Source organism: Haemaphysalis longicornis, unplaced genomic scaffold (assembly GCF_048455015.1).
Source record: "Haemaphysalis longicornis isolate Haplotype H1 unplaced genomic scaffold, Haemaphysalis longicornis Haplotype H1 scaffold_8, whole genome shotgun sequence".
NCBI lineage: Eukaryota > Metazoa > Arthropoda > Arachnida > Ixodida > Ixodidae > Haemaphysalis > Haemaphysalis longicornis.
This window is the reverse complement of record NW_027526445.1, coordinates 39,882,208-40,022,734: the sequence shown is the minus strand read 5'-3', so window position 1 is coordinate 40,022,734 and position 140,527 is coordinate 39,882,208. Positions and strand designations below refer to the sequence as shown.

The 140,527-nt window shown below is 46.2% G+C and overlaps 2 protein-coding genes across 4 annotated transcripts; both read right to left on the bottom strand.

Moving 5' to 3' along the window:
- Positions 1 to 82: 82 nt before the first annotated feature.
- On the bottom strand, positions 83 to 11,713 carry LOC144148197 (mialostatin-like). Its single transcript, XM_077679784.1, has 4 exons — positions 11,501 to 11,713; positions 6,735 to 6,971; positions 2,973 to 3,077; positions 83 to 439 (listed from the first exon to the last, which is right to left on the bottom strand). The coding sequence occupies exons 2-4, from the start codon at positions 6,951 to 6,953 to the stop codon at positions 338 to 340; spliced, it is 426 nt and encodes a 141-aa protein (XP_077535910.1). The 5' UTR covers positions 6,954 to 6,971; positions 11,501 to 11,713; the 3' UTR covers positions 83 to 337.
- A 28,289-nt stretch (positions 11,714 to 40,002) lies between these two features.
- On the bottom strand, positions 40,003 to 98,153 carry LOC144148196 (mialostatin-like). 3 transcript variants are annotated; one of them, XM_077679781.1, is made up of 4 exons: positions 97,895 to 98,153; positions 55,336 to 55,653; positions 45,065 to 45,169; positions 40,003 to 40,215 (listed from the first exon to the last, which is right to left on the bottom strand). In XM_077679781.1, the coding sequence occupies exons 2-4, from the start codon at positions 55,633 to 55,635 to the stop codon at positions 40,114 to 40,116; spliced, it is 507 nt and encodes a 168-aa protein (XP_077535907.1). In that variant the 5' UTR covers positions 55,636 to 55,653; positions 97,895 to 98,153; the 3' UTR covers positions 40,003 to 40,113. The 3 variants fall into 3 exon arrangements, with proteins under 3 accessions (XP_077535907.1, XP_077535908.1, XP_077535909.1); XM_077679782.1 differs by lacking the exon at positions 97,895 to 98,153 and adding an exon at positions 58,770 to 59,007; XM_077679783.1 differs by lacking the exons at positions 40,003 to 40,215; positions 45,065 to 45,169; positions 55,336 to 55,653 and adding exons at positions 81,155 to 81,372; positions 85,612 to 85,716; positions 94,539 to 94,775 and having other exon boundaries at positions 97,895 to 98,116.
- Between the last annotated feature and the right edge of the window lie 42,374 nt (positions 98,154 to 140,527).

Genomic DNA, 140,527 nt, shown 5'->3' with positions numbered 1-140,527 from the left:
CCTTTGATTTTCCTTGGCTACACTGGTAGAGTATATAGGTCTCGGGCCTGGCTAGGTCCGCGGGACCAACTGATGGCAACTAGCAAAAGCGGGGGATCCGAAAACTTCCACCCGGTTCGTCTGTTTCATGGATGACCAGAGTGAAAGAAAAAAATACAGCATACTAATATTTGCCTACTTAAAGGGAATATACAGATCACATGATTTATGCAAAACCAACGTAAAATTACTGTTCACTTTTATAGTTTGAATATGTTCTTTTCTTAACAACTACTAAACTTTAGACCCAAAGAATACACCTGGAGAGCAGGGACGTCTCAGGGCGAAAGTAACAGCACTACGTAGATGAAGATTCCGTGTTGCCGCAGGTGTAGGAAGTCACCGAAATCTCGTTCAGCCAAGGAACCTCGGAGATCTCAGTCGTGCAGATGGCCTTAACCTATTGTTGAAAAAATTGAAATCAAAATTTATCACGTGGTTTGAACGTTGCACAAAAGCCATTCAACTTTGGAAGGTCACATATTTCAAAACGAAAATAGTAAAAATGCATTCAATTAAGAGGTAAGGAAATAATTTTCTCAACTTCAGCAGACTCAGGAATAAAATGTATGCGGCTGAGAATCAAATACCTGATCGGTTCATGATAATTTTTTACAACCTAATTGTCTGATTCTTCATAAAACCATTCTTCTTAGAAAAGGCAATGTTTAGAATGAGCACATTTGGTTCTAAATGGAACGACAGCCGCATGGTTCAAACAATGGTGATAAGGTCTGCAAGAAAAGGCTTCTGATTCTCGTAGGGGATCTTACTATGTACAAAGCAACCAGAGGTACTGGCTTCAGTCAAAATATTGGGCTGGACAAGGTAAACCATAGCAGTTCACTTAAGTTACACCATTTCATTTGATGCATTGGGACGTAACCTCTGACGAACGAGTTGTATTATTGCAGCTCTGCGCGATGACTGTCTCTGTACAGCGCATATGTTGTAAAGTTGCAAGATGAAAACTATATTCACCGTCTTATATATTTTTCATGTAATCCAAAATACTTTAGTGCGACGCAGCACGGCGGAAGTCGATTCACGGAGGGAAATCAGTGCACAAATTACGCACGCCTCTAATTGCGTGCATTAGCGGAGTCACCGCAATGTACGGCTTATTCTCCCCTTTGTAACGATCAATCCACCAATCGCTTTTATTGCAGTTTCTTTTACAGGCAAAAAAAACTGAGGATGGCAAAAAAACCCGCCCGCATCTTCCCGCTGGGGGAACTCGAGTAAATGCGTCGCAGAGTGGTGGGGGTATCGCGTGAATGTTGCGTAATTGGGTATGGTTTTGGAATGCTTAATTGTTATTTCGTGTTTATTATTCTTATTTATTGAATGAAGGAGAAGCGAAGGCAAGGAGTGTAAAGTTAGTCTGTTTTTATGGCTTGGTGCAGTCAAGAAAAGCGTCAAGTCATGCGAAAGCCAAGCAAAGACGCCGTTGACTGAATTCCGAACGCGCGCTCCGCCGCTTATATACAGTTAGGCTACGAATTCAACGTATACGCACACTTCTCTCCATACCCACTCAGGGAACTGGTGCTGTGGAGATGGCAAGTGCTGAAGAGGATTTTTCCGGTGCAGCAGTTCCAATAACCGCAATGTGTCGCATTAAACTAATTTAGGTTGACTTAAAAGTACTGAGTAATTTATTTCCCCCGAAAAAGTTACTTGCTATTTTTAGCAGAAGTGAATTTTACTTACAGAAAAATAAATTTGTCACAAAATTATTTCCAGCTGCGCCAACGATCACTTGACCTAAAAACAATGCGAATAGACTAATGATGACCGACCTTGACAGAAGCTTCACCAACTGCGATCTCTTGCGGTAACAGTTTACTGTATGATTTCTTTCCCATTTCCTATGAGTGCCCTTATATTTGCTGATTCCGTAGATATTTGTTTATTTCTTGCATTCGTATTAGAGCAAAGGTGTATACGTCTACCCCACAACGGTTTCATCTTCGTGAGCCGAAACGCCAAGGCTCTAAGGGCTAAGCAGCCGAGCGCATGCTTGGGACTAGCTAACCAGGCACACAGCGTAGAGTTCAGAGTTCATCTAAGGAAACCACAAAACAAGCATCGAAAACGCATTTTGGATCATAAGGCACCTGTGAAGCTGGTAAAGATTATGTCTGGAGATTATCTTTGAAGGCTAGGCAGGACTAGTGCCACAAAATGGAGTTTGAAAGACGCCGAGGACTTTCCTGGAGGATAGATGACTTTCAAAGACGCCGAGCGCGTAAGTCAGGCTGGGCAGGACCCAGCATTTGCCGGCCGAGAAGCGGAGCGTGGTGTCAGTAGATAAAGCATTAGAGTACCACCATTGAGGCACGCAAGCCAGAAACGGCGGCCGTTTACCAGTGTAGCGAGATTGCCGCAACTACGGCTTAGCCGTTAACTTCGACCAGGTCATTCGTTGAAGTACCGAATATGCAGCAAAACGGCATCCTTGGACACACTCCTATGTCTTAAACGCTGTTACACGCGTTACCTTTGATTCGCTTTCGGAACGACGTCAGTCGCGCGCAGCCGCAGAGCAGGGAGGACAAGCTAAGCCTACCAGAGTTGCCTGACTAACACGCATGAACAACAAAATAGCGGCGCCAAAGACGTCGCAGTGTAAACTAATGTCATGTAATGCGAACTGACCAATGACCATGGCGGCGGCACGGAGCAATAGGAGAAAATAGTGTCAATACTATTTGCCCTTATCTAGTGACAGGAGCCGAGCGCAAGCAACAAGCCAGCCTACACGACGAGAAACATTTCGTGCCCTCTTCCATCACCATTTGTAATGTTTTACAACAGCTTTGCTGGACATCCACTTTCGCAGGACGGGATGACGACCAATTTTTTTTATTTGTGTTTTCGTTGTTTTGTTTATTTGTCCTACGTACGTCAAAAGTACTGGGGTACCGTACCTCCTGAGATTTGGGTCGGCAAACTTCAATGGTGTAGGTTTCCGTGACGGGGCAGGTTGATTCGGCAGTTTTGAAGGTGATGCGGTAGTTCACTCCAGCGACGACCTGCGCATTATAAGGAAGCAATAAAGCAGCGGGTATAGCGTCCACACGAATATTGAAGGTAGAAAGGTCCCGAATATATAATATTTTTTGTACCGCTTGTGCGAAAAGAAATACCACTCGTGGTGGATGTTGGATGTCCATTCTCATAACTAAGCTAGAGGGTTTGGCTATTCGTTTAGATCAGATACATACGTCTTGTAGAGCATGCAAACAGTTCAAAAGCACACATAAAATGTCCCTGCGGCAATGTTACACGTCTACGTCTCTAGCGGTTGGTTTGTCGCCTTTATTCAATAGTGTCTTTGTTCTCAATACGAAACACTTTCTTCTACCGAGCTCTCGCACGGAGAAAATGAGACCGCAATTTTTTATACGAGAGTTTGTGAGCTTGTTCCCGAAATTTCCGGGTACATGAGAAATGCCTCACTTAGACTGGCACATCCCGCGTGCTGTTCAATTAAGCACAATGAACTGCAAATGAGAGTCCCGTGCAAAAGGTACTCAACACGGAATGCGACTCAGTGCAATAGAGACTTTGCCCCGCTTCGTACCGGCGATAGTGCAACCGTTAGCAACGTCCAGATTTTGTGATCATTTAATTGGGAAGCCTATTTTGCCCTCCCATTACACGCAGTCGCTTTGTGTCGCGTAAAACGAATATAGACGTCTTAAATTAGCTATTTCACCTACTCCAGTCGATTTACGTTACCTAAAATAAAACTCCGGAAAATGGGGAGAAGGGAACTGCGCTTGGAGGTATGTTGGCGCCACCAATATAAACGTAAAGGTTTTATTCTTAAAGCCAACTGCGTAAAATGGACACATGACTGAATAGGTCGGAGTGATATATTTGTGACTATGCTTTGTAGTTCGTCCCGTGCATCCAAAACGGGTGATTAGTGGAAGTCCTACTTTCCCTCTTGTGGACGAACAAAGTTAGGACCGATTACACTCTGCGAAGGTTGATGACTGGCGAAGTTTTTTTAGCACATGAAATAAGAGAGACACATGATTTAGGCCCACAACATGAGCAAATTTTATATCTCTCGAGCTATGACACCTGCCATCGTTAAGAAAGCGTTTTGCGTTTCGGACCCGGTACATACATAGCATCGCAGCCATACATTTGGCGCTATTGAGCGCTAAAAACCAACTTTGCCGAGCGACAGATGGGATCTGTGGAAGGGGCTGAGAGATGTCTGCCTTCATCGCGGCAACTACCGCATTACAATTACGCTGCTCGGCGCCGCAATTAAGGACGCGCAGAATATGATTTCAACAAGACATTCGTCTTCTGCGCCGAGAGTGCGCATTGAACACTCACGTTTTCTGATCGCACGTTACCTTTACCTGTTACCCTATTCACCGCTCAGACCACCACCCTCTCCGTTAAAAAGGATGACTTATTATACGCTTTCGCTATGAAGGAAATTTTAACATCCACCCAATGCAGCCAAGCGGCTACAAAAAAAAAAATCCAAACAGCTTTGTCAGAAACTTCGCAAATGAAGAAAAAGTAGTCCTGGTCGACGATTCGAACCCGGGACCACCGCTTAACCGGAGCAGTCCCTCTGCCAACTGAGCTAACCAGGAGGCTAGTCGTTTGTAGAGCGAGAGAAAATTGATCAACAATTGCCGCACAGTGATTCCAAAGAGACTGTATTTAATGCTGGGACGTGCAAGCATTTGTTTGCCCATGATTCGTCACGTTTGTATGTATGCAACCTACACTCGACCTACTTTGTCGGTGTATGCATGAAATATTTTATTGCAACAATTATTTCCTTCTAGCCTGCAGTGTTATCGTAGCCACCTTTTCAGTCTCATTTTCTATGGCGCGACTGCCCAATTTAGAAGAAAGCTAGGTAATCCGCCCTGGTTGAGTAACTCGAATGGTTCATGACAATAAGACTGGGCTAATTAAAGCAAAAAGGGGTCGCCTCAGTCAAACTTTTAACTGCCTAGTTTTTCTTGGATAATTATTATTTTTGTGTGATTTGGCCGCCCCTTCCCTGAGAAGGTACGATAGCATTCGGTATTTGCGGTAGTGACGAGAGTAGGAAATAGGATAAGTTCAATGGTGACGACGATGTTAACTGAGTCGTACCACATATTTGTTACGCTAGGTGAGAGGAACGAATTGAAATAATTAACTGACCGGAAATTCCAAGGTGACGCAAAGTCAAATGCGGCCATATCCTTTCACAGCACACGAATGAAACCACCGTATTCAGAAATGAAACCTTACTTATGCTTTGAAGAAACCTTTCGTAAGTTTCCTAAAAGAACAAGAATTAGAAAAGCCCGCTACGCGTTTCAAAAACCTTTCTTGAGGCGCCCTTATCAAAGGCATCCTTTTCGAAACACGCTAGGTTCCTGCGAACAACGCTGGCTCGCGACGCGCCAATGCGCGTACAGCATGTGAGCGTAACACTTGACTCTTCCACCAATGGCGCTTTACCCGTGGCGCCAGCTTCGAAGCGCTCGGATCATCTAGCTCTGTCCGCGGCCGGCCCCCATAGAGAACGTTAGGCTTAACATCGTGGCCGATATTTCATCGCCGCTTGCCCTACGGCCACGAATGACAATCCATTGCGTAAATTTTCATGACAGTATCATCCACTTTATCGCATGTGTAGCTCCGTTTGCCGGATTGGTTGCATTCAGGCAAGCGGCGAGAGACTGTAGCCACAGCTTCCGCCATCGTACTATGCGCGGATGCAGCCCATGGTACCAACGCTTGCCGAATCGCGCGCCTGCCAGGGCGCAGACCGCCTGCAGGCACGGCCGCGTCCGGCAGGATGGCGTGCTCGCGGATCATTGTTTCTCCCAGAAAGTGCTTCATTCTTTGCTGCTTTATCAATTTCTCGCGAACTACGCATGCAAGCTGCTATTTCTGTCAAGCAGCCGTCGTAGTCTTTGACTTTGTTCGGGAAAAGGCGCACTTAAGGTAAGTCAGGAGCTACTTAAGGCAGTCGGGAGCTAAGCCACTGGGTACACATGCCGGTAATTTTTTGGATTGAACGTTGCGTTGCACAGGAGGACAAACGAACCAAGAAAAATTACGCAGTGGGAATGCAAAAACTATCGTAATAACGTGTTCAGTCTTTCAACCATATTTCGTAGAGGGTTGCAATTACACGTGAGAAATATGTGGTAAAAAGTAAAAGTATAGGTCGAAAAACGAGTAAGAAAAATGCTTTGCGAGACATTGACCAGGATAATGTTGCAATTAAAAGTTATCTGGAACCTAAATTCAGTCAGTGTGACATTTTTAAGTGACATGCTTTAAAACTGACATTTAAAACTGATTTAAAACTGATTTGAAACTGATATTTAGAACTGACATTCAGAACTGACCCACTTTTTTTGCGGATGCAATACCACAACAATATTCTTGCATAACACCGTAGGTCTGTACCATCACTGTTATTCGAGCTAGCTACGAAGAGTCCGGAGCACAAAATTGTTTCCACAATCTATGCAACAGCCACTACGCAATGACTCCAGCTTGTCGGCATCTGGGCCCATTCTGCTCGACTGTGCCGTATGTACACCTAATACCTGTATTATGGAAAGCTTTTTTGGGCAAATTGACTGCTCAAACGCAATTTCATCAAAGAGCCTACATTGAAGAGCTCGGAGTGTTTAGCCTACCTGCGTTTGGACCTCGGTGACCTCAAGCACTGTGTCAAAGAATTCCATTCCTTGGACCTGCTTGGCGACGGCGAAGTGGGCAAATTCATGGTAGCGCGGATTAGAGGTGTCGTTCTGCCTGTCCCAGCCTCCAACAACTGTATGCTCGGCAAAGCAACCCAGGAGTAAACCGAAAACCATGACACCAAGAGTGAGGGGAGCAGCATTCGACAGCGCCATGGCTACGGTCTTGGTAAACTGAAAAATGTAAATGCCCGCCCACCGGAAACATAATTATGAGTCATGGTTACCTTTTCTGTGTATACGTAGCTTTCTAATGACACTTTTAAATAACTTATTTTAGGAAATAGAACTTTTATATGTGAACGGCAAACATCGAGATCTAGCATTATAAAGCCTTTACCAAGTTGCCCCTTCCCATGGTATGTTAACGTAGTTCACTGGTCTTAAAGAAACCCTGAATTGATTTGTAAACATTGCGGGACTGCTAGTGCTAATTGTAGTATGGAGTCTCTGGGCCATGGTTCGACCACGCTCGCTCCGTTTATGCGACCTTATTCAGTAGACAAGTCAGTTCTAAAATTCTGTCCTCCTCTCGGCATCCTCCATGCCGATTTCATGAAAAATTTCGTATGATGGCAAAACAACATGGCTAATCTTGACTGCACTACTGCATGTGTCGCCGACTCTCGGACAGAATCAGTCGGCCCAGCCGTTAGTCGGTCGGCTACTGGCGGGCTGTCGAAATTCGTTCGCTCAGTAAAACTAAGCCACGGCACCTTTGTGCCTGGAAGAATGTGGTTTTCGTTGGTTAGTTTGTAGACTGTACCAAGCTGTAAGTCCAAGTCGGTCCACACAGGTGCGTATGTGACGCGTCGCTGTCTGGTACACTAGTATGGAAATCTAGGGCCAGTTGAAAGTGGAAGAAGTGGCAGCGAAGTTAGTATGGGTAATAATGAATAAAAATACACCGAACATTTTATCTCTCCTCGAAAAAACAGGGGGCGCGAAGAACTTTCTCCGCTGGGTGAACTGGCACAGCGGTCAGCAGCAGGACCACATATCTGCACGTGCTTTTCTGCATAAGGAATGTCCCTATAAATGAGTCATCGTGGGAATTTGGGGGATTCTTACTGCACGAGCACTATTGAAGAAATAAGCACCGAAGCCGCTTGAAAGGCTAAAACTAAATAAAAATGTAAACTTGCTATACTTTCTATATTTTATACTTCCGCAACAGGCAGCGCTGCCTTATTTCCGAGTGGCCTGGGGCCCTATGTATATTGTTCTGCAATGCGCAAGTTCAGATCCCCGATAGTGCATGTTTGGGTGTTCCTTTTTGAAGCTGATTTAGTTGTTTCTAGGCAATGTTTTCTACACAGGATTTACCATTTTTGCGCTGTAACGTTCAATGCTCTAGAATCGAGTTCGCAAAACGCGTGCAGACTGACACTGGCCCGCAGACGAGTTATCATTGGCGTGGTTTTGACGTAAGCATCGACTGCTTGCGGGCACAGTCGCGAATCAGCGGACCTGATGCGAACATGCCTCTTACGATACAGGTATGAGTAAGGCAAGTTCCATAGGTGCGGGAAAAGCGCATCATATTTGAGCCTCTCGGTGAAGCGGATGGCGTTCATCTAAAGCGTACGCCTCGGCTAGAGATGGTTAAGATTCGAAAACTTGGTGATGATGATGATGATGATTGCTATTGGTTTACCCTTTTGAAGTGGGGTGATGACATATCATCTTACCAAAAAGGACTAATATAACCACGTTTTACACTCTTGCTTTAATACTTGCACAGCTTAGGGCAGGCGCTAAAGCTTATTAGGCACAAAATACTTTTTTTCCCTGTTACAGGTGGTAACTGTCCTAGGCAATATTCCCCTCTCTGCTTTTCGTCCACCAGCATTCTAATCTTCTTTTCTTTCCCTCGACAGCCTTGAAGTTACCTTCCCCTGTGATACCCTTAAATCCTGGGGCTTCTGGAAGCCCAATATTCCCTTCATGAATATTTGGATGGATACCCTAACATTCTAACACTATGTGCCGCATAGTTTCTGTTTCTTTTCCGCAGACCCCGCATACCCCATGCTTTTGTGAAAACTTCCCCAAAAAACTCTTAGTTCGCAGGCAACCTGCTCTAGCCTCAAAAAGCAAAGCACTGCCCCGGGAATTATCGTATAAATTTTCCTTTCTGGTGTTCAATTTCTCAGCCCTGTACAACTCTAACGACGTTTTAGCTTCCATTTTTTCCCTCCATTTATTCGTTTTAATCTGCCTTGTCGTTTTTTGGTTACCTTGGCTGTTTTGGATTCCCCACTGTTCTTTCCGTATTTCATCGTTAGGCTTCTAGTCTTTCTTAACCACTGCGTGTCCACGCTTTTCAAGTATAGGTACCTAAGAACCTTAGCTGTGCAGCTTCGTTGATCCATTGCCCTGAACCTCATCTCAAAGCATATTTTACTCTGAGATTCTTTAACGTCAAACGACGCCCCGCCCATATATCCCTGAACTGTTTCGTTAGTTGTTTTTCTATGCGAGCCTAAGGCCAAACGTCCTACCGTTCTCTGGTTTATTTCAAGGCCTCATAGAACGTCTGAGTTTAAGAAGAGTGCAGCATTCGCAAACGTGAGACCCTTTTAGGCTAAAAAAATGGAAAAATTAATGTTCCCTACAAAAATAAAAGCAACCTAAATAAAAACGGGAACAACCCTGCACCAGCTGGGCTACAGCAGGTTAATGCCGATTAGAAAAATAAAACAACGGGAAGCCGAAGCTCCAAAACCTTTTGGAAAAAAAACCAATGGGTTACAAAAAGAAACAAAGAAACATAGTGAGGCTTTTGCTTTGCTAGGCTGGAAAACAACGCAACAGAGCAGCCCACACATGGAGTTGAGTCATGAACGGAAGGCGACAAAGTGCCTAAGATAACAAACTCCGAACCCAACCCTCCCATGCCCCACTGTTCTGCCATACCGGCCAAGCCCTCCATACATCACAGAAAAAAAAGACGTGCAGCACACATTCCTCCCCCTCTCCCCATAATATAAAGCACAATAATAACTAAAAAGTCCCGAAAAAGTCCTTAAAAAGTTCCAATAGACCCCCGCCAACCACGCCAAAACATCACAGTCTGCTAACCACAATGTTCTGCACCAGGAACCGATCTGACGCGTTCTACAGGCAGAAGCGCGGTAGGCGAATTACAGAGACATGTTGTTTCAAAAAACCGAAAATAGAAGTGGTTTGAATTCTAATCTTTCACATCGTTTAATCACGTGACACCTTCTATTGACGTCAATGCTTTAGTTGGTGCGGCCGCCGGAAACCGCGCATGGTAGTTTGTCTTCGTTTAGGTCATGGAGGTAACAATAGCCAGGAGAGGCCCCTAGCATCCCAATCCATTGCAAAGAGTGTGGAGGTAGTGACGTCATTTTCAATGAGCGAATCGACAGTGTTGCCTAGTCTTTACGGCTGCGGCGGCTGAATCTCGCTAAATGCCACGGAACATTTGTTACGGCGCTTTACTGTGGCTACATCGCTACGCTGGCAACACAGCGCAGTCGCTACGGCGTCGTCGTCGCCTGCATTTTGTGCTCTACAGCTGTGTTTGCAGCGTTTCTTCTACTGCCCTTTCCTTTGTGGTCTAATGTTTTTTTCGAAGGCAACATCCGCTGGTTAATAATGGGCGTCGTCAGCGAACCCACTTGCCGTTCTCTTGCGGAGATATCTCATGGATTACGCGCAGTGGTTTTCCATCCTTATCGGTCTGCTGGTGAACAGTGACGCCCAGTAGACGCAACTGCGAGTGCGACCGGACCACGGCACGGAGTAGTGAGACATCTTGCAAACCACTGCAGCCATTTATCCATGTGAATTAAATTCATCGCAGCTGAGACTCAGCGCACAAAGACCGTCGTGCTGTACTGACCCAAACAGTGCTCCCGTCTTCTGCGTTCACTTCCGCGAGCCGCCCGTACCACGAAGCTGTTACTAAACCGGAAAGCGCATAGGAGAATGGAAAAGAGGTCTGCGCTCAGTGGACTCATCGACATGGCGTGTGCCGCTCCACAAATGTGACATCAGGGCCTCTCCTAACCTCCTCTTTCCTCCATGGTTTTGGGTCATGGAGGACAGAAAATGTATCGATAGAAAAAAAAGTGCGCCTTATCGGCCGTAGAAACTATGAAAAGTGTTTTTTTTGAGCCAGTCTACGCACTGCAAGCGAAAATAGGAGCTCGAAAAATTCACTTCACTGTCCCTTTAGGCTTAGTGTACTCATTGGTTGAGTTCCGTTTTTTCTAATTTTTCTTTGTAATACGTTTCACAAAGATGATTTTACGCGAGGTTCTTTGTACTTTTTATATTACAGCCCCAAGAAAACAGCCAGACTTTGCCTTGGCCCCATGAACGAAATGTTCAGATGCTTCAGAACGTTTGCTGCCTTCAGTAGCTACGACGCTCACTGGGCAGACGCTTACACAGAACACTTGCACTAGATTAGACCAATCTCTCGGCAGACGGGGAAGGTTCCGTCATAGGCCACCAATACAGTAAATTAGGCTACCATCTAGTTAAGTCCACCATGTGACATTTCTTCAGTATCAAAAGCCCGCAATCAAATTTAGGGTTTTCCAGTATGTGATCATTAAACCAGGTACGCCTTCATTGCTCATCCAGTTACAAAACAAGCGGAACGCCAATTCACATCGTTTGTATACTAACGAAGAACAGCCCTTCTCGGCACCTATCTGACTTACCGGTGGAGTGAAGAGAGCGACGAGTGGAAAGCAGGAATGGCGAACGAGATGATTGGTGCGGAAGGTACCGCTGTTTCGGTGGCCGAAAGCAGTCGAGTAAGGCGCCCAAAATGCGGAGGCAGAACAGCAAGGCGTCGCTTTGACAGTGCCAAACTGCTGCGAAGGGTTACGCGACTGCTAGGAACACAACTAGCACCGCCTTCACCCGCTAAATATATAGGCTGTCCTTCTTACTGTTTTTTTATGCGTGAGAAGTTTCTAGCACGACAGCGGAGCGAACAGATATTTCTTGGTTTCGGGTATCGCACACTGCTCCGTATAAGGAGATGGAGAAGGGCAGGCGATACGAAAGCGCGATGAACTCACGAGGCACGGCAAAATAGGAAAGTTACTGTCGGTGTCTTCTCATATCACACGAAGTGGCGTGTTTCTGGCCAGCACATGCCTTTGCTCAAACGTTTTCGTTATTTAAGCGAGGGATCAGTTGCTTAGCAAAACTTCAAGCCCCCGTACAGGGCGTGTGAGAAAACCAATGGAGGTATTTCGTATTTGCAATTATTAAACTCAATTTTTTTCTTAGCAGGGTTTCGTTTCCCAACACCGCAAAGGGGATCATACAGCTCCCTCTCCAGAAGCACAAGAAAAGCATTGCGCTCGATGGCGTATAAATCTTGGGTGCAAGGAGAACCGGAGAATCAGCACCTGATTAGCACGGTAATTGAAACTTTGGTCCAATACCAGGGGCGCTGGTAAAGCTTGCGACAGCAACCACCAACAAAACCCGAAATGATATTGTCTGTACGTTCTGCCTGACGTTCAGTGGGCAATTTTTTTGAGTCGGTGCCAGCATGAGGGGTTATAAACCAAGATGTGACGTTAGGCCTTACGTCCTAAACCTCACATGGCACACAGAGCAACGGCATTCTTCTGGCAAAACATTCTATGGTTGTTGTCTCAGTTTTCCCAAACGATTGGATCATGTAGAAATGGAGCAATCGGATGGACGCCATCTTCATAACTCGAGGGACGCAAGTTCGTTTCCTACCACGGGAAACATTTTTTAAATGGGGAACCGTTTAGGAGCTCGCCTTGTCGTAGCTCGCCCCCACAGCGTACCGTTGTCATGGCGTCCCACACAAAGTTCGAAAAACAAGTGGCTTATATGGTCATAACCGCTCTTAACTCGTGAATTGCTGCCGCTTCTCATACATCTCCTCGTTGTTTAGAGCAAACGAAACTGCAGGTACAATTTCTTTATTTATTTCAAGTACCCTCAATCACACAAGCATTGAAGAGGGGAGTGGGCTTTAGAAAAAATACAACTAACAAGTAACAAAGCGGCAAAAATGTAGCACAGACTACGTATGCTGGTAGTACAGACACAGAAGTACATAAGAAAAAACGCCAGTGGTGATTCTGGAGGGCTATATGGCAATATTCGCGCTTGAAACAACAATTGGAAAGCATCTGCCAGCTACAAAGTAAACAGCGCAAATTTATGCAGCACTACACAAGAAATGTGCGAAAAATGCGCTCAACGACAGTTATTCAGGAGAAATGATAATAAACAACAACTACAAGAAGAAACAGAAAGAAAGTCACACAGAATCATTGCACTCGAAAAAAGCGAGCTACTGAGGCAAAATACATGTAACCACCCGGCAGCCCCCGCGTTCATTTAGTTGGGAACGGTCCCTGTGTTGGTTTTTACGATAGTAAGCGGAAAAAAGTGGTAGCACAAGAAAAAATGCCACGTCCTTAACTGCGCAGTAAAGCCCGCGCGGAATGAAACGAAAGGACAAAAAATTCCCGCTCGCGGTGTTCCAGGCAGGGGGCGCGCGAGCACTGCGAAGGCAGGATATTCGAATTGCATAGACAAACCTCCGTTCAATTCATCAAGAGAGGAGCGAGACAGGGTGGCGACAAGCGTGATGGGGAAGTAGCAGTGAGATGGTAGTAGCGTTAAAGCCCATTTTGGACAATCACTGCCCTGCACTTCCGACAGCTTTGACGTTTAGTGGAAGGCTTAAATTTTTTTATTTCACATCAACCACCATCATTCATCATCTTAATCAGGGAAATTTGGCTTTCCTGCAGAGCGCATTGGCGTTCTAGGGGACCACAAGGACAATAAATCTTGGCTTTAATAGGGAGCTTCCACGTGAAAGCTTTGTACTATGGTAGGAACAATTTATCTGCCCCAAATATACAAGTCGTCTTGAAGATCTATCCAACGCGGCTAGAATTAACTGCAGACATCGACTCATTGTTGCAATGTCTTTTAGATACACACTTCCAGCTGTACAAAAAGTTTATTTGTAAGCCTTTTATGTATGTCTCCTTGGTAGCAATGTATTTGTTGCTCAACAGGAAGACGTCTTGACAACAGTTTTTGAGCAACATTGCTGGAGTCGTTCCGTTTTGATTCACATGGACGTTTCGCACATTTATACTTCACGCAATTTGCTCAAAATTTCTTTTAACATGTTTTCCTCGGAACTGCGCATTCTACCATACAGGTACCGGCGCTTATTACTCTCCCCAGGAGGGGAAGAACTGTAAAAGAAATAAAGTTTATTTATTTAGTTATTTGAAGTGTCAACAAGAGCGCAAAGGCCTCGGGTGAAGCACTGGGTACATTTTTTAAGGCAATCAAAAGACGACCTATAGGAAGGGAAAAAACCGAAAATCGGTAAAAATAAAACGGTAGATATATGTAAAAAAGGAGAGTGATCAAAGAACGGCAAAATTTTCTGTCCAAAAAAATCCCGCCATCTCTAGGAAGTGAATGATGATGAGAGGGGCGAAGCTAAAATGCTTATCGGTAAAACGGCGAAACATTCGCCCACACATCATATAAAGGCTCGACACGTCAAGCTTTCCACCGCTCCGTTGAAAAGCCCGTCCACGACGTGTATGTTTGTGGTGATTATGTAGGGCTTGTTTCGGACGATGAGAATCTCCATGGGTAATTTGGCGAATTTGGTGTGTGACATATTAGCCACCTTGGCCATGGCCTTCTGCATAGTGTGTTGTGTCGCGTACCCCCGGTACGTGTCTTCAGCTCGCAGGCGACGAACGACAACCTCTTCTTCTTCCTCTTCTCCTTGTTGGGTAGCAACGAACGCGTTGAACGTTGTGACCTCTTCGGCCATTATTTGGGTGGCCAATCCCTAGGGAATCCTGCCAGAATCATCACCAGTGTGTCATGTACAATGTGCCGTGTGCGGCCGGTACAGGGCCCGAGCAAGAGGAGCTTCGCCCCTAAAAGAGCTCGGAGGTCGTGTGAAAAGGGTGTCCTAATCAACACAAAAAATCTTAAGCAAGGTGGTGCGTTTGGCGCAGAAACACACAGAACAGAGGAAGAAGTGCATTGTCGACCTCTCTACAACACGTGCATTCAAAATGTCGAACTTTTCAAGGAGCGTTTCAAAAGTACCGTGTAATTGCAATAAAAAAACTATCAACGGAAAATAAAAACACTATTATAGGCATGTTGGCATCGGTTAGCTGGTACCAGGCTCATTATTTTGTGAACATGAAAGCAGGGATGCGGCCGCAGTGGTCTGTTTGGCACTCGCCGGTGAACAGAGCTTACATGGCAAGTACCGTCAAACTTGGAATGAATGCAGTTAAAAAGAAAAACCAGGTCATGCCTTGAACGCCTAATAGATAGCTCATCAACATTCAGGAGCTTGAGAAGCCCAAGGTGCAGATGATGGCTCAATCGTGAGTAACGATAAATTACGGTTTCGAAGAAGCGCTTCTGAATCCTTTCAAGACGAAGAGACGACGAATGGCTTAAATAACTCCAAATTGTGCTGGCAACGTCGAGATTCGCTAAAATTAGTGCGCGGTAAGGGAGACAAAGCATAATCGGTCGGTGAATTCACTGGTGGCCCAGGAAATCACGCCAAGTGTTTGGAGACAAGCATTCGTCAGGTGGTTCACGTGTGAACTAAAAAGCACTTTTGCGTGCATCATTACACCAAAATCACGCACTACAGTAGCGCGGTTTACGGGCACACCAAGCAGAGAGTATGGGAAAATGAGCGGGTCACTTTTACGAGTTTACGTTATGACAATATATTTAGAGAAATTGAGCTTTATGTAGTTGCTGTCGCACCATGCCGACGAAACTGCGTTGATGTCACTTTGCAGCAGGACGCGTCCGTCCGGAGAGGAAACTGCTTGATAGCGCTTCATATCATCGACATACTGAGAGAGCCAACAGTGCCTAATAACAGGACGGATGCCATAACAAAAATGTTAAAACAGAAGAGGGCCCAGTGTTGAGCCTTGAGGTTCCCACCCCAGGCGATTCAGCGTCTAAAGGTCCAACGAGACGAAAGATCCAATGAACGAAAGGTCCAACAGTGGATATTCCGTCTCGTTGGATCTTTTGTCTCGTTGGACATTCAGGCTCGATTGGACCTTCCGTCTCGGTGGATCTTTCGTCGCGTTCGACATTCATGCTCGATTGGACCTTTCGTCTCGTTGGATCTTTCGTCTCGTTGGACATTCAGGCTTGGTGGATCTTTCATCTCGTTGGACATTCAGGCTCTTCGGTATTCTATGAACGTCGGAAGCTCTCTACCTTCACAACACAATTCACCAAATTAATAGCGAGAACGTCTGCGTTTCAGGTGCGAGTATATCACTTCGCGTAAGTACACGATATTTTATATTTTAATATACTCTCGGGATTGGCCTTTCCACGTAGTCAGGAACGCTATTTACGAGCAACAGCTTCACGAATATGAAATTACTAGTTTACAAGATATATGCTATCACTGTCATATCGACTGAAGAGTGCCCACAACAAACATTTTTGCGAATGCACTGGATTCTCCTTTATGCCTGTGGGTGGTTGTGTTAAGGTGTGCGAGATTTATTAAATTCCCCTTAGCAAGACAGTGCCAAGCGCCTATCTAAAATAATATCTTCCTACGAACAAGCTAAGTTCCTTCCACCCGCACGGACACGGGCAGCACTTAAGCAAGCCTACCTGAAATCTGCGACCATTCAATTTCTCAATTGTGCACTTTGCTATTTTCTTTTATAATTTAGATGGGTTCGCGAGAGTGCACAGGTACCCTTTATATCATTCAAATAACTTTGCTCTTTCTACCGGAAGCCTAACTATTTATAAATATCAGAAATTGTCCCATTTTCCTGCGCTGCCTTTCGATCCTGCGCAAAAGTGAGCACAATACCACCCTCACCAGAGTGAATGGACAAAGTCCGAAAGGTTATCTTGGGTTCGTCTGTGATCATTCAACTGTTTTAAGGAACTGAGTAAGCTAAATAACGGCGGGATATTGACCCTCAAGGGCGACAGTGCAGTGTATTTACGCCACCCTTCTACAAAAGTGTTGTTCTCGGGCCTCAATTTCCCAGCTACTGACATAATTATGCTGTTGGGACCAAGGGGGTTAAAAAGATAGGTGGGGACGCGGTTCGGTGAAAGCCTGTCGAGTTCTTTGTTGCAGCTCCAAGACGAAGCGTGGTGATTCATTTTTGTACACTTCTTGTAGGAGCGGAAGGTACATATTTGTTTTTAGAAATGCGGCGGCACGTTTTAAGTGGTCTATGGGACGTCTGAGCACGTATTCGACGGTTTAGCGGAGGGCAATACTTGCGCGATTCGTGTTGGCCATAGTGTCGGCGGAGGGTTGAGAATACCGGCCCAATGCTTCAAGCATTTAAATGTGACTAACTGAATTCAAAAAGCGCAAAAGACAGGACAAAAAACGACTACACACGGCGGTGTTTTTTGGACGTCTTTTTGCGCAGTTACGAATTCAGTAAGTATGCAACAAATAGCCCTAGCCACCGTTCTAACGAAGTTCAAATATGACGGAGAACGGATTTTCTCTTCGGAAAACAGGAATATGCACCCTTAAAAACAGGAATGCCCACAAACACAAGCGAACCACCTGTGACGTTTTTCTATACACATCACCGTGTGTATGGAAGTCGAATTACCCAAAGGTGACGGTGAAGTGATTCGTAAACATGGCGAGATTACTTATGGAGATTATAGTCTGCAATCCCTGGGGCTTCGACCACTCTGATTGCGTTTACGCAACTTTCTTATAAATTAATTTTAAAGTGTTGTCCTAATCTCTGCATCCTCATTGCCGATTTAATTTCGTATGACGTTTACTCTTGTAGGCTTTGACTACGCCCACTGCGGCTCACCGACCCTGGGCCGGCCGCCCGCGGGTCGTCGCAATTCATTCCCTAAGTTAAAACTAAGCCATGACAAGAATTGTGTCTGAAAGAATGTGGCTTTATTTTGCTAGTTTGCAAAAAGTCCTAGTCAATGTATATCTACGCTAGCGACATGCAAAACGTATATTAGCTTACGACGCTTGACTTAGTTCGCTTCACGGGAACTGTAAGCGCATTTGCCCGTGCAACTGGTACGCTAGTAGAAAATCTAAGGCCAATAAAAAGTGGGAGAAGATTCAGCGAATTTAATGTAAGTAATAAGCCAGAAGATCGACCAATACTCTCTTTGTAAAGCGCAAATCCAAGGTACGGGAAACACTTTTTGCGAAGGGTGAGCTAGCACAGAGGTCCGCAGCACGATCGCACATGTGCAATCTCTTGTTACCGGCCTGAAGAACGCAGTCTCTAGTGAAACATATTCGTGGGAATTTGATGGAGGCAAAAAAAATTTCCTTTAAGCTCCTTACATCAAATCTCTAAGTGAAATCATACTTGCGCTACAAAGGAATATCGATCGCTTGCTCGGATAATTGCCGCTTATATCAACCGGAAGCCATTAATCGTTGCTTTGTTTTGTGCCGGGATGTGGTGGTTTCTGGGATGTCTTGCAACAAACTGTTAAAAGCGACATGTACACGTTTACGTGTCCATGTCCCTTACACAATGCGGTTCTTGCCATCTCTAGATACTACTGGAGTGCCCTATGATATATGTTTTTGTGATGGAATTGTATACCTTGTAGAAGTGCCGCATGACTGACTGGCATGCGGAACTCCCCCGCCCGACGAAGTGCGTTTTTTGGGAGCTGGCTGCGTTAGTCGAGAGCATCTATGCGAAGGAAAATTACCCACCATTGTGGCTGCACCTGTTGGACGCACATGTCTGCTTTCTAAAGTTTTGGCGGCTGCTTTATTGTAGCTGCTTTGGTGTTATCCTTCTTAGATAACAGTTAACTTTTGTATTGCATAATAACTGCAAGTTTTTTATGCATAAAAGAAATCCGGCATGGGCGAGTGCTCTGAAGCACTAGATGCAGTGCTTCGTAGCAGGAGGTTCGGATCTCCGGTTGAATTTATTTTTAGAAGGGGGGGGGGGGACGGGCAGAGCAGTTCATTTTTTTCTATAGGTAACGTTTTATCTACTGCATTCGCCATTCTTCGCTGCAGTCATCATTGCCTTATGAGCGAGTTTATAGACAACGTACAGACAGACACTGACGCGCTGGAGAGTTTTCGTTGGCGTGATGTTGAGATATCACCGGCAGCTTGGAGGCACAGTGCCGAATCCGCCGACTGCCGGCCTCGTGAGAGCCTCGGCCTCTTAGGCAGAGACGAGCAAGGCAGGCTCCGGAGTTGAGGGAGAAGCTGAGCGTCTCCGATGCTGCGGACGGCATGCAGCCACTGCGAACGCGTCATCTAGTACACGTTACGACTTTAAGCGCGTCTGGCATCCTTGTCTGACCTATAGTGCCGGCGACAACGACATCCAACCAGCGGTAACGTTGGGCGCCAAGCATGTTGCTGCGGGGAACCAAAACTGAAACTGGTTTGAACAACTCTCCAAAAATAAACGACAACTACGTTCCGACACATGTGCTTGTTGCAAGTAGTAGTAGAGATACTTCTAAAACAATAACATTGAAATACAATAATCTGCCTATACATAAAGTGGAAAATCCTGGGTATCGTTCAAGCACGTCGCGTGACGTTTCCTGTGAGGCTAACTTGTCTTGCAATATACGATTGGACGCTGTTTAGCGCACTAAATTTCATGCATACGCATCTGCGCTTTTGTCAGTCCTTTTTTTTCCTTAGGAAAAACATCAGTGCTATTCGCATGAAGTGAAATTGTAAGAATGTACTTTGTGGTACATTTCGTGGGAGTTCGAGACAGTTTCGGTTTCGGTTCCGCCGTGCAGTACGTATATGGTTTGTGACGTAATCTGTAATCGAGCATTGGTAATACTTCAGAAATCTACATGATCAGCTATTAACATACTTCAGAAATCTACATGATCAGCTATTGACATGTTATTGAACGCAGAAACGGGCCGCATAAGCCTCTTTGCGCTGCTTCAAGCTAACAAGTATCGTTTCATGCAGTAAGGCCGAGACGAGGTGGACGCAGTGGCCGAACTTTGGTGCTCCACTTCATCGGAGATGGTGAAGTGCGGGGCGTCTCTCCCGCAGCTACGGATATCACTTACACGCCTTTTCTCCGTACTATCCGCCACGTCGTCGGCGAATCGGTCAATTAAACCCATTCGGCCAATAAAAAAGGCCTCTACCCCTAGATTTGAACCCGCACAGTGGATGCCAACGCTTCGTGCTTCATCAAATTACGTTACCGTAATATGCAACGAGGCTTACAAATAACAAGTAGATATATTCCGGCCCACCTCCGTCATATCGGATATTTGCGACATGTGGGGTAAAACTAGGTGAACACAAGAAAGAGGACAGGACAGGCGCTTCCAACATTGCATCGTACATTGCTGTGTACTGGTTGGGTTGCAGTACTTTGAGCTGCTAAGCTGAGCATTGATTGAAGAACGTTTGTGCAGTAGGCTTTAACCTAGCCCCCGCAAATACCTGATGAGCAGCTACTACGCTTTTGCTGGCAGGATTATCGAACGGAAATGTGTGGCCGTGCTGACGACCGGTCTGGCGTTTCACCCTGCGAAATGGTTTTACGGTTTACGATAAAAAATTTCAGTTGGTGTGATTTCCTAAGTACGTATATTACTTCGCTTTTTATTTGTTTTAGATTTTCTACAGGTGTACTCGTCGCAGAGGCATATGCAGTTTACGGCGAAGCGTTGTACGTAAATTATGTGAAACAATACTTGCTCGCTAGAAACGGTCATCATCACCATCATCATAAACGTACTTAGGTCTACTGCAGGACAAAGGCCTCTCCCACTGACCTGTAACAGTTCGTGCCCGGCGCTGCTCGAGTCCGCAGTTTACCCCAAATTTCTGTATTTCATCCGGTTTATCCGGTCCGTCTCTGAATTCAAAAACATGTTACTAGGGGGTCATGGTAACTCCTGAAGTATGGCTAATGCACGATCACAGATATCCTTAGAAAATATCCGCGCGTTTCACGGTGAAACAAAAACCGCAACTAATTCGAACTCTCCAAGAATAAACCACAATAACTGTATCCCGACACATACTTGCTGCGAATTGCACTAAAGTATTTCCTAAAAAAACATTCTTTACGCACGCGCAGGTGCGCATGCATGAACTCTAAACTCTTGGCCGTCGTCCATTACATCGCAAGATGGGTTTGCTTTATTTCCCGTCACTGCTGCAGTTGTTGTGGCTGCCGCGGCCCTCGCAGGGTATTTTTTCTTCTTTCGGACTTTAAAAATTAAATACGGTATTAGCGACTGCAAAAACGAAGAAAACCATGTTTATCTGAGCCCGTCTATGCAATGCCAACACAATCACGTGTTCGTCGTCATCATCATCATCATCATTATCATCACCAGCCTATCTACGCCCACCGCAGGGCAAACGCCTCTCCCTTTATTCTCCAATTATCCCGGTCCTGCTTTTGTCTGTGACTAATCGCAAGTTAAAAAAATACAAAAAGTTATTGCTTGCTACTTATCACTAGGGTGTGTACTATTCCTAAAATCCCTACTCGAGTTTTTCTCCTTGTCTTGTGCAATGTTCACAGTAGTCTTCGTGGGCTCAACTATCGCCAAGCACCTCTATGATTGGGGAAAAAGGGAGAAAGTCACGCATTGGTGTATCGATTCGGCGCGAAGCTCAGAATGGTGTAACGGTATTGCTGGCTTTGCAATCCTTGATATTATAAATGCATTTATATAACAATCTCATTTTAAACCATTTTATGTCTACAATATGGCAGCTCAGTGCATGAATAAAGTACTACACTAGTGAGCACGAAGTTTCGGCTTGGTTCCTGGCAATGACAGTCGCTTTTCCCATCAAGTAAAAACAAGGCAACAGGATGATAAAGTGCCATAAGCGAAAACGTATATGTACCTCAAGTATTGAGCACGTTCAAATCAATTAGGCATCATAAATCGGTCCGTTGCCCCTCCCCTCCTCCCACGGCTGTGCGGAAAGCCTCACAGTATCTTTTACTCCGACATTTCCAGTTTCAACTGAATGATAACAATTTGAACATGTTTGTCATCCTCGGATCACTTTTCGCCTTCTTCCCATGTAATACACGACAACTGTAAAATAATGCACAGTTCTGCTTGAAGCTACGGAGCGAAAAAGTTACACGGCTGGCTGCCGATGCTGAACCCGTTAAATAATGCATTCCGCTGTCTCTTGAGCTGCTTTTGTCTGCACGTTAAATCCCGTCAAGCTTAACTTGAATCAAGTTTTTTAGTGCACCAGCCTAGGATGGATCATGCGTTGATTTCAAGAAAAATTGGCAAGAGCAAGAAAGTTTGGTTTTCTAGCCTACGGGTAAGTATCCAAATATGATTATCGAACGATAACATTCACGTGTATTTAGTGATGCTACCACTCTCTGTGAGGAACCCAACTGATTAGACCATGACGAATAGCAGTACTCAAACCTAAATTTTATTGTTTGTTTTAGTTACAGATGATATTGCCGAAATTGACCACTGAACATCGCGGGACAATGCCCTCGCGTTTGTGCTGGTGAGCCCGAGGTCGCGGGTTCGATTTATGGCTGCGGCAGCCGTTTCTAAGATGCTGGTCAAAACGAATCCGGAGCCATCCACTCAAGAGTCAATCAATCAATAAATCAATACGCTCACGTGCAACAGGTTACATGGACGCAAAACTGAGTCCTACATGAATAAGAATAACAAAATTGTCGAAACGGTCGGTTAAATTTGGTGGGGTAAAATTTTACACAACTGATTCAAACCCATCGCTGTCCGCTTTATCCGAATGAGTGCACTAAACTTATCTCATTGTTGGACCTTTCGTCTCGGTATATCTTTTATTTCGATGGACATCCAGGCTCGATTGGACCTTCAGAGTCGGTGGATATTTCGTCTCGTTAGACATTCAGGCTCGATTGGACCTTTCGTCTCGTTGGACATTCAGGCTCGATTGGACCTTCTGACTCGTTGGATCTTTCGTCTCGTTGGACATTCTGGCCACAAGCGATCCCAGGGCACCCAAAACGCCGGTTCCACGACCGGCCCGTCTATGGCCGCTTTCTTACATGTCCGGCCAGCATCCAGGTTCTCGAAGCCACTGTTCAATCGTTAAACAGCCATCATTTGGCTACAAGCACTTCAATATTTCTCCGGCCGCTCGTGTTCAGACATACAGCGGCAGGTACGTGGCTGCCAGATATCCAGTTTACTTGCGTAGGCCGACGTTGAGAAGAAGAACGGCCGACGGACGGCCGTAGGGCATCCGTTTTTCCTACAGGAAACGGTGTTCAGCCGAAGTGCGGCAAGCGACCTGCCACAGAATATTCGTATTCGTGTGGCAGTTGGTGTTCGTAAGAAAACCGGCCTGAGTGCGGCTGCTGTGCATTCGCTCTCTCTAAAGGGAACCGAGCTTCCGGCGGAAGAATATTCGTTTTCTTCGGGCAACCGGTGTAACAAAGGGGACCGGCCAACGTACGGTCCCAGAACGTACGTTTTTCATTCGATTAGCGGTCTTTGGTCGGATCACGGCAAGCCAACGGCCGCAGAATAGTTGGCAACCCGTGCTCAGCTAGACTTCAGCCGACGTAAAGTCTCAGGTTATCCGTCGTTACTTCGGTAAGCGGTGTACAGCCGAACAAGGGCACGCGTATGGGCGCCAAGAACCCATGTACTTTTCGAAACTAGTGTTCTGAGAAAGCCATTACGGAGCCGAGCGATATGCAGACACGTTTTTCATCCACTCGGGGTTTCTACGCTTTAAATGAACAAACTTCGTTTGCCAAGCAGTAATGAGTGGTACTAGGTGAACGGGCAAGTTGCATGGACTCACTGGGAATTACCAGTGCCATCGGATTACCTCTTAGGCCATCGGAATATCATTTATTGACAAACGAAGACTGTGCGGCACCGACACGTCAGCTAAGCCTCGCCTGTCACAGCGCTACCACGCCTCTCCCGCTGGCCTCGTCGACGCATCAGCTCGACGGCATACACCCTCTCGAGAAATGGAGAGCATTCGAGACATCGACGCGGCATAGTTGTCCGACTCGAGATGACCCTGGTTCGCCGACATTAAATGGCCTACAAGGGCGTCGAGCAAGCGGCCACCACGCAGGAGCTCAACCGGCACCATAACAGGGACTCCCCACCAAAGAAAGGCAGGAGGCGCAAAAGAGCAAGTTACCGCCAAGGCTGCTGGTAATAATGCGGCAAAAAACAATGTTGCCATACGTTTTTCGTAATAAACATATCAGAGCTAAGCTTGTGCATTTGTAGGCTCACGTTCGTGCCCTGCACTGTTTTTTGTCTAATTTTATGACGGCCTATAAGGTGTTATTTTATATTCGCGATAACAATAGAGCCTTGCTAATGACGAAGCGTGGATTTTAAATTAGTTGCAGTGAATGATGCGGACCTCAGCGACACTTCGGATACAGATTGCTATAGTTGTAGAAAGGGCGCATGGCGACCAGATGTCAACTGTACTTATATGTGTGTGCTCCGTCCAATAAAAGTTAGTTTAGAGTTTGCGCTTGTCCCTCCCTTACTGCATGTGTTGTTTTTTCGCGCTAAGTCCGCGTTTCTTCACCAAATTAAGCCAACTCTCCCAACAACAAGCTGTTCCATAATGGCGGGTTTGTGCCGTTGACAGTGCTACTGAGTCATCTGCTTCCGCTGCATGCAGTGGTCGTCCACCTGCCTCAGTACAGTTAACGTACTACGGCTGAACGCCAATGCCCGTAGCATGGTCGAACGTCCGGCAGCTTTAGTCAGGCTGGAGTCCGACGACCGTGTCCTGGCTGACCTCCGGTGGCCGTACTTCGGCCGCACACGGGTGGCTTTCGAATGGCCGGAGCCCTACGACGGGAATCTGGCCGTATGAACGTAAGCCGTTCGACCGGCCGACGGAGACTGGCCATTGGATAGCCTTGGGAGTACGGCCGTGTACGGCCAAAAGGCCCACATTTGGACATGGGCCGTACCCGTCTGCCGGAAAAAGGCCGGATAGAAAATCACTGGCCCAAGTACATCGGCTTGACTTAGGCCGAACGGTCCTGCGCTGCCTGGGATGATATCATCGGGAAAGACCGGGAGGTGACGCCATCATAACAGATGCAATTGGGCCTGCCTTTTAAATACCTGGCGATCCAATGGCAGAACTCACTGGATAGACAGTATAGGACAATGTCCGAAGCAGTAAGTCATGATTAACAGCGGCGAAGGCCTTGCTAATGTCAAAATACGCTGTAACTACCTGTTGACGAGAGAGCACTGAAGGGCCGATGTTGTTTAGAAAACAACCGAGATTTGATTCTACTGACCTTCCGTGCATGAAGCTGTGTTGGTTGGAATGAATTGGTGGACGCATTGCTGCTAGTAGGTAACGATGCATGACTTCCTTGAAGACTTTGAAAAAGAAAGACAACACGGAGATTAGCCTACAGTTTCCGGGGATAGTGGCACATAAGGACCTGTGCAAAGCGAACACAGCGCCTTATTTCTAGTCTGCTGGAAACTGTTGCTGAACAAATGACACTCGTATAATGTGTCAGGGCAGATGCGTAGAGGCAACACAAGCGCATTTCGCGATGGAGCAGGGAATGCAGTCGCAGCCCGCTGACTTAGTCTGGGGAAGTTTGTGAATAGCGGACAGAACATCATTGTGGGTGATGTCCGGGATTGGCAATACTGGCCCATGAGACTAGAAGCACTGATTGGTGCTGTCAGAAGAGGTCGAGTAGGTTTTAGAAAAATGGCGTGCGAAAATTTCACATACGCCTTCCGAGTCAGACACAAACCTCTCACTGTCATGAAGAGCTATGGTATCGTGTGCCTGACGTGTGCGGAACTTAATATACTGCCGTTACCCATGATGGGAGTCAGGTGAGAGGTGATTTAGCGTAGTGGGTCAACGTCTTTTTATCCCGAGCAAGAAACGTTTTCCATAATAACCGCCATTCCTTGAAGCCCTCGAGAGAACACAGATCATTGTGCGCCTTAAAGAAGCGGTGGACATGACGTTTTTTCCGAAGCGCGCCTCGAAGCTCGTGACTGAGCCAAAAAGGAAAGTTAGTGGAGCAATTTCGCTGCTTTGGGATGCGCTGGTCTATTCTGTTTTGACAATTTTGGTGAGGTCAATGACGGCTATGTCAGCATATGGCGCGTTGTACACAGAGGACGAGTTAGTATTTCCGAGAGATTGGCAAAGAGACGTGTAATCACCTTTAGGAAAACCGTGTCTAGGAATGGTCCCGCCCCTTTCATGTGCCATGAATACACGAGCCGTAACTGCAAAAGGAGGATTCCACGAATCAACGCCCACAATATGATCGGGGAATTCATCAACTTTGACTGAGCTCCAGTTTGTAAATACAGTGTCTAGAACATTTCCAGCAGGGATCAGATGCAACCCAGCAGGCTGGATGTCGTTGAAAGAAAAGAAATTAAATTGGGGAGGTGCTTTCGACTTTCCACTGATATTTTCTGCGGGGCCCCACCAAGAGCGAGTAACATTGAATTCGGCAAAGAAAATAATTTTGTAGTTTTCCGGTTTTAACTTCTCGTATAAACTATATAGAGCTGATCCAAACAGTGAATTTTCAAGAGCCGGATGTAAATATTACACGCCAAGGATAACGCTTTTTCGCGTCTTTGACTTTCACCTCAAACCATAGACATTCCCAATACAGAAAACTTCTTCTAAAAGAATGAGGACTCCGCTGCCATACTTTTTTTGCCTTGTCGCAACATAATTTCGCTCATTACAAAAAACTGCGTATTCATCCGCAAGGTAGCCGGGAGAAACAATGTGGTGAGGTAGGCTGGTCTGCGTGAGGCATTACGCATCGTAATTTTTTAGGACGACGTTGTCGTAAAACTCTTAGATCTTGTGAGTAACACATAACATTTTGGTAGTAGATTGTGAAACTCATTACGAATGGGGTTATTAACGCGTATAGCCATCTTCAACAGCTGTGTCTGACCTTTGCTTCAATAATCTTTACGTTCGAAGGGGAGGTCTTAGTGGTCGGAACATCCAACATTGCAGTAGTTGCTCAACTTGCAGCCAATTGGATCTGCCTCTTGCTCTTCTCGAATTTCCGCAAGTCTGTTGTCAGTTGACGGAAGATTGGCAATTACGCTTTTAACGTAGTATGCCACTTCTACGAGCTCAGTACTATCTCGGTGAGGTAGCGGGTGTCAAGACAGCGTAAGATAAAAGTTCCTTTCCCGGCAGATGGGTCATTTTATAGGAAAAATGCAGCGCCCGCTTTTTATCCTTTGTAGCCTGGGCGTGATATCCGACAATGTTTCGACATGAAAATTAGAACTAACTGCTTGTGGTCAGTTTCAACGGTAAACTCTAAGTAAGTGAGGTAATCCAGAAAATTCTCACATGCGAAAGTAACAGCAAGGCCTTGTTTCTCAATCTGAGCGTACCTCCTTTCTGTCTCTGACAGGCTACGGGATGCGGACGCTACAAATCAATGGACGCCATTTTTCTGCTTCTGCCGCAGAACTGCACCTAACCCGAACGATGAGGCATCTGCTTAAACTCCAGTCATGTTCTCCGGGTCGAATACCGATAGAACTGGACTTTCAGGCAGCTTTTTCTTCAGCAGTTCGAAGCTTTTCTGTTGGGCTAAGGTCCATACCCACTGGATTTTCGCGTGTAGAAGAGCGTTCATGGGGTGAGCTATTTCTGACATGTTCGGGACAAACTTCATCAGGTAGTTTGACATTCTTAGAAACCTTTTAGGCTCTTGAGTGTTTGATGGTTGTCTCATGTCAATGATAAACTTCACTTTTGAAGGGTTAGCATGAAATCCTTGGTTATTAACGATGTCTTCCAAGAACTTTACCCTTGGTACATTGAACTCGCACTTCTCACGGTTCAACGGGACACTATGTTTCTGTAACCTTTCCAGAACCGCTCTGAGATGGGCGTTGTGCTCTGCTTGTGTCCTGCCGTAGATCAGGATGTCATCCATGTTACACACGACGCCTTGCAGGTTATCCAAAAACTTACATCTTCCTTTGGAAGAATTCAGGTGCTGAACTGATTCCGAAAGGTGGTGTGCTGAACCGGTACCTGCCAAATGGCTTTATGAACGTGGATATGCTTCGAGACTCTTCCGCAAGCTCTAGCTGCCAAAACGCTGAATTGGCGTCGACTTTGGAGAATTACTCAGCTCCGGCAAGTTGCGCAAGAACATGTTCAGTGGCAGGCAGAGGGCGAACCCCTCGCTCTACAAACTTTAGCTCAGTCAGGGCTACGCATATGCGTACCTTTCCTTCAGGTTTCTAAAAAATGAACATTCCAGAACACCACTCTGTTAGCTCCTCAACTCGCTCGATAACATCATGCTCAACCATCTCTTGAAGTTTTGTTTTCGCCTTCTACATGAATTGTATGGACTTTTTTCGAGGAGTGGTCAACGTAATGGTACAGCATCTCCTTTAAGCTTGATCTTGTATGCAAGCTTAATTTTACCAAGACCGGAGAACAGCTTGTAAAACTCACCCTGTGGGTTGACAGCTTCGCTTTTGTAAATGATGACTTGATCAAGACGTTTTACAAGGCCTAGTTCTTCGCTACCTTTCCTTGACAGGAGGGGAATCTTTACACTAACCGCAACGTAGATGCTTCCTTTCGTCGACGTGTCGCGGTATGAGATGTCTGCCGTTATCATGCCGGAAACAGGAAGTTCTCGCTCATTCGGCCCCTTCGAAACCTTTTCGGGCTACTGGAGATAAAGATCCCTGACATATCTCGAGCATGTTCCCAGAGAAATCAGTCACATCAGCTCCAGTGTACACTTTGAAGGTGACGGGCACCCATTGATGTCCACTGTAGCCATACACTTATCGCAGTCGGAGGAGACGGCTCCGAGAAATGCATCGTTGCTACCAACGATCTGGCAGACTGATGCCCTCCCTTTGAAGAAACCGGCAAAATGCCCCTTTTGCGGCACTTGTTCCATGTGGCGTTTTCAGGTGGGTACTTCCTTGTACGGTGCTTCGAGTAACCACAGAACATACACTACTTTCCTTCGGATTCAGTCGGCTTCTTGTCTCGTGTTGCAGACCCCTCTTGATTTCTTGAAGCTACAGTGATTTTATAAGTCTGCTCGACTCTGTCCACGTTCCGTCGCTTGTTTCCATGGATTGTAGCAGCTTGGTATTTTACGAGTTGAGACTGTCGCGCCGGGGTGGTGGTCTTTTGCGGGGTCAGCTCCGCGTCCAGCTGCATTCGTTCCGGCAGCTTGCAGTCCCTGATGCCCACTACTATCCGGTCCCGGATCATCTCGCCGTGCAGTTTTCCGAAACTGCACAACTTGACCAGTCGGTGTAGCTCAGTGACGAACTCTTCGACACCTTCTCCTTCCCGCTGTTGTCTTCCGAAGAATGTCGCTCTTTCGTACACGACATTTCTTCGAACTACCAAGCGGTTCTGGAACGCCGGCGAAACATCGTTGTGGCTTTTCTTTTGTTCCTGTGTCAACTTGAATGAGGCAAGGATATCTTCTGCCTTGTCGCCCATGAAGTAGCCCAATGCGTAGACTTATTCCCCCGCGCATTTCGAGTCGAGGCCACTCACGATGCGAAAACGATAAAAACGCCGCTTGCATTGCGGCCGCTCACATAGGCTTGCGAAAGTAAATTTGTCCGGAGGCTTGCATTGAAAACTGGACCTAGCCATGTTACCTTCCTGGGCTTGCGACCCCTCCATCGGTGCCTTCGTAGCAGGTTCGAACGTACGCTGCCACCCTGTAGTGTTCGCGGAGCGCGAGAGACGTACAACCGACACGTTTGGAATTTATTTTTCGGTTCCCCTGCCGGAATCGCACCCTCATAATTCCTTCGTCCCGCGGGCCGAGCCGCCGGCTGCGCGGCGTCGGCTTAGGTTTCCCTTCCGGGTCGGCATAAACACACAGCACAGTTACCTGTCAAATATAATTCCGGCTTCTCCGAATGTATGGGGTTTAAAAGCATTCATTCCCAGCTTTAAGCGTAATTTTCGAATTATTGAACTGAAGTTAAATACACACAGATTTCAATGAAAAGCCTTTTTTAAGGCTACGCTTTTGTGCTCTTACTCATGATGGTGCCGCAACCAAAATTCACGAACAGCAGAAAAGCCAACTTTACAGAATGAAAGGGCACACGATGATGACGATGTCCATGAAGCATGCAAAAACCCTTCCCGTGGGCAGAATTGAAACAGGGACCTTCCCTTTAAGAAGTGTATGTCTAACCGATTGCACCATCATTGCATTCTGGTCATTGAGCATTCGCTTTGGGTTGGTTTTTGCGTGGGTGTTGGCTTTGCACTGCGACTAAGTCCAACTTTAGCTTTGGACTGGCAACTAAAAATTTGGGCGACAACGATGTTTAACGAAGATGATGGTTATGAAGCGAAGGGGGGGGGGGGGGGGTGGTAGCGGGCTGCTGCACTTTCTCATCAGGGATTCATTTCCTGCTGTCATATTGAAAGGGTTTGCCCTTTCATTTTTGCCTCTTTGACGTTGACTGAAGCGGCTTTTGACTTTGGCCCTTGGTGATTTGATTTGCACAATGAACAAAGCGTTCGCGTCTCAACCATTGTCGTCACTAGACAGAGGGGCTTCTGATTTTTTTATACATGACGTGATCGTTGTTTTCGTTGCCCTTGTATTCTATGCTATAAAATCGATTGGGTAAGTAAAGTTAACCGACCCGACCACGGATATAGTAAACGCGTACAACCCTGAGTTTGTGTTTTCATGTACGGATAGGCTTCTGTCCCCGTAAATACCATTTGTGTCGCCAACCGAGTCTGAATATTATCTCATATTCTTCATTGGGTTCCTTTGTTTACCCTAAACACGGAACAGAATAGTGAAGTGGATATCCCCTCTTATATTGGTGGTACCCTATCGTCTACGCTGACCTTTTGCCTGCCGCGTACCTTATTATCGGGTTTTAACACAAAAGAACGTTTATACGCGTCGCCACACATCGCCATTTCCAGATGACGTGAGGTAAAGCAGCACGATCCCATCTCTCGCACTCACACAAATAGTGCCAACTTTAAATTGTGACTTGAATTGTCTGTTGGAGCACATGAACATCGACCATGTTTTTTCCCCAGGAATAAAATTTTCTTCCGCGAACGAATATTCCTATCTCCGTCGCTTACAATGAAGGCTTCTAAGCCTTACGTTGTTTGTATACGAGGCACGCTAGCTAGGGCTACTAATGGCGGGAGCCAGTTCCATTAATTTAGTGACCTAGAATAATTGCGCATTGGTCTGATATTATCAATCGGACTAGAAATGCTTAGCTTGTTTTAGGTGGATTTCGGAATATAACTTTGTTTGTCCATGCTTCTCGCACAGTTAGGATGTAGAAATACATCAATCATGGAGTGTTTATTAGAATGAAGGTTTTTTTAGGTTTATGGGAAAATTAACAGTTATGTTACATTTATGTTTATGTTTACGTGTTATTTTTTGCTGTTTTTGTGGTGTTCTGTCCATAACTATACAATTTTAAGTAAGCCACTGGTACGAAGTTGCATCTCTTCTACCGAATGAAAATAAGGTCGGATAATTCTTGGAATTTGTAGTAGACATATTTGGTTTATTAAAGCCTGCAGAAATGTTTCTTTTAAGGATTGTCGTTGATACATTCATGTTACGTGTGAATGAATCCCGTCACTTCAAATTTTGCTGTGCGCGCTTAAAAACAGTATTTCTCTGCTATTCCCAGGTGTTCAGAAGACGTTGTCATTGATGGTTTATTCATACCACGAGGCACAGTTGTTCTTCCCAACATCTGGGCGGCTCACAACGACCTCGTCCTTTGGAAGGAGCCACAAAAATATAATCCTGGCCGCTTCTTAAACGAAGACTACTCCATCTTTGCACATAAAACAGAGTACTTGATTCAATTCGGCACCGGTAAGTATTAACTATCGTTTAGTGATACTGCAAGTTAAGAGAGTGTCCGTGAATTTTTATATTGGGGAAGCCCTTCGTTTTGGTTCTTGAAACACATTTTGCCTAGGTCTTGGAACAGCTGAGACGAAAAAACTGAATAAAAATATTCCACGCGAGTTACGCTTCTGATTGCCGAATATGATAGTCCGATCATTCCCGGGGGCAATTAAATATTCTATGAAAATATTGCCTAATAGAAGGACACGTACTCGACACTTGTTAACATAAGAATATTCTTTTGTTAATTCTGCGAAGACGTGCCCCTAAATATACATAACTATCAAGAGGGAGAAAGGAAACCCAATGAAATCTGGAAGGTAGCGAATACAGACACAAGAACACAGGCCTCATGTTCTTTTAAACCAAATGCCCAATGGAGAAAGCTAGGATTGAACAATGTTTTCTTTTGCAAATCAACGTTGAAAGGCAAACTTGAAGTATAGACATATACTTATAGATATATACATATGGACATAGATGAGTTTTGCATGGGTCAGAAGGAACGTTAAGGTAAAATATATGAACAACTTCGAGGTTATCTGACCTAATATAAATTGCTCCTGCACTTTCAACACTGCAAATTTCTCCTTCAGGGACAATCTTACAATGCATTGTAAGACATCTTAAGCCATTTCTACATGGTGCGAATTTCGTCTGCGAATTTGTGCAGATGCGACGCCTATTCTGCGGAAAATTATGTATTCTCGTTGCTGTGACGAATTTTCAAATATTTAAAAGAGTGGAACTACGAACTACTGCATTGAACGCCGGTTGGCGTTTAGTAATTTGTCGCAGTAATGAAAACAGGTAAATAGATTGTTTTGCCGAACGAGCGGCGCCGCATCTCCAAATTCGCCGACAAAATTCGCACCATGTAGAAGGAACTTTAGGCGCAATTTAATATTGAGTTCCGAGCTTTGCAGCTTTTCTTGTAAAGAAAATGGAGTTAAAACCAAGCTGTTATCAAGAACATTTTTCTGCTGACATCAATCATGTTTAATATTTCATATCAGGTATTTTTATTGAAAGAAGTGTTTGCGTGTAGTTGACAAATTGGCTGCCGATATCAGATATGTATACGTTAGCCGTTGTTAGCAAATGGTTTTCTGTTAAACGAAAGTGTAATTCGTGAAAACATGGCCTTTCTATGAATGTTCATGATTGGTTTTGCAATTTAGCAGTCCTCTGTACGTTATAGAGAAGCATCCTTCTCTCGTACATTCATTTGATAAACCTGGCGGGCTTCAATAAAACTAGTTGTATCTAATAACGTGTGGGTTCGAGGTGATTATTTCATGACCAAGAACCGCCAATTATAGGAAAGTTTCCTTTCGTACCTTTACTCCGGCGTTAAATCCTTCGTCTGAATATTTTTTTCCGCTTCATGGTTGCTGATGATACACACAGAACACAAATAAGCCGGAATGGGAGTAAATGGCTTGTGTCATAACTCAGTACCAATTCGGAGTTTTCAACACTCCTTCCAATGGGAGTTTCGCCTTACTCCCATTATTTCGGCAGTTTTTTCAGTAGCATATGGGAGTTTCATTTTACTGCCACTACAATGGGAGTTTCCAGGGGTACAATTGGGAGTGTATTGTTTCCTCCAACTGGGAGTTTTCAGGGGGCGCATTGGGAGCAGTGTTGACCTTTATTCGAGGTTTTTTTTTTGTGTGTGTTTTTGTGCTCTTCATATATATGCGCTGCAGTGGAATTTATTACTGCATTTAGGAGTTCTTAATAAGGGCACAGGCCGCATTTTTATTTTTCGTTGGGGATCACGTAATTTCTAGTCTTTGTCCGCTTCAAAGGTTGAATGGCGAAACGTGAAAAGTTTGTTTTCTGCACAGTCAATTTATTGCATAAAAATTACATGAATACGATATACGTGTGAACACGTTAATAAGACAATAAAAACATTGAACCAACAAAACACCTACATCGAGAACACAAGGTATCTTGGTAAGAACTTTAGCTACTACAACACTCCTCAACGAAAAAAATTTAAGCCATTTGCAAACAATCAGGTCAGCATGTCGTCGGTGCGCTGTTTGCTTGCACCTGCCTCCCAAACGCTGACGTTGCCGCACCCCCTGGCACGTTCTTCGGGAAGCCACAGCAGCACATTCATTAGAGGGATAGCAAAACGCTTTAAATCTGCGGTAACAAATACATAAGCATATTGGGCATCTGACCTGAAATAAAAAAAAACGGCACTGTAAAGACGCTGAACTTGTCACTCTTGTGTCCAACTTTCCGTAATGTCTGAATGTTTGTTTAAAGCTACGCAAAATTGCACTTCTGTCCGAGACACCTGCGCTCACTAGTTCGTCAAAATGAAGTGTTCTGCTGTTCAAAAAGGTGCGCGAAACTTGTGGCGACCAACTTCCCAAAATGCTTCCTTTCCCTCTTTTCCTTGCGTGTAGTGTTCTGGGAACGAGCTTCAGGTTTTACCCCCCGCACTGCCCCTCTCTCCCCTCACCGTCGGTCGGTGTGACGCCTGCGCGTGCCCCCCTTTAAAAAAAATAATAAAAAAATAAAATAAGCAGTCGTCTGTCGACTCTACAGAATGCTCCCTAGAATGCGGTTTGCTGGTTATAGTTACACGCGCCTAGCGTACGGCGAGCTCCCACGGGGCCCCGACCTTCTCCCTTTCCAGTGAAAGCAATTAATCGCCGGCGGCACGCGGCAGTCACCCTCCTCGTAGCAGGCGCGGCTGGCACACACCTACTTCTCAAGAAGAGCGGCCGCCCTGCGACGTTTGACCGGCCACCTTCACCCTCGCTTGCCAGTAAGCCACAGACACAGCCTACAAAAACACCTAACAGCCGTCCAGAGTTCGGACAGTTTTCATTCTGCTTGCGAGTGTAAATGAGTGAGTGTTCTGCTCGAGACCCGCGCAAATACGCATTGCTTTCACACCGTTCGGCCTCCCCAATGACGTTCCGGGCATGGTGCCGTCTTTCACGCACAACGCTCACCTCCAGTGGCGGAGAATCGCTCGTGCAGTGGCACGGGAAGCACGTTGAGTTTATTTGACGCTAGAAGGGGCACAAGTCTCCCAAAATGTTGCGTACAATTAAAAACGTGAAAATCTTACCTTCAATCTGCTCGCAGAGGCACAACCGCGTTGTTTTTAACGAGCCATTCTCAGCGATCACTGCATTTAGGCCTCGCGTCGGCTCGCTGGCGTATTCCGTCGGCTCGAAGGTCGGTGACTCGGAGGCGACGTTGCAGTCCGTCGCACGTCAGTCCAGGCTGGTTCCACAATGTTCGCAACGAGCTTCGGTTGTTGGGAAGCACTTCACATCCGTTGGTCCGGCCGCAAGTTCACACTGGCAATAAATTTTCGGGGACGCTGGAGCTCACACGACACACGACACCAACTGGCAGCCATTTTGTAAGGACGCGTAGATGAGGAAGGGGTGAAGGAGGAGGAGAAGGAAATGGAGGTGGCGTGGGAGTTTTTAATACTCCCAATGGGACAAACGCAGTAATCACAGCCAGATACTGCGTTTTGTGAAGAGGTACAACCGTGGTAAATGCGCTTATTTACTACGGCTTGTGGCCCACGGTGTAAACTGGAAGTTTTTCCACCATCATACTACCACACGTGGGAGCAGGCCGCCTGTCGTGAGGAGTTTAAAAGACGTATTCAAGCCAAGAAACTCCCATTCAGGCTAACTTGTGTTTTGTGTGTACCTTTACTAGTTTTGGGATCGCATTGCACACGGAAAATAAACCAGCGTTGCCACATGCACACATTCAGATGTGTAAAGCTTTTTTAATGACACATTGAAATGATGTTGGTCGCTTGAACACCTCCGTTAAGGATACATACGTGATTGCCTACACTAGTGCGGAACTTTCACTCGTCGCGAACTGAACATGACTATTTTTGTATACCATGTAGTCTGCACATTATTAGGCGTATAGAAAACTTATGAATAAATTGTCTGTAGGCGTGGGTTACATGTATAAGAATTGGAGTTTAAATTCTACTCTTCGGTAGTTACACAAAAAAGTTAATATGTTAGATTGTATTGTAGACTCTAGGGCACAATTCTCACTTTACCAGAAACAAAAGTAGATAGGATTTCCAATTACGCTATATCCTGAGCTAGGAGCTACGCTATATCCTGAGATAGGATTTCCAATTACGCTATATTCCATCCTGAGCATATTAATAAAAATGCGATCGCCTTCACCTAATGACAAGGATGGTTAAAACCTTGGAGTTTTTTGTGAGAAATCTGTTCTTCAGGGTTTAATCGAGTTTTTGTGATGTTTCGGTAGCCATAGGTTTGATAAAGAAGGCTTCACTTTAAAATGTGACCGCGTCGTACTTATCGGAATGGCGCAATGGGATAGAAATCCGCTTCATGACGTGGGGGCCCCAGGTTCGATTCCGACCACGCGAAGCGTTGTTTCTTTTTTTTTTAGGTGCTTGATGTGTTTCCGCTTATCATCATCATAGCGTTGTAAAACCCCTTTCCTGCAGTGTGTTTGAGTGACTGAACGGTCGCCATCACTGGCGCATAGAAAGTTTCGTTTTAAAAACTATGCGCGTGCAAGTACAAAATACAGTTTTCGCTTTATAGCATTGCACTGGAGCAGCAAATGTGGATGGCCATAGGTTCTAAGAGGCGCAATTTCCTAACAATGCAAGTGGCAATCTTCAAACAAAGCTCTTCGGCTCTCTTTCGGTTACGTGATATTGACGACAAAGTTTTTAGTGTATGTAATCACGTCTAGATACACAATACCTCGCAGTGATCTCTTATTCCCCCATCGTTAAATGCCGGCAATTGTTATGTTTTCCAAAGCCTTTTTCTCGATGCCTTATCTCCCGCATACAGGTTACTTTCCTTACCAGAATAGATTATGAGAAACCATTGAAAGGCAAGATCAAAAATTTTTTTTGGGTAGATATACAGGATGACGATTACTAGTCATTGGGCTCGTATCACGAGTTCGTGGCAGTCGGCTGAGCGAATGTTTTCATTTGTGAAAAAAGAATATACCATTCATGGCTGCGTGCTTACGAGGGTCTTGTTCTGCACTCTTTTCTAAATGCTATCCTCGTGGTAGCAAAAAATGCAATATCTAGGTGTAGCTTGCTATATATATGAATTGTTTCTTTGTATAGCGCATTGGCGATGTACAGAAGGGGCAACTCTTTTGAACCAGGTATTCGGGGAAGCAATATTGTCGAAAAGTAATGCACAACCCAGTATTTTCTTTTTATTCCTTTCGTCTTTGTATATGTGTGCTTTTTCTGCCCTAAACTGCATAACAATGCCGTCAATATGTGCCATTTTTTATTTCTTTACGAGGTCGTCGATGCTGTCCCGTTGAAACCTTCGCTTCCATGGGAATTTTTTTGATGGTTACATACGTGCTCCAAAAGTTCCGAGTTCTTCCCTGCGAATCGATTAATTCAGAACTAGGTTCTTACAACATGCTTCCACATCACACACACGACAAATGCAGCTTCGGTTTGTGTCCCACCGTCAAACCGAGGCCCAAGGTTGTACCAAAACTGCCCAGCTCTGCACGTAAGGTTGAAAACACTTTTGTTGCCCAAACGGAAATCCTTATTCGGAAACGTGAATACAAATTCAACAACGCAAAAATGTCTTACTTTTATGGCCTCCTGACTATGAGTACAATAATGGCAGGCTTCCTCCAGCGTACATATGCATAAAAACGTTTCAACGTACCTAAATAAACTAGAAAACCGTTGGCAGCATCTGCCTTTTACGCATCGCACTCACTGCTTGTCCATATCCAAGGTATCCTGAAATTTTATGCACCCCTTTCAGCTGAGAGGCAGACAATAAAAAACTTTCCTCCGTTACCGTGAAAAGAGTTGGGAACATGGCTTCCTTGTTCCTGCAACTACATTTACAATTGCGAGAGAAATCAGCTCAGTAAATTTTATGGGTTAGAAAATGTCGAGACCCGGAAAATTACAATACTCTTTGAGCAGTTTTATCGCTGCGGAAAACAGCGGTATTTCATAGAAGCCACGGTAGAATGTCCATGGCTCCACATAACGTAAGGAGGGGTGTATGGGTTTCAAGAAACAAAACCTGGCCTTAGAGAAATTGTGACCATCACAATTCAACAATAAATGCATTCCTCTTTACGTGTACGTACAACATCATCGTCAACAACAACATCATCCTGGTTGTGTCAAATGCAGTACAAAGGCCTCTGCGAGAGATTTCCTGCCACACTTATAAATACTAGCAGAGTCCAACCTTTCGCCCCATATTTTCGTAACTCATCCCTCTTTCGAGCCTTTTGCCGACCCCTATTGCTGTTACGGTCTAATGGCAGCCACTCCGTCTTAGCGATCGTCCACCTCTTGTTCCAGACATACCCATTTTGTTCTCCTAATGTGACCTATAATGTCGAAAAGATGCGACCTGATCCGCGTTTACAAAACCCTGTCCTTTTTTTACATCAAACATATTCTGAAGACCAGGCTGCACTTAAGGTAGTTATCGTTAAACATGATTTGTAAGAGCGAAAATCTTTAGGAAATCGCAATTTTTCATGCACGCAGTTAAAAATACAAAGAAATTGCGAGCGTGAAAACGTGAACCCCGGGCCTCGCGACGACCACTCGGCAGTCAACAAAACAAAAAAATACCCAGCGCTCGTTTGTGCGTGCCTCGCGACGACCTCCCAGCGTCCCGTGCACACGCTTGTTAAGCCAAGCATACCCACTCTAAGAGATCGGTCAAGATTTGGGCAACCGCCTGGACGCTAACATAAACAAAGGCAATGCCGAGCGCTCATTTGTGCGTGCCACGCGGCGACCACCCAGCGTCCCCGGCTTGCATGTTTGTCAAGGCTACCATATGCACTTAAGGAGATTGGCCAAAAAAAAATCCGGCGTTCGCCGCAATCGTGGCAATACTTGCTCGGAATGAAAAAGACTCCAGCTTTGCCTTTAATAGGGGCAACAAAAGCTGGGAACGAGAAAGACACGTTAAAGCGTACGCCCCTCCCTGGTGATGTCCGAAGATGAACACTTCCAAAACATTGAAAGAGGCTAACACCTATAGCAACAATGATGCAGTAAAGGTCGTTGCGGCAGAGAAGAAGAAGGAAATTGGCTGCAATCGTGGACTTACACCTTCGTGTTGTGGTCGTGAAGATTGCGTACAGATTCACTAACTTTACGTCTTAAGCCCTAGTGTGGCCTTTCTTCATTTTTTTTTTAGTTTGTCTCATTTTAGACGATCAATATGCACCTACAGAAATCGGTGTGCAGGGGTTTTTGTGACTGCGGGCGTTGGGATGCTTCAGCATACGTGTAATACATAAAATAAATCTACCAGAATAGCGGAGGTTCAAATTTGCCACCAGAGAAGACTAAATTGGGCTTCGTCTTTCTTTATTCACAGTTATTAGTTCCTGCTGTCATTCTGTCTGTTTTTTCATGCTTTTATAGCGATTGCATGGGTAAAACGAACAATGCCTGCTAAAAGCGATCAGGTGAATTCTAATTTTTTGCGTAACTTGCGGTTCCTTGATTGTTTATTCGAGCGTTCGTTTTCATCCTCCACAGATTCATGTGTCTTAAAATATACTAGGTCACCTATGCACTCCTTACCATACACTGAATGCGAAAACTTTTGCATTCGATTCCAGGACGCGCACTTGCTTTGTTATTGTTATCATCCTGCTTCATCTTTTGTCTTTTTTGTCATTGCGTGATAATAAATCAGTGAGTACCAGCATTCCTATTTCCCAACCAAAGATGACATTAGGGAGGGACATACGTTTTCAACTCGTCTGAAGTTAACCGTACAATTACGATGCTTGTGCGAGATTGCGACATGTGGCAGCCCGCACCAACGGCGTCTCATCCAGCAACCGTGTAGTGGCCCTCGCCCTATCGCCGACAGCGCACCTCCCAGTTTTGCCGTGATATGACGCCTTTGCTTCTCCTTGGCTACACTGGTAGAGTATACAGGCCTCGGGCCCGGCTGATAGCGACTAGCAAAAGCGGGGGATCCGAAAATGTTTACCCGGGTCGTCTGTTTTATGGATGAGCAGAGTGAAAAAAATACACCATACTAATATTTGCCTACCTAAAGGAAATGTAGTGATCAGTAATTTATGCAAAGCCAAACTAAAGTTCCTGTTGAATTTTATTTTTAAATATATTCATTTCTTAGCAACTACTAAATTTTAGTCCTAGGGATTACACCTGGTGGACAGGGACGTCTCAGGACGAAAGTACACTACGTAGACGAAGATTCCGTGTTGCCGCAGGTGTAGGAAGTGATCGAAGTCTTGTTCAGCCAAGAAACCTCGTAGATCTGAGTCGTGCAGATGGCCTTAACCTATTGTTGAAAAAATTGAAATCAAAATTTATCACGTGGTTTCAACGTTGAACAAAAGCAGGACAACTTTAGAAGACCACATTTTTCAAAACGAAAATAGTAAGAATTCATTCAATAATGAGATAACGAAACAACTTTTTCAACTTCTGCACACTCAGGAAGAGAATGTATGCGTCTGAGAATCAAATATCACATCGGCGCATCAGAATTTCTTTACAGCCTAATTGTCCGACTCCGCGTCAGACTATTCTCCTTAGAGAGGGCAATGTTTAGAATAAGCGCCTTTGGTTATAAATGTAACGACAGACATAATTTTTAAGCGATGGTGATAATGTATGCAAGAAAACGCTTCTGATTCTGATAGGGGATCGTACTATGCACGAAGCAACCAGACGTCCTGGCTTCCGTCAAAAAATTAGGCTGGACAAGGTAAACCAGACCTGTTCACTCAAGTTACACAATTTCATTTGTTGGAATCGAACGTACCCTCTGACGAAGGAGTGTTATTATTGCAGCTCTGCAGAATGACTGTATCTGTACTTAGCATATGATGTGCAGTTGCAAGATGAAGACCATATTCACAGCTTTACACATTCTTCGTGTAACCCAAAAGACCCCAGTGCGGCGCAGTACAGCGGGAGTCGATTCACTGAGGCAAATCCATGCACAAATTACGCACGCCTAGTATTGTGTGAACCGTGGTCACCGCGATATACGGCTTATTCTCCCTTTTTGACGAGGAGGCAAGATGTCTACGTTTCGTCCTCACTAGGCCCTTAATTCCACAGATAGACTGATTTACGGTCCAGAATAACTGAGTGTAAACTGTTCAGTAGATTTCATTTAAATACACTGTTCCGACTAGAGAAACTACGTAATTGTCGTAAGTGTAGGAAGGAATCATTTAGCCCATAGCCACGAATTTTCCAAGCCCTATCTAAACGCTCATCTGAATTTATATAGTCGCTATCCCAGGAGATTCCTGACTGTATTTAGGGATACTAAAAAGGAAGCACATTGTCTTTTACGGCGAAATGATACCCCCGTTTTTTTTTATTGATTTAGAATCCCTCAAAGCAAGGAATACTCAAAATATTCCAGAAACCCGTAAACTCATTGACATAGGTTATTGGTGCTAGCATACACCATGCATTCGCGGGGGTTAATATGAAAATCGGAAGCAAAAAAATTACGTGGATTTGATCGTCCCCGCTCTACTGGCATGACTAATTTTAAGCAAACGTTTTTTACAATATACCGATGGAATTCTAATAAAAAAGTAAACCCAGATTATACGTGTCCCCATCGTCGAGTAGCCATTTAAATCAAAGCACTTCCATTGAAAACAAGTTCTCAAGTTAGCGTAACATCACCAACTGACATTTTATTTAAATGCCAAGCGTTGATTGATTCGATCCACTACTTAGAATAATTTAAGACCTATAGCTCGCCTTGCCCTCCTCACTGTTCTTTTGTGATATGTCGTATGGGAGAATTATCACTGATATAGATGTTTAGATAAAGAAAGCTGCAGTTTTATTGGGGATAGTCAGTCCTTGATCATAACTATTTCTGTGTGCATACTCCTTTCCACGTGTAGTTATATACTGGACCTGAAAGTAGCCTCCTCGCTATCGTCTCAAAGCGTCTGTAAACATTTGTTTTCTATCTTGTGATAATACAGCTCTTGAATAATGGAATGATTGATTATGTTTTAGAGAATATATATTTAGTTTTGATCACTCCCAAGTAATATTTTGTCACCAAAAGACATTATACGGGCATCACTGGTACCGAATCTTCAGAAGCAGCTATGGACGTCTTCTGTCGTTTTAAAGGCTGGAAGCAAGCTCTGTACTAAATGCTCTGCTTGCTTTGTCACCCAGGTTAATGCGTGCAGTTTGGAAGCGTTAACCACCAAAGCAAAAACACTGAAAACGAATGTGCAACGATTCAATATTGTTTGTTTATTGGTGAGCTTTTATGATGAACCGATGATACGAAAACGGACCTAATGGCCGCTGGTGTGTTGAATATGGAAACGCGATACAACATCACCCCAGCAGGCGGTAGAAACAACAACTTGTAGAAACAAGGCACTTTATTTACGCCAACGATTTATGTACTCCAAAGAGAGAAAAATCTCGGCGTCGTGAGCAGCCGGTGCCCTCCAAATTTCCGTGCCTCTGAATATTCCAAAATGGCGGCACAAACGGGCACGGAAGCAAGGTCGAGTGGGGAGAAAAAAGTGATTTGTATAATGCATTACACCGACACCACAAGAAACATGGCCTTTTAGGTACTGTGAAGCCAGCTCACATTTTAAGTGCGAATGCACTTCTTAAGCGAGCCTGAATCGTCCACCGCCGTCGTCCGCATAGCAACAGCTGCGGGTGCGCGCGCTCCTCGTCTTCCCTAGCAACGGGGGGAGATGGGCGAACGCTACTCTCCTCCTTCTCTCTCCGCTCAGTGACTGCGGGTGTTGGGCGCCTCCTCTCCACTTCGGGCGGGAGAGCTCTCGCTCGCGTAGCGGGCGCTCCGCATTCCGACGCGTGAGGGCGCTTGTGTAGCCCTCGCCGTAACGGCGGGCGCTACTCTCCTCCTCCTCTCTCCGCTCAGTGACTGCGGGTGTTGGGCGCTTCCTCTCCACTTCGGGCGGGAGAGCTCTCGCTCGCGTAGCGGGCGCTCCGCATCCGACGCGTGAGGGCGCTCGTGTAGCGGCTGCGTGGCGCGGGAGGGTATTAGTCGAGCGCGTGCCGTCGTCGAGAGCGGTCGCTGGTCCTGCATCTCGATAACGATGATGGCGGACCGGGCAACGGTACCAGCAACAACGAGTGAAATATCTTTCTTTGTAGTTGTGTATGTGTGTGTAATCTCTCGACTACTCATTAAGATCACGATATCCACCGTAATCGCGCAATCAACAACCGTGCATTCGCACTTACACACTCTCCCCCTCGGGGAAGTGCGAGGGAATTTTTTTGAGTGAGAAAACGCGATTCCACTGGCGATAGTTAATTGCTTCCGACAGCACGTTACTGGTTCCATGAAGTGACCATATTACAGAATCTTGGCTTCTGAGGTCCTGAATTTAAATTATCTTCGGTCTGGTCGAGTGAACTTTAAGGAGGATTGACCAATGACAATGACACTGAGAGTAGTGCCAGGAACCAATACTATACGCGGGGACAAGGGCGAAGGCATATAGCCACTGTTCTACTCCTAAGGCACAGAGAACGCGGCTTTCGAAGTAATTTCGAAGCCCCCATTTTACGTAGTCGTAGCTTATGAGCAGCGAATTTCGAGCGGTCTCGGAGTTCTCACATGTTAATTCAACGGTATTGGCCAATAAGGACGACAGCGGCTGTCAGGAGCGCACGGCTGATTAACCAGTTCCCGTTAGGGTACGACTTCAACGTATACGCACATTTCTCTCCATACCCACTCAAGGAACTGGTGCTGTGGAGATGGAAACTGCTGGAGATGCTCCTTTCCAGCGCAGTAGTTCCAATAACCACAGTGTGTCGCATTAAACTAATGTGGGTAGACCTAAACGCACTTATTAATTTTTTTCCCTCGAACAAAGTCACTTGTGCTTTTCAGCAGAAGTTAAAATTACTCTCAGAAATATAAATTTGTTCCAAAATTATTTTCGGCATGTGCCTACGATGACTTGACCTAAAGACGGTGCGAATAGACGAATGAACAGCTACCTTGACAGGAGCGTTACCAACTGCGACTTCTTGCGGTAATAGTTTACTGCATGTTTTTTTTTAGTATAAGGTTACTAATTGGTATTTTTTTGGCTTTCTATTTTAATTTTCTATGAGTGCCTTTATATTTGTTGCTTCCGTACATATTTGTTTATTTCTTGAATTCGTGTTAGAGCAAAGCTGTATACCTCTACCCCACAACTATTTTATCTCCCTGGGCGAGAACGCCAATGCTCGAAGGCCTAAGACGCTGAGCGCACGTCTCAGGCTAATCAGGCATGCAACATAGAGCACTGAATTCGTCTAAGGAAACCACAAAACAAGCATCGAAAACGCATTATTTATGATGGGGCGTCTGTTAACCTGGTAAAGATTATGTCTGGTGACTATCTTTGAAGGCTAGGCAGGACTAGTGTCACGAAATAGAGCAGGCCTTGCCCCAGACGTCGAGCGCATGAGTCAGGCTGGGCAGCACCCAGCATATGCCGGCCGAGAAGCGGAGTGTGGTGTCAGTAGATAAGGTATTAGAGTACCGCCAGTGAGGCACGCAAGTCAGCAACGGCCGCCGTTTATCAGTGTAGCGACATTGCCGCAACTACGGCCTCGGCGTTAACCTCGACAAGGTCGTTCGTTGAAACTACCGAACATGCAGCAAAACGGCATCCTTGGACACACTTCTATGGCTGAAACGCTGTTACACGCGTTACCTTTGATTCTCTCTCGGAGCGACGTCAGTCGCGCGCTGCCGCAAAGCAGGGAGGACAAGCAAACCCTACCAGAGTTGCCTGACTAACACGCATGAACAACAAAATGGCGGCGCCAAAGACGTCGCAGTGTAAACTAATGTCATGTAATGCGAACTGACCAATGATCATGCCGGCGGCACGGAGCAATAGGAGAAAAGAGTGTCAATACTATTTGCCCTCATCTAGTGACAGGAGCCGAGCGCAATCGACAAACCAGCCTAGACGACGAGAAACATTTCATTCCCTCTTTCATTACCATTTGTAATGTTTTACAACAGGTTTGCTGGACATCCACTTTCGCAGGACGGGATAGCAACGAATTTTCTTTTTTGTTTATTTGTTGTTTTATTCATTTGTCCTAAGCAAGTCAAAAGTACTGGGGTACCGTACCTCCTGAGATTTGGGTCGGCAAAGTTCAATTGTGTAGGTCTCCGTGACGGGGCACGTTGATTCGACTGTTTTAAAGGTGATGCGGTAGTTCATTCCACCGACGACCTGCGCATAATGAGGAAGGAATAAAGCAGCGGGTATAGCGTCCACACGAATATTGAAGATAGAAAGATCCCGAATATATATTATTTTTTGTACCACTTGGGCGAAAAGAAATACCACGCGCGGCAAAAGAAACAAATCTTGGATGTAGGATATATATTCTCAAAACCAAGGTAGAGGGTTTGGCTATTCGTTTAGACCAGTTACATCCCTCCTGTACAGCATGCAAAGAGTCCAAAAGCACACATAAAAATGTCTCTGCAGCAATGTTACACTTCTACGTCTCCAGCGGTAGGTTTGTCGCCTTTATTCGGTAGTATCTTTGTTTTCAATACGAAACACTTCTTTCTACCGTGCTCTTGTACGGGGAAAACGATGGCGCAATTTTTTATACGAGAGTTTATGAGCTTGTTTCCGGTATTTGTGGGTATATGAGAAATGCCGCACTTAGAATGGCACATTCCGCGTGCTGTTCAATCAAGCACAATGGACTGCAAAGGAGCGTCTCGTGCAAAAGGTACTCAACATGGAACGAGACTCAGTGCAATACAGACTTCCTCCCGCTTTCGTAACGACAATAATGCAACCTTTGGAAACGTTCACATTTGTGATAATTTAATCGGGAAGCCTTATTTGCCCTCCCATTACACGCAGTCGCTTTGTGTTACCTAAAAAGGTATATAGACGACTGAAATTAGCTACTTAGCTTACTCCAGTTGGTTTATATTCAACTGAAATAAAACCCCGGAGAATGTGGAGAAGGAAAGTGCGCATGGGGGTATGTTGGCGCAACGAATTAAAACACTGAAGGTTTTATTCCTAAAGCTGAAGATGATGATTGTGCTTAATGGCATCTAGGCCAAAGAGCACCAAAACAAGGGTGTGTTTATGTCGCAGTTGGGTTTTATGCTGAATGCTTTGGTTAAAAGTTGGTTATGTAAAATTGATGTAGAGCGCCAATGATTGTCAGTAAAAAGTGAATAAAATTATTTGTGAGTATAAACTTGGGCTAAAAATCAGGGTACCTCGGGAAGGTTTTGCCTATGACAAAATGGATGAGGCCCCTGAGTGTCACGGAAAAGTACCTCAGCAGTGTCCTCATTACTGAAGGACAAGCTGGGGTCATGTGCGATAAGAAATTTTCATTAAAACTCAAGCTCGGCAAGTAGTCTAACACTTTTTGAAACTGGTTATTACATCATGCGACACAAAGTGCGCCTGGTGTAGTGGTATGTGTTGTGTGTATATACTAGCGAAGTGTCTTTGATTGTTTCGAGTAACGTACATTCGGTTAGGATATGGAGTACAGAAAGATCTGCTCCACAATTGTCACATGTCGGTCGTGGTGTTCTATTTAAGAGGTATCCATGTGTGCCATGTGTGTAGCCTGTCCTTAAACGACACAGAGGAACTTCTACAGACCTGTGTAATTTTTCAATTATGTGTCTACATATTTGTGTGTGACCAATAACAAATATGATATTTGTTTCTGTTTGCGTGTCCCAGTGTTTCTGCCAGCGTTCCCGGAGTTTTATTTTAATAAGCGATTTGAGGTCACATGAAGGCACTGACATTAAGTCCACACCTCTACGAAGAGCAGCGCAAGCTGCCTCCCTATCAGCAGCCTCACTTCCTGCTATTCTACGATGACCAGGAACCCCCCAGACATAGTTTTGAGCCCTATCGAATATGCTGTCATAATAGCGTGTATGAGCGAATTGAAGACTGCGTCTTTATGCCGCTTCGCTAAGGACAGGGCTGTCATCACAGTGAGAGAATCATTGTATATGATCGAGCAAACTATTTTGTTGAGTATTATGTGTTCTACAGCCAGTGCAATGGCTTGGGCTTTACGTGTGAAAATGCTACTGCAAGGATTTAAAATCTTTGAAGCGCCGAGGTTCGGTTCAAGTACGGCACATGACACTCCAGAATTTGTTTTAGACGCGTCTGTATTGAACTCTGCACATTGATATTTATGCTGAAGACTTAAAAAGTGCTGTTGAATTAAGGCACTAGGTGTTTTGTTTTTGTTTATGCTTGTAAAAGACATGTCGCATGCTACAGGCGATAGCTTTCATGGGGCTATAACATCAGCTAAAGAGGTTTTGTACGTGTCTTTAAAGGAAATGCCCAAGTTGGACGCTACAGTATTTACTGTTATTGCATAGGGCTGCGGAAGTGACGGCCGCTTAACGAACAAAGATACAGTGGATGTGTCATGATTAGGAGGTTGGATGGGTGCTTTATGACTGAGCTTGTTTTTACAGCGTATAACAAGGAGGTGTAAGCAAGCTGGTTTTCCAATGACCACATGTCAGATTCTACATACAAACTTTCTATCGGACTCGTACGAAAATCCCCTGTCACCAACCGCAGGCTTAAATGATAGACAGGGTCCAGTAGTTTCAGAGCAGCTTTTGGGGCTGACTGGCTCACTAGGCTACCATAATCAAGCCTCGATCTTACGAGGCTGTTGAATAGTTTTAATAAGCATGCTCTGTCCATGCCATATGATTGACGTGACAGAATGTTAAGAATATTCAGCGCTTTCGTGCATTTTATTCGTAAAACGTACGCACCTGCTTTTGTCACTGTTAAATTTAAAACCGTTCGCATTTGCCCAACTTGAGAGGCTGTTCACTCCAATTTGGAATTGTCTCTCACAAATGGCCATATTGCAAGATTTAAAACGAATCTGAATGTCATCCACATATACAGAGTAAAAGAGAGAGCGGGGTAGACTGTTCTTTAAAGAATTTATTTTGACGATAAAAAGTGAACAACTCAAGACACCTCCGTGAGGTACACCGTTTTCCTGGATGAAAGCGCGGGATAAAACGTGGCCAATTCTCACTTGGATTGTCCTGTGGGTCGATAGTCTACTATGACATTTAACATATTGCCACAGATTCTGAATGAACAAAGGTCGAGCAGAATACCGTAATGCCCCGTAGTATCCTCGGCCTTTTCTAGGTCAAAGAAAATAGATATACAGTGTTGTTTATGCACGAAGGCGTCACGCGCATATGCCTCAAAGGCCACAAGGGCGTCCGCTGTACACCTTCCCGAGCGAAAGCCCGCTTGACACTTTTCTCAAATTCTGTTATGATAAAAAAAATAAACAGGGCGTCTGTTTATTATTTTCTCCAAAAGCTTGCATAAACAGCTTGTTAATGCAATCGGCCTGTAGCTGACAGGTAAAGAGGTATCCTTCCCTTCTTTTAGTATTGGAACTACAATGCATTCTTTACAAGATTTGGAAAGGCGTCCAGCTTGCCATATTTTATTTAAGAAAAAAAAAGAGAATTGCTTATTGAGTGTCTTGGTGAACATGTTTTAACATTTCTTAAGTTATTTTGTCAGCCCCTTTAGTAGTTTTCCAACAGGTCGAAAGTGAAAGTGGAAATTCATCTTTGGTGAACGGGCAGTTGTAGCCCTTGCGGTCTTTCTTTTCCCGCAGAGGCTTTTGTTCCATTAACTTTTTGTGTTCCAAGGATTATGCAGTGTGTTGAGAAGACGTGGAGACGCTCTCAAAGTGTTGCCCAACGGCGTTAGCTTGATCTTCAAGCGTGTCTCCAGCTGTGCTAACAAGTGGTAGGGTGTTTGTGTTTCTTCGTTGTAGTGCACTAATTCTTTTCCAAACTTTGTGAGTATCAGTGTAAGAGTTGATGGAAGAAAGAAATGTTTTCCCGCTGTCAGTTTTCGCCTCTCGTCTAATTCAGCGATCATTTGCCTTTGCGAGTTTGAAGGCAACGAGATTTTCAGTAGTTTGATACCTTCTGGGGGTGGCCCAGGCTTTATTTTGTTGTTTTCGAGCTATCTTGCACGTCTAGGTCCACCAAGGCCTCCATTTGGTGTTAGTTCTACCAGAGGTTTGGGGAATTGAGGAATGTGCTGCCTCTATTATGGGTGCAGTAATTATATCTGTCGCTTCACCCAACTTTTCTATTGAGGCACACGACAGTTGGCACATCACCCTGAATTTCTTCCAGTCGGCTTCCTCTTCACGAAATTGTTGTGTGTGTGTTGGAATTCTGCGGCTATCTATTGCGGTTAATGCAACAGGAAAATGGTCACTACCGCAGGGATTTGGTGTTACACTCCACTCTACTAATTGATAGAGAGTTGGGGAGCCTATTGCGAGATCGATCGCAGCGTAAATGTTGTGGGTTGTGTTGTAATAAGTCGGCTGTCTTTTGTTAAATAAGCAGTTGCCAGAAGAGAGCAAGAATTTTTCTTTAAGTCTTCCTCGTGTACCGGCACGTGCAATACCCCAGAGTTGATGATGAACATTAAAATCACTCATGATTATGAAAGGCTGCGGGAGGTGGTGAACTAAAGCTTCAAATTCATTAGCCTGGAGATGGTAATCGGGGGGTGTGTACAACGAACAAACAGTTATTCGCTCATTAAAGATAATGGCCCTCATGGCAGCCGCTTCAAGGTTAGTTTGCAGTCTTATTAGATGACAAACAATCGACTTTTGAACGACTAAGCCAACACCTCCAGCGGATTGAGTGCAGCCATCTCTATCATTTTTAAAAACCGTGTACTGCGCCAGAAAGTGTGTGTTTTTCATTAAGATGTGTTTCTTGGAGACAAATTACCTCTGGCTTGTGTTCTGACAATATTTTGTAAATGTCGTCAAGATTTTTCAACAGGCCCCTACAATTCCTCTGTATAATGTTTTGCAACATAGATTTGGTTTTTGGGAAGATTGTGGTTGTTTGTTTACTTCAGTTTTGTTATTTATTGCGTGATGGGCCTGTTACTCTTCTTATTTGTTTTTACGCTCAACTGACGGGCGCCGCTCCCTCGACAGCTGTGGTGCCACCGGGGACGGCGTTACGTCCATTTCCTCCACGGGCGCCCCATAAGCAGCTGATGGATCAGGCTCTTTCGGGCGTGCTCCGAGAGGGTTCGTGTCTTTGTTGGCCGCATGCGCTGGAGGCGCAGAACGCGGCACGGCAAACGTGGAGGGTACAGCCGGACCCCCGAATTCCTGTCCCCCAACCTCTCAGGAACACTGAGGGTGGGTGCATCAGACACCAGAGTGGCCGCACCTTCTCCAGAAGACTTTGTCGTCACTGCTGCTGCAGTCACAGGAAGTGTGACGACGCTTTGGGCTGCAGAGGGCAGCACAGCGGGGGGCGAGGACGGGACCAAGTCAGCACTGCTGTACTTGGTCGCTACCAACACCAGACGCGGCATCACCCCCCGGCGAGCCACGTTGGCATACATGGCATGTTTTCTCCTTGCTTCCTGGTATAAGATGTTTTGTGCTACCTTGAGATTGATTATTTCTTTTTCTGCTTTGAACTTTTTAAATTTTCTGGAGTACGCTGTGTGCATGTGTTCACAGTTGGGACATTTCAGCTCAAGAGATGTACAGTTTTCGGACGGGTGATCGTTCGCTGCACACTTGGGGAACATCAGACGTCCGCGGCAGGAGGTTGTACTGTGCCCATACTTCAAGAACTTGAAGCATCGACGTGGGTTGGGGATATATTGTCGAACTTCGCAATGCAAGAATCATGCAGCGACTTACTGAGGAAGACTGTTACGATCAAAAGTTAGAATCATATGCTTCGTGGGCATTTAATTTCCATCCCGCATTTTCATTATACTCCTGACTGCAGCAATCCCTTGGTCAGGCGTGCCATCTATGATGTCAGAATCGGTCTCTTTGAAGAGGTCAGGTTCAGACATTGCATCTTTCGAGCTGTTTAAGCTTCGGTGTGGAGTGACAGATACTTTGATATCATGCATCTCAGTCTGACTCAAGAGTTCATTGGATTGTTCTTTGGTTTGCACTTCGACGAGAATGTCACCTGATGTTAGCTTCTTCGCCTTGTACTTCGCACCAACTACATTCTCTATGAACTTAGCTACCAAAAAGATTGAATTACTGGAGATTTGCGCATCTTTCTCAACGGACTGTATTATCAGAACACGAGGGAAGTTGTCAAGTCTTGTAAACAATTGAGCAGGAAGTGGTGGGAAAGCAATCACTTCGGTGCGAGCCCTTTTCAGGGCTAGATCGTTTGGTTGGGGGGGGGGGGGGGGGGTTAGAATATACCATACGCTACAGTATACAGCAGAATAGTATACAGCAGCAGGGATTGGGCGTACTTTCTTCTTGAGCCTTACCGTGTTAGCTAGAGAGGTCCCGGAGCTCCCTGCCCGGTAAACAGACAGAGAGCCCATCCGCCGGAGCTTGAGCTGGGCTCCACGGCCACCGTTTGAGGTGTGTACTCTTCACTTTAACACTCATTACCATGGTCGGTTACAGCGTGAGTATGGGGGCTCGGGGTCCGCGGTGTCGCCAATACCGTCACCAAGTTTGCTCAAGGTGCCCCGTGTCGGGTATTCTTAAAGCTAACCCCGTAAAATGGACACATGACTGAATAGGTCGGAGTGATATATTTGTCACTACGGTTTGTAGTTCGTCCTTCGTCCCGTGCAAACAAAACGGGTGATTAGTGGAGGTCCTACTTTCCTTCTTGTGGACGAACAAAGTTAGGACCGATTACATTCTGCGAAGGTTGATGACTCGCGAAGTTCTTTACCACATGACATAGGAGTGACCCAGGGTTTAGGCCCACATAATGAGCAGATATTATTTCTCTCGAGCATTGACACCGGTCATCATTCAGAAAGCGTGTTCGTTTCGGACCCGATACGTGCATGGCATCGCAGACATAGGTTTTGCCGCAATTGAACGCGAAAAACCAACTTTGCCGAGCAAAAGATGGGATCTCTGCAAGGGGCTGAGAGTTGTCTGCCTTCGTAGCGGCAGCTACCGCATCTACAATTACGCTGCTCGGCGCCGTAATTAAGGACGCGCAGAATGCGATTTCAACAATAATTTCGTCCTCTGCGAGAGAGTGCGCATTGAACACCTACGTTTTCCGATCGCACGGTACCTTTACCTGTCACCCTGTTCACCGCTGCGATCCCCACCCTCTCCGTTATAAACGACGACTTTGTATGCGCTTTCGCTGTGAAGGAAAGTTTGACATCCACCCAATGCAGCCAAACGGCTACAAAGGAAAGCTATACAGCTTTCTCAGAAACTTCGCATTTGAAGAAAAATACGTATTTTTCCAGGATTCGAACCCGGGACCACCGCTTAACGGGAGGAGTGTCTCTGTTTGTAGAGCGAGAGAAAATTGATCAACAATTGCCCCACAATGATTCCAAAGAGACTGGATTTATTGCTGGGACGTGCAACCATTCGTCTTCCCATGATTCGTCATGTTTCTACGTATGCAAGCTACACGCGACCTACTCTGTGGGTGTATGGATGAAATATTTTATTGCAACAATTATTTCCTTCGAGCGTGCATTATCATCGTAGCCACCTTTTCATTCTCATTTGATATGGCGCGACTTCCCAATTTAGAAGAAACCCAGCTAATCCGCCTTGGTTGAGTAATTCTAATTGTTCATCACAATAAGATTGGGGTAATTAAAGCAAAAAGGGGTCGCCTGAGTAAAATTTTTAACTCCAGAGTTCCTCTTCGATAATTTATATTTCTGTGTGATTTGAACGCCCCTTCCCTGAGAGGGTAAGAAAGCATTCGGTATTTGCGGATATGACGAGAGTATGAAATAGGATAAGTTCAATGGTGAAAACGATGTTAACTGAGTCGTTCCACATTTGTTACGCTAGGTGAGAGGAACGAATTTAATTATTTAACTGACCGGAAATTTCAAGGGGACGCAAAGTAACCTGCTTCCCTATCCTTTCACAGCAAGCGAATAAAACCCTCTTATTATTCAGAAATCAAATCTTGCTTATGCCTCGAAGAAGCCTTTCGTAAGTGTCCGAAAAGAATCAGAATTAAAAAACGCCGCTGCGCGTTTCAGAAACCTTTCTTGAGGCGCCCTTATCAAAGGCATCATTTTCGAAGCACGCTAGGTTCCTGCGAACGACGCTGGCTCTCGACGCGCCAATGTGCGTACGGCAAGTGAGCGGGAGAGTAGACTCTTTCACCAATGGCTCTTTACCCGTGGCGCCAGCTTCGAAGCGCTCGGATCATCTAGCTCTGTCGGCGGCCGTTCCCCATAGAGAACGTTAGGCTTAACATCGTGGCCGATATTTCATCGCCGCTTGCCCTACGGCCGCGAATGACTATTCGTTGTGTAAATTTTCTCGACAGTATCATCCACTTTATCGCATTTTTAGCTTCGTTTGCCCGATTGGTTGCATTCAGGCAAGCGGCGACAAACTGTAGCCGCAGCTACCACCATCGTACTATGCGCGGATGCAGCCCATGGTACTGTAGGAAAGCGGAGCCGTGGACTCGGATAGGCGATGTGGCTCTCCTACATTTATTGGGGTGCGCAAGGCCCGGCCGGAACTGGAGTGGGGGCGGCGATGGCAAGCGACCACCCAGGCATTCGGTCGAATTTGATCTTCTCTCGCGGGGCGTGGCACTGATCACGCAGACCGGCAAGCACCGCTGCTGATGATGATTGTGGGATGCAGGGGTGATGATGATAGTGGCGCTGTTAGCGGGTAAAGCTGCCGCCACTACAGGGCTCCCCCCCTAGCGCAGGGCGGGTTAAGACTGAAAGATAAGTACAAGCTATGTACAGATAATTAACTAAATATGTCCATGGTAGGTCCTTAGACAGTCCAGGTCAAATCGTGGGTAACTTAAGAAAGCAGTCCTGGTCAATCCGTTGTGGGCTTCCGGAGCGTTGATTGGCCTCAGGTGGCCTTGGCTGGGAGTGCAAAGTGGGACGAACTGGTGTACTGTGTAGTAGACCTGAAGTGAAAGAGGCACGAACCGCGGCCACAGTGCAAACTTGGCGGGGCCGGTAGAACGGGCGTTCCACGACCAGCCTCTTGCGACGCGTGTACACTGGCGTTCGTGTGCCGGTACGAGGAGGCTTGTACTCTCGGAGGTCACGGTTTGAGCACGGTGTCTGGTGCGACATCGTTGCGCATGCTCTAAGTGCAACCGCAGGACGACGCCTAGGGTGACAGCGGCTTCAGCAAGTCACCCACATCCCGGAAACGCTGGTCGTAGCCGGCATGCAAGACGTTGTTTGGCAAAACGGCACTGACGCCTCGTCGATGTGCGCCGAAGAAGTGCCAGTGGCGAAACTCGCTTTCTTGAGTGGTGCTTACGGCGTCGATGGTGACGTTGGCGTCGAGTTTCAGGAACGCGCTCCTCTGATTGCGACATCAGCAGTTTATGAGGTTGGACGTCTGTCGTCAGTGGTCCAATAAATGTAGGAGAGCCACATCGCCTCACCGAGTCCACGGCTCCGCTTTCCTACAGTGCCAACGCTGGCCGCATCGCGCGACGGCCAGGGCGCAGACAGCGTGTGGTCACGGCCGCGTCCGGGCGGAAGGCGTGCGCGCGGATCATTGTTGCTCCCAGAAAACGCTTCATTCTTTACTTCTTTACCAATTTCTCGCGAACTACGCATGCAAGCTGGTATTTATGGTACGCAGCCGTCGTAGTCTGACTTTGTTTGGGAAAAGGCGCACTTAAGGTAGGCCACGAGCTACTGAAGGTAGTCCGGAGCTAAGCCACTGGGTACACATGCCAGTAATTTTTTAGATGGAACGTTACGTGTTACCTGGCAGGAGGACAAACTAACCAAAAAAAAATCACTCAATAAGAAGCAAAAACTATCGGAATAACGTGTTCATACTCTCCAACATATTTTGAAGAGGGTTGCAATTACACGTCAGAAATATGTTGTTAACATAAAAGTATAGCTCGAAAAACAAGTAAGAAAAAATGCTTTGTGAAGCATTGACCAGGATGATGTTGCATTTAGAAGTTATCTGGAACATAAATCCAGTCAGTGTGACATTTGTAACTGACATGCTTATATTGAGACACCTACGTTTTTTTCCGCATGCACTACCACAAGACTATCCATGCACAACACCGTAGGTCTGTACCATCACAGTTGTTAGAGCTAGCTACAAAGATGCCGTTGCACAAAATTGTTTCCACAATCCATGCAACACCCACTACGCAATGACTCAATCTTGTGGGCATCTGGGCCTATTCTGCTCTACTTTGCCGTATGTATACATAATACCTGTATTATGGAAAGCTTTTTTGGGCAAATTGACTGCTCAAACGCTATTTCATCAAGGGCCTACATTGAAGAGCACTGAGTGCTTAGCCTACCTGCGTTTCGACCTCGGTGACCTCAAGCACTGTGTCAAAGAATTCCAGTCCTTGGACCTGCTTGGCGACGGCGAAGTGGGCCAACTCTTGGTAGATCGGATGAGAGGTGTCGTTCTGCCTTTGCCAACCTCCAAGTCTAGGCGGCTCGGGGACGGGGGAGAAGGTGAATACGGGGTAAGGCGGATCGGAGGTGTCGTTCTGCCTTTCCCAATCTCCAAGTCTAGGCTCGGCAAAGCAACCCAGGAGTAATGCGAAAACCATGACAGCAAGAGTGAAGACAGCAGCATTCGACAGAGCCATGGCTACGTCCTTGGTAAGCTGAAAAAGGTAAATGCCCGCACCCCGCAAACATAATTATCAGTCATTATTACCTTTTCTCTCTATTTGTAACTTTCTAATGACACGTTTAAATAACTTACGTTGTGAACGATAAATTTTATATGTGAATGGGAAACATCTCCATCTGGCATAATAAAACCTTTACCAAGTTGCCCCTACCCACTGTATGTTAACGTAGCTTACTGGTCTTAAAGAAACTCTAAATTGATTTGTAAACATTGCGGCACTGCTAGTGCATACTGTAGTCTGGAGTCTCTGGGCCATGTTTCGACCACTCTCGCTCCCTTTATGCGACTTTATTCAGACGACAAATCAGCTCTAATATTCTGTCCTCCTCTCTGCATCCTCCATGCCGATTTTATGAGAAATTTCGTATGATGCCAACACAACATGGCTAAGCTTGACTGCAATACTGCATGTGTCGCCGACTCTCGGACAGAATCAGTCGGCCCAGCCGTTAGTCGGTCAGCCACTGGCGGGCTGTCGCAATTCGTTCGCTCAGTAAAACTAAGCCACGGCACCTTTGTGTCCGGACGAATGTGGTTTTCATTGCTTAGTTTGTAGACTGCATCAAGATCTAAGTCCAAGTCGGTCCACACAGGTGCACATGTGACGCTTCGCTGTCTGGTACACCAGTATGGAAACCTTGGGCCAATTAAAAGCGGAAGAAGAGTAGCGAAATTAATATGGGTAATAATGAATTAACATACACCGAACACTTTATCTGTCATCGAAAAAACAGGGAGCGCGAAGCACTTTCTCCGCTGGGTGAACTAGCACAGCGGTCACTAGCAGGACCACATATCTGCACGTGCTGTTCTGCATAAGGAATGCAGTCGCTATAAATGAATCATCGTGGAAATTTGGGGGATTCTTACTGCACGAGCGCTATTGAAGAAATGAGCACCGAAACCGCTTGAAAGGCTGAAACTAAATGAAAATGTAAACTCGCTATACTTTCTATATTTTATACTTCCGCAACAGGCAGCGCTGCCTTATTTCCGAGTGGCCTGGTGCCCTATGTATATTATTCTGCAATGCGCAAGTTCAGATCCCCGATAGTGCATGTTTGGGTGTTTCTTTTTGAAGTTGATTTGGTTGTTTCTAGGCAATGATTCTGCATTGGATTCATCATTTTTGTGCTGTAACGTGCAATGCTCTAGGAGCGAGTTCGCAGAACGCGTGCAGACTCACACTGGCGTGCAGACGAGTTATCATTGGCGTGGGTTTGCCATAAGCATCGACTGCTTGCGGGCACAGTCGCGAATCAGCCGACCCCTGCCTGATGCGAACAGGCCTCTTACGATAGAGGCACGAGTAAGGCAAGCTTGAAAGTTTCGGGAAAAGCGCATCACATTTGAGCCTCTGCGGTGACACAGGGATAGCCTTAGCCCCCATGGTACGCCTAGGCTACAGATTGTTAAGGTTCCAAGACGTGCTTGTAGGCTTATCAGACGCATTTCACTGCCGACAACATACCAGTAGCGCGGTAGGTGAATTACAGATATATCAAGAAATCTCAGCCAACGATAACATTGGTTGCCAAGCATGTTGTTTCACAGAGCCGAAAATGAAACTGGTTTGAATTCTAATCGTTCACATCGTTTAATCATGTAACACGTTGTATTGACGTCACTCCTTTAGTTGGTGCGGCCGCCGCAAGCCACGCATGATAGTTTGTCTTCTTTTGTGTCATGGAGGAAACAATACTCAGGAGAGGCACCTAGCATCCCAATGCATTGCAAATAATGGGGAGGAAGTGACGTCATTTTAAATGAGCCAATCGACACTGTTGTTAGTCTTTTACGGCTGCGGCGGCTAAATCGGGCAAATTGTGAAGGAAAAATTTTTACGGCGCTTTCCTTGAGTATGGCTACCTCGCTACACTTGCAACACAGCGCAGTCGCAACGGCGCCGTCGTCGCCTGCAATCTGTGCTTTACGGCTGTTTTTGCAACGCTTCTTCTACTGCCGTTTCCTTTGCGGTCTTATGTGTTTTTAAGGTAACATCCAATGGTTAATAATTGGCGTTGTCAGTGAGCATAGTTGCCGTTCTCTTGCGGGGATATCTCTTGGATTCCGCGCAGTGGTTTTCCATCTTTATCGGTCTGCCGGTGAAACGTGACGTCCGCTAGGCGCAACCGCGAGTGCGACCGGCAACCCGGCAAGCAACAGTGAGGAATATTGCGAACCAGTGCAGCCATTTCTCCACGTGAAGTGAAATTAAATTACGCTGAGAGGTAGCGCACAAAGCCTGACGCGCTGTACTGACCCAAACACTGTTCCTGTGTTCTGGGTACACTTTCACGAGCCGTCCGTACCGCGAAGCTGTTACTAAACCGGAAAAAGCAGAGGAGAATGGAAAAGAGGTATGGGCTCAGCCGCCTCATCGACATGATGTGTGCGGCTTTACAAACGTGACGTCAGGGCCCCTCCTAGCGTCTTCTTTCCTCCATGGTTTGGGTCACAGAGGACAGAAAATGTTACGACAGAAAATAAAGTGCGCCTTATCGGCGGGAGAAACGATGAAAAGCGTTTTTTTAGCCAGTCTACGCACTGCAAGCGAAAATAAGAGCTCGACAAATTCACTTCAGTGCCCCTTTAAGCTTAGTGTACTGATTGGCTGAGTTCCTTTTTTTCTAATTTTTTTTGTAATACGTTTGACAAAGCTAATGTTACGCGAGGGTCTTTGGCTATTTTATATTAAAGCCCCAAGAAAACACCACGGGTTTGCCTTCTTCCGATGAACGAAATGTTCAGATGCTTAAGAACGTTTGCTGCCTTCAGTAGCTACGACGCTCACAGGGCAGACGCTTACACAGAACACTGGCACTAGATGAAACCAATATCTCGGCAGACGGAGAATGTTCCGTCATAGGCCACCAATACAGTAAATTCAGCTACCATCCAGTTAAGTCGACCTTATAACATTTCTTCAGTATCAAAAGTCCGCAATCGAATTTGGCTTTTTCCAGTATGCGATCATTAAACCGGGTCGCCTTCATTACCCAGCCACTTACAAAACAAGCAGAACGCCAATTCACATCGTTTGTATACTAACGAAGAACAGCCCTTCTCGGCACCTATCGGACTTACCGGTGGAGTGAAGAGATCGACGAGTGGAAAGCAGGAATGGCGAACCAGAAGATTGGTGCGGAAGGTACCGCTCTTTCGGTGGACGAAAGCAGTCGAGTAAGACGCCCAAAATGCGGAGGCGGAATAGCAAGGCGTCGCTTTGACAGTGCCAAACTCCTGCGAAGGGTTACGCGACTGCTAGGAACTTAAGTAGCGCCGCCTTCACCCGCTAAATATACAGGCTGTCCTTTTCACTGTTTTTTTACGCGCGAGAAGTTTCTAGCACGACAGCGGAGCTTACAGATATTTCTTGGTTTTGGGTATCGCACACTGCTCCGTATCAGGAGATGGAGGATGGAGAAAGGCAGGCGAGACGAAAGCGCGATAAACTGACGAGGAACGGCAAAATGAGACAGTTATGTCGTTGTCTCCTCATATCACACGAAGTGGCGTGTTTCCGTCCGGCATTGCTTAAATCTTTTCGCGATTTCAGCGAGGAATCAGTTGCTTGGCAAAACTTCAAGCACCCGTACAGGCCGTGTACGAAAACCAATGGAGGTATTTCGTATTTGCAATTATTTAGCTCAATTTTTTTCTTAGCACGGTTTCGTTTCCCAACACTGTAAAGGGGATCATACAGCTCCCTCTCCAGAAGCACAAGAAAAGCATTGCGCTCGATGGCGTATCAATCTTGGGTGCAAGGAGAACCGGAGAATCAGCATCTGATTACCACGGTAATTTAAACTTTGGTTCAATAGCAGGGGTGCTGGTAGAGCTTGCGACAGGAACCACCAACAAAAAACAAAACGGTAATGCCAGTATATTGCCATAATTAAAGTCATGCACCCCTCCATCTAACGACGACGATGGTTGAACGTGAAGCTTTCTCCTGAAGGACACTTGGGTTAGCTAATCTCAGATTGCGAGTATGTGGTACTCTGGAGGCATGCACAACTTTTATAAAATACCATATACAGCAACTCTCGTGAGTGCACCCCGTAGACCTGACGTTTGGGTTTGGGTAACCTGGAACGGGTGCGTGCTGCCTGACGTTCAGTGAGCAATTTTTTTGAGTGGGCGCCGGAATTAGGGTTTATAACCCAAGATGTGACGTTAGGCCGTACGTCTTAAACCTCACACGGCACGCAGAGCTACCACATTCTTCTCGCGAAAGATTCTACGGTTGTCGTCTGAGTTTTCCCAACCGCTTGGATCATGTAGAAATGGAGCAATAAGATGGACGCCAGCTTCATAACTCGAGGGACGCAGGTTCGTTTCCTACCACGGGAAACATTTTTAAATGCGGAACCCTTTAGGAGCTCGCCTTGTCATAGCTCGCCCCACAGCGTACTGTTGTAATGGCGTCCCACACAAAGTTCGAAAAACAAGTGGCTTATATGGTCATAACCGCTCTTAACTCGTCAACCGCTGTCGCTTCTCATACATCTCCTCGTTGTTTAGTGCAAACAAAGCTGCAGGTACAATTTCTTTATTTATTTCAAGTACCCTCAATCGCGCAGGCAATTAAGAGGGGAGTGGGCTTAGGAAAAAAATACAAGTAACAAAGCAGCAAAAATGTAGCACAGACTACGTATGCTGGTAGTAAAGACACAGAAGTACATAAGAAAAACGCTAGTGGTTGTTCTCTGGAGGCCTATAAAGAAGAATTCGCGCTATAAAGAACAATCGGAAAGCGTTTCCCAGCTACAAAGCAAACAACGCAAAGTTCATGCAGCACTTCACAAGAAATGTGCGAAAAAGACGCTCAACAACAGTTATTCAGGAGAAATGAAAATAAAGAGCAACTACAAGAAGAAACAGAAAGAAAGTCGCACAGATTCACTGCACTCGAAAAAGGCGAACAACAATTGAGGCAAAATACATATAACCACCCGGCAGCCCCCGCGTTCATTTAGTTGGGAACGGTCCCTTTGTTGGCTTTTACGATAGTAAGCGCAAAAAAGTGCTAGCACAAGAAAAAATGCCACGTTTTAAACTGCGCAATAAAGCATGCGCGGAATGGAACAAAAGGACTAAATAAAATTCCCGCATGCGCTGTTCCACGCAGGGCGCACGCGAGAACTTCGAAGGCGGATATTCGAATTGCATTAATAAACCTCCATTGAATTCATCAAGAGAGGAGTAAGACAGGGGGGCGAACAGCGTGATGGGGAAGTAGCAGTGCGAGGATAACAGCGTTAGAGCCCATTATGGCCAATCACTGCCCTGCACTTCCGACAGCTTTGACATTTAGTGGAAGGCTTAATTTTTTTTATTTCACATCAACCACGATCATTCATCATCTTCGTCAGAAAAAGTTGGCATTCCTGCAGCGTGTATTAGCGTTCTAAGGGGCCAGTGAGGACAATAAATCTTCGCTTTAATAGGTAGCTTGCACGCGGAAGCCCTGTATGATGGTATGAACAAATTATCTACCCAAAAAATACAAATCGTCTTGAAGATCCATTCAATATAGATAGAATTAACTACAAAAATCGACTCATTGTTGCAGTGTCTTCTAGATACACACTTACAGCTGTACCAAAAAGTTGATTTATACGCCCTTTAAGTATGACTCCCTGGTCCCTGGTAGCAATCACATCACATCATATCCCTTTAATACTTTAAAGACCCCCATGTAGGGGGTATTACATAAGGGGTGGGTTACAGATAAATGTACACAGGTCGTCAAATGGAAATATGCGTGGTGACCTTCTTTTTAAATGTTGATGAACACGTGATGGCCGGAACGTCACAGGGAAGGCTATTCCAGTCCACTGCTACACGGGGGAAAAAAGAGGCAGAAAAAGTAGTAGTGCGAGCATGTGGACGGGCAATTAGATACGGGTGGGCAGTGCGGTGAAATATGCGCGTCGGTGGGACGATGTAGGGTGGTTGATTAAGAGGGCTGTAGAAAAACTTGTGTAGCAAACAAAGGCTGGTGATGCGGCGGCGGACTCAAAGATTTGAAAGACCAGTACCAGCAATGTATTTGTTGCTCAACAGGAAGACGTCTTGAGAACAGTTTTTGAGCAACATTCCTCGAGTCGTTCCGTTTTGATTCAAATAGCAGATTTCGCGCATTTATACTTTCCGCGATTTACTCAACATTTCTTTAAAAATATCTTTCTCTGAGCTGCGCATTCGGCCTTACAGGCACCGGTGCTTATTACTCTCCCCAAGAGGGGAGGAACTGTAGAAGAAATAATGTTTATTTATTTATTTATTTATTTATTTATTTATTTATTTATTTATTTATTTATTTATTTATTTATTTATTTATTTATTTATTTGAAGTGTTCACCAAGAGCTCAAAAGTTTTCTCGGGGCACAATAATTGAATGCGAAGAAAGGACAACGTATAGGAAGGGAAAAAAACCGAAAATCAGTAAATATAAACCGGTAGATATATGTAAAGAAGGAGAGTGATCAAAGAAGCGAAAAAATTTTCTGAACAAAAATAGCTCGGAGCTCGTTTAAAGAGGTTGCCCTAATCAACACAAACAAGCACAAGCAAGGTGGTGCTTTTGTCGCAGAAACACATACAAGCGAAAGAAAAGTGCATTGTCAACCTCTCTACAACACGGGCATTCAAAATGTCAATTTTTTCAAGAACTGTGTCATTGCAAAAAAATGTTAATGGAAGATAAAAACACTAATATAGCAATGTTGGTATCGGTTAGCTGGTACCAGGCTCCGTGTTCGATGAACGTGAAAGCAGCCATGCGGCCGCAGTGGTCTGCTTGGCACTCGCAGGTGAACAGAGCTTACAAAGCAAGGACAGTCAAACTTCGAATGAATGCAATTAAAAAGAAAAACCAGGTCATGCCTGGAATGCCTAATAGCTCATCGACATTCAGAAGCTTGAGAAGCCCACCGTGCAGATGTTGGCTCACTGGTGAGTAACAATAAAATACGGTTGTGAAGAAGCGCTTCTGAATCCTTCCTAGACGAAGAGACCACGAATGGCTCCAACGACTCCAAATTGTGCTGGAAAAGTCGAGATTCGGTAAAACTAGGGCGCGGTAAACCAGACAAAGCATAATCGGTCGGTGAATTCACTGGTGGCCCGGGAAATCACGCTAAGAGTTTGGAGACAAGCGTTTGTCAGGTGTTTCACGGGTGACCTAAAAACCACTTTTTCGTGCATTATTACACCTAAATCACGCACTACAGTTGCGCGGATTACGGTAACACTAAGTAGGGAAATTGAGCGCAGCAGTATTACGAGCTTACGTTATCACGATAGTTTTGAGAAATTGAGCTTTAAGTAGTTGCTGTCGCACCATGCCGAAACTGCCTTGATGTCACTTTGCAGCAGTACGCGTTCGTCCGGAGAGGAAACAGCTTGATAGCGCTTCATATCATCGACATACTGAGAGAGCCAACAGTGCCTAATAACAGGGTGGATGTCATTAACGAAAATGTTAAAAGAGAAGAGGGCCCAGTGTCGAGCCTTGAGGTACCCATGATATCATCGCGAAAGGCCGGGAGGTGACGCCTTCATAACAGACGCAATTGAACCTGCCTTATATATAACAGCCTAACCAATCGCAGAACTCAGTTTATTGACCGTATGCCGACAATTTGCAAAGCAGTAAGTCATGATTAACAGCGGCGAAGGCCTTGCTACAGTCCAAATACAATGTATCTACCTGTTAACGAAAGAGCACTGGAGGGCCGATGTTGCGTAGAAAACAACTCAGATTTGATTCTACTGACCTTCCGTGCATGAAGCCGTGTTGGTTCGTATGAATTAGTGGGAGCATTGCTGCTAGAAGGTAACGATGCTTGACATTCTCGAAGACTTTGGAAAACGAAGACAACGGGGAGATTGGCCTATAGTTTTCGGGGGTAGTGGCTCTTGAGGACCTGTGCAAAGGGACGATAGCGTCTTAGTTATAGTCTGCTGTAACATGTTGCTTAACAAGTGACCCTCGTATAATGCGACAGGGCGGATGTGTAGGGACAACACAACCGCATTTCACGATGGAGCAGAGAATTCGGTCGCAGCCAGCTGACTTAGTTGAGGGGAGTTTGCGAATAACGGAGACGACATCATTGTGGGTAATGTTCGGGATTGGCAGTACTGGCCAATGAGACTGGAAGCACAGTTCAGTGCCGCTGTAAGAAGACATTGAGTAGGTCGAAGAAAAATAACGTGCGAAAATTTCACAAACGCCTTCCGGGTCAGACACAAACCTGTCACTGTCAGGAATAGTTATGCTATCGTGTGCGTGACGTGTGCGGAACTTAATATACTGCCGGAGCCCATGATGGGAGTTTGCTGAGAGAGGATTTAGCGTAGTGGGGGAAGGTCTTTTTATCCCGGGCAAGAAACGTTTTCGTTAATGACCACCATTCCTTGAAGCTTGCGAGAGCAGACGGATCATTGTGGGCATTAAACAAGCGGAGGAAATTACGTTTTTTTTCTGAAGCGCGCCTCGAAGCTCGTGACTTAGCCAAAAGGGAAATTTAGTGGAGCGATTTTTCTGCTTTGGGATGTGCTGGTCTATACCGTTTTGCACAATTTTGGTGAGGTCAATGACGGCTACGTCAACACATGGCGCGTTGTACAACGAGGACCAGTTATTATTGCCGATAGATTGGTAGAGAGACGTGTAATCACCGCTAGCAAAGCCGTGTCTAGGAATGGTGGCGCCCCTTTCAGGTTGCATGGATACATGAACCGTAACTGCAAAAGGAGGATTCCACGCATCAACAGCCACAATAGGATCGGGGAATTCATCAACGTCGACTGAGCTCCAGTTTGTAAATACAGTGTCTTGAACATTTCCAGCAGTGTTTAAATGCAAGACAGCAGGGTGGATGTCGTTGAAAGAAAAGAAATTAAACAGGGGAGCTGCTTTGGACTTTCCACTGACATTTTCTGCGGGGCGAAACCAAGAGCGAGTCACATTGAAGTCGGCAAAGAAAAGAATTTTGTAGTTTTCCGGTTTTAATTTCTCATCTAAACTCTGTAGAGCAGATGCAAACGAACAATATCGAAGAGTCGGATGTAAATAGTACAGGCGACGGATAACGTTTTTTCACGTCTTTGACTTTCACCTCAACCAATTGGCATTCCCTATACAGAAAAATGTTTTCCAAAACAATGAGGTCTCCGCTGCCATAATTTTTTTTTGCCTTGTCGCAACATAATTTCGGTCATTAGAAAAACTGCGTATTCAACCGTAAGGTAGCCGGCAGAAACAATGTGGTGAGGTAACCTGGTCTCCGTGATACATTACGCATCATAATTTTTCAAGACGACGTTGGCGTAAAAGAGCTTACATCTTGTGCGTAACACCCGAACATGTTGGTAGTAGATTGTGAAACTCATTCCGAATGGGCGTTATTAACGCGTATAGCCATCTTGAACAGCTAGGTGTGATCTGTGCTGCCAATATTCGTTACATTCGAAAGGGAGCTCTTTGCGGTCTGGACATCCAACATTGTAGTAGCTGCTCAATTTGCTGCAATTGGGTCTGCCTCTTGCTCTTGTCGAATTTCCTCAAGCCTGTTGTCAGTTGATTGAAGATTGGCAATTACGCTTCTAACTTAGCATGCAACTTCTTCAAGCTCAGTAGTATCTTGGTGTGGTAGCGGCTGTCAAGACAGAGCGTAAGCAGCAACAAGTTCCTTGCCCGGGTCATGTGTCATTTTATAGGAAAAACGCATCATCTGCATTTTAGCCTTTGTAGCCTGGGCCTGATGTCCGACGAATGTTTCGACATGAAAATCGGAACTAACGGCTTGTGGTCCGTTTCAAGGGTAAACTGTAAGCCAGTGACACACTCCTAAAACTTCTCACTAGCCCAAGTAACAGCAAGGCGTTCTTTCTCAATCTGAGCGTACCTCCTTTCGGTCTCTGACAGGCTACGGGATGCGTACGGTACAGGTCGATAGACGCCATTTTTCTGCTTCTGTCGCAGAACTGCACCTAACCCGAACCAAACTACAGTCATGTTCTCCGGGTCGAATACTGATAGAACTGGACTTTCAGGCAGCTTTTTCTTCAACAGGTCGTAGCTTTTCTGTTTCGCTAAGGTCCATACCCACTCGCTTTTCGCCTGTAGAAGAGCGTTCCTGGGTGAGCTATTTCTGACATGTTCGGGACAAACTTCATCAGGTAGTTTGACATTCTGAGAAACCTTCTCAGTTGTTGAGTATTTGATTGTAGTCTCATGTCAATAATAGCCTTAACTTTTGAAGGGTCAGCATGGATTCCTTGGTTTTCAACGATGTGTCCCAGGAACTTTACCCTTTCTACATTGAACTCGCACTTCACACTGTTAACGTGACGCTATGTTTCTGTAACCTTTCCAGAACCGCTGTCAGACGGGCGTTGTGCTCTAATTGTGTCCTGCTGTAGATCAGGACATCATCCATCTTACACACGATGCCCTCCAGGCTATCCAAAAACTGACGTCTTCCTGTAGAATTCAGGTTTTGAACTGATTCCGAAAGGTGGTCTGTTGAACCGGTACCTGCGCTTTATGAACGTGGATATGCTTCGAGACTCTTTCGCAAGCTCAAGCTGCCAAAATGCTGAATTGGCGTCGACTTTGGAGAAATACTCAGTTCCGGCAAGTTGCGCAAGAACATGTTCACTGGCAGGCAGAGGGCAAACCTCTCACTCTACAAACTTTAGCTCAGTCTGGGCTACGCATATGCGTACCTTTCCTTCAGGTTTCTAAACAATGAACATTCCAGAACACCACTCTGTTAGCTCCTCAACTCGCTCGATAACATCAAGCTCAACCATCTATTGAAGTTTTGTTTTCGCCTTCTACACGAATTGTATGGATTTTTTTCGAGGAGTGGTCAACGTAATGGTACTGCATCTCCTTTAAGCTTGATCTTGTATGCAAGCTTAATTTTACCAAGACCGGAGAACAGCTTGTGAAACTCACCCTGTGGGTTGACAGCTTCGCTTTTGTAAATGATGAATTGATCAAGACGTTTTACAAGGCCTAGTTCTTTGCTAGCTTTCCTTGACAGGAGGAGCATCTTAACACTATCCACCACGTAGATGCTTCATTTCGTCGACGTGTCGCGGTATGAGATGTCTGCCGTTATCATTCCGGAAACAGGAAGTTCTAGCTCATTGGGCCCCTTGAAAACCTTTTCTGGCTTCTGGAGATGAAGATCCCTGAAATATCTCCGGTATGTTTCCAGAGAAATCAGTCACACCAGCTCCAGTGTCCACTTTGAAGGTGACGGGTGGTCCATTGATGTCCACAGTAGCCATACACTTGTGGTCGCAGCAGGAGGAGAACACTCCGAGAAATGCATCGTTGCTACCGACGATCTGGCCGACTGATGCTCTTGCTTGGCCGAAAGGGGCAAAATGCCCCTTTTGCAGGACTTGTTGCACATCGCGTTTTCTGTCAGGCACGTCCTTGTATGTTGTTTCGAGTAACCACGGAACATACACTGTTTTTCTTCGGATTCAGTCCGCTTCTCGTCTCGTGTTGTAACCGCTTTCGATTTCTTGAAGCTACAGTCATTTTATAAGTCTGGCCGACTCTGTCCACATTCCTTTCCTTGTGTCCGTGGAATTGTAGCAGCTTGTTCTTTTACGACTTCAGACTGTCGCGCCATGGTGGTGGTCTTTTGCAGGGTCAGCTCCGCGTCCAGCTGCATTCGTTCCGACACTTGCGGTCCCTGATGCCCACTACTATCCGTTCCTGGATCATCTCGTCGTGCAGTTCTCCGAAACTGCACAACTTTGCCAGTCGGTGTAGCTCAGTGACGAACTATTCGACACCTTCTCCTTCCCGCTGTTCTCTTCTGAAGAATGTCTCTTTTTCGTAGACGACATTTCTTCGAACAACGAAGCGATTGTGGAACGCCAGCGAAACATCGTTGTAGCTGTTCTTGCGTTCCTCGGTCAACTTGAATGAGGAAAGGGTGTCTTCTGTCTTGTCGCCTATTAGGTATTAAGTACGCCAATGCGTAGACTTATTCCACCGCGCATTTCGAGTCGAGGCCACTCACGATGCGAAAGCGATCAAATCGCCGCTTCCATTGCGGCCACTCACTTTGGCTTGCGAAAGTAAATTCCTCCGGAGGCTTGAATTCAAAACTGGACATAGCCATTTTACCTTCCTGGGCTTGCGACCCCTCCATCGGTGCCTTCGTAGCAGGTTCCAACGTATGCTGCTACCCAGAGGTCGGGGAACTCACTCATTGGTCCACTCGCTCAGACTCATTTGGACTCAAACTCACGCGTGAGTTTGAGTTTGAGTGAGCGCGAGGCTAGTGTGGCATGGTGAGTTTGAGCTTGAGTGAGTTTGAGCCGAGTGATCCCGACGGAGTTTGAGTCCGACTGAGTTTGAGTGCATTTTGAGTTCTGAGTACATTTTGAGTTTTGAGTACAATTTGAGTTCTGAGTACATAGGAGTTTTGAGTCCATTTTGAGTTTGCGTACATATGAGTTGCCTAGCAGGCAGCTATGGTTGGCTGTTAAGTTACATGCATCGCTGTGGGCTCGTAATTCAGGTTACCTGCGGGTACGGCACCATTCGCGATCCGCATGATCGGTTGGGAGGGAGGGGGTGTCTGATTTTTTTTAGTTTCTTGTTGAATTTTTATGACCCTAAGCACTTGCTCTATACCAAGTTTTCGCGGTTGGGCGCCTCAGTGATAATTGACTGGTGAGGTCATAAAAAAGGGTTGTCTTAACTTTTCCTCCTGATGGATCCACTAAGAGGGTGGGAAAGGGTGGTGGGAAAGCACAGGGCGGCGCTTGCTAACAGCGGGCGGGGGCTGTCCCTTCTGCTTTTTCAAACGAATTAGCTGAATTGACTGGGCGACGCCCCTTTACACAGAATAATGACCGCATTAGATTAGGTGAAAAGTGAAACTGGTGACGCTAAGGCGTGTAAGATATCAAATGAAGGGTACCAATTAACGGAATCACGCGGGGTGAATAAAAAAATGCTTCCTGATTGTAGTAATCGGGCAGTCATAATGAGTCGTAGATTGGGTTAAAATTCAAAATAAAGCTGCGAGGGCATGTGGGGAATCAAATTCAAGGTCTCCATGTGGGGATCATTTAGGACAAAAATGGGTTATGGTTATATTATGACGTAGTCATGGTTAGTTATAGATTCGGTTAAAATAAAAGTTCATGACGCTAGGTCGTGTTGCGTATCAAAATAAAGGTCTCGATGAGGGTAATCACGTGCTTCCTGATTATTATCATGACATAGTCAAGTTGGTCATAAATTAGGTTAAAATTCACAATGACGCCACTGTGTGTGCGGGGCATCAAATTGAAGGTTCCGATGAGGGAAACCACGTGGGACTAAAATGCGGTATCGCTATATTATGAGATAGTCATGGTTAGTCATTGAATGGTGTAACATTCAAATTGATTTCGCTAGGATGTGATGGGCATCAAATAATGGTCTTGATGAGCGGAATCACGTGGGGAGAAATACAAAAATGCTTCCTGGTTATAACCATAAGGTAGTCACGGCGAGTCTTATATTGGGTTAAAATTCGAAACGTCCCCGCTAGAGCGTGTAGGGTATCAAATTTACGGTCTTGACGAGGGGAATCACGTGTTACAAATTAAAAATTCTTTGTGGTTCTAATCATGAGATAGTCATGATGAGTCATAGAATGGGTTAAATTCAAGGTGAGGCCGCTAAAGCATGTGGGGTGTCAAATTGAAGGTTTCAGTTAGGGGAATGACGTCGGATATTTAAATAATGCTTCCTGGTTACAGTCTTGTGAGTCATGGTTAGTTTGACTTGTATGAATTTTGTACGATTCTGCTAGGGTGTGTGGGGTATCAAATTAAAGGTCTCGTCGAGGGGGATCACTTGGGACAAATAAAGAAATGCTTTCTGGTTATAGTTATGAGGATATAGCAAAATGTATTGTTCTTTATTGCTGGGTCGGGTTGAACCAAAACTACTTGCCAACGAGTAAGGCTGTTGTACTATATACACGTGAAGATTTGTCCAGAGACGTCCATGAAAGCGGTATATATATAGTAATAAAAACATTGGCGTGTAATTGCTGAATTATCGAGGCAGGATGGCATGGGGTAAAAACAAAAGCCATGCCAAGCTCTCGAAATTAAATCACTAGACTCAAAAACTCTCTGCTAATATTTGCCATTCAAACGTTACTTCCTCCATTTCTCCGTGTCCCCACAAATAAGCAAATCCCTCGACACATATGGTGTCGTGGAAATTGTGGACGACCATAGGTAACAGGGGGCATCAGACCTCAACAGAAAGGCAAATTTCACAGTTGTTTATGAATAAGCCTTGCGGCCTCGTTTCGTATCCGTAATGTCCTTCCCACAGTGTACCAACGTGCACTCGAATCCAGAATAGGCCAGTTACATGTGAGACATTAACACCTTGCTAGAGTGTAGGAGATAAAGAGGCAACAGAGCCACCACGACATAAACAGACATTGCGACAGAAGGAAAACACTTAAGAAAAGTAAGCAAGCGCAGTTTGTGTGTGCGCTCTAACTGATTTTATTACAATAAGAAATCAGCGCAAGATATCAAACTAGCACATGATAACAATGTAAAGGAAAAGAATTGCCTCGGGACCTCCAACGACTAGATGTGAAACACAATGAAAGAACAGATGACTGACGCAACACACACACACACACACACACACACACACACACACACACACACACACACACACACACGCACACGCAAACGCAAACGCATATGCAAACGCAAACGCACGGGCACGCACACGCGCACACGCACACGCACACACAAACGTGCACACACACACACACGCATGCACGCACGCACGCACACGCTCACGCGCACAAACACACACACACGCACGCACACGCACACGCACAAGCACACGCACGCACGCACGCACGCATGCACGCACGCACACACACGCTCACGCACACACGCACGCACACACACACATTCTGGAAGGTAACAGCTGGGTAAGGCGGTGGTAATTGCTTACAACGCTAGCGTGGTGCTTTTCCGAGCTACGAGAGCTCATCCCACCTAGCAAATGCTAATAAAAACTAACACAAGTGCCTCAGCAAACAACGAGGCACTTTTTTCTTTGTCCCACGTGATTTCCCTCCTTGAGACCCTAAATTTGATACCCCACATTCTTTAGTGCCACATATCTTTGAATTTTAACCCAATCTGAGAATATCCACGACTCCCGTGTTACACTGTTCGCCATTTTCGATATTTTTTCGTAGTATTTATTGTTTTAGTTATTAAATTTGGTTTGAACAATTCTCTACATTTACCCTTTTATAATGATTGCCGGTTGAACTTCTGTGATATCTGCATTTTTGTGTAAATGCAGGGCGTTACACGATCCTGGCGGGGGTAAGAGGAGGGGGTGCTCGGCAACGAATGCTACGCTATAAAAAAGCAAAGGCATATCTATGAACGCCTCGCGCTTCAGAGATTCGCGGGGACAGTTCGCTTTGACACACGGGGTTTTTTCAGGATGCAGAGCAAGAATGCACGGAAGCGTAACCCTAAACAACTTCGACGTAAATTAACGCAGCAGTTATTGCACGTCTCCTCGCCCAATCTTGCTTGTTTCGACCCAGGGACCGAGCACCCCATTGAGTCTAGGCCGCCTCTGTCAAGAACACGAGCACGGAGCCTACATCAATAGTTTGGTATCCAATATATACGTACAATTGCTTGCAACCAGCGCTAGTCATCGTGGACAGCAGGTGAAGCTGTATTCAATCTGCAATGAAAACTGTTTCCGACCTCACAGGAGCTACGGTGTCATGCCGAGCCGAATGCAAGAGTTTGAGCTCACGAATTTGCACCGTTACTATTTTTACTACGCGTGAATTTGAAAACACTGAATGCTAATGAAATCAGAGTCCATCAGAGCCCGAGTAAATTCTAGCACGAGATAGTTGTGAGGCCATTTGAGTTCTGAATTCATTTTGAGTTCTCACCTTTTTGAATTCTGAGTTCATTTTTAGTTTTGAGTATATGTTGAGTTTTGAGTACATATTGAGTTCGGGTACACTTTGAGTTTGATTACATTTTGAGTTTTGAGTAGATTTTGAGTTTGAGTCCATTGTGACTTTTGAGTCCATTTTGAGTTTTGAGTCCATTTTGAGTTTGAGTACACTTTGAGTTTGAGTACATTTTGAGTTTTGAGTCCATTTTGAGTTTGTGTACACATTGAATTTTGAGTACATTTTGAGTTTGATTACATTTTGAGTTCTGAGTAGATTTTGAGTTCTGAGTACATTTTGAGTTTTGAGTCCGAGTGAGTTCTGAGTTTTGCGCTCAATGGAAGTTTGAGTTTGAGTGAGTGCAGATGTGCTCCTCAGCATTGAGTCTGAGTTTGAGTGAGTGGTGATTCAAAAAAAGAACTTGTGAGTGAGTTTGAGTGAGTCGCGCCAACTTTGCCGAGGTATGCTGCCACCATGTAGTGTTCGCGGAGAGCGAGAGAGCTACAACCGGCACGTTTGGCATTTATTTTTCGGTTCCCCTCCCCGGATCGCGCCCTCGTAATTCCTTCGTCGCGCGGGCCGAGCCGCCGACTGCACGGCCTCGGCACAGGTTTCCCTTCCGCTCGGCATAAACACACAGCACAGTTACCTGTGAAATATAATTCCGGCTTTTTTGAATCTCTGGTTTTAAAAGGATTTATTCCCAGCTTTAAGCTTAATTTCGAGTTTTTGAACTGAAATTAAACACACGAAGATTTCAATGAAAAGCTTTTTTAAGGCTAAGCTTTTGTGGTCTTGCTGATGATGGTACCGCTGCCAAAACGCACGCACAGCAGAAAAGCCAACTTTACAGAATGAAAGGGCACATGATGACGACGATGTCGATGAAGCATGAAAAGACGCATCGCGTGGGCAGAATTGAAACAGGGACCCTACCGTTAAGAAGTCGATGTCTATCCGATTGCACCATCATTGCATTTTGCTCATTGAGCATTCGCTTTGGGTTGTTTTTGCGTGGGTGTTGGCTTTGCACTTCGACTAAGTCGAAATATAGCTTTGGAATGGCAGTTTAAAATTTGGGCGACAACGATGTGTAACGACGACGATGGTTATGACACGGGGCGGGTGGGGCGGGTTAAGTGCTGATCCACTTTCTCATCAGAGATTCGTTTGCAGCAGTCATATTCAAAGGGCTTGCCCTTTCATTTTTTCCTCTTTGACGTTGATTGAAGCGGCTTTTGACTTTGCCCCTTCGTCATATGATTTGCACACCGAACAACATCTTCGCGTCTCAAGCATTCTCGTCACTAGACGGAGGGGCTTCGGATTTTTTTTTATACGTAACGTGATCGTTGTTTTCATTGCCTATGCTGTAAAATCGATTGGGTAAGTAAAGTTAACCGACCCGACCAGAGATATATTAAAGGCGTACAACCCTGAGTTTGTGTTTTCATGTACGGATAGGCTTCTGTCCCCGTAAATACCATTTGTGTCGCCAACCGAGTCTGAATATTATCTCACATTCTTCATTGGGTTCATTTGTTTACATTAAACACGGAACAGAATAGTGAAGTGGATATCCCCTCTTATGGTGGTACCCTATCGTCTACGCTGACCTTTTGCCCGACGTGTACCTTATTAGAAGGTTTTAAGACAAAAGAACGTTTATACCCGTCGCCACACGTCGCCATTTCCAGATGACGTGAGGTAAAGCAGGCCGATCCCATTTCTCGCACTCACACAAATACTGCCAACTTTAAATTGCGACTAATTGTCTGTGAGAGCACATGAACATCGGCCATGTTTTTTGCCAGGAATAAAATTTCCTTCCAAGAAAGAATATTCCTATCTCCGTCGTTTACAATGAAGGCTTCTAAGCGTTAGTCAGGTTGATTGTATACCAGGCACGCTAGCTGGGGCGACTAATTGATTCAGTGACCTATTGATTCAGTGAATCCATTGATTCAGTGACCTAGAATAATTGCACATTGGTCAGGTATTATTAATCGGACATGAAATTCTTAGTGCGTTTTCGGTGGATTTGGGAATATAACTTTGTTTGCCCATGCTGCTCACGCAGTTAGGATGTAGAAATACATCAATCATGGAGTATTTATTAGAATGAAGGTTTTTTACGTTTATCTGAAAATTAACAGTTATGTTAGATTTATGTGTATGTTTACGTGTTATTTTTTGCCGTTTTGCGGTGTTCTGTCCATAAGTATACCATTTTAAATGAGCCACTGGTACGAAGTGGCATCTCTTCTATCGAATGAAAATAATGTCGGATAATTCTTGGAATTTGTAATGGACATTGTTGGTTTATTAAAGCCTGCAGAAATGTTTGTTTTAATGATTGTCATTCATACATTCATGTTAAGTATGTCCCAATCCCATAAATTCTGATTATGCTGTGCGCGCTTACAAAGACTATTTCTCTGCTATTTCTAGGTGTTCAGAAGACGTTGTCATTAATCGTTTCTTCAAACCACGAGGCACAGTTGTTCTTCCCGACATCTGGGTGGTTGACAACGACCCGGTCCTTTGGAAGGAACCACAAAAATTTAATCCTGGTCGCTTCTTAAACGAAGACTACTCCATCTTTGCACATAAACCCGAGTACTTGATTCCATTCAGCACGGGTAAGTATTAACTATCGTTTAGTGATACTGCAAGTTAAGAGAGTGTCCGTGATTTTGTATAATAAGTAAGCCCTTCGTTTGGTTTCTGGAAACACATTTTGTCTAGACCTTGCAACAGTTGAGACGAAAAAACTGAATAAACATATTGCACGCGAGTTAAGCTTCTGATTGTCGAATGTGATAGTCCGATCATTCCCGGGGGCAATTAACTATTCTATGAAAATGTTGCCTAATAGAAGAACACGTACTCGACACTTGTTGACGTAAGAATGTTCTTTTTTTTAATTCTCCAGAGACATGTACCTCAAAAATCCCGCCATCTGCACGAAGTGATTGATGATGAGAGGGGCGAAGCTAAAATGCTTATCGGTAAAACCCTGAAACATTCGCCCGCACATCATATAAAGACTCGACGCGTCAAGCTTTCCACCACTCCCTTGACAAGCCCATCGACGACGTCGATGTTTGTGGTGATTATGTAGGGCTTGTTAGGGACGATGAGAATCTGCATGGGTAAGTTGGCGAATTCGGTGTGTGACATTTTGGCCACCTTGGCCGACGCCTTCTCCAGAGTGTCTTGTGTCGCGTACCCCCGGTACGTGTCTTGTGCTCGCAGGCGACTGACGACAACCTCTTTTTCTTCCTCTCCTCCTAGTTGGGTAGCAACGAACGCGTGTAACGTTTTTACCTCTTCGGCCAATCTTTGGTTGGCCAATCCGTAGGGGATCCTGCCACAATCATCATCAATCCGCCGTGTATGGCAGCAACGATGGACGGGACAGAGCCCGAGCAAGAGTCTTGAGCTCGCAGGCAACGAACAACAGCCTCTTCTTCTTTCTCTCCTCCTTGTTGGGTAGCAACGAACGCGTTGAACGTTTTTACCTCTTCGGCCAATCTTTGGTTGGCCAATACCTAGGGGGATACTGCCACAATCATCATCAATCCGCTGTGTATGGCAGCAACGATGGACGGGACAGAGCCCGAGCAAGAGTCTTGAGCTCGCAGGGGACGAACGACAGCCTCTTTTTCTTCCTCTCCTCCTTGTTGGGTAGCAACGAACGCGTTGAACGTTTTTACCTCTTCGGCCAATCTTTGGTTGGCCAATCCCCAGGGGGATCCTGCCACAATCATCATCAATCAGCCGTGTACGACCGGGACAGGGCCCGAGCAAGAGGAGCTTCGCCCCTAATATACATAACTATCAAGAGAGAGAAAGGAAGCCCAATGAAATCTGGAAGGTAGCGAATGCAGACACAACGCAGACGTCATGTTCTTTCAAACAAAATGCTCAAGGGAGAAAAGTAGGATTGAACAATGTTTCGTTTTGCAAATCATAGTTGAAATCAAAACTTGAAGTATAGACATATATTTATATTTGGAATTAGATAAGTTTTGCAGGGGCCAGAAGGAATGTTAAGGTAAAATATATGAACTTCGCGGTTATCTGACTTACTATAAATTGCTCCTGCACTTTCGACACCGGAAATTTCTCCTTCAGGGGCAATCTTACAATGCATTGTAAGACGTCTTAAGCCAGTTCTACATGGTGCGAATTTCGCCTGCGAATTTGTAGATGCGATGCCGATGCTGCGCAAAAAGATGTATCCTCGTTGCTGTGACGAATTTTCAAATATTTAAAAGAGCGGAACTACAAAATACTGCATTGAACACCGGTTGGCGTTTAGTAATTTGTCGCAGCAATGAAAACCGGTAAATAGATTGTTTTGCCGCACGAGCGGCGCCGCATCTCCAAATTCGCCGATGAAATTCGCACCATGTAGAACGAACTTTAGGCGCATTTTTATATTGAGTTCCGCGTTTTGCAGGATTCTTGTAAAAAAAATGGAGTTAAAACCAAGCTGTCATCAGGAAAATTTTTCTGCTGACATCAATCGGGTTTAATATTTCATATCAGGTATTTTTATTGAAATAAGTGTTTGAGTGTAGGTGACGAATTGGCTGCCCATATCATATATGTATATCTTAGGCGTTGTTAGCTATGGTTTTCTAATAAACCAAAGTGTAATTCGTGAAAACATGGCCTGTCTATGGATGCTTACGATTTGTTTTGCAATTCAGCAGTCCTCTGTACGTCATAGAGAAGCATCCTTTTCTCTACATTCATTTTATAAACATGGCGTGGTTCAATATAAGTAGTTTTATCTAATAACGTGTGGGTTCGAGGTGATTATTTCATGACCAAGAACCGCCAATTATCGGAACGTTTTCTTTCGTGCCTGCACTCCGGCGTCCAATTCTTCGTCTGAATATTTTTTTTTCCGCTACATGGTTGCTGATGATACCTTCACTAGTTTTGGGATCGCAATGCGCACGGAAAATAAACCAGCGTTGCCACATGCACACATTCATATGTGTAAAGGTTTTTTTGGTGGCACGTTGAATTGATGTTGGTCGCTTGAACACCTACGTTAAGGATACATAAGTGATTGCCGACATTAGTGCGGGGCTTTCACTCGTCGTGAACTGAACATGAATATTTTCGTATACGATGTAGTCTGCATATAATTAGGCGTATAGAAAACTTATGAATAAATTGTCTGTAGGCGTGGGTTACATGTATAAGAATTGGAGTTTAAATTCTACTCTTCGGTAGTTACACAAAAAAAGTTAATATGTTAGATTGTATTGTAGACTCTAGGGCACAATTCTCGCTTTACCAGAAACAAAAGTAGATAGGATTTCCAATTACACTATATAAAATATAATGGGTGGAGGCAGAGAAGTGTGGTTGCCTTCGTGTACATGCCCAAGACAAACATTTAAAAACAGGATTGACTTGCCTATTTTTATACATGACTTTGTGTTGTCTTCCATCCTGAGCATATTTATTAAAAGATCCGATCGCCTTCACCTAACGGCAACGATGGCTAAAACCTTGAGTTTTCTTGTGAGAAATTTGTTTGTTGTTCTTGGGGTTTTAGGGTTTCATCGCGTTTTGGTGATGTTACGGTAGCCATAGGTTTGACGAAGAAAGGCTGCGTCCTGCTTATCGGAATCGCGCATTCGGATAGACATCCCCTTCACAACGGGGGGGTCCCTGGTTCGATTCCAACGACGCGAAGCGTTTTGTTTTTTGAGGCGCTTGATTTGTTTCCGCTGATCGTCATCATGGTGTTGTGAAACCGCTTTACTGCAGTGTGTTTAGGTAAGTGAACGGTCACCATCACTGAGACATGGAAAGTTTCGCTTTAAAAACTATGCGCGTACAAGTACAAAATACAGTTTCCGCTTTATAGCATTGCACTGGGATAGCAAATGTGGATGACCATAGGTTCTAAGAGGCGCAATTTCCTATCAGAGCAAATGGGAATCTTAAAACAAAGCTCTTCATGTTCTCTTTCTGTAATGTGATATTAACGACAAAGTTTAAGTGGATGTAATCACGTCTAGATACGCAATACCTCGCAGTGATCTCTTATTCTCCTATCGTTACATGCCGAAAATCGTTGTTGTCAAAAGCCTTTTTTTCGATGCCTTATCACCCGCATACAGGTCACTTTACTTACAAGAATAGATTATGAGAAACTATTTAAAAGCAAGCTCAAAAATTTATTTCGGGTAGATTTACAGGATTAGTAATACTAGTCATTGGGCTCGTATCACGAGTTCGTGGCAGTCGGCTGAGCGAATGTTTTCATTTGTCAAAAAAAAAGAGTATACGATCCACGGCTGCGTGCTTACGAGGGTCTTGTTCTGCATTGTGTTTTAAATGCTATCCTCTTGGTAGCAAAAAATGCAATGTGTAGGTGTGGCTTGCTATATGTCTGAATTCTTTGTATAGCGCACTGGCGATGTACAAAAGGGGCAACTCTTTTGAACCAGATGTGCGGGGAGGCAATATTGTCGAAATGTAATGCACAACCCGGTATTTTCTTTTTATTGCTTTAGTCTTTGTGTATGTGGGCTTTTTCTTCCTTAAAATGCATAACAATGCGTTCAATATGCACCATTTTTTATTTCTTTCGCACGTCGTCGATGATGTCCCGCTGAAACATTCGCTTCCATGGAAATTCTTTTGATGGTTACATACCTGCTCCAAAAGTTCTACGTTCTTCCCTGCGAATCCATTAATTCAGAACTAGATTCTTACAGCATGCTTACACATCAAACACGACAAATCAAGCTTCGGTTAGTGCCCCGCCGTCACACCCAGGCGTAAGGTTGTACGAAAACTGCGGAGCTCTTCACATAAGGTTAAAGACACTTTTATCTCTCAAACGGAAATCCTTATTCGGAAACGTGAATACAAATTCAACAACGCAAAAATGTCTTACTTTTATGGCCTCCTGAGTATGAGTACAATAATGGCAGACTTCCTCCAGCGTACATATGCCTAAAAACGTTTCAACTTACCTAAATAAACTAGAAAACCCTTGGCAGCATCTGCCTTTTACGCATCGCACTCACTGCTTGTCCATATCCAAGGTATCCTGAAATTTTATGCACCCCTTTCAGCTGAGAGGCTGAGAATAAAAACCTTTTCTCCGTTACCGTGAAAAGAGTTCGGAACATGACTTCCGTGTTTCCGAAACTACATTTAAAATTGCGGGAGAAATCAGTTCAGTAAAGTTGATGGGTTAGAAACCTTCGAGACTCGGAAAATTACAATAATCTTTGGACAGTTTTATCGCTGGGCGAAACACTGGTATTTCGTAGAAGCCAAGGATGAATGTCCATGGCTCCACATAAGGTAAGGAAGGGTGTATGGGTTTCAAGAAACAAAACCTGGCCTTAGAGGAACTGTGACCATCGCAATTCAACAATATTTGCTTACCTCTTTACGTCTATGTACATCGTCATCGTCAAGAACAACATCCTGGTTGCAGTACGAAGGCCTCTCCCAAAGATTTCCAGCCACACTTATCAAATACAAGCATAGTCCACCCTTTCGCCCCATATTTTCGTAACTTATTTCTCTTTCGAGCCCTTTGCTGACCCCTATTGCAGTTATGGTCTAATGGCAGCCTATCCGTCCAACGGATTTTCCACCTCTCGTCCCGGCCATACCCATTCTGTTCAGCTATAATGTCGAGAAGATGCGACCTGATCCGCGTTTACAAAACAGTGTCCTTTGTTTACATAAAAGATATTCTGCAGACCAGGCTGCACATAAGGTGGTTATGGTTAAACGTGTTCTTTTAGGAACGGAAATATTTAGCAAATCGCAATGTTTTATGTCCGCAGTTAAAAATTCAAAGAAATTTCCGAGCGTACGCACGTGAGCTCGGGCCCCGCGACGACCACTCGGCCGTAAACAAAGCAATAAAATACCCATAGCTCGTTCGTGCGTGCCTCGCGACGACCTCCCAGCGTCCCCTGCGCACGTTTGTTAAGCCAAGCATACCCACTCTAAGAGATTGGTCAAGATTTTGGTGACCGCCTGGACGCTAAGATAAACCAAGGCAATGCCGCGCGCTCAAATCTGCGTGCCACGCGGCGACCACCCAGCGTCCCTGGCGCATGTTTGTCAAGGCAACCATACTCACTTAGGGAGATTTGCCAAAAAACAAAAAAAAAACTCCGGGGTTGGCCGCAATCGTGGCAATACTTGCTGGGAATGAGAAAGACTCCAGCTTTTCCTTTAATAGTGGCAACACTTGCTGGGAACGAGAAAGACACGTTACAGTGTACGCCCCTCCAAGGTGATGTCCAATGATTAACACTGCCAAAACATTGAAAGAGGCTGACACCTATAGCAACAATGATGCAGTAAAGGTCGTTGCGGCAGAGAAGGAAATTGGCTGCAATCGAGGACTTAAACCATCGTCGTGGTCGTGAATATTGCGTACAGCTTGACTGTCTTCACGTCTTACGCGCTAGTGTGAGCTCCCTGAATTTTTTTTATATTTTTTCTCATTTTAGACGATCAATATTCACCTAGAGAAATGGGTGTGCAGGGGTTTTTGTGACTGCGGGCGTTGTGATGGTTCACCATACGTGTAGGACGTGCAATAAAACTACCAGCATAGCAGAGGTTCAAACGGGCTACCAGAAAACACCAAATCGGGCTTCGTCTTTATTCACAGTCATTAGTTCCTGCTGTCATTCTGTCTGCTTTTTCATGATTCTTATAGCGATCGCATCGGTAAAACGAACAAGCACTGCTAAAAGCAGTCCGGTGAATTTTATTTTTTTGAGCAACTTGCGGTTCCTTAATTGTTTATTCGAGCGTTCGTGTTCATCCCCCTCAGATTCATGGGTGTAAAAACATACTAGGTCACCTAAGCACTCCTTACCAGCACTGAATGCGAAAACTTCTACATTCAATTCCAGGACGCGCACTTGCTTTGTTATTGTTGTCATCCTGCTTCATCTTTTGTGTATTTTTCGTCATTGCGTGATGATAAATCAGTGAGTACCATCATTCCTATTTCCCAATCAACGATGACATTAGGCAGGGACATACTTTTTGCACTCGTCTGAAGTTAATCGTACAATTACGATGCTTTTGTGAGATCGCGGCATATGGCAGGCCGCACCCGCGGCGTCTCATCCAGCAACCGTGCAGTGGCCCTTGCCCCATCGCCGACAGCGCACCTCCCAGTTTTTCCGTGATATGACGCCTCTGCTTCTCCTTGGCTACACTGGTAGAGTATACAGGCCTCGGACCCGGCTAGGCCCTCGGGACCTTGTGATGGCGACTAGCAAAAGCAGGGGATCCGAAAAGGTTGTCCAGGGTCGCCTGTTTCACGGATGACCAGAGTGAAAAAAAAATACACCATACTATTATTTGCCAACCTAAAGGGAATGTAGAGCTCAGTAATTTATGCAAAGCCAAAGTAAAGTTCCTGTTGACTTTTATTTTTTGAATATATTCTTTTCGTAGCAACTACTACATTTTAGTCCCAGGGATTACACCTGGCGGACAGGGACGTCTTAGGGCGAAAGTAACTGCACTACGTTGACGAAGATTCCGTGTTGTCGCAGTTGTAGGAAGTCACCGAAGTCTCGTTCAGCCACGGAACGTCGTAGATCTCAGTCGTGCAGATGGCCCTAACCTATTGTTGAAAAATTGAAATCAAACTTTATCACGTGGTTTCAACGTTGCACAAAAGCAGGACAACTTTAGAAGGCCACATATTTGAAAACGAAGATAGTAAGAATTCATTCAATAACGAAATAAGGGAACAACTTTTTCAACTTCAGCACACTCAGGATGAGAATGTATGCGGCTGAGAATCAAATATCACCTCGGCGCATCAGAATTTGTTTACAGCCTAATTGTCTGACTCCGCGTCAGACTATTCTCCTTAGGGAGGGCAATGATTAGAATGAGCGCCTTTGGTTATAAATGTAATGACAAACATAAGGTTTAAGCGATGGTGATAATGTCTGCAAAAAACGCTTCTGATTCTGATAGGGGATCGCACTATGTACGAAGCAACCAGACGTCCTGGCTTCCGTCAGAATATTAGGCTGGACAAGGTAAACCAGAGCTGTTCACTTAAGTTACACAATTTCATTTGATGCAATCGAACGTAACCTCTGACGAACGAGTTGTATTAATGCAGCTCGGCAGAATGACTGTCTCTGTACTTAGCATATGCTGTGCAGTTGCAAGATGAAGACCATTTTCACCGTATTATATATTCTTCATGTAACCCAAAGTACCCCAGTGCGGCGCAGCCCGGCGGGAGTCCATAAACCGAGGCAAATCCATGCACAAATGCAGGCCTAATATTGCGTGCATTAGCGTGATCACCGCGATGTACGGCTTATTCTCGCTTTTTCACGAGGAGGCAACATGTCTACATTTCGTCCGCAATTTGCCCGTAATGCAACAGATAGCGTTATTTACGGTCCAGAATAAATGAGTGTACACTGTTCAGTGGATTTCATTTAAATACAGTTTTCCGACTAGAGAAACTACGTAATTGTCGTAGGTGTAGGAAGGAAATATTTAGCCCAGAGCCACCAATTATCCAAGCCCTATCCAAACATTCATCTGAATTGATATAGTGGCTAGCCCAGGAGATTCCTGACTGTATTTACAGATATTCAACAGAAAGCACATTGACTTTTACGGTAAAATGATACCTCCGTTTTTTTGTATTGATTTAGAATCCCTCAAAGCAAGGAATACTCAAAATTTTCCAGAAACGCGTACAATCATTGACATAGGCACTTTGGTACTAGCATACACCCTGCATTTGCGGTGGTTAATCTGAAAATCGGAAGCAGAACAATTACGTGGATTCGATCGTCCCCGCTCTACTGCCATGACTTAATTTAAGCATAAAGTTTTTTTTACAATATGCCGATTGAATTCTAATAAAAAGGGAACCCAGATTGTACGTATCCCCATTGTCGAGTAGCCATTGAAATCAAAGCATTTCAACTGAAAACAAATTGTCAGGTTAGCGTCACATCACAAACTGACTGTTTATTTAAATCCCAAGCGTTGATTGATTCGATTCAATACTTGGAATAACTTATGACCTATGGCTCGCCTTGCCCTCCTCACTGCTCTTTTGTGATATCTCGTATGCGAGGATTATCACTGATGAAGAAGTTTAAATAAAGAAAGCTTCAATTTTATTCGGTATAGTCAGTCCTTGATCATAACTGTTTCTTTGCGCATACTCAATTGCCCGTGTAGTTTTATGCTGGACCTAAAACTAGCCTCCTCGCTATCGGCTCAAAGCATCTGTAAACATTTTTTTCGGTCTTGTGATAATAGAGCTCTTGATTTATGGAATGATTGATTTTGTTTACCTAATATATTTAGTTTTGATCACTCCCGGGTAATATCTTGTCACCAATAGAAATTATACGGGTATTACTGGTAACGAATGTTCAGAAGCAGCTATGGATGTCTTCAGTCATTTTAAAGGCTGGAGGCAAGGTCTGTACTAAATGCTCTCCTTGCTTTGTCACCCAGGTTAACTCGTGCAGTTTGGAAGCATTAACCACCAAAGCAAAAACATTGAAAGCGAATGTGCAACACTTCAATAATGTTTGTTTATTGGTGAGCTTTTATGATGAAACGATGATACGAAAAGTGACCTAATGGCAGCTGGTGTGTTGATTATGGAAACGCGATACAACATCACTCCAGCAGGACGTAGAAACAACTTCTAGAAGCAAGGCACTTTATTTACGCAAACGCTTTATGTACTCCATAGAGAGAAAAAAACTCGGCGTTGGTAGCAGCCGCTGGCCTTTAATTTCCGTGCCTTTAAATATTAGAAAATGGCGGCACGAACGGGCACGGAAGCAAGATCGAGTGGTGAGAAAAAAGTTATTTGTGTAATGAATTACACCGACACCACAAGAAACATGGCCTTCTAGGTATTGTGAAGCCAGTTCACGTTTTTGATTGAAAAAATTCGATTCCACTGGCGATAGTGAACTGCTTCCGACAGCATGTCACTGGTTTCATGAAGTGACCAAAGTACAGAATCTTAGCTTCTCAGGTCCTGAATTGAAATGTTCTTCGGTCTGGTCGAGTCACCACTAAAGAGGATTGACCAATGACGATGACACTGTGAATAGTGCCAGGAACGGAGAGTAAATGCGGGGACAAAGGCGGCTGCTTATAGCCACTCTCCTACTCCTAGGTCACAAAAAACGCGGCTTTCGAATGACTAATCGGCGCACTTTCGTACCTACATTGAAAAGCATAGTGACTTTCCCAGACGACGCTTTACAGCTGCACCACGTTTGTATCGTGCTGGTTCAATGAAGCCACCATATTACGCAGTCGCAGCTTCTAAGCAGCGAATTTCGAGCGGTCTTCGGACTACTCACATGTCCATTCAAGGGTATTGGCCAATAAGGATGACCGCGGCTGTAAGGAGCGCACGGCTGATTAACCAGTTTTCGTTAGGCTACGACGTCAACGTATACGCACATTTCTCTCCATACCTACTCAGGGAACTGGCGCTGTGGAGATAGCAACTGCTGAAGATGCTCTTTTCCGGTGCAGCAGTTCCAATAACCGGAATGTGTGGCATTAAACTAATGTAGGTAGACCTAAAAGTACTTAGTAAATTCTTTGCTTTGAACAAGGTCATTTGAGTTTTTCAGCAGAAGTGAAAATTACTTACAGAAAAATAAATTTATTCCCAAAATTATTTCCAGCTGCTCCAACGATCACTTCACCTAAAAACAATGCGAATAGACTAATGAAGACCGGCCGTGAGAGAAGCTTGACCAACTGCGACTTCTTGTGGTAATAGTTTACTGTATGATTTCTTTTCCATTTCCTATGAGTGCCCTTATATTTGTTGCTTCCGTAGATATTTGTTTATTTCTTGCATTCGTATTAGAGCGAAGATGTATACCTCTACCCCAAAGTGGTTTGATCTTCGTGGGCCGAAACGCCAAGGCTCCAAGGACTAAGCAGCTGAGCGCATGCGTGGGACAAGCTAATCACGCACACAGCATAGAGTTCAGATTTCGTCTAAGAAAACCACAAAAGAAGCATCAAAAACGCATTATGGATGATAAGGGGCCTGTGAACCTGGTAAAGATTATGTCTGGAGATTATCTTTGAAGGCTAAGCAGGACTAGTGCCACAAGTAGGAGCAGGTCTATCAAAGACGCCGAGCGCTTGAGTCAGCTGGGCAGGACCGAGCATTTGCCGGCCGAGACGCGGAGCGTGGTGTCAGTAGATAAGGCATTAGAGTACCGCCAATGAGGCACGCAAGTCAGCAACGGCGGCCGTTTATCAGTGTAGCGACATTGCCGCAACTACGGCCTCGGCGTTAACCTCGACAAGGCCGTTCGTTGAAACTACCGAACATGCAGCAAAACGGCATCCTTGGACACACTTCTATGGCTCAAACGCTGTTACACGCGTTACCTTTGATTCTCTTTCGAAATGGCGTGAGTCGCGCGGAGCCGCAGAGGAGGGAGGACAAGCTAAGCCTACCAGAGTTGACCGACTAACAGGCATGAACAACAAAATGATGGCGCCATGAAACGTCGCAGTGTAAACTAATGTCACGTAATGCGACCCGACCCGTGACCATGGCGGCGTCACGGAGCAATAGGAGAAAAGAGTGCCAATACTATTTGCCCTTATCTAGTTACACTAGCCGAGCGCAAGAGACAAGCCCGCCGTGACGACGAGAAACATTTGATACCTTCCTCCCTCACCATTTGTGATGTTTTACAATAGCTTTGCTCGACATCCACTTTGCCAGGGCGGGATGGCGACCAAGATCTCTCTTTGTTTATTTGTTGTTTTCTTTATTTGTGACAAACGAGTTAAAAGTACTGGGGTACCGTACCTCCTGTGATTTGGGTCGGCAAACTTCCCTGGTGTAGGTCTCCGTCACGGGGCACGTTGATTCGGCTGTTTTGAAGGTGATGCGGTAGTTCGTTCCAGCGACGACCTGCGCAGTGTGAGGAAGGAATAAAGTAGCGGGTATAGCGTCCATACGATTATTGAGGATAAAAAAGATCCCCTATATATCATTTTTCTGACCTCTTGTGCGAAAATAAATATCACGCGCCTCCAAAGAAACAAGTCTTGGATGTTGGATGTGCGTTCTGAAAACTAAACTGGAAGGTTTGGCTATTCGTTTCGACCAGTTACATCCCTCCTGTACAGCATGCAAACAATTAAAAAGCCCACATAAAAATGTCCCTGCCGTAATGTTACCCGTCTACGTCTCTAGCGGTACGTTTGTCGCCCTAATTCGATAGTATCTTTGTTTTCAATACGAAACACGTCTTTCTACCGTGCTCTGGCACGGAGAAAATGTGGGCACAATTTTTGATACTAGAGTTTGTGAACTTGTTCCCGGGATTTCTGAGTACATAAGAAATGCCTCACTTAGAATCGCACATTCCGCGCGCTGTTCATTTAACCATAATGAACTGCAAAGGAGAGTTGTGTGCAAAAGGTACCCAACATGGAATGAGACTGAGTGCAATACAGACTTCTTCTCTCTTTGTACCTGCGATGGTGCAACCGTTAGCAGCGTTCAGATTTGTGATAATTCAATGGGGAAGCCTACTAATCGCCCTCACATTGCACGCAGTCGCTTTGCCTCAACTAAAAACAAATATACACGATTAAAATTAACTACTTCGCTTACTCGAGTCGACTTAACGTTCAACTAAACTAAAAAAATCGCGCCAATCCACCCTGTGAATGTGGTTGGAAAGCAAAGCTGTAAACGGCCCCCACAACGATTACACATGCGGTGTCACTTAAATTCACTCACATCGCTCTACAAATAGTAAAACCAGCGAGAAGTAAAATGCACTTAACTACACCATTTATTACTTCAAAGAGATATTCTTAGTAAGGTTAAATCAATGCATGATGCATGAATGGGGGTTGGTTGAGTTGTATTCGTGTAGCACAAGAGTGGAAACTTTTTTTATAAAATTAAAGTAAGCTCCAACACGGTGTTAGAGCTCCTCCGTCTCTTCCCCGCGGACGGAGGCGACTAGATTTGTGGCAGAGACGGGGGAGGAGGTAGAGGAGGAAGAAATACTTCTGCTCTTATTTCTGAACGGCTAAGAGTGCAGCCCAGGGGAGTGATTCCTTCTTCTGTGGGGCCCATATGCAGTCTACGCGGACTCTGTTCTGGCCACACTCTGAACCTGGGTATGTAGAGAGGGCCTGGACAGCAGCATTTCCCTTTGCTCTTGTTGGGTAGTTGACGGAAAGAGAGCAGGGTACTCAGGGCTAAAGTCCCACACCCCGATTACGGGGCGGAGTGTTCCTACTTCTGAGCAAAATTTACATTCAGCGTCGTAGCGAATCGGATGCATTAGGTGAAGACGCGTAGGCTGTGGGAAGGAGCCCGGATTGTATGAGCCGTAGGGTAGTGTGTTGTTCTCTGGAAAGGTCAGGGTAAGACGAAGGTACGGTCTGTCTCAGAAGGCGATAATGCTGGGTTATTAGATGCAACGCATCTCATGCTCGCCCCTCTGTCCTTCCTGCGTATGTCCGGCGTTGTCCGCACAGCTGCGCCTCTCCTCCTCTCCTCTCTCCGATAGCAAACACTCTCTCCCAAACAGCTGCGGGTTGGCGGAGCGCGCTCTCACTCCGTTGCTAGGCGCCGGTGGACGGCGCTGCGCGCGCTGCGCATGTGCATTACTCTCTCTCTCCGCGCTCTCCTCTCCTTGGGGCGCTGTGAATATAAAGCGGCATGCCGCGCTTCGGCGGTCTCAGTGTACGGTCGTCCGCGTTACGCTTGCACTCTCTCGCAGTACTCGATGATTGCTTGATGCGACGGTTCCAGAGCATACGTGTACTGCATGTGCATTGCATGGTGAAAATGGAAAATTACGCCCACCTACCCTTCGCGTGAGAATCCCTGCTATAAGCGTAATCAATACGATGGAAAACGCCAATGGAACCCCCCATGAGATGCGTTGCATCACACCAGGGTTCCCGCGAGGGGAGGTGGGCATAATTTTCTCCCTGAACGTGACAAGCGGGTGACTGTCCTCGGGCAGCTCCATAACACGGAAGGTACTAGCGCAGGCTTGTTGGGTGGGCGTATTCATTGCCCTCCATTGAAGCTTGAGGGGGTGTCCAGATTAGCTGAATGGAACCCTTTGGGGAGTGGTTTTTTAGCACGCGCAGTGCAGGTCAGGACACCCAACACGACTGGTCATTCCATTAGGCTTGCTGGGAATCGGTGACTACCCTCCGAACCCATGGTTGAGTGAGAGCCAAGGTGGTGGCTGTCTCTTCTGCTGCCGTCATTTATTGGGTCCTAAGTGAGGTACACGCAAGGAGGTTGGTTCTGGAGGTAGCCACGATGAAGGCGTATTGCTGCCCTCGATGTTTGGAGGCGTCTGTTTGGATAACTGCATGATCCCCACCGAGGGTGGTGTTTAACGCTTGAGCCCGTGCTTGTGAGGCGTTCAAATTTCGAAGCGAAGCGGGCATCCATAGTTTCAGTCGCCAAGAGTCTGGGAGTACGTCACGCGGAGTGACATTCCGGGCTGCCCAGCCAATCTGGTGAAGCATGCGGTTACCCACCCCAGTTCTGATTCGGACCTTCTGGTTAGACAGATGGCCTTATATCAGGTCTTCCACCGTGTTGTAGAGCCCGTGCTAAGCAGCCTCTGCGTGGACGCACTCATGAGAAGACCAATGGCCTGCTCGACCGCCCTTCTAATCATTATATAAAGCATCTATATGTCCTCCTTGTCGAGAAGAAGACAGGGGGTTGACGTAAGTGACTATCGAGAAGACAAAAGCTTCAAATAATCGAAAAGTAGCGGATTCCTTTAGGCCTCTCTTCTTGGTGGCCAATCGCCTGATCATGTGTTGATTTGATTAATGCTGTTTTTGAGGCGCTGCAAGAAGACGTCACTCTTGGTGTTAGCCTGGAGATGTAGGCCTAGGATCTTGATTCTGGGGTTTGCAGGGATGGCCTGGCCATCAAGGAGTATTTGAATGTAGTCCTTGATTTGGCGTGAGGGCGGACGACAAGGAGCGGTGATTTTTTGCGTGAACACTGAAGGCCACAGGCTTTAGCACATTGGCGCGCTAGAAGTGAGATGCCATGCATTGGTATGAGCTTCGTTTAATTTTTGTAACTCTTAGCACATGAGCAAGGTGCGCACAGGGCCGCTAGATAGGCGTGAGTGGTAGCGTGCCGCTTTCACGTGGCATTCAGCAAGAACGCCGGGGGAAAACCCGTACATTGTCTTGGTTAGTACACCACCTGTCTTCCGCGTCTTCGCGTGGGCTTGTAGCTAAATCAGTAAGACAACTGGATCTCGCTTTGTTAGTCTATTAGTTCCAGGTTCGATTCCAGGCGGTGCCAGCAAAATTCTTTTATTTGTTCGCTGGAGTTTTCTGGGGACACCAACGGTCGCGAAAGAACCCTTGGAGGGTAGAGGTAAAAAGCTTTGCTTTAAAATCCGGAGAGTGTGGGAGAAGGAAAGTGTGCGTGGTGGTATGTTGACGCTACCAAGTAAAACGATAAATGTTTTATTGTTAAAGCTAAGTGCGTAAAATGGACACATGACTGAATGGGTCGAAGCGATATATTTGTGACTATGCTTTGCAGTTCGTCCCGTGCAACCAAAACGGGTGATTACTGCAGGTCGTACTTTCTCTTTGTGGACGAACAAAGTTAGGACCGATTACACTTTGCGAAGGTTGATGACTCGCCATGTTTTTTTAGCACATGACATAAGGGTGACCCAGGGTTTAGGCCCGCAATATGAGCACATTTTATTTCTCTCGAGCGTTTACACCGGCCATCATTCAGAAAGAGTTTTCGGTTCAGACCTTATTCGTGCATGGCGTCACAGCCATACATTTTGCCGCAATTGAACGCTAAAAACCAACTTGGCCGAGTAACAGATGGGATCTGTGGAAGGGGCCGAGAGATGTCTGCCTTCGTCGCGGCAAATACCGCATCTACAACTACGCTGCTCGGCGCCGCAATTAAGGACGCGCCGAATGCGATTTCAGCAAGAATTTTGTCTTCTGCGCCGAGAGTGCGCATTGAACACCCACGTTTTCTGATCGCACGGTACCTTGCCCTGTCACCCTATCCACCTCTCCGAGCCCTACCCTCTCCGTTATAAAGGACGACTTAGTATACGGTTTCGCTGTGAAGGAAAGTTTGACATCCACGTCAATGCAGCCAAACGGCTACAAAGGAAATCTGTAGAGCTTTCCCAGAAACTTATCAGTTGAGGAAAAATTCGTCCTGGTCCAGGATTCGAGACCGGGACCACCGTATAACCTGAGCAGTGGCTCTACCAACTGAGCTAACCAGGAGGCTAGTTGTTTGTAGCGCGAGAGTAAATTGATCAACAACTCGAAGTGGCTAACCTCCTGGTTACCTCAGTTGGTTAGCTACTGCTCCGGTTAAACGGTGGTCCCTGGTTAGAATTCTGGACCGGGACAAAATTTTCTTCAACTGCGGAGTTTCTGAAAAAGCTGTATAGCTTTCCTTTGTAGCCGTTTGGCTCCATTGTTGTGGATGTCAAACTTTCCTTAGCAGAAACTTCCGCCACCTTGGGGATTTCCTCTAAATCTGGTCAATTATACGCTTCCGCTTTTTTGTCCACCAGACGGGGCACACGTACACAAACACGATATTTACAGTTGCGATCGTTTCCATCTTCATTATTATAAAAACACCCCGCACACTTTGGGACTGCAGCGCCGACTGCCGTAATGACGCCGCAATTGCTGCAATGCCTTTTTACGCTATCTCATTCTTCACAGTTTATAACAATTTCGTGGGCTTTTAAAGCGCAGCTTTTTTGGCTGGTTGAAAGGAAAACCGGACTGTCCCGCGTACGAAGAAAACTCCTCCAGCGCAACACAATGATCGTGTGCAAAAAACAGGTTGGAGAACAGTTAGAAGCGCGGGGAGGGGGATTGGCTGCGTTTATCGCAGCAAAGCGCGTGCGCAGCAAGCTACTGAATAAAGCACTGCTCAAGTGCCGAATGTACGTGCGGAGCACCGTGAACGTGGCAACAGCACAAGCCGCTACGCGTCACTGGAATGGCCATGCCACGCGTGATACGTAGAACGCCACCACACGTATACAACTTTGTTGCTCACCCATCTTCACCGAACGCATGGCCGTATTTTTCGTTGCTTTACGCACAAGTCCCTATCTTCAAATTTTCCTCTTCAGTATCAGCAGTTGGTCGTCACAGCCGATATGTTTAAATGGTGGATGATGTTTCAGCGAGCAGTGCTTATCGAAAAAAAAGAAAACCTAATTTCATGGCTGAAAAAGGAGGAATCTGCCTCGAACAAAGAAACACGTTTGGGAGGCCTTCCCCATTGAAAATGAAAAAGCAGTTGCAACAAAACTGCTAGTACCGATGGTTTAGAAGGGATGAATGCATATCTCGTTTCCACTGACGATGCGAGAAAATAGCTGGAGAAAATGCACCATGGGATTGTTGTATTCTCCATCATCTCATAACCATAAAATCGGTGTTTAATGGTGTCAGTGTTTGTTTCACTACACTTCCAATACGGGACCCAATTCTCTTTTTATTCATGAGGAAACTATCAGAACGGCCAGTTTCTTCGAACGCATCTATGGTTCCATTACATTTATGTACCGACAATTCTTTCTAGTGACTCTCTTCCATTTGCAGACCCTTCGATGCGCTTTCAGTTAACCCAATGGCGGTGAGGGGTGAGGCGTTAACCGCTGATAGCCACTTTAATTTTGCACGTTTGTTCTCCTCGGTCGTGTTCAAACCTTGTGGATGTACCTTTTAACGTTTACAATGGTCAGTTTAAAGCAAATAATAAGTGAATGGGTTACCTCTACAACTAACAAACGCACAACACTTGTTTCGTTTGGCACTACTGCGGGGAAAATTTGTACGAATACTGCAAAGGTCGCCACTAATAACGTCCGGTATGTGCACAAGATCCAACTCTGTTCGCTATGAGCAGGGTTTTGATTTTGCGTTATTTTTCACGGTATTAGCTGTACTCTTCTCAGGCTCGCTTACCACGCGCTTTCAATTTTACTATGTTTAAAATTAGGAAAACCATGTATACCGGTCTGTTTTTATCGCGCTTACGAGTGCGGAATAACAAGCAAGGACCGGAAAAAAACACACACAGACGAGTGCACCGGAAACACGAATCCGAGCGAAACACATTTGTGATGTGCGCTCATTTCTGTGTTTTCTTCCTCGCCCTTCTTTGTTCTACAGTGTGAAGGCGGGCTAGTTGGCTCATACTGAAGGCAAAAAAAACAGCGCAAAGAAACGACACGTAAGACGAGAAAAAGACAAACACGGGCGCTGTTTGTCCGTGTTTGTCTTTTTCTCGTCTTGCGTGTCATTTCTTTGAGCTGTTTTTTTTTGCCTTCTTTGTTATTCCGTTCTTGTAGCTATGGGAAAACAAGGACCGGTGTACATAGTTTTCCAACATCAAATTTTAAACAAGGTAAAGATCGATATCCCTGGCGATAGTTAACTGCTACGGAAAGGATGCCACTGGCTTCATAAAGTGACCAAAATGGAGATTCGTACCTTCTCAGTTCGGGTTTTGAAATGTTGTCGGACTGGCCGAAGGCCCAGTAAAGAGGATTAACAAATGACGACGACACTGACACTGACATTGACAAACAAGAGCGCACTCGTATTTCGAGTGCGCTCGTTTGTGTTTTCTTCATTGTCCTTGCTTGTTTTTGCGCAATCGTAACCATGAATCGGTTACAACTGTTGGCCGACTCGCTGTCTTGCTTTTCTTCTTATTTGTGATTAGAGACTTCTTCACAATTTTGTGAGCTCTTTCCTTCCAAACTGCCCCACAGTGATTCCAAAGAGACTATTTATTGCTGGGACGAGCAAACTTATTCGTTTGCCCGTCATTCGTCACGTTTGTATGTATGCAACCTACACGCGACCTACCTTGCCGGTGTACCCTTGAAATATTTCATTACAACAATTATTTCCTTCTAGCGTGCGTTGCTGTCGTAGCCACCTTTTAATTGTCATTTTTGATGATGCGACTGCCCAGTTTAGAAGAAACGTAATTCGTCCTAGTTCAGTAATACAAATGGTTCATGACAGAGCGACTGGGTTAATTAAAGCAGAGAGGGGTCGCCTGAGGGAAATTTTATTAACTCCATAGTCCATCTTGCATACTTTATATTTTTAGTGATTTCGACACCGCCTCCCTGAGAGGGTAACATAGCATTCGGTATTTGCGGAAATGACGAGAGAAATAACTAGGATGTGTTCAATGATGACAACGGTGCTAGCGGAGTCGTTCAGAATATTTGTTACCCTAGATTAGAGGAACGAATTTAATTAACTGAACAGAAATTTCAAGGGGACGCAAAGGCGAATGTGGTCATGTCCTTTCACAGTCCACGAATCTATAGCCCCCGTATTCGAAAATCAAACCTTGCTTATGCCTTAAAGAAGCCTTTCCTAAGAGTCCTAAAAGAACCAGAATGCTGAAAGGCCGCTGCGCGTTTTAGAAACCTACCTTGATGCGAATTTATCAAACGCATCCTTTTTGAAGCACGCTAGGCTCCTGCGAACGACGCTAGCTCGCGACGCGCCAATGCGCGTACGGCATGTTGGCGGGAGGCTTGACTCTTGCACATTGCAATAGAGAAGAACGCTCCCGCGGCGCCAGCTTCGAAGCGCTCGGAACAGCCAGCTCTGTCGGTGTCCGGTCCCCATAGAGAACTTTAGGCTTAACATCGTGGCCGATGTTTCATTGCCGCTTGCACTACAGCCGCGCATGACTATCCATTGCGTAAATACTCACGGCAGTATCATCTCCTTTCTCGCATGTGTAACTTCATTTGCCCGATCGGTTGCGTTCTCGAAGCGGCAAAAAACTGTAGCCGCACCTACCGCAATCGTATTATGCTCGGATGCAGCGCCGAGGTGCCAACGCTGGCCGCATCGCTCCCCGGTCTGGGCCTTGTGCGAGTGTGGGCACGGCCGCGTCTGGGCGGCAGGCGTGCAGGACAGCTGCCACCTCTGCTAAGCAATCATCGCAGTCGTCGACTTTGTCCGGGAAAACGCGCACTTAAGGTAGGTCGGAAGCTACCTAAGGTAGAGGTAGTAGAGGAGCTAACCCGCTGGGTACATATGCGCGCAATTTTTTGGATTGAACGTTACGTCTTACCTGGCGGGAGTACAAACGAACCAACATAACTTGACTCAGTGGAAATGCAAAAACTATCATAATAACGTGGTAAGTCTCTCCAACACGTTTTGAAGCGGGTTGAAATTACACTTCAGAAACAGGTGGCCAAAAATAAAAGTATATGTCAGAAAACCAGTAAGCAAAAGTGCTTTGCGAGACATTGCCCAGGATAACGTTGCAATTACAAGTTATCTGGAACAGAAATTTCGTCAGTGTGACATTTTTACTGACAGGCTTACATTGAGACACGTACGTTTTTTCCGGAGGTAATACCACAAAAATATGCGTGCCTGATACCGTGAGTCTGTACCGTCACTGTTGTTTGAGCTGCTACAAAGAGTACGAAGCACAAAATTCCCTAATCCCAAACAACCAAGATTTCGACAATCTGTGCAGCAACCACTACGCATTGACTCCAGCTTGTGGGCATCTGGGCGTATTCTGCTCGACTTTGCCGTATGTATACCTAATACCTGTGTTATGGAAAGCTTTTTTGGGCAAATTGACTGCTCAAACGCAATTTCATCAAACAGCCTACATTGAAAAGCTTTGGGTGTTTAGCCTACCTGCGTTTGGACCTCGGTGACCTCAAGCACTGTGTCGAAGAATTCCAGTCCTTGGATCTGCTTGGCGACGGCGTAGTGGGCCAATTCATGGTAGCGTGGATGAGAGGTGTCGTTCTGCCTGTGCCAGCCTCCAACCAGTCTATGCTCGGCAAAGCAACCCAGGAGTACACCGAAAGCCATGACAGCAAGAGTGAAGGCAGCAGCATTCGACAGAGCCATGGCTACGTCCTCGGTAAACTGAAAAAGGTAAATTCCCGCCCCCGCAAACATAATTATGAGACATGACTACCTTTTTTGTGTATTTTTAACTTTGTAATGACACTTTTAAATACTAACTTATTTTGCGAAATATCACTTTTATATGTAAATGGCAAACACCGAGATCTCGCATTCTAAAACCTTTACCAGGTTGCCTCTTCCGATTGTATGTTAACGTAGCCTACTGGACATAAAGAAACCCTGAATTGATTTGTAAACATTGCGGGACTACTAGTGCAAATTGTAGTCTGGAATCTCTGGGTCATTCTACCACTGTCGCTCCATTTATGCGACTTTATTCAGTAGACAAATCAGTTCGAATATTCTGTCCTCCTCTCTGCCTCCTCCATGGCGATTTCATAAGAAGTTTTGTATGACGCCAAAACAATAGGCTAAGCTTGACTGCACTACTGCACGGCTCGCCGACCCTGCGACAGAATCAGTCGGCACAGCCTTTAGTCGGCCGGCAGCTGGAGGGTTGTCGCAATTTGTTCGCTCAGTTTAAACTAAGCCATGGCACGTTTTTGCCCGGAAGAATGTGTTTTTAGTTTTATTAGTCTGTAGACTGTATGAAGCAATAAGTCAAAGTCGGTCAACACAGGTGCACATGTGACGCTTCGCTGACTGGTACACTAGTATAGAAATCTAACGCCAATTTAAAGCGGAAGAACAGTCAGCGAAGTTAATATGGGTAATAGGGAATTAAGATCAACCGTACATTTTATCTCTCATTGCAAAAACAGGGGCGTGAAGCACTTTCTTCGCTGTGTGAACTAGCACAGCGGTCAGCAGCGCCACCACACATCTGCACGTGGTTTTCTTCATAAGGAAAGCAGTCGTTAGACATGATATATCAAGGGAATTTGGGGGACTCTTACTGCCCGAACGCTAATAAAGAAATAACCATCGAAGCTGCTTGAAATGCTCAAAATAAATAAAAATGTAAACTTGCTATACATTATATCTGTATATTTCCGTAACAGGCAGCGCTGGCTTATGGCCGTGTGGTCTGGAACGCTCCGTATATTGTTCTGGAATGCCCAAGTTCGGATCCCCGATAGTGCATGTTTGGGTGTTTCTTTTTGAATTTGATTTAGTTGTTTCTGGCCAATATTTTCTGCACTGGATTCATCATTTTTGTGCTGTAACGTTCATTGATCCAGGAGCGAGTTCGCAGAACGCGTGCAGACTGACACTGACGCGCAGACGAGTTATCATTGGCGGGGTTTTGCCGTAAACATCGACTGCTTGCGGGCACATTCGCGAATCAGCCGCCCCCGGGCGTGATGCGAACACGCCTCTTACGATACAGGCAAGAATAAGGCAAGCTCCAAAGGTTATGGAAAAGCACATCGAATTTAAGCCACTTCGGTGACGTGGGAAGCCTTCATCCACACCGTACGCCTTGGCTAGACATTGTTAAGATTCCAAGACGCGCTTGTAGGCTGATCTAACGCATTCTACAGCCGACAACATGGCAGAAGCGCGATTGGCGAATTACAGAGATATCTATAATGCCCAGCCTGCGATAACGTCGGTTGCCAAGCATGTTGTTTCCCAGAAGCAGAAATGAAACTGGTTTGAATCCTAATCTTTCACAACATCCAATCACATAACACCTTGTATTTACGTCACTGCTTTAGTTGGTGCGGCCACCGCAAACCGCGCATGGTAAATTGTCTTCGTTTGTGTCATGGCGGGAACAATACTCAGGAGGGGACCCTAGCATGCAAATGCATTGCAAATAATGTGGAGTAAGTGACGTCATTTTAAATGAGCCAATCGACAGTGTTGGCTAGTTTTTACGGCTGCGGCGGGTAAATCTGGCAAGATGTCAAGGAAAAATTTTTACGGCGCTTTCCTTGAGTGTGGCTACCTCGCTACACTTGCAAAACAGCGCAGTCCATCCGGCGTCGTCGTCGCCTGCAATCTGTGCACTACGGCTGTATTTGCAACGCTTCTTCTACTGCTGTTTCCTTTGCGGTCTTATGTTTTTTTGAAGGTAACATCCGATGGCTAATAATTGGCGTTTTCAGTGAGCATAGTTGCCGTTCCCTTGCGGGGATATCTCTTGGATTCCGCGCAATGGTTTTCCATCCTTATCGGTCTGCCGGTGAAACGTGACGCCCGGTAGGCGCAACCGCGAGTGCCATCGTCAACCCGGCACGCAACAGTGAGGCATCTTGCAAACCACTGCAGCCATTTATCCACGTGAAGTAAAATTCATCTCAGCTGAGACGTAGAGCACAAAGACCGCTGTGCTATACTGACCCAAACACAGCTCCTGTTTTCTGCGTTCACTTTCGCGAGCTGCCGGTACGGCGAAACTGTTACTAAACAGGAAAAAGCAGATGAGAATGGAAAAGAGTTCTGGGCTCAGTGGGCTCATCGACATGGCGTGTGCGGCTTCACAAATGTGAAGTCACGGCCTCTTCTAACCTCTTCTTTCCTCCATGGTTTAGGTCAGGGAGGAGAGAAAAGGTTAGGACAGAAAATAAATTGCGCCTTATCGGCCGGAGAAACGATGCAAAGCGTTTATTTGAGCCAGTCTATGCACTGCAAACGAAAATAGGGGCTCGACAAATTCACTTCAGTGTCCCTTTGAGCTTAGTGTACTCATTGGTTGAGTTCCTTTTTTTCTAATTTTTCATTGTAATACGTTTGACAAAGCTAATTTTACGCGAGGGTCTTTGCCTATTTTATATTAAAGCCCCAAGAAAACACCACGGGTTTGCCTTCTTCCGATGAACGAAATGTTCAGATGCTTAAGACCGTTTGCTGCCTTGAAGACTTACGAAACTCACTGAGCAGACGCTCACACAGAACAGTGGCACTAGATGAGACCAATCTGGCGGCAGACGGAGAATGCTCTGCCATAGGCCTCCAATACAGTAAATTCGGCTAACATATAGTTAAATCGGCCGTGTAACATTTCTTAAGTATCAAAAGTCCACAATTGGATTTCGCGTTTTCCAGCATGCGATCATTAAACCAGGTATGCCTTCATTGCTCAGCCAGTTACAAAACAAGCGGAACGCCAGTTCACATCGTTTGTATACTAACGAAGTACAGACCTTCTCGGCACCTAGAGGACTTACCGGTGGAGTGAAGAGAGCGATGAGTGGAAAGCAGGAATGGCGAACGAGAAGATTGGTGCGGAAGGTACCGCTGCTTCGTTGACCGAAAGAAGTCGAGTAAGGCGCTCAAAATGCGGAGGCAGAATAGAGAGCAGTCGCTTTGATAGTGCCAAACTGCTGCGAAGGTTCGAACGACTGCTAGGAACACAAGTAGCGCCGCCTTCACCCGCTAAATATACAGGCTGTCCTTTTCCCTGTTTTTTTACGTGCGAGAAGTTTCTAGCATGACAGCGGAGCGAGCAGATATTTCTTGGTTTCGGGTATCGCAAACTGCTCCATATCAGGAGAGGGAGAAGGGCAGGCGAGACGAAAGCGCGATAAACTGACGAGGAACGGCAAAATAGGAAAGTTACTGTCGGTGCCTTCTCATATTACACGAAGTGGCGTGTCTCCGGACAGCGCGTGCCTTTGCTTAATAAACGTTTTCGCGATTTAAGCAAGGGATCAGTGTCTTGGCAAAACTTCAAGCCCCCGTACCGGGCGTGGACGAAAACTAATGGAGCTATTTCACATTTGCAATTATTTATCAGTGATTTTTTTCTTAGGACGGTTTCGTTTCCCAACACCGCAAAGGGGATCATACAGCTCCCTCTCCAGAAGCACAAGAAAAGGAATACGCTCGATGGTGTACCCTTCTTGGGTGCTATGAAAATCGGAGAATCAGTTCTTGATTAGCACGGTAATTAAAACTTTGGTCCAATACCAGGGACTCTAGGAAAGCTTGCGACAGATCCAGCAACAAAAACCGAAATGATATTGTCAGTACATTGATATAAATAAATATAAAAGCATGCACCCCTCCTTCTAATGACATCGATGGTTGAACGCGAAGCTTTCTCCAGATGGACTCTTCGGTCAGCCAATCTCAGACTGCGAGTATGGGCTACTTTGGAGGCACGCAAAACTTTTATAGAATACCACATACAGCAACTCTCGCGTGTGCACCTCGTAGACCAGAAGTTTGGGTTTGGGGTAACCATAAACGGGTACGTATGCCTGCCGTTCAGTGAGCAATTTTTTGAATGGGTGCCAGTTTGAAGGGTTAAAACCTAAGAGGCGACGTTAGGCCTCACGTCCTAAACCTCACAGTACACTCAGAGCAACGCCATTATTTTCCCGAAAGATTCTTCGGTTGTCGTCTGAGTTTTCCCAACCACTTGGATCACGTAGAAATGGAGCAGTCAGATAGACGCTGGCTTCATTAAGCGAGAAGGTACCCCGGTTGGTTTCCTACATGGGAAACATTTTATTAAAGGAGCCATGAAGAGAAAACACAAGTTTGGTTCATTCAAAAGATTGTCTCGTTAGAATCATACTGACACCACTTTTAACGTAAACTTCGCTCAAATAAGCTACATAATTAGGAAAAACGGGAATGGTCATGCGACCCACCAGCTCATTTCCCGCAACAGAACCTGTGATGTCACATGGGCTAAGCTCTGCGATTGGCGGAGGCTGGCAGAAGCAGACGCAAATTAGGTAGAGCTTACAAACTAGACGAACGAGCGATTTGCGCTTAAATTTAGGGCACATTCTTTACAAAGCAATAGGAATGATGGGTCAAACAGTGGAAGTTACGAAAGCACATGTAAACATAGAAGTACTGATGCGTTCTGCTGTTCGTACTCCGCACAGCATGCTTTGGTTTAGCTGTACAGCACTATGGGGCTTGGGGTTGTCTCAGACGACACTGGCCGATTGACGCAAGCACCGGTGTCTTACGTGACCCCATTTGTCGAGCGAGCACTGTTTCAGGGAACGAATATTTTCTCCCAGAACAAAAACAAGCCAGGTTTAAATGCGGGCAAAAACAAACCAAACGCTTGCCACGGTACGGTGGCGCCATCTAGGTTACGGAACGTATAGAAACGCGGGAACAAACCAACACCGCTACAGGGTGGAGACAACCTTTGAACGGTCCCGTGCCGCCGCAATTGGGCCAACGGGCTCAACGCGTTATTCTTTTCGTTTCCCACGAGACCTAGCAACGCGAAACAGACAATATGATTCAAACTTCTTCAGTAAACCGCGTTGCGGCGATCATTTTAGCGCGGTTTTGACACAATGACTTGCTTCGGCGGCGAGCGAGCAGCCGAACATGGCGGCGCCAGCGTTACGTGTCTCTACCCTGTACGGCGGATGCGTGAATGAAGGTATTCTCGGCTGCAGAGCGGTCGGTTCCCGTGATGTCACTTGGGGACCACGAAAACGCGCGATTGAGCGGGAATATTAAAATTTTAACCTAAATTGTTTAATTTCTCAGTGAATACAGCACCGTTTGTATCCGGACAAGCGCTGGGGGCACTATAAAACACGAAATCTTTCGAATAAAACCAACTTTCATTTTCTCTTCATGGCTTCTTTAAGTGCAGAGCCCTTGAGGAACTCGCTTTGTTTTCGTAGCTCACCCCACGGCATAGCGTTGTCACGGCGTCCCACACAAAGTTCCAAATAGAAGCGGTTTATATGGTCATGACTCGTAACCGCTCTAAACTCGTGCACCGCTGTCGCTTGTCATACATCTCCCCGTTTTTTAGTGCGACAAAACTGCTGGTACCATTTTTTTATGTATTTCAAGTACCATCAGTCGCAAGAGCATATAAGAGGGGAGTGGGTTTTGGGGAAAAAAATACACTTAAAAAGTAACAAATCGGCAACAATGTCCTACAGATTACGTATGCTGCTAGTGCAGACACAGAAGTAAATAAAAAAAATACGCTAGTGGCTGTTCTGCACGGATCTATAGAAACATTCGCGCTCTAACTACCAGTGGAAAAGCCTTTTCTAGCTACAAAGCAAACTACGCAAAGTTTCTGAAGTACTACACAAGAAATGTGCGAGAAATGCGCTCAACGACAGTTATTCAGGAGAAATGAAAATAAACAACAACTACAACAAGAAACAGAAAGACCTTCACTCGGAATCACTGCACTCGAAAACGGGGAACAACAATTGAGGCAAAATACAGGTAACCAACCGGCAGCCGCCGCGTTCATTTAGTTAGGAACAGTGTCTGTGTTGGTTTTTTACGGTAGGAACCGGAAAAAAAGTGGTAGTACAAGAAAAAAAGTGCCACGTTTCAAACCCCGCAGTAAAGCACGTGCGGAATGAAACGTAAGGAGAAAAAAATCCCGCTCGCGCAGTTCTAGGCAGAGGGCGCGCGAGCACTATGAAGGCGGGAAATTCGAATTGCGTAGACATACCTCCGTTAAACTTTCGAGAGAAGAGTTAGACAGGGCGGCGACAAGCGTGGTGGGTAGTAGCAGTGAGAGGATAACGGCGTTAGGGCCCATTATGAAAAATCACTGCCCTTCACTTCCGACAGCTTTCACGTTTAGTGGAACGGCTTAATTTTTTTATTTCATTTCAACCATGATCATTCATCATCTTAATCAGGAAAATTTGGCTTTCCTGCAGTGCGAATTGGCGTTCTAGGGGACCAGAGCGGGCAATAAATCTTCGCTCTAATAAAGAGCTTGCACGCGGAAGCCCTGTACGATGGTAGGAACAATTTATCTTCCCAAAAAATACAAGTCGTCTTGAAGATCCATTCAATGCAGCTCGAATCAACTACAAGAATCGACTTATTGTTGCAATGTCTTCTAGATACACACTTCCAGCTGTACCAAGAAGTTTATTTATAAGCCCTTTGTGTATGTCTCCCTGGTAACAATGTATTTGTTGCTCAACAGGAAGACGTCTTGACAACAGTTTTTGAGCAACATTGCTGGAGTCGTTCATTTTGATACACATGAACGTTTCGCACATTTACACTTCACGCGATTTGCTCACAATTTCTTTTAAAATGTCTTCCCCGGAACTGCGCATTCTATCATACAGGTACCCGCGCTCATTACTCTCCCCAGGAGGGGAAGAACTGTAGAAGAATGAAAGTTTATTTATTTATTTATTTTAAGTGTCAACAAGAGCGCCAAGACCTTCTCGGGTGAAGCACTGGGTACATTTTTTAAGGCAATCAAAATACGACGTGTAGGAAGGTAAAAAACCAAAAATTGGTAAAAATAAACCTGTAGATATATGTGAAGAAGGAGAGTGATCAAAGAAGCGAAAAAATTTTCTGAACAAAAGGAGCTCGGAGTTCGTGTGAAGAGGGTGCCCTAGTCAACACAAACAAGCATAAGCAAGGTGGTGCTTTTGGCGCAGAAACACATAGAACAGAGGGAGAAGTGCATGGTAAACCTCTCTACAACAAGTTGGTTCAAAATGTCAAAATTTTCAAGGAGCGTTTAAAAAGAACTGTGTCATTGCAAAAAATGTCAATGGAAGATAAACCACTATTATTGGCATGTTGGCATCGGTTAGCTTGTACCAGGCTCAGTGTTCTGTGCACATGAAAGCAGCCTTGTGGCCTCAGTGGTCTGCTTGGCACTCACAGGTGAACAGAGCTTACATGGCAAGTACCGTCAAACTTCGAATGAATGCAGTTAAAAAGAACAACCAGGTCGTGCCTGGAACACCCAATAGATAGCTCATCAACATTCAGGAGTTTGAGAAGCCCACCGTGCAGATGATGGCTCACTGGTGAGTAACGATGAAATACTGTTCTGAAGAAGCGCTTCGGAATCCTTTCTGGACGAAGAGAGCACGAATGGCTTACACAACTCCAAATTGTGCTGGGAAAGATTCGGTAAAATTAGGGCCTGATAACAGAGACAAAGCATAATCGGTCGGTGAATTCACTGGAGGCCCGGGAAATCACACCAAGCGTTTGGAGGCAAGAGTTTGTCCGGTTGTTCACGTGTGAACTAAAAAGCACTTTTGTGTGCATCATAACACCAAATCACGCACTACAGTAGCGCGGTTTACGGGCTCACCAAGCAGAGAGTATAGGAAAACGAGCGGGGCAGTCTTACGAGTTTACGTAATCACGATAGTTTTGGAGAAATTGAACCTTACGTAGTTGCTGTCGCACCATGCCGAAACTGCGTTGATGTCACTTTTCAGCAGGAAGCGTTCGTCCGGAGAAGAAACTGCTTGATAGCGCTTCATATCATCGACATACTGAAAGAGCAAACAGTGCCTAATAACAGGGTGGATGTCATTAACAAAAATATTAAAAGAGAAGAGCGCCCAGTGTCGAGCCTTGAGGTACCCATGATATCATCGCGAAAAGCCTGGAGGTGACGCCTTTATAACAGACGCAATTTGTCCTGCCTTTTAAATAACTGCCAGAACTCACTAGATAGACAGTATGCGGACAATTTGCGAAGCAGAAAATCACGAATAACTGCGCCGAAGGCCTTGCTACACTCAAAATACACTGTACCTACCTGTTGACGAGAGAGCCCTGGAGGGCCGATTCATTTAGAAAACAACCGAGATTTGATTCTACTGACCTTCCGTGCATGAAGCCATGTTGGTTGGAATGAATTAGTGGGCGCATTGCTGCTAGAAGGTAACGTTGCATCACTTTCTCGAAGCCTTTGTAAAAGGAAGACAACAGGGAGTGTAAGGTCCACTTATGAGATCAGCGACCAGGCGCCCGGGCTGCGCGTGAGAACCCGCCACTCTGTCAGGGGCCCAGCACTGGGGACTCTACGCCGCAGCCGTCGCCAATTCGTCACGGCGCGCACGGGAGACGGATTATCTGGCCCACTGAATGCCACGGGGATGATCCCCCATTGAGAACGCAGACGGCGCCGCCGGGTTCCGGGGACCGTCGACGTGATGCGCGGAGGGGGTGGAATTACCGGCGTCGAGGCATGCGCCGCGCGCCGCCTCCATTGTTAACGCGCTCCTTCGGCATAGTGCACTGTTGCCGCCTTTCGCTCTCACCCCGCGGGGTCGTGCGCACCTGCTCGTCCGCGAGCGTGCCGTTGACCCACAGATGGCGGCGCCTCATTGAATATTCCGTAGGGGGCTGAGTGACAGCTGTCTACTTGAATTTGGGCACTCCCTTACGCGTGTACGAACGCTGCAAGGGCATTCCCGAGAGAAGGGTTATCTCGAGGAGTTATAACGCCGAACTTGGCCGTTGGAAATCGCTCTTGTCTGAGCGCCGAGCTGGGCAGTTCCCGGCGGGACAAGGAGTCTCAACCGTTAAAGCTACGTTTGGACTTGTGAGCCCCCTGGGCTAGAGGTTAAGATCGCTTCAGAGGTTTAGGGTACAGCGCCGTACCGAGCCACTACATGGATCTTGCGGCGAGACAGAGTCTCGGCCGTCATTTCTCGAGCGGTTTGGGTACGCTCCGATAATAGGAGAGTCAGACGAAGTTGAGGAGCTCGAGTTATTTGTGCGCACTCAGAGCTAGCGTCTAGCTGAAGTTTGAAGTTTTCCCTTTATTACTCATGTACCCAGTTTTCCTACTGTATATATCTGTATATAAACTCTTCGTTTCGTTTAATAAACGCCAACGCCTTCAGTTCGTCAATTCGACCGCCGTCTCCAAAAACTTCAACACCATCACCCTGCAAGCCTCCTGCCAAATCAACCAGAGCCCGGGCGATTGGGTTCCTGATCGACACCGGACTTCGGGGAAACGAACTACAGGACCATTTTTACTAGGGAGATTGACCTATAGTTTTAGGGGGTAGTGGCTCTTAAAGGGGCCCTAAATAGGCTCCCGAATGTCGCCATTTCAATCGCGCAATCGCTAGAGTACCCCTTCACGACAACGTGTACCAAATATTACACCTCTGCGTAAAGCAGGGGCCGCACAAACACGAAAAAAAGATTTCACTTCCTCCCCTGGCTCACCAACCATACCTTGCCGCCACACTTGCGCGCTCTGACGCAGTTCTTTCCGGCTCTGACGCGCCTCTATGACGCACGAGACACTGCCCAGTGCGGCGCCGCGAACGCGAACCACAGCGACAGCGCTCACCGTGCAACCGGAATCTGGTGGGCGGAGCATGCGCGTCGAGTGCTAAAAAAAAAAAGCGCGCGCAGGGCTTGGCGCAGCCAATGACTGCACGTACATCAAGGAGGGTGATGGATTGCCCTGTTTCTCTCGGTGGTCTTGCGCCGGGTCGATGACGTCGCGGCTTCCACAGTGCTTCGGAGGAGCTACTAGAGGAGGAGAGCCCCAGGCCTTATGGGTGGCCCCTTTTAATGAGCGATAGCTCGGCTAATACTTAACGCATTTAAACAATTTTTGCGGGATGACGTTCCTTGGATAGTACTCCAGTGACTGCGCACGCAAAATCGTAACATTTGGCAGCCTATTTAGGGCCCCTTTAAGGACCTGAGCTAATGGAAGATAGCGCCTTATTTCCAGTCTGCTGGAAGGTGTTGCTTAACAAGTGACACTCGTATAAAGCTACAGCGCAAATGTGCAGAGACAGCACAACAGCCTTGCACGATGAACCAGGGAATGCGGTCGCTGCCCGATGACTTAGTCCAGGGGAGTTTGCGAATAGCGGACACATCATTGTGGGTAATGTTCGGAATTGGCAATACTGGCCCATGAGACTGGAAGAACGGTTGGGTGCTGCTGTCAGAAGACGTCGAGTAGGTCGAAAAAAAATGACGTGCGAAAATTTAACACACGCCTTCCGGGTCAGACACAAACCTATCACTGTCATGAATAGTTATGCTATCGTGTGCGTTACGTGTGCGGAACCTGATATACCGCTGGAACCCATGACGGGAGTTTGGTGAGAGATGATTTAGCTTAGTGGGTGAACCTCTTTTTATTCCGAGCAAGAAATGTGTTCGTGAATGACCGCCGTTCCTTGAAGATTGCGATAGGAGACAGATCATTGTGTGCCTTAAACAAGCGGTGGACCTGACGTTTTTTTCCGAAGCGCGCCTCGAAGCTCGGGACTGAGCCAAAAAGGAAAGTTAGTGGAGCGATTTCGCTGCTGTGGGATGTGCTGGTCCATTGCGTTTTGCATAATTTTGGTGAGGTCAATGACGGCTACGTCAACACATGGCGCGTTATACACAGACGACCAGTTAGTATTACCGAGAGATTGGTAAAGAGACGTGTAATCACCGCAAGCAAAGTCGTGTCTAGGAATGGTCCCGCCCCTGTCAGGTGCCATGGATACATGAGCCGCAACTGCAAAAGGAGGATGCCACGCATCAACGGCCACAATTGGATCGGGCAGTTCATCAACATCGACGAAGCTCCAGTTTGTAAAAACAGTGTATAGAACTTTTCCTTTTCCTGCAAGGTTTTAACGCAAGACAACAGGCTGGATGTTGTTGAAAGAAAAGAAAGTAAACAGGGGAGCTGCTTTGGACTTTCCACTGACATTTTCTGTGGGGCCCCACCAAGAGCCACCCACATTGAAGTCGCCAAAGACGAGAATTTTGTAATTTTCCGGTTTTAACTTCTCAGATAAGCTCTGTAGAGCTGATGCGAACAGACAGTTTTTAAGAGCCGGTTGTAAATATTACACTCCAAGGATAACATTTTTGCGCGTCTTTGACTGTCACCTCAATCCATAGGCATTCCCTATACATGAACATTTCTTCAAACCAATGAGGACTCCACTGCCATACTTTTTTTTTGCTTGTCGCAACAGAAATTCGGTCATTACAAAAAACTGCGTATTCATTCATAAGGTAGCCGGCAGAAACAATGTGGTGAGGTTCTGCTTGTATTTTACTGTATGTACTGTATGTAGTGTATTATTTGCTCAGTTCCTAAGAAACTCCTAACTAACCAGGTCTCCGCGATGCAGTACGCATCGCAATTTTTCAAGACGACGTTGTCGTAAAAGCGCTTACATCTTGTGCGCAACACCCGAACATTTTAATAGTAGATTGTGAAACTCATTCCGAATGGGCGCTATTAACGCTTAGCTCTTTCGGCACCAATTGATACACCAGCCCCTTAATATAACATACAAGGGAAGAAAGGTGAGTGAGATTGCTTTGTGATAGTGCACATTGTCGAAGTGTGTGACAGATTCCTCAAAAACGTTTGCGTAATCATCAATACCTAATATGACACTCGAAACGGGGAAGGCAACTGAAAATAAAAGTCAACCAGTTCACTCCAAAATGATGGAGACGGCAGAATTCGCATTTCAAATGAAACTCACCTCACTGTAACTAGGTGCGCCATGAGAAGGAACATCTAAGTTGCGGAACGGGGGGCACTAATTGAAATAAAAATAATACTTGCAGATGGAATGTGGACAGCGTTCAATGAAGAGAACGTTCTTGCACCTGCCTCGGAAAATGCAGCTAATGTATTGTTGGATGCTTAAGCTACCCGCGTGGGTTTTATATTGGTATTGTTCCAAAGTCGTTACCATCAAAATCCACGATATTCTATCGGTGGTACAATACCACCTATCTGTGAGTTCCGGTGAATGAAGCTGCATGCACATCGCCTAATACGAAAGCACGCGCGCCGTGACGACAAAATAGAACAGCCGGTTTTTATTATTTGCGTCAAGAAGGTATTCAATATAAATAAATAGCTGCAACTATAATTAATGCGTTTCTTGTTTAAATAAATAAGAATCAAAAACACTGCTTTTTGTATTTAGTAGCTTAAGGAGGTTGTTTTCAGCTAAACAAGGCGTGCTTTGGTCGCTGCGACAAGACACCAAAACAGGCCGTCAAACAGTCAAGACATCAAGATAGCCAACGATGCCGCCGCGCTAGCAGTTATTATTACGTCTTTGGGGGTAATTTGCCCGAAAATTGTACTCAGAATTGAAGTAGTGGCTTTTCGTGCTTCCAGCATCCTGCAGAGACCTTTGGGACGTTGGAGTATCGTTAAACAAGAAAATGTTGCTTTAATTGTTTAGAAACGAATACAGCAAGCAGGCACTGAATCTGGAAAGCAGTGTTTTCTTGCGCCTAGGACTGTCCTGCAAAGTAAGCTTCTACATTCAGTGTAAAGCATCTTCGAAGCTCCGCTCATGAATTTTTAAATAAGTGGTGTTTAGCTCCGCTTTTTCGAAAAACTGCCGTAACGCTTTCGAAGCTTGTGCTTTTATGCGAAAGGAAACAACAAAACGGCAGTACAAAAGCCATAATAATGTGCGCAATATTAGCTTTAATTTTCGCCCGTCTACCTTTGCAGGCTTGCAGTAATGCCTAGAAAACAAAACCAAAAATTCCCCACGGCACTTACATCTCTTTACGCACGGGCTTTCTTGAAGACGGAGTCAATAGGGCAAGACTTCCCAACACATATCGAGTAGTTCATTACTGTTACGGGGTGTGTTTGTTTCCGTTTCCCCTCTCATTTCTCTGTCTTGTCGCGGGAATTACGAAGACAGCCAGACTGGTCACACTGAAAGCCACAGCTTGCGCAGTATCGGGGTTCCTCGTGGTACCTCGCATTTATCTTCATTCTCATGAGATAAAGTTCACCTGCAAAGCAAAATTTATTCGCTTGTTTAGAAAATACTCCAGGCCACAAACTGGCCCAAGCAGAAGTGGGGTGTTGCAAAGCAAACAAACATGACCAAAATGGTAACAATTGAGGTGCGGGAAATAACACAAATACGCAATATTGTAAGACAAAAAATCAAAAGCATGCTTCTTAATCATTTTCAATAGATTTTAGACCATTACCAGGCTCAAAGATTTGTTGTGGCAGTTCATTCAAATCTGTTATTGTGCAAGGCAATGTTGGCATCTACGCACGCATTATGCCTACACTTGTTCTGCTGCTGGCAACATGATAAGGTAGCGTGGGGTAATGCACGCGGCTAGGACACTGGTGGTATGGTGGTCGCTTGTGTGGAGCGACCTGGACTAGGAGCTAGATACAGTGCACAACTAATAAAGTAAAGAAAGGCACATTCTTCCATTCACAAACGTGTCGTGACTTCGTTTCAACTGAGCGAATGAATTGCGAGAACCCGTCGGTGGCCGGCGGACTAAACGCTGGGCCGACTGACTCTGCCGGAAGGTCGGCGGCAGTGCAGTAGCTCAGTCAAGCCAGCTCATCTCCTCCTGACGTCCCACGAAAATCCCACAGAAAATGGGCGTGGATGCAGCGAGGAGGACTGCATTTTCGAATTGATTTCTATACTAAATAACATCGCGTAAACTCACTAAGAGGGGTCGAAACATAGCCTGTGGACTCCGGACTACAATTTGCGCTCGTAATCCCGCAATGTTTACAAATAACTTCAGTGTCTCTTTAATGGGCCATTTCTTGGTAACCGCAATAAAGTCAGTAACTCCTTAGGTTAGCCAGGTCGATCGGTAGAGGACCCACTCCAACAACTCGTGCTAAACCGCTTTTAATCCCGTAGACGGCAATTTCAAATAATGGTTGTGCATCAATAATTGGTGATCTGGGTGCCGTTGGGAGGATTGAAGTGTCGGTTAGCAGAAAAAGGCTGAGAACCCCCCAACAAGGTGTGCAAGGTCCGATGGGGTGGCGATATTGCAGTAAGTACATCGGGGGGGAAGGGAGGGAGGCAAGTCACAGGTGTGGATTGAGAAAAACCAGTTTAAGTAATTACTGTGCACTATAAAACGGTAATTATGGGTGGTTGGAAAGCATTTCGGGTTTATAAATTGCAGAAAAATACCGAAAAAATTTGAAATGACAGTAAATAATAGAAATTGTAATGAATATACCTTAGTGTTTTAATGAAGCTCGGGAGCGCAGAGCACACATACCGGCTGCTGAGCCCCGTCTCAGAAGACCCGAACGAATGTAACGCCGGCACTGACATGGTACACGCAAGACTGAAATGCGGAACTTCAAGGAGCTGGTACCCTAGTCCAGTAATTACGTCTATAGTACGAATTAGACTGACCTACCCGCGCAGTGGCTCAGTGGCTAAGGCGTTGCGCTGCTAAGCCCGAGGACGCGTGTTCGATTCCCTGCCGCGGAGGCCGCTTTTCTGATGGAGCCGAAAAGGAAAAACACCCGTGTGTTTGAGATTTCAGCGCACGCTAAAGGTCTCCGGGTGGTCAAAATTAATTCGGAGCCCTCCACAACGGCGCGCCTCTTCGCCTGCGTTGCGTCGGCGCTTTAAACCCTCATAATCGATCAATCAATCAATTAGACGGACATGAGCTACAAAGGGTAATGATTTGAAATACTTTGGTGTCGCGCTGTCGGAATACCTCAGTTGGAAAGCTCATATTATTCACGTACGCAGCGTTGCAGAAAAGAAGCGCCGGTTCTTCAGTAGGAAATTAACATTGACATCAACTTAAGCGAGCCAATGGCACATGAGGATTGTGCGGCCTGCAATACAGTGTGATGTGGTTATGAGGAATTCTTGTAGGAAATATCAGATTGATACAATTGAAAAAATACAGAGGCGAGCAGCTAGGTTTATTCGGTCGAGAATTAGACGCACGGACTCAGTTAGCAACATGCAGGCCCAACTTAATCTACGTCGTTGTTCTTTCCATGCTAAAAAATATTTGCCTAAACTTCGACACGTCCGTATTTAAAACCTAGGAACACTCGGTAGTAACAGGGCCAGTTTTTCGCCACCAGTCCAGGGTGGGGAGTCTAAAATACTCATTCTTACGGAGGACAAAAGGACCCTGGAATGGACAGTCACACGCTGTAGTTTCATCAGACACACTCAATCGGCGTGAGTTGCCTCTCCTCCGTTAATTTTCATTTCAAAGTTAGCTACTGTTTTTTTTTTTCGACATCTTCACGGACGCCGCAGTGCGCAGCACTGAGACTGCGATCGCATGGACATTTTCGGACGCCCCGTTGCTAAACGGTTCCCGGAAGATATCCAATGCAGATGGCCTAGCCTAAGAAGCCACACTATTGGGTGTCCTCGGGCCTGTCCACTCCATCTGCAACCATTTTGACTCTCTCACAGGCCGAAATTTCGCATCGTTACGTATTCTTTAACAGAACAGAACAGAACAGAACAGAACATTTTCACCTAATTATAAGGCCACGAATTTACTATATGCCATCCGAGGCGACTTTCAACTGGAAGGCATCGCTATCCGCATCGTCTGGTCACCGGGACACGCGCCTGGGGCACATTGCAACCACACAGCTCCCACCGTCGCCCAGGAAAAACTTGACACACCTCCAGTTGTTTCCAGTGCCCCGTTGCAACACCTACCACGACTAGACTTGCAACTTTACCTGCGGAAATGCAAGGCAGACAGCCACAAGGGCGCGTCAAGATACCACCACGGTGGGTGTACTAGCCCCGATCAACACGCTCACACGCTCGGGGGCGGTGATATCTGATGGGATCTATTTTACCCTGACATTAACCCCTCATGTAGTACATAAATGGACCCACGGAGCCAGCTCGCACATCCAACGCTGCCCGTATTGCAACAAGACGTGCATCCCTACACTCTAAACGCCGTAACCTTTCTGTCTACCTATAAACGCTTTCAACTTCTATATCAACGGCTGCAAGCCAATTCAATTAACGTTACAAGCCTTTTTAGCTTCAATAACGGTTACGGCCCAAGGTGTTGTTGAACGTATAGGTTACTTTGCGGCGCAACGGTTGTAACCACTATTTTGTAACGTCTGAAACGAAGTCGTAACCTTTGCGCGCCCCAGTTCCGCGGGCGCTTCACCACGTGATCAATCACGTTACCTGAGTCTCGTCGGGAAGCCGCATGTAGCCGCGCGTTGTGTGCTGCACGTTTCTTCCCGCACTGGGCCATGTTGTGTTCGTGCCACGTATAGAACTTCGAAGTCTTCCTCGTGCCTCGGTTCATTTCGCGCCGTCCTGGAGGCACCGGAAGGTAAGCATGACTGGTCATATTCATTACATAGAGCAATACCAACAGCTCGTAAACGTTTCAAGCTTATATGATGGCTTAAGTGCGATGAAAGTGCGGACAACGACCGGAAGGCGCGGAGCGCCAAACTTTTGTTGAAAACGCAATGACTGAGCTGTCAATAAGCGCTTAGTCGTTTAGCTGTTTCGTGGTCTGAGTATTCTTCAGGCTTTAATTGTTGTTATGCATGTTATGTAGTAGAAATGAGATTCAGAAGAACTGCGAGTTGGGCGTGTTGGTACATGTTCATGGTGGGAAAAGCGCTACAGTAACAAGGACAAGTGAGTACAAGCGCTTTGTCCCGTGTACTCACTTGTCCTTGTTACTGTAGCGCTTTTCCCACCATGTTATGTAGTATTCTCTATAAATGTACGTTTAAAAACAAGTAATCTTTTCCGCCTCGCGTCCTAGGCCATAATGACATCCATGACAAACAGAGACGGGTGGGGTGTCCTGCGAGGGCGATGCAAAGATTGCGAGTGCTTAGAGTACTTCGTCGAGGCTGCAACGTTCCGCACCGATTCACCTCAACTGCGCTGTGGCTACTGCGACCACGGGCCAACAGCGCATCGGAAATTAAGCGCATTGGGTGTGTATTCTAATCTTTTCACCCATTGGTATAATGGCAGCAAATTATGCAAAATTTATTACTTTCTACTCTTTTCGAACAACGCACTTGGAATGAAGATAGATAACTCACGATTTGAACCGCGTACGCGAACAGGTGTGTGCGAAGACAAGCATTTACAAGCGAAAATGAGGTAGATCGTATCGCGAACGAAAGGGAGACCACAAACTTTATTTTTAACTTTGTTCAATGCAATAAATTTGTGCAAGGAAAATAACGGGTTCAGGCTCACACGCTTGGGTTGTCTGCCGCGCAAATGGAGATGATTGCTGGAACCGAACTTTCAACTTTTAGACGAGTGGTGGTCCATTGTACAGTCGTCGAAACCTCCGGGCCCATGGTTTTATTACACGTATTGAATATTACAGACTTTATTACACGGCAGAAGCGAAAAATTCGGTGAGTTTGTTCGTGGAGTTTACATAGAAGGATGTTCTATTTTTGCACCAATATTTTCGAAGTTGTGTTGGTTTTTAGCCGCGCAGTAAACTTAGCGGTCGCAGTACACCCGTAAAAGAGCGAGCAGAGTACTTTTATACATTATTTGAACTACCTGGGGGTGTAACAGCTCACCAAACCAATCCTTATCTGCTGAAGCTGTTACTTAGAGATTTTTTTAAATTGTGGTGGCTGCTGCTGGGAAGTGATTAGGCTCGATTCGCCGTTGGCGTCACACAATAACATGGAGGAAAAAAAAGCTTTTTTTTCCTCCATGCACGATAACTATAACCGGGAAAGTAGCGACGCTGACTTAGATGTCTCGGTGTTTGCATGGCGGCACAGCAATGTCATCACCTCGATGCATAAGTTGTCTCCCTTGCCCTCCCTCTCTGTGTTTTTTGTTCTTTTCTCCGTTGTGGTGTTAGACATTAGCTTGAGCGGTCTCCCCAACTTGTGCGTAGCCCCCTTGCTTAAATATGAGGATACGCAGTAACAGCGTTAGCACCTGTAATAAGGAGTTATCTCCCTCCTATCGAGATAGTTTATCCCTCCGTCTCAGTTGCTTGTTACATTTCTGGGGGCGGGTAGATACTGGCTTTCGCGGCCGGCCGCGTGTTTTCTCATTGGGGAGTTAGATCGCTGGCTGGTAAGCAAATGCAGAGACATCTTTCAGAGTTGGTCTTTGTCTGATTTATTTTAATTTACAGCCATTACAAAAGCCTATTTGCTGTCATTTGAGTGGCGGCACGGGTCCTTTCAACATTGTGGGGTTTGGCGCAATAACGCTATCAGGGCTATGAGGCACACCGTTCACTGGAGGACTGTGAATTAATTTATGGCTTCAGGCGTTGCTATTCCTGCGCTGCATTGGGCTGGTTCTTTCGTATCTCCATTCAACCAGAAAAAACTGCAGAAATTTGGAGAATGCGTACTTCTTCCCTAACCTATCGTTTTGTTTGTGGCACTGAACGAACACGTTTTTTCAACCCAGACAGCGTCTCTTTTTTTTGTTTTTGCTTGTGTTCAATGACTGATGGCGCTGGACTGCGACACCTTTGTGACTCCATGAGTTGGTTATCAGTGTTTTGTGTATTTTTCCAGTCAATCGAGGGAGAATTCTGGATTGAGCACAGCTTTGTAATTTCGTTACTTCATTCCCCCTTTTTTATTTTCGCTGCTTTTTTTTTTTTGTTTCCTGTAACAGACGGTGGTTGTTAAACAATGGTTATCAAAAGAAATTGGGCGGAAATTTTTATTGTTTTTTTTTTTAGTTTTCGCTCACATTGATATGCATTTACACTATTATAACGATTACATGTTAGCGCCGAACGTCGGTTTTACCGGCACACATCAATGTGGTTTTATATGGTCGGGGGGTTAAATAACGCAGTGTAGCAGATTAACATGTCTTGTGGAAAGTCCTGAATTATCTGCAGGAATGTGTGGGAGCCAGTGTTTATGACAACATTTAGTAAGTCTTCAAGGAAGGTATCTCTTTGTTTTGCCTATTTTCAGGGAGGGCGTTTTAGCTAATGTCTAGAATATAACTGGGACGGCAGTAGTGTAGGTTAACCTTAATTGCGTGCGGCACGACGGTTTCAAAAATGGGATGTAGGCCGCCGTATACGATAGTCTATTGAAAGAGTTGGATGTGATAAAATGAAGAATAGCGTCCAAGGTTTTGATGTTGCAGACCAGCTGTTTAGCTTCGCGTACAACTTCCTCTCAGACAAAGCTGCTCTATACCAAACAAATTTTCAAGAAATTTCTAAATAAAAGAAAATGCGCAGAGTGCAAAACGTTGGAAATAGAATTGTTTCTTTGATTGCGAGAACTTTCTCCTGTTTGTACGTTATAGATGGCTGTGATGCTTCGAAGGTACCACGAATTTCTCCAGAACAGCATGAAGCTCATGAATCAACCGGCACTGACGCTGGTACGTAATAAAGCTAATACAATAAATTTCGGGAAATCTTTTTTTGAAATTGTGGAGAGAATATATTTGCATGAACTCACATGAAACCCTAAACGCTTTTTTTTATTTTTTTTACTTGCTCGGACATTCTTTGGCTCACGAAGCACAGAATGGGATGCAACAAGTGAATGCGGCTACTCAATCCCAAGGTTAGTCAAGCAGGGTACCACAAATTTCCGTTTAATAAATGCTCCCCACTATTTTAGGATTGTGCACTACGGCGCCAATGGATGCAGCCACAGTTGAGGAACACCCCATACTTCACGGCCCTCATAAAGGTACCATTCTCTGCTAGCAGTTTCTCGGCCTGCATTTTTGATGAAGCCAAAAATAATACCATAAAAAATTGATTTTTTTCCTCTTTTTCACATTTTTTGAACAAGCTCAATTTATTCAAGCAACTAAGCAGTTTTCACTTTGAAATTTTCAGCAACTCGGATCCAGCCAAATGACTTGCCACAAACCTGGAAGAAAAACCCTTCCACCAGATCGACGCCTACGGTTCATCGCCACACTTCTGTTGCGTGCAAGTTTTCTACGGCTTTCTTCTGCAGATTTCGTGAGCATACAACAGGGTTTCTTAATGGCAGAAGCCTTCCGACGTGCAGGTCAAGTGGTACAACATTTTATTCACATGTCGCGCTACAACGATCATTTTCCCCTCTGCGTAGCTGTGCCAGGAAATGTCGCTGAAGGTCAATCTCAATAGCTCAAGCAGAAACGTCGCACTCCTTGGCACAAGGCAATGTGTCAGACAGTGACTCGGATGATGTTGAAATGAATACTGAACAGTGTCGTTTGCAGGAGTCGGATGTCAGTATTGACGCAAATATAACAGGTATTGTTTCAAACTTGTGTAGCAAGCTTGAAGGACATCACAGATGCCCGCAGAGTGCAGTAAACACGGTAGTGGAGAGTATTCAGAACGTGTTGGAGATTTTGGATTGTGATGTTGATGTTTCCTCACTTCAAGAAAGGACTTGTATTAGTCTCGAGGAACCTACGTGAAGCCACAAGAGCTGACCTTAGTGTCTGGTGATAAGGTGTATTATGTCCCATTTATGTCAATGCTGAAACACTTGTTAAGCCACCCGGTGTTTAAAAATTTTGACAAGCCTTTGACACAATCTGTGGATGGAGTGCTAAGAGATTTTAAAGACGGCTTGCGGTTCCAGTCACACCCAGTGATTCGACAGTGGGGGAGCAGCACAATCGCAGTCCTGCTTTATTGTGACGACGTTGAGATTGCTAACCGCCTTGGAATTAAGAGGGGCTCAACGGGAAAGCTCACAATGTTTTATGTTACATTTGTGAGTAAAGACGTTTGTGAGTAAAGACGTTTTATGAGCACTTCGTGTTTCATTCAGATGTTTACCAGTAAAAAAATTGCAAGCTGTTACAAATTGTGTTTACCAATGCAGCTCACATGCGAGGCCGAGCTGCGATTTGGAACCCCAATGCCGGTACCAGAGGACACCTTGAAGAAAGCAGCGGCTGCTGCGTCAGATGTTCTGGAGAAAGTGTGCGCGTTCCAAGACGCCGAGAAGCAAATTGAGCCGCATGGGGCAAAGCACTTCTTGATCAGCGAGGTAAGACAGCTTCCTGGACTGTAACGTCTCTGCTGTGTGGTGTGCCCAACCTATATCAGTGTAAGAAAATTTCTGCGAGTATGCAAGTAAGGGCCCGAGTCCTGGGAGTGCAGTTACTAACTATTTTCTCCCAAAAAAGAAGCCGCAAACTTACGTTTATTTCTTTGGGGTTTATTTTACATCTTACTATCATAGACCCTGCGCTCATAGTTACAAGTTCTTTTTATTTGCTTTTAACACAGATGGAGGTGCCTGAAGACGTTGCTTTCAACTCGCCCCATATCTACATTTCCTCGGAAAAGATTCTCGTCGACGGCGGCAAGCCACACGAATTGATTCGAGTCAACGGCACAACAGAAAGTGCGCTGGTCATGTGCCTGTCGCTCTACTACATTAAGAACCTAAACTATCCCCAAGCCCTAGCGCAGCCGCTGATCTTCCTGCAGAAATGTTTGCGGCCTAGGGACAGCGTCCCCAGGGGCCTTATGAACGGAAAGCTCAGAAGCCTGCTAGAAAAAATTAAGCAGTAATTCACAACGTGATCTTCCGAAATCAAAGCGCGATGAGCGTATGCATATGCAGGACCAATAAAAAACGACCCACGATCTTGTTCACCAACGTTACGAAAATAAATTTCTCTTTCTTTCCTTTTACACTTTGTGGTGAATGTTTTGTATTACTGGGTGGTTTCTGTACGGGCAGTGTGTATACTACGTGTAGCTTTGACACAGCTTAGCTTTAAAAATACACGCCGCACTCGAGTGAATCAAAAGGCAACAGGTTGTTCTGCAGGTCACGCTCTGAGCCTTTGTTGAGACTATGTACACAGGCTGAGACGCGTCTATCGAAAGCCAATGTGCGAATTGTTCCACCGATGTACAAGACATGAATTTTTATTTGTATGCGCTGCGCGGACCGCGTACGCATAAAGGTATGACGGGGGGGGGGGGGGGGGGGAGGGTGGCAGAGGAAAGGGCGTAGCTCTTATGTACAGGTTGCAGCCTAACCCATAGTAAACGTTACGTGCTAACGGTTACACCGTAGCCGATAAGGTAAAGGTAAAAAATTGCTATATTTTAACCTCTATTAGAGGTTACGGCATTTAGAGTGTAACCTATATCATTTGATTTGGCACGGCGCACACTTCATTTCCACACCCGCAGATGAAGAAGCGCATTTGCAATGCGTTCAAGAGGACCCCTCAGCACTAGAGAAAATTATTGAATACTCCCTGACCACAGCTCTCTACAAGTTGGTGTGACAACCTGACCGTCTGGTATCCTAAACGTACCCCCATCTCTTCACAAAATCTACGAACGATATCTTCGCGGAACCATGGACTTTAAAAGGTATCCACCATTTGAAGTGATTAAACCTTGAACTGTGATATTCTTTTTATTATTCCCTCGCTTCCTCCGTGTCCGTATCCTTCCCCACAAGGGCATTCATGCCCCTTATGAAAATAAAGCTATTCCTCCTCCTTTCTTTGGCGGGAAGTGTGTGGCCGCTGTATTCCTTGCATTAATTTTTTTCCTGCCTTACAGATGCGCTGCGCTCTAACACACGTATTGAGAAGTAGTTTCTCCGCCTATCTTTGTCGAACACGTGCTGCTTCATTGCGCGGATTTCGCTGGGCGACTGTGATTTTTTTTAAGTACACGCTGCGGTAAAACACATCGTACGAAGCAGTTTCTGCGCACATTGTTGTTAAACACTTGCTGCTTGTATGCGTTTTCGATATTGCTTTGGCCCTCGGTTCAAGTGGTATTTGTGCCTAAAAATGTGACTCTGTTTACGCATATGGCAATGTTTCTCTGTATAAGGATAAGAAGGTTTGTTTTCGTCATTTCTCTTGTTGTTTTGAGCGGACCTGTCCTGTACGGCCCATTAGAGCTAACAGTTAAATAAATAAATAAATAAATAAATAAATAAATAAATAAATAAATAAATAAATAAATAAATAAATAAATAAATAAATAAATAAATAAATAAATAAAACGTCGACAGGTTAACAGGCTATTGTTGATGGACTGACCTCAATGGCAGTAACTACACTGAGGGGTTAGAGTCAGACGAGACATATGAAGGTAGCTATTTAACTGGGGTACTCGAAAGCCAAGAGCCGTTGGAATGACCTCTAAATTTACCCGTTGCGTTTCATCTTCCTGTCTCCGTAACTATACCTGACGGGCCCGACAAATCAGCCGTGTAAACCATGTATTTATGCTCCTTTAGAGAACTTGCTTTTCTGCTCGACTCCTCGCTATTTCTCGAATTAGAAGACTCGACATACTCGTGTAAGGTCTCCAGATCGAATTCCGCAATGCGTTCATAGGTGAAGCTTTATTTGAAAAAATTCTCGAGGCAAAGGGTCCAAGGAATCGAATGCAGAATAACGAAAATTAACAAATTTCCTTTCCGTTCTATCTTTTTACTTTGCACAAAGCAGCTTTCTAAAAAAATGTGTAGAAATTGACATTCATTAATGGATGTTTTCTCTTCTTCTCTGAAGCGACATGAGTGAACGATGGTGGGACCGGCGAGTGAAAGAAAAAGCGAATGATAAGAGAAAGCAAAGAAGGAGAGTGCCGCGTAACTGGGAGGGGAGGGCGGTTTGCCATGGCGACGCGAGCCAGCACTCTCCGAAGTGTGCGGTGGGAGTGTGGAAGGGGCAGTATGCTGTGCCCGCACGAGGTGCTCGACGGCGCGGCGCTTGGCAAACATTAGCAGTGGCTTAGCTGGGCTATGCCAGGATATGCGTAGCGTAAGCTAAAGTTCAGCTGGTTATTTTTAGGTTTCCTGGTTGTCCAGGATTAGCTGATTATGATGCTTATTGCTGCTAAAAAGATTTCCAATCCAATCCAATCCAGTCCAGTCCAGTCACTGCTCCTCACGCATGAGCAGCACGGCTCTCCAGGAGCCACGCGAAACGGCTATCAAGCGGCCCCGTCGCAGTGACAGACTCGGCTACTGCACAACGGAGCCGACGGCTGCGCACGCGCCGGCGCCAGAGCGTGTGCCGCGGCTATGACGTCACTCCTCTGGAATGCGCAGACTGGCGAATGTGGAGACCCAATTCTCTACACACCTGCACTACAATTGGATTGGATTTCCAATACAATTCAATCTAATTCAATCCAATCCAATCCAATGCAAATCCAGGCCAAACCAAGCCAAACCAATCCAATCCAATCCAATCCAATCCAAATCCAATCCAATCTCATGCTCTTCGCGCTTGCGCAAGTACGGCCCTTCACGGCCCACGCGAAACTGCTCAACCTCGGCCAGTGTAGCTTACGCTACAAAAACGTGAGGGCGGCGTGACCGTGACTATGATGTGCGCTCGCTTAAGACACTGTTCGGGCTCCCTTCCTGAAACTTCTTCGCGCCGACGACACAGAGGCTCATCATCGCTGCCATCGAGGAAACCCACGAGTGAGTCGTTCTTCAGCGCACTTCGGATGTGCCCAAATATTGCATTAGGGAGTATCGCAATCGCAAGCCAATTTTTTATTAGCACTGTTAAACCTTTTTTCGAAAACTCACATGACCACTGTTTTTCTTTCCTTTCAATAAATGAATGAATGGATGAATGAATAAATGAATGACTGAAACAAACGTTTATTTCCTGAAAAGACTATCTAAGACGTGGTTTCGCCAGTCCGAAGTGGTAGGTCTGCTCAGTCCAAGAAACCTATGTCGCTGGCTGTTTTTTGCCCGCTTTACCAGGTTCTTCAGACTGTACCCATTCTCGTCGACGATGAGCGCCTCCTAATTTTAAGTGCAAATGCACTTCTTAAGCGACCCTGAATCACGCGTCCACCGCCGTCCGTCCGTCCGCACCACATACCCACTTAGGGCGATTGACCAAGAAGAGTTCCTAATTTCTTTACCACATACCCACTTAGGGCGATTGGCCAAGTAATCTGAATCACGCGTCCACCGCCGTCCGTCCGTCCGCACCACATACCCACTTAGGGCGATTGGCCAAGAAGAGTTCCTAATTTCTTTAGCACATACCCACTTAGCGCGATTGGCCAAGTAATCTGAATCACGCGTCCACCGCCGTCCGTCCGTCCGCACCACATACCCACTTAGGGCGATTGGCCAAGAAGAGTTCCTAATTTCTTTAGCACATACCCACTTAGGGCGATTGGCCAAGAATCGGGCGTGAGAAGGGCTAATGCACCCGCTTAAAGGAGTACTGACACGAAATTTCAAAGCTGAGATCCGCTCTAGCAATCAAGTACAACGACAACACAAATAGGTGTCTGTGAATAAATGCATCTTTCTTTCTTTGTAGTTGTGTGTGTGTGTGTGATCTCTCTTTCGCGAACATTACCGAACCGCGCAAATTCAACTCCTGCATTCGCACTTTCACATTCTTCCCCTCGGGGAAATGCAGGGAAATTTTTCGCGGTGTCGTGTTCACCGGTTGTACTAGCGCCTGACAGCTCTTCTTGTGAGGTAGAGGCATTATCGTGTGGTGTGGTTGTCAAGGGTTGCTAAGGAGGCCTGGTTATCGACAGGTGAGTCATGGTAGAGGCCTTCGCAAGGGCACTCCAGGATAATGTGTGGGAAGGTGTCCAGGACGTGGCTGTAATGGCGGAGATATAGAAATAGCGGGAGGTGGACGCGGTTCATATACGTACTACCGCGCTCTATTTGACTCGTGGCACCCCAGCGGTGGCTGGAATTGCTCCGGGGGCGCTCGTGGCATAACGCAGCGAAGCATTAGAAAGTTTTAGTTTCCCGTGCATTCAGGGTTTACGTACGCAAACATGAAAAGTTTACGCATACTACACGCATGTAGTTTCAAACCCCTTTAGTTAGACGTACACCACGCACTCTGCGCGTAGAGCGTTTGGATTTAGGCGCTCTGTGCCCATAGCTGCACTTTACTCCTAGCGCTGTCTACTAACAGACACAGACACAGCTGCAGTCACTTGTGATCTTGCGAACCTGTTGCTGTGACGTCAGGCTTAGCAGCTGGCTTAGCAGGCTTAGCAGCTGAAAAATTGCTCTTCTGTATGAACAACAGAAGCTGTTTGTCGATTTAAACTTTAGGAGAGGGTAAGAATCGGCAAAATGAAGGGGTAATCAACCGCTTCGAACACGATATCACACTGAGGGATTAGCGATCGAGCTGTTTTCTCTGTGAAGAGGGAGGGCAGGGCGCCGCCATGTCGGTCAACTCTACGTATGGAAGCAATGTGAACACCGCAACGTAAAAATCCGAATCTCACGTACGTACGTGAGGCTCACGCACACCATTTGTTCTGAGCATGCGCACTGGTCCCCCATGAAAGTTATCGTACCTGGAGCTTCGGCGCACGTGAATCTAAACTCTCTATTTAGGATGGAGGAGGCTAGCATTGCCAATAATCACCAGCCTCGCCTGAGCGTTCTACTGCGAGCTTACATGACGACTGCTCAATCTTCGAATGCGACGATATTGTTCCGTTCCACGCAGAATTTTAGGGCCGATCACGGCGCATGGCCTTCGTTGATTGATTGATTGATTGATTGATTGATTGATTGATTGATTGATTGATTGATTGATTGATTGATTGATTGATTGATTGATTGATTGATTGATTGATTGATTGATTGATTGAAGTGTTTAACGCGCCCACGCAACGCAGCCGATGAGGCGCGCCGTATTGGAGGGCTCCGGATTAATTTCGACCATGTGGGGATCTTTAATGTACGCCGAAATATCGTACACACGGGCGTTTTTGCTGTTTGCCGCATGGGCTTCCTTGGCATTATTGTATAAGAAACTGAAGAAGGCGTACAATACGCTTTTATTGAATAACTTGAACCACCTAAATGCTGCAGTGCGGCTACAGAGACGAAATAACGACATATATGACACATGTGATTGCAGGAAATATTTCACTAACGCAAAGCAGACGTAATAAGAAACTGCAGTGCCAACGAGTGTGTACAACGCTGTTTAGATGGCATCTATAACAGTCGTTGAAATCGATATATTTGTCGTACCAAAACGTTGCGCATTGGGTCGATCAGAAGCTATAACAACCCACGGACGATGCTTGGTTATAGAACAGTTGACCTCCTCTATCTTCGTTTCCTGAATGCATCGCTGCGCGTTGCCATGATCGCCCGAGAAGCAGCTCCCGCCGCCGCTCGCGTGCTGAGTCAAACCGTGCGCGTCAGTACGTGCTTGTTTAAAGGGCGGCTATACAGAAAGTTTTCCTGCGTGAACGTCCCCTAACTTCTCAGCCAATTAGTGGAGACATTTTCTCCTCATTTGCTATCCTGCTTTTTATGGCTCATTGTATTCTTCTTCACATTACTGGCTCACAAAATCTTGGGCTCATGGGAAAGAAAGCTCCGTGTTACAAGTGCTTCTTTGGCGGCAGTTACCTGCGTGCATATTAATTATTAGAGTGTACGCCGAACCCAGGAACGTGAAAAATGTTCCTCGACAATCAGTTACGCCATCCCAACAAAGAAACAAGCATGTGGCAAATTCTATTATGCTGTAATCGAGTGGACATGCATGGTAGCTTCCTTTGACGTTGCATACGCGAAAGATATAGAAACTATGAAAAAAAACCTAAGTACATCATGCAACCGAATTCGTTTGTTGGAGGTGCGTAGCAAATGCTGCAAAACGGCCAAGGCAGATAAGTTGCATAGCCCTTTCTCGGCAGAGCCCGAAGCCGTGGTTGCTATGCTGGGCCGTGGAAGTCGTAATACTCGCTGTGACTGAAAACATAAACAAAAAAAAAATGCGGTGTACGCGAGGTTTGGGTGACCGATTACTGATCCCGGTTAAGGTTTGAAAAATAGCCGCTCTGTTTCAAAAAAGTTTATTTCGAGCCAGTCGTTCTTGAGCTGAGAAGTATCACATGTTACCCTAAATGAGCACAGGAGCCTTAATCGCAATTACAGAGTCCGACGAAACGACAAAGTAAGAAATGCGGCTCGCGTATTTCGAGTATACGGTAACGCAATCTTCGCGAACCTGATATGGCACATATCACCAAGAGCTTCGGGGGTGAATGGACGGGGCAGATAAACAATGTCGAGGGTGGCGTGTTCTTTCGTTTCAGGAGGTCAGGCTCCTCTAAGTACGGCATTTTCCACAGCCCTCTTTGCGAAGGACAGCTGGAAGACAACCATTAGAAATAAAAAAGGAAACCAGCTGTTACAATTAAGTAAAACAAATTATATTCCGCGTCTGAGGAAGCAGAGTTCTCTTGCACCCAGATGCTTTTTATCTTGTACATTAAAAGAATACGGTTGCACATATTGCATGCTGAAATACAAAGCTATTTAACACCACAACAAAGTTGCACTTCAAGATAGAAAAGCAACAATGTTTGAAGAAGGTGAAATTTCAGCCATGCTAGGCACGCAATATGACTGAAATGCACGTGTACACAAGTGATACTTGCAAAACGTTTCTGGCTAGCGTTCGAAGACGATAGTGGGTGGAACAATTTACGTCCAGTTCACCAGTACGTTGTTTCAGAGTTTTCTTTTTATTTTTTAGGCGGGCCATGATATGAGGAGCCTGTGAAGAGCTTGGACCCTTTAAACGCCTGACAAGACAAGCGTGTGCTATTTTAAGGCTATAGCCGTAAAGGGACTCTGCAATAATTCCGATAAATGTTTTCGCTCTTTTCTTCGCGTCTGGAAGCACTGCTCAAGATATTCGCCGCGAGATCGACATGTAGGTGACGGCAGCATGGCGCTGCTATACTCGGTTACAACTCAAGAACGGCACCACCTCATCTAGTGTATCACTCCGCCAAAGCACCAGACCCGTGACGTCAGTGCGCGCGCCTTTTGAAAGGGGTTTGCTATGAATGCGTGATATCGTCTGCCTTGTCTCACGCAGTTTGTTTGTCGTCACTGGAGTCGTTTATAAGCATATTAAGTCCAAAAAATCCCGGGAACGGCTCACGCCATGTTCAAAATATTCCCAGTAACGCCCTACTTGCGCCGCCCGGAGAAACATCCGGCTACGGTGATAACGCACACGGCAACTTCCGGTGCCGTTCTTAAGTCACCGAGTATAGTGTGCATGTTCCGCTGAGCGACCCGGAAGAATTCACAATGTGGGTGCCCTTCGTGCCTGTTTCGCGCTGTATATGCGCACGAAAGGTGCAAACAAGATTGGTATGCTGTATTTCGGTTCCTCAATGTGCAATGCATAGCATGGAAGCGGCAATAAGTTTTCATTACTACGACAAAAAAGCGGCGACCAATCGTTGGAGAACGGCCGCAGTAATAACTGAACTTTTACGCCGTGGCTCATAGAAAGCTCGATCTATCCGGACTATGGCTTTGAGCCTTCAATAAAAGCATAAATGGAAACAAACCATCAAGCCTCAATCCCTGGAATTCAGTTTTCAACAGCAATTTCAATCGCTTTGAGGTAGCATGACGCATTTTTGCATTTGTGCGATGCCCTTAAATGGTAACACCACTTGATTGCCCCGACATTCTTTCTTAGAGCTTACGATATTTTTTTAGTGTTCGAAAGGCAACATAAAATACTGAATTTTAACCAGCGCAGGAATATAAATGCAACCGTTCTAACATGACTTTTGCGGGCAGCTTTAGTTAAATAAAATTTTAGCCACTCTGAAGGCAGGTTTGATGAGTAACAGTGTCGGATCACTTATTTACGGCTTTCGCCGCAAGTAAACTTGCGAATTAAATTTCTAACACGCGCAGTAAAATAAACATCTCATGTTTGGCTAGACTTTTGCGAAGTGACAAGCAGGTTTACAGTGAGTAAACCAAGCTTCTGGGACCTCACAGTGAGCACAGATTTTCTGTTACGACTTCGCTGTTTACCATTTGCGTTCCCTTTAAAATCTGACGGGGGCCTAGAACAGCGATATGTGTTTGCATTCTTTCGTAATGCCGCTTACAAACCATAAAGATGGCATGAAGTTGCCTTGTTGCAGGTGTAGTAAAACGTTCCTTTTAAAGACGATGGTCTTTCTTGGTCTACTTAAACCCAGAAATTTTGGTCTGTCTGTATGTCTGTTTGTTTGCTGTCTGTGACCCGATTCAGCCACCCGCCCAAAGTAAATAGCTTGCGCAATAGTCTTATATAGCCGCAGCTAAATCTACCCGTCTACGTCCGGTGTAATGTTCATACTTGTCAACATTGTTGAACAAGAACAAGACATTACGCAAATATAAGACAACAAAATAATGCACAAGTGATATTTGGAGTGTTCTTTTATGAGAAATCATAGACGCTTGATTTTTGCGACATGAAATACTAAATCCACTCCAGAAAAAAAATTCACTCCGCCGTCGCCTGCTGTCGCCCGCGCCACTATAGCTTCTGGCGGCATTTTAAGAAATGAAGCGGCAACACTTACAAAAGGTTCCACTAGACAGGCTCCACGTTCTGCTTGGAACGCAGGTGGACTAGGGAAACGAGGTAGTATAAGCATTGAAGTAGGGTGCCTCAATTCACGCGATTCTCCGCCGTACGGCAGCGCTGGCATCGATGCACCCGTCCTGGAGGAGCGGAACGCGGTAAATTTAAATCGACTTGAGCAAAACTTTAGCGAGTTTACCGGGTGACGGTGTACCTTGAGAGGAGCACGACGGAAGAGGAACAGCATGAGAGGTGAGCGGGAAAGCGAAGGGAGGCACTTACTTTGCAAATGTAAGCAAAGGTTATCGTCATTTGTCGACATTAGCAATGAAAGGAGCAGATACGCGGCCATTTTTTTATTTCGTTACGAAACAGCGCAATGGGTTCCCGGTAGCTACTTTGTTTTGTAAACTGAATCTCGCTTCCTTTTATATTGGTATTTAATTCTTGAGGATTGGTTAGAAAAGGCAAGGATAAAAGTTATCGGTGCGTTTCATTTCTTTTTTTCTTTTTTTTGGAACGCGCCAACGTTCCAAGAGCAGCGAGAAGAGAACGCGTGTAACGCGAAAAGCGAAACGTTGATTATCAGTATTACTTGCAATTGAAAGTACGCTAGGCGTCGAGTTCCGTAGCGGTGAAAAAGCAATACTTCAACAAGTAGAAGCCAGTATTTCGAAAACTGATTACCTCCCCTTTTGTCCGAGATTGTACAGGAATTTTGGGTCACACTTTTGAAATTGGTATTGAAAGCAAGCATGGCGGGAAAAATAAAAAAATATCTAGCGAGTCATGGCCACACCCTTTACGCATGTGGGCAGCAACGTGCATTATATTACGTAATTTTTTCTCTTTCTCTAAACACAGGTCCACCTTAAGACGCTAAGGCGTGACCATATTAGGCATTTGGTTACGCTCTGTGAAACACATTTCTGGACAAGCTGATTCATGTCGGGATTTGAAAATGGGATACATAAAAATGACACCCGTAATGCCACGCGACAGAGCCAAACTCACAACTGCTTAATTTTACCGAGAACGCCTCCCGAAATACTCTTCCTCATCCACAGAAACGTATTTTAAATAATGCGCAAAACTAGCAACACATATAAGCAATGACTACCTATAAATGGTATTTATTTTCGAAAAAGTACGGGACGAATTCGATCACACCAGCGCTTGCGGGTGTAAAATACGTCTCCGGTAATGTATAGGCGATAGCGCACGGGTCGTGTGCAGTGTAATTGTTTTTGTTTGCTTCTTCTTTCTATAAGGACACGGCGCGATTTCGCAAAGGTGCGGCAAATGCACGGATATATGCACACGTCTTGCGCTTCTTACCCGTCTCGTGCACTAAATTTTTATCCTTTAAATATTCCCCACGCCACCTTTAAAAACCACTCTTTGACGTTCCCGAAACGGCAGACGATTGCGTTCATCAATGAGAAAAGTGCAATGTGTCGAAGCAATGTTTATAACACGTTTCACACTCAAGCGCTGACCACGGCGAAGATGTGTCGTGGAAATAAACCAGCTCATTAACCCGCAACGGCCGCTGATTATTGCGCTTCTAGAGGGAATTTGCAAGCCCAGGTAACTATGTCATTGCTTGTCGCCAAACAAGTACCCATATTGGTTGTTTTATCGTGTGCAGCACGCGTCTCGCCCCGCGCGCGACGTGAACGAGCAGACGACGCGAGAGCGCCATCCACACTAGGAGCGGTTCGTCGCGCCGCCGCAAGGGGCCGACTGTGTTCGGTGTCAGGGCGAATAGTTATCGCCAGCACGGAGCGACATTGCATAATTTGCTGGCCGCAGCAGATACACATTCCAATTCTGCTTTAATTTGGTGGCTGCCTTTTAAAAGCGAACCTGTTGTTACGGGCCGTAATGTGTGCGGTTTGCGGCATCAGCAGAAAACCTCAGGTCATCATAGGTACTCCCGCTGTTTACCGCGCACGTGAGCGCGCGTCACATGAGGAGCGCCCGGCGTTGTCCAGACTTGTGCGTGGCGCTCGCAAAAAAATACCAAGAAAACAGTGCACGTGTGTCAGCGCCTCAAGCGGCGAGCACATGACAGCTCGCCCTACAGACGACCAGCTTCCCCAACCGGTTGCCGCCAATTTCAGCGCGTTCTCACGCGTTCCACTTTGGGAGAAATAGATAGTTATAGTTTCACGTGCGGAAACGCGAAAATGAACTATACGCGCGCGCGTAGACTTCATGTATACAGCACCCCTAGGGAAGCAGAGTTGCGCGTACGCCGCCATCTTGAGTTCTAAGGTCGTGAGAGAATACTGCCGGACACGCATGTAAGAGCGGCAGCCGGGCTGCCGTGCCAGTGGAAGCGGCGGAGAGGAGTCGGCGCATGCGTGTTCCAGCACCTGTGGTGCAGCGAGGCTGCGGGGATCATAGACTTACATGCAGTAACAACTAGAGAGGAATCATGGCGCTGCAATCGTACGCCGCAACGGGCTGGATGCTTTCCTCCATGTCGTCTTGCGTTGTTCTGGATTCGGATTGGCGCTCGATGGTTTACAGAGGTTACTATGGATTGAACCGCGCAGGCAGTTTCCTTTTTTGCTTTGGACTGCATGAACGCATTTACTTATGTTTGAAGCAGCATTAAAAAAAAACGTTTCTCCTTGAACTGAATACCGCACGAGCACTGACGCCGCCCGTAGTGGAATCGTTTTATAACCAGAGTTCCGAATCGGGTGGGTTATAAATTAATTGCCGGCTCAGCGAGCACGAAAACACAAATGACTGCGCTGTATGCGGCGAAGTTGCCTGTGAATTCGGAGTTGCGGCGCTGCTCATTCGGCAGACCAATGCATTTTCAAAGGTGACGACGGCCTCAGACTTTGTGGAACAGCCACACTTTTCGTGGGAACGCCAGCTCCTGCAGCGTAGTCCAGCAGTACCAACGGCTGATAGGAACGCCGCCTAATGAATGTCACTAATACAGGCTAGAATAAATTCTTCAAAAGTAATCGGTTTCTTTTTTTAAGAGCACAAAACTTTTCACAACATTAAAAACAACAAGCGCTGAAATTTCTACATATGGTTTTAAAGAAGTCCGCGTCTCGCTGTAGTTGGCGGCAAAGAGCAAACCTACTCAGCAAACCTTCTCGAATACGCGTCTGCTTTTCATTTAAACGCGCCATTTTATTTCGTAAAAAAACAGTTTTGGGTCACTAGCTTTCTTCTCTACCCTATAATTTATAAACAGCGAACCGGGTAATAAGGTTTTTTTTTCTTTAAAAAAAAAGAATTTTCGCAGCCAATATACATCTGTTTCGATCCCACGCAATCCGGCGCTGTAACTACCCACCATTCCCATCGAAGCGTAAACGCCGCCTGGACGTTCGCGTAGACACTACCGCCAGTTTCCACGCTAGTTATTTTGTACGAAACTCTATGGCGGGTATAGCCAGCTGCTTATCAGCTGAGCGGCCGCCGCTCCCGCCGTCACCGTAACCACCGCCGGTCACTTCAGCAGAAATGATAAAACGGGGTCATCTACACAGCACTGAAAGTTGACTTTCCTGTGGTAATATGAAACACGCAGCATGCTGCAATAAGATGCAATAGAGAAAATATACCGTTGAACGCCAACTCTTGCGCTACGCGATATGCAGGCACTCTAGCCGCGCAGTATTCCTAGCGCCATTCACTAGCAGGCAGAGTCACTGCTGGCGCCACTGGTGAACTCCTGAGCCCGTGGCTATGACCGCGACAAACGCTAATCCGCCTCTTTCACAACCCCACTGCGCATGCGCAATCCCCTAGCGGCCAAGTCCCTAAGCAGTCCAGTAGGGGCAGCAGACGACATTCCCCACAGCTATCGCACAAGCGGGAAGGGGTCGTGGTTGTATTTTAATTGTTTGATTTTTTGTGTGTGCTCGTTATGCGCGGAACAATGTCCACAACTTGTGCTGCGTTCCGCTGTAACTCGGAGTGCCGAAAAGGGAACGGTGTCGGCTTCTATCGCTTCCCGTAGGCCGCACGCGATCGGCTACGGCGGCTTGCGTCGCTCGCGTCGGCTCGGGTGATGGGAAGTTTAGGCTTAGCATCCTGGCGGATATTTGATCGCTGCTATCTGTGCAACTGCGAATGACAATCCGCAACACAACTTTTCACTACACTATCACCCCCTTTCTCGCATGTGGAACTGTATTTAAGTTATGGCTGCCGTTTGAGCGATCGGTGACCAAGACATCTGCGTAGCCTGTTTCGATGCTTCCGCGCAGGTATCGCCATCTCTCGGCCGCTCGGCGCACCGCGCGCCGCGGCGACCGGTCAGCGTAGGCTTCCATCGCGGCAGATATATCTGTGTCATGAATGGGCCTAGGACCAGCTAGAAAGTCACGAGTCGGTAATGCGTGCGCAAGTAGGGATAGCTTTATGCGTGGAAAATGAGAGCAGAAGGTAAGAGAGTAGCGGAAACACAGAGCGGAAACGAGACTACAGGAAAGAGCGTTAAATGCGGTAGCAGGCTAAAGAAAACTGTTCGCTAAAGAGAGCAAGGGAGGAAACGTCCTACATGGTCAGGATGCGCAGCAGTCCAACGAGGTCTCCTCACGAAGTACGTGGGATCGGCCGATGCACCACGGCGCGGCTTGCTCGCTGAGAAGTCTCACGTCACGTCGGGTCCGGACACGGGACAGCGGCCGGACGTCAGGGACCGTGCACTGTGGTTGACGGCTCGATGGCCCAGCGGCAGTTGTGAGCCGGTGTTTCCCCGAACCGCGCTCTCTGGCCCAGCGCGTCACCCGATCCAGGCACGGGCCAGCAGACAGACTTCGGTAACCGGACCAGCGGCCGACGGCTCTCCGGCGACAGCAGCGGTTGAGACCCTGGCTTCTAGCTCCAAGCGATCACAGGGCCGCGCTCACTCGCCCAGCGCGTCAACTGCGTCCGCTGAACCCTTGCCGATTCGATTCTTCTGCACGCTCCGCGCGCTCCTCGGCCCTCTTCTTTCTCCTTCACGGGCACCTCATCACACAACCCCGGGTTTAAGAAAGTTGTTGTGAAGCAACAACTATTCTACAAAAAGAAGAGTCATTTGGAGACGCGGAGAAGTTCTGGGGAAGCACGATAAGGTCCACAGTTCACGGCAGCACGATCAGTCACAATGGACACTTAAAACGCGAAATGGATGCACAATAGTATGGGAAAAACACTAAAATACGCGGAAAACCACAGTGACTAGTTAAACAACAAACGTGAAGAACACACTACTAAATACACGAGGGGGATTTGGATTCTTAAATTCTACTCATGTAGTCAGCCCCTACATTTTCGGTGCCCTTGATAAACTCGACAGTGAAAGAGTACTCTTGAAGTATCAAGCTCCAGCGTAACACTCTGCTGTTCACGTGCTTTGCTGATTGCAAGTACTTTAAGGGCTGGTGGTCACACTGTATAATAAAAGGCTTCCCATATAAATAAATATGGAATTTGTTCACCGCCCAGATCAGAGCCAAGCACTCGCGCTCAATGGTTGAGTAGCGCGTCTCTCTCGGCAACAGGTTGCGGCTCGCGTACGCGATGGGGTGTAAGACATTCTCGCACCCCCTTTGCAAGAGAACCGCCCCGAGGCTCGTGCTTGAAGCGTCTGTGCGTAGTATGAAGGGCTCAGTGAGGTCCGGAGCTTGCAAAATTGGTGCAGAGGCAAGTTGAGTCTTCAAAGTGTTGAAAGCTTGTTCTTCTTGTTCGCCCCAGCATACAGTGTTGCTTTGCCCCTTTTTGGTCAGGTCGGTTAGTGGTTTTGTAATAGCGGCATAATTGGGAATGAATTTCCGGTAGTACCCGGTTAACCCCAAGAAAGACTGCACAGCTTTTTTCGTTCTTGGTCGTTTAGAGCCCAAGATCTTGTCCAAAGTCTTCAAAAGGGGTTTCACTTGGGAGTCCCCGATGCGGTGTCCTAAAAAGGAAATGGTGCGCTCTCCGATTTCGCACTTGCTTGGCTTGATCGTCAGGTTGGCATTTTTTATTCTTTCAAACACTCGACCCAGTGTGTCCAAGTGCTCTTGCCAGGTGTCCGTTGCCACGATTACGTCGTCGAAGTAGTGGTGGACGTTTTTCAACCCACCTAGCACAGCTCGCATTAAACGTGCAAAGACGGCTGGGGCGGTCTTTATACCGAACGGCATATACCGGAAATGGTACAACCCCGACAAGCTCGAAAACGCGGTCTTCTCGCGGCTGTCAGCAGTCATGGGCACTTGCCAATAGCCTTTGGTAAAATCGAACTTTGAGAAGAATTTCTTCTTCCCAGCGAGGGCAAGTACGACGTCTATGCGCGGAATGGGCTCGCAATCGGAGACAAGAAGTTTGTTAAGCTCTCTAAAATCAATGCAGAGCCGGATGGTACCGTCAGGTTTCTTTATAGCCACCATTGGCGCATTGTAAGGAGACTGCGATTTTTCAATGATTCCCATCGCTAGCATGTCTTGAACTTCTTTTTCAATCGTCTCATGAAGTGCAAGCGGTAGTGGATATTGAGAAACGTGTACAGGCTTGTCAGTCGTTAAATTCAATGGGCACTGTACAACGTCTGTTTTTCCGGGCAGGTCAGAAAAGATCAAGCCATACTTTTGGATTACTTCCTGCACCTGAGCCCTCTGCTCAGTATTGAGTTCAGGTGAGAACTTGACATCTTCGCAAGTTTGCGTCTGACGAAGCGGAAGTGTGGGAAGGCTGTCGGCCGATGGTGGGTCGTCGAGATCATCTGGGGTAGCCGGGACGTCGTCAATTGTAGCGGCAACTGATGCTTGCGGCGGTGGCGAAGACGTCCTTTCTTCGTACAGTTTCAACATGTTTACGTGGAAGACCTTCCTTTTGCCACCCAGGCTGATCTCGTAGTCCACGTCGTTTTTCTTCCCGGTGATCTCGAATGGCCCCTTCCACTGCATCAGCAATTTGTTTGAATCAGTCGGGAGCAAGATAAGAACCTTGTTTCCAACTGAAAGCTTCCTCGGGCGACTTTTCCGGTCATAGTAGTCCTTTTGTTTTTCTTTCGCTTTGCCAAGTTGCTCATGGGCAATTTTACACGTCTGCTCCAATCGGTCTCGTAGATCGACGAGGTATCCGTAAGTCGTCCGAACCTCACCATCGAGGTCATCTTTCGTCCACAGCTCCTTGAGTACAGTCAAGGGCCCTCGCACATGTCGTCCGTAGATGAGGTCGAAAGGGGAGAAGCCCAGGCTGGCTTGGGGTACTTCCCTGTAGGCAAAAAGAAGTGGCGCGATGTAGCGGTCCCAAGACCTAGGTTTCTCCTGGCACAGTCTTTTTAGCATCGTTTTCAAAGTGCCGTTAAACTTTTCAACCAGCCCGTTCGCCATGGCATGATAGGGACTAGTGCGGAGGAGCTTGATTGACAGCAGTCGGCTGACTTCTCGCATCAACTCTGAGGTGAAGCTGGCACCTTGATCGGTGACGATCTCCTTGGGGATACCGATGCGAGAGAACATTTCAATGAGGGCCTCTGCGACATGTGCTGAATCCATCGCTGGGAGAGCTACAGCGTCCGGGTATCGGGTCGCGAAATCGATGAGCGTCAGCACGTATCGGTTTCCTTTCTGCGACTTGGGGGAGAATGGGCCAACTACGTCAACAGCAACCCGTTCAAACGGCGTCTGGATTAACGGTGTGCTGACCAAGGGCGCAACACCGACTTTTCCCTTAGGCGTCGTTCGTTGACACCGGTCGCAGGATTTAACAAAGCGTTTTACATCCCCATGTATGTCAGGCCAGTAAAACTCTTGCAGGATACGATCGGTCGTTCTTCTGATGCCCTGGTGGCCCGCCATGATACTTTCATGTGCCACTCGGAGGATGGGTTCCCTCAGTTTCTTAGGAACGACAACTTGCTTAAACTTCCTGCCCGTGGCAAGGTGGTATTCCCGGTACAGGAGGTTGTTGGACTCAAAGAACGAATAGCTCTGTCCTTTACCAGATGGAAAATCCTTTCCTAACTTCCGGAAGCAGCGGCGGAGGGTCGGGTCTCGCCGTTGCTCCTCAACCAACTCTTGCCTTGTGATGTCGGCGCAGATGATTTTAGGTACCGGTAAAGGTGTAACCTGGGCCCGATCCGTCTTGGCAACAGCCGACACTAAAACATCTTCGGGTAGCTTTGAGGCTGTTGTGGCCAGTGCTGCGCTGGTGGCATCTTCGGCTTTGTGCTCCCAATCAGGATCTGGCATGTGAGGTTCCCTCACACCTTGTATGTTCCCGAGCACGAGGTCGTAAATTGGCTGATCCATACAAGCAGCAGTAATCTCGCCCACAAAGTAGGGGGTTTGGACGTAGATGTTTGCCTCTGGGAGTTGCTTAACTGTTCCATCCAGGAGCAGTACCCGGGTGGTTTTTCCTGTCAGGTGGTTCTCGCTGACCAAGTCACGTCGGACAATGACGGTATTACTGCCAGTGTCCCGAAGAACGGTGACGGGATTTCCGAGTAGTCGGCCTTCGACGACCGGCATTCCTTTCACTAGGAAGGCAGACTGTTGCTCAACGATGCCGCGAGGACACTTGTCGCTTGGGGACACTTCGTGTTTGACGTCGGCGAGTTCGGTGTGCTGCTGTGGCGCTTTCCGGGGCTCAGTGATAGCACAAGCAGCAACCTGCTCTTTTCCACTGGGCCGATTCCTGCAGTTTTCAGTTTTATGACCGGAGCGACCACAGGTAGCGCATCGTGCCTGTTCTTTAGTGGAGTTACGGCAGTCTTGAGCACGGTGTCCTATGCGGTTGCACACAAAACATCTCGGTGGCGCTTTCTTTAAGGCGTCTGCCGCGACTTTAGCTGTATCCCGGCCGTCATCGGAGACCTTCCCGAGGTTCGACAAGTTTTGCGCTTCCAGGAAACGATCCGCCGCATCGGCTAGGTCGTTCAGCGTTTTGCACTCGCGTTCTTTCAAGAAAATCACGAGCTTAGGATGGCAGCAGCGGATGAATTGTTCCCCGATGATATGGTCACGGAGAGCCTCGAACGTTTTCTGAATGTTCGCCATCTCTATCCAATGGTCAAAATAACCGGTGAGTCTCGCTGCAAGCTGTTTTCCTGTTTCGCCATCCTCCGCTCGCGCTTTCCTGAATTTTTCCTGATAGCCTTGGGCTGTAAACCGGAAACGCTGAAGCAACGCCTTTTTTACTTTGCCGTAGTCAAGAGAGTCCTCCGCGGTCATTCGGCCAATAATGGTAAGCGCCTCTCCACTTAAGCACATGCTTACCGCAAGAGCCCATTTGTCTTGCGGCCATTGCTGCCCTGTTGCTACGCGTTCAAATCGTTGCAAGTACGCGTGCAAGTCGTCGCGCTTCTCGTCAAACAGAGGAAGCAATTTCTGCGGGTTGAACGCATTCATGGTGGCAAGAGCTTCATTTCCCGCGGCGGGATTCGATGGGTTTGCACCGCCCTCTTGGAGTCGGATTCGTAAAAGTAGCAGTTCTTTCTCCCTTTCCGCGGCTTCTTTTGCTCTTTCTGCAGCTTCCTTATCTCTTTCCGCGGCTTCTTTCGCTCTTTCTGCGGCTTCCTTCTCCCTTTCAGCTGCTTCTCGGCTAGCTTCCCTCTCAGCGGCCCTTGCGGCACGCTGCTCAGCACGTTCACTATCTACCCAAGCCCTAAGCTCTTGACCCGAAAGCCCCAGCTGAGTTCCCGCAGCAATTAACTTCTCTATGTCCATGCTTTCCAGCCAACCTTACAGGCGCGTTCGCGGCTTACCGACTCCTTTCAGCGGATGTTAAGTATCCTGGCAGGCTCGCCACTTTTTGTCATGAATGGGCCTAGGACCAGCTAGAAAGTCACGAGTCGGTAATGCGTGCGCAAGTAGGGATAGCTTTATGCGTGGAAAATGAGAGCAGAAGGTAAGAGAGTAGCGGAAACACAGAGCGGAAACGAGACTACAGGAAAGAGCGTTAAATGCGGTAGCAGGCTAAAGAAAACTGTTCGCTAAAGAGAGCAAGGGAGGAAACGTCCTACATGGTCAGGATGCGCAGCAGTCCAACGAGGTCTCCTCACGAAGTACGTGGGATCGGCCGATGCACCACGGCGCGGCTTGCTCGCTGAGAAGTCTCACGTCACGTCGGGTCCGGACACGGGACAGCGGCCGGACGTCAGGGACCGTGCACTGTGGTTGACGGCTCGATGGCCCAGCGGCAGTTGTGAGCCGGTGTTTCCCCGAACCGCGCTCTCTGGCCCAGCGCGTCACCCGATCCAGGCACGGGCCAGCAGACAGACTTCGGTAACCGGACCAGCGGCCGACGGCTCTCCGGCGACAGCAGCGGTTGAGACCCTGGCTTCTAGCTCCAAGCGATCACAGGGCCGCGCTCACTCGCCCAGCGCGTCAACTGCGTCCGCTGAACCCTTGCCGATTCGATTCTTCTGCACGCTCCGCGCGCTCCTCGGCCCTCTTCTTTCTCCTTCACGGGCACCTCATCACAATCTGATCGCCGCTTTTAAAATAAGCCCTGACAACAATCCCTAGCACGATTTTTCACCACACTAACACCTACTTTCTCGCATGTGGAACGTTTTAGCGATCAGATTGATTCAGAAGAGGAGCGACAAGCGCGGTTGCTACCGTGGTCTGCGCCGGTTCGAGCCGCTGAGTGTGCCGAGCTGGCAGGCGCGGCCGGCGTGTGCGCGGACTGTTTCCGAAGGCAGAAAACGCTTCACGATTGCTTGCTTTATCCATTTCTTGCGAACAAACGCGCAGAATCTACAAATTCAGCTAAGCGATCATCGTAGTTGACCATGGAGCAAAAACAATGGGCGGAGCGACGCCGACGACGCATCTCAGTCGTAACGATCAGTCGTAACGATCAGTCGCATGCGAATCGCGTGTACCAATCGTACATGTGTCCAGCGCTTAAAGGCATTTTGCGAACTACCGGCCTTTGTTGAGCTGGCGATCGCACTTCATGCCAGACGACTCCAAGTACTGCTCGCTCTGCTACTCGGACGGCACACGGATCTGTCCGAGATTTCTCTGCCAGCCCTCATTCAGTGATAAGAAGCCACCTGGTATTATGTGATGACCAGGGGCTGTCATCTTAAGGCGTTATAACACCAACACATAAGAAAAACTTCGGCTGCTCCTCGCCGTAATGTGGGATTGCCGTGCATACAACGAGAATGCAGCCGGAGGAAACGCCGGCAAACCCTAGAGCTTCAACTTCCGCTAGGCACGCTAGGTGGCAGCACACCGCAATGAAAGAGGCGGATTTGTGGTGTAAGCGCTACTTCGTGGTGTGAGTTTTGTTGGGGCCGTGCGCGCCTGCCTCTGTCTTCTACTGTGCAATGATTGCATAAAAAATTATTCCGCCTTCCCTTTTTCTCCTGATGGCCTTGAAGCCTTTTCGCTCTAAAAAGCTGTTGGTCCATTTTTTTCGCGCTCAGTGCTACAAGTTACGATATGTGGAAGGCTTGGTTGCCGACCGCGGCCCGATACTCGCCCTTCCCCCGCACCCCCCTCCCAGCCTTCCGGGTGTTTTGTTTAACCCTTTGAGCGTGACGGCCGTACATGTACGGCATCGGCAAACACTTTCAAAATGGTCAATGACGTACATGTACGGGATTGCTTGTGTCTTAAAAAACCGCGCCTTTCTCGCCAAGTTCTCTTGCTTGGCATGTGCTGCCATACTTCGGAAGTACGTCAAATTTTTTTCTTGCGCCGATGGCTCTTCTTTTTATTTTTTTATTCTTTTATTATTTACTTCGGCGCTCCGGCTATCGTTTGCGCATCCGCTAACGAGGGGGCGCGCTGGGTATCGCCCACCTAGAATTCCTCTATTCCACCTATAAGAGTTGCGCGACCGTCCGCCATCTTGTTATCCGGATTGCTGCGGGAAAGGCACCCGTCGCGCGTGTAGGAGCCGCGCCGCCGCGCTTCCGACGGCGGCCGACACGCGGTGGGGGCGCTTCGGTCGGCGGCGCCTTACGGCGGCTACGCTGGATTCCTGCGATGTCGCTCACGCTGCTGCTGCTGCTGTTCCTGGGCGGGGCGCGGTGGCGCTCGCGTCGGCGGCTGCGGCGCAGCTGTAGGGGGCTTCTCTGCGCGGCGTGGATAACCGGAGTGACGTCATCACGGCGGCGCGTGGAAAGGGATCGCTAACTCTTAGGTCCCTGCGGGAGCTATATATACAGGAACTCTACGCCCACCTGGCGCCTGGGCGCCTCTCGGTTCCCTGCCACAGACCAAGGTCGCCTGCGAAACTGATGAGGCTCTTTTCTCCTTTTCTTGTATTTTAGGAGCGGTGCGCCGTCTATCGCTCCCGCATCCGGTCGCGCGAGCCCGCGCGCGCACAGCAGCTGGTTTTGGTATCGTCCTCCGGGCGCTTCCGGCTTTTTGCGCCCGCGAAACTGATGTCTATCTGATAACGATTCCCTCAAAAGGTGCGGGCTTGTTACTCTCTCCTCTTTATTTAGAACTTTTCTTGTGTGACTCGTCAATAAACCACATATACGTAACAAAATAAACGATTTTATTTTGTCCCTTTATAGTCACCCTAAAAAGTTACTATAATTTTTTCTCGAAATAGATTCACCCGAATAATTTAAATCAGTAATAAAAAAATCGACCCTGGGGGTCGCATTTGGCGAAAAATGCGACCCTCAAAGGGTTAAGTGGATGGGAGGAAAGTATGCCTACTCTATATAAAGACACATCAATTTCGCAAAAGACACGCATCAGTATTTCGTCCTCTGAATGTACAATTGTCTTTTGTATATAGGAAGCACGAGTTTAAAACTGAACAAATCGCCCCTGTGATTTAAATGATTCGTTGAGGTTTGATATGGCAGTTCCACAGTTTAACCAAAAATGTTTGTTTTGGGTTGGTAAATGCGATTCGCCAACCAGGACTCTTAGAAGACCAAAGAAATAAGAAAAAGCAACACCTTGCCACGATTTCAACCCAGGACTTTGTATAAGTGAGCACAAGGCTGTGTTACAAAGCAACTGGCAGCTTCCTGGAAATAACTTGTATACTACACTGAGAAAGATCGTTTTCTGGTGGCCAGTTAACTGAACGTTTCTTGAATAACAGCTACGCATTGGGTTCTATAAAGGCCTCACCATAGCTGATCTCCAGCAACAGTACGGTTTCGGCTGCGACATCGATTTCACTCTAAGAGAATACTGCGCGCCGTGACTTTGCTTTACGCTTTACACTAGAAACTTTGGTAGATATTGAATCATTATTACCTAATAAACCTTCCGTAACCCATCTTCTGCTCTTAACCGAGCTTATATTTTCTACAAGCGTTGCTGGACGCACACGAATATGTAGTTTGCAACTCCGGGAAACGACTTATCCCCAAAGCGAGCGGCCGAAGCATCGTAAGCCGAAATACGGGTCGCATGTGTTGTGCGCTGGAGAAACTTCAGGCGCCTTACTATGTTTATTACACTTTAGGAACTAACAGAACAGAGCCGCATACATTACGGCAAGAATGTTGTCGGTATGCAGATTTCGTTTCCCGATCTATTTCTGGCGACCGTTCGGCCGATCTGTATTGGCGCCGGACGGCCAAGTTGATGAGGATGATGATGCTTAGCGGCTTCGCCTTTGTATTGGGGTGGCGTTGCGGAACGAGCTGAATCGTAATGCCACTGTACAATCACCTCACCAAAAATAAAACAAGAAAACAAAAGACGACACCTTTTATGGAATTTTTGTGCTAGTCTGACTTCGTACGTCTTCCCAGACGCTTCTGTGCTCTTTTCCCACCAACATTCTAACCTGCTTTTACTAACCTCTATTGCTATCCAATTCACTTTTCTGTTAACCTTAAAGCCAAGGGCTTCCGGAAGATGGATATCTTTCTCACCGAGGACTGGACGGTTACCTTTGGACTCCGTTACAATATGTCGCATGGTTTCTGGCTCCCTGCCGCAACCTGCGCACAGTTCTTTCTGTACCGGCTCGCGGATAAGCGTTTTTGTCCGCAAGATTGGTGACCACAAGTTTGCCGTGCGAGTGCCGTGCCAGCAGCGGCAGACCAGGTCGGCGTCGCTGCCAACCAGCTTCAGCGCCCGTACACACACCTTTGCAAAAACTTGTGCCAGAACGTTATTTGCGAGCAGATCTACGAACTACTGCAGCGAAGTCATGCAGAAATGTTCTATAGTAGGCGAAAGCCTCCAAATGAACGTGGGCGCCGATACAATTCCGTCGCCTCTGCGACGGCCCTTTAGGGGCTGGGTCACTGTTTTCCGTTTGGGTGGGGCCACGCAGAGTTGAGAGGAAAAGATGCAGAGACAAGAACTGATATCAACAGATAACAGTTAGGCTTAATCGATAAGGGTTTAAACGGTGCCGGCTCCCTCAACGGTGTTGAGGACGGGGTAGCATCGGCGCTCGTCCGGCTCCTGGCCTCATAGAAGTGCGTGAGGCGGGTGGCATGTTCCGGGCCGTGGGGTGAGATCCTTCGCTCTAGCGCCGAGGTGCACGGGAGGCGCACGCTCCCCGCTGGATCGGGGGCTCGCTCTCGAGCCGGGGAACGCGTACTCCGCTGTGTTAGGAATGTGATTTCGGAGTGCAGCTGCCGGCCCGCTGGCCCGTGTTGGCGGTAGGTGCAGGGAACGGCGTTCTTCCCCGCCTCGTTCTCCGGCCGGATGCAGGAGCGCGATATCGGATTTCTCCTACGGCGGCTCCCTCCGGTGGAATCACTTGGTGTCGGTTGGAGAAGGGGACCCCGGGGCTTGTTTCCACGCCGGTCATTCTTCGCTCCTCGCGTATACGGGACGCCTCCACCAGCGTAGCAGGTGCTTCAAGGTCGGCTTGGGCTCGTCCCCGCGAAGGACGGCGTTGTACGCACGTGAGTGGTACGAAAGGTTGCACCGGTGGCAACGACCGAATGTCACACCTTTTCACCGAGCCGAAGGTTGGCAC

Coding starts and splice junctions, on each gene's coding strand:
- LOC144148197 (XM_077679784.1), bottom strand. CDS start 6,953: ATGGCGCTGTCGAATGCTGCTCCCCTCACTCTTGGTGTCATGGTTTTC. Junction 3,078..6,734: donor TCACCGAGGTCCAAACGCAG/GTAGGCTAAACA, acceptor TATAATGCGCAG/GTCGTCGCTGGAGTGAACTA. Junction 440..2,972: donor GCCGACCCAAATCTCAGGAG/GTACGGTACCCC, acceptor TTTCAACAATAG/GTTAAGGCCATCTGCACGAC.
- LOC144148196 (XM_077679781.1), bottom strand. CDS start 55,635: ATGGCTCTGTCGAATGCTGCTGTCTTCACTCTTGCTGTCATGGTTTTC. Junction 45,170..55,335: donor TCACCGAGGTCGAAACGCAG/GTAGGCTAAGCA, acceptor CATTATGCGCAG/GTCGTCGGTGGAATGAACTA. Junction 40,216..45,064: donor GCCGACCCAAATCTCAGGAG/GTACGGTACCCC, acceptor TTTCAACAATAG/GTTAAGGCCATCTGCACGAC.